General features: G+C 37.2%; 4 protein-coding genes, 1 long non-coding RNA gene and 1 other non-coding gene across 7 annotated transcripts; 5 read left to right on the top strand and 1 right to left on the bottom strand.

Annotated features, from left to right (window-relative positions):
* Positions 1-21,128: 21,128 nt before the first annotated feature.
* LOC113038475 (serine/threonine-protein phosphatase 2B catalytic subunit alpha isoform) lies at positions 21,129-79,202 on the top strand. 2 transcript variants are annotated; one of them, XM_026195906.1, is made up of 14 exons: positions 21,134-21,578; positions 41,804-42,004; positions 52,544-52,668; positions 54,509-54,620; positions 60,147-60,292; positions 60,424-60,563; positions 67,635-67,712; positions 67,885-67,979; positions 68,431-68,556; positions 69,826-69,903; positions 70,570-70,654; positions 72,069-72,166; positions 72,682-72,729; positions 77,357-79,202. In XM_026195906.1, exons 1-14 carry the CDS (start codon positions 21,524-21,526, stop codon positions 77,533-77,535), a joined length of 1,566 nt encoding a protein of 521 aa, XP_026051691.1. In that variant the 5' UTR covers positions 21,134-21,523; the 3' UTR covers positions 77,536-79,202. The 2 variants fall into 2 exon arrangements, with proteins under 2 accessions (XP_026051692.1, XP_026051691.1); XM_026195907.1 differs by lacking the exon at positions 72,682-72,729 and having other exon boundaries at positions 21,129-21,578.
* Positions 79,203-79,494: 292 nt separating this feature from the next.
* ecscr (endothelial cell surface expressed chemotaxis and apoptosis regulator) lies at positions 79,495-84,502 on the top strand. The gene is made up of 11 exons (XM_026195905.1): positions 79,495-79,832; positions 80,048-80,137; positions 80,444-80,551; positions 80,631-80,672; positions 82,143-82,238; positions 82,428-82,472; positions 83,255-83,371; positions 83,447-83,545; positions 83,678-83,711; positions 83,996-84,066; positions 84,203-84,502. Exons 1-11 carry the CDS (start codon positions 79,772-79,774, stop codon positions 84,301-84,303), a joined length of 864 nt encoding a protein of 287 aa, XP_026051690.1. The 5' UTR covers positions 79,495-79,771; the 3' UTR covers positions 84,304-84,502.
* Positions 84,503-90,108: 5,606 nt separating this feature from the next.
* Positions 90,109-97,588, top strand: LOC113038473 (dnaJ homolog subfamily C member 18-like). Its single transcript, XM_026195904.1, has 8 exons — positions 90,109-90,573; positions 93,354-93,546; positions 93,621-93,766; positions 94,295-94,507; positions 94,667-94,779; positions 95,916-96,025; positions 96,097-96,269; positions 96,341-97,588. Exons 1-8 carry the CDS (start codon positions 90,432-90,434, stop codon positions 96,463-96,465), a joined length of 1,215 nt encoding a protein of 404 aa, XP_026051689.1. The 5' UTR covers positions 90,109-90,431; the 3' UTR covers positions 96,466-97,588.
* A 4,722-nt stretch (positions 97,589-102,310) lies between these two features.
* LOC113038472 (uncharacterized) lies at positions 102,311-104,397 on the bottom strand. The gene is made up of 3 exons (XR_003274791.1): positions 104,339-104,397; positions 104,139-104,239; positions 102,311-102,370 (listed from the first exon to the last, which is right to left on the bottom strand). It is a non-coding gene; the product is annotated as an uncharacterized LOC113038472 (long non-coding RNA).
* A 4,632-nt stretch (positions 104,398-109,029) lies between these two features.
* On the top strand, positions 109,030-109,102 carry trnaa-agc (transfer RNA alanine (anticodon AGC)). Its single transcript has one exon. It is a non-coding gene; the product is annotated as a tRNA-Ala (tRNA).
* A 415-nt stretch (positions 109,103-109,517) lies between these two features.
* On the top strand, positions 109,518-114,792 carry LOC113038471 (heterogeneous nuclear ribonucleoprotein H-like). Its single transcript, XM_026195902.1, has 11 exons — positions 109,518-109,672; positions 110,099-110,203; positions 110,295-110,450; positions 110,887-111,030; positions 111,431-111,569; positions 112,801-112,982; positions 113,089-113,198; positions 113,315-113,450; positions 113,546-113,629; positions 114,006-114,104; positions 114,196-114,792. The coding sequence occupies exons 1-11, from the start codon at positions 109,609-109,611 to the stop codon at positions 114,282-114,284; spliced, it is 1,308 nt and encodes a 435-aa protein (XP_026051687.1). The 5' UTR covers positions 109,518-109,608; the 3' UTR covers positions 114,285-114,792.
* Positions 114,793-115,118: the final 326 nt, after the last annotated feature.

The following is a 115,118-nucleotide window of genomic DNA, read 5'->3' as shown; positions in this document are numbered from 1 at the left end:
GGAAAACTTTCAAGAAAATTGTGTATTTTTATGGGAAGAAAAACAATTCTTGCCATATAAGTATAGTATGACAGAATCCTTTTGTGTTATTTATTTATTTTTCTAAATTTAGCATTGTTGTAATTTTGATTTTAAAATATTGTTAATTTTGGGGGAAAACGTGATACATAACCCACATTCAAGTAGCCATTTTGCTCTCATGTGACAAGAAAAATGTATAAAACAGTGAGTACACCTTTAGAGCCCTCATAACCATTAAGGTCATTCAGTGTTTAAACATATTACTTATTTAGACAATTTATAAAAGGCATGTTTAGTCTAGGTAATATGAAGCATGTTAAGAAAGCCCCTGACTTTTTATCTAACATTTAAGATACTTTTTATTTTAATAATGTTTAAGTTGTAGGCTATAAGTTGTTAAAGGTGTAGATACAAGTGTAGGCCTATTTAATGTGCAAGTAAATTATTTACGTTTTACTTGATGTTTACACCACTTTATGCATTAGTAGTAGTAGTAATAGTAGTAGTAGTAGTAGTAGTAGTAGTGAGATATTAGATTTTTTTTTTTTTTATAAATAGCAAATAATTTTGTAGAAATGTTCATACTTTTTTAAAGTATGAAACTAACATGTAGGCTATACAAATATTACTTTTCTAAGAAACTATATTTTAAGATTTTAAATAAATGTATTTCCTCATATGAATTAACATATGAATAACTTTTTAAAAATAAATAAATAAATAAATCACGTCTTTTTAAACGTCTGTTCACGTTAGTGACGCAGAATAAACATTATACCGCCATGAATAGTGTGGTCTGCTTTGGTAAACAGGGGTCAGCTGTGGTCGTTCAGCTCCTGGTTTCTCTTGGTCCACTCCGCTTCTTTTGAATGTCCTGTCTGCTGGCAGGCGGCCAACCGAAGTGTGTGGAAATGACACCGCCAGGGCGGCAGAGATTTTCCTTCATTTCTCTCCTTCCCGATCGCAGACGGGCTGACATTGGCTAGAAAGTGGAGCAGCTCGTCAGGGACAATCAATGCGAATCGATCGAGCCGCGCGGGTTTGAGGCTCCGAGCTGGAAAATAACGCGCGTGAGAGCGAGCGAGCGAGAGAGGGAGAGAGAAAGAGAGGACAGGGAGGGGATGTGCTACCAATACTCGCCTCTCTTACACACAAATATCGCTTTTACTAAGCCCTCATTTCATGGAAGGCGCATCAAAGACAGTTTATTCCTGACGTAATTATATTTTATCATATTCAGCAACATTTAAAGGATATTGTTTTCCCCAGCTGTCAAAGTTAGCCTTTCGATGTGATTTTGCTGCAACTATAGGATAGGTTTATCTTAGCAAGTGTGCCAATACTTCAATATAAATACAGTGGGGTCCAAAGGTCAAAACCACTACAATGCTTCTATTTTGTCACCTTTCAAAACATTTTTTTTCTGTTATACATGAAAATATTATCATATCATTTGAGAGAAAAGTTGAATTGAAATATTGTTTTAACATTTTCTGAATACTTACATTTGGTTTATATTTAATCTTGGATCGCATTTTCAATTTTGTTGCTGACTTTTAGACATTTCTGCATTTGCAACATCCAGTGGCATTCATAGATCTGGGCATTACATTATGAGGTTCTCATGGTGATTAATATAGACTTTCACATGTCAAATTAAAGGCAAACATATATTTCATAAATATTTTCTTGTACAATGCGGTGTAACTGCATGCATATTGCCATGCAGCCTAAAAAAACTGATACCCAGTGTCTTTGGGTAACATTCAAAATGTCTTGGAAGCCCATAATAACACTCTGGTAATGGCATAGCAACTATGTGGTGATGCCATGGTAACACACCCATAAAAGTATTGGTAAAGCTGTTTTGCCAAAAAAAAAAAAAAAAAGTACAAGTGACTCTATGGGAACTGTCTGATGCACAGTGGTAATGACAGAATAGGATATATATATCCCATTCTGTCATTATATACAGACTCACACACAACACAACTGTGAAAATACAAGACCTACACAGGAATAGCTCTGTGATATGCCAAAATGTCATTAACAAATTATTAATGTTAAATATCTAATTTAGCCTATTAAGTAACCTGTTGCCAAGCAATAAGTTGTGACATATAAATCTGTTCTCATTATTAGCTGTCAAAAATATAGAACATAAACAATACAGATTCTTCTCAGTTGAGAAAAAAAAAATATCTAGCATGTACAGAGGCCAGTGTTTTCTAATCCAGGTTTGTGCTGCTTTACACGGGTTGTCTAAGTTTGACAATTAGCTTTTGTTTCACTGCTGACATATTTTCGTGGTCGTGGGCTGACACGCACGGGTTTCGTCAGAGAGATAAGCGCACAATGGACGCATCCAGTCCCTCACTGACGGGCTGGCGTGAATAAATTGGACACACATTGCTTCGTAATCCCCTGAGTGTCTCTATGGCTCTGGCAAAGTGCCTGGCCTCACCGTATCTTACATTAAGCAGACGTCAATCCGTTCGTCCTCCTTTCGCTTTTGAAAATCACTTCCATGTCGAAGTGCCTGACCGCTTTCTGTGCCTGGGCTCCGCCAACTCTCAAGTCCTCCAGAAACAGGTCCAAAAGAGGAGGAGGGGGGCAGAAAATATTATGCGACAGTCCGGCACTGGTGTCTGACTTATGATTGGGACTGTTTGTGTTACCACTGAAGTGTGTAATATACTGAATACAATGCTAGTAAATAATTTTTATCGGAAGTTTTGTTCCTCGTGCAACCTAAATATGTAGGTGAACAAAGCAAAAAGCTGAAGGCCTATCCAAATCATTTTTAAACAGAACACTTGTTTTGTCATGTATTTGTGATATGTACATCTGTAAAAGCAGGAAAAATAATAACCTACTTGTGATGTTTTGATGGTGGACCATCCTTGTGTACCGTACCAATATATATATATTTTTTTAGTTTATATGGTCTCTACACCAATTGTGCATTTATTTGATCAAAAGTGCAGTAAAACGGTAGTTGACAGCCCTGTGTTCCTGTTTTGTTGTGTTTTGCTTCCCACAACCCAGTTTCTCCCTCGTGTTGATTGTGTTCATTGATTTCAGGTGTGTCTCATTGAGTTCATCATTTAGTTCTGTATTTAAAGTTTGTTTTGCCCCTTCCTTTCCTGTCTGGTGTTAAAGGGGGGGTGAAATGCTATTTCATGCATACTGAGTTTTTTACACTGTTAAAGAGTTGGATTCCCATGCTAAACATGGACAAAGTTTCAAAAATTAAGTTGTACGTTTGAAGGAGTATTTTTGTTCCCAAAATACTCCTTCCGGTTTGTCACAAGTTTCGGAAAGTTTTTTTCGAGTATGGCTCTGTGTGACGTTAGATGGAGCGGAATTTCCTTATATGGGTCATAGGGCACGTCTGCCGGAAGAGCGCGTGCTCCCGTATAGCAGGCTGAACACAGACATTTCACTGATGAGAGCGATTCACTGATCAGAGCGAGAGCGTCGCGAAAAGTCACAAAAGAAGTGTGTTTTTGGTTGCCAGGGCAAGACAACCCTGCACAGATTACCAAAAAAAACATCATTAAGGGACCAGTGGATGGAGTTTATTTTTACAGAGCATCAACGGACAACGGACATCAACATTGCTTATCGTTTATTTCTTAAAGATGATGCAATCCCAACGAAAAAAGGGTCACGATCGTGTGTTGGAACCGCAGGCGGTGAGTAAAACTGCTTTAAATATCTCTGCCTCCTTGTTAGTGTGTCCCCTCCCATGCTGGAGACCCGGGTTCGAGCCCCGCTCGGAGCGAGTCGTTGCTGCTGCTGCTCTCCTTCAGTTTCAGCCTCGGGATCTGATTCTGGATCATAAATAAACGGCTGAATCTGACTGTAAGCCATGGTTTGTTTTGGATGATGGTTTTTCCCTCACGATGATGTCACAGCTTCCACATGCTCTCAACGAAAAAGCCTACTGGCTCTCGTGATTCTTTAGCTCCGCCCACACGTCACGCCTCCAGCCGGTCGTGTTTTTCCGGGAAAAATCGGTACAGACTATCTTTCTCTTATGAATATAATAAAACTAAAGACTTTTTGGAGTTATGAAGGATGCAGTACTACTCTATAGGTACTCAAGATTAACAGGATATTGAGTGAAAACGAGCATTTCACCCCCCCTTTAAAGAGCAGGTCATATGGGTTTTTGAAAAATATCTAATTTGCAGTTTATAACATAGCTATACTTAAAAACAATCAAAAATGTGCATGATAAATAAAGATATTGTCTCTCAAAAGAGAGCGTCGACTCAGAGTCACCTTAACAAGTTGTTATATTTTCGAATATTTTGCCTGTTACCAGAACAGAGTACGACCTGCCCACAGACACTTTACACTATTAGTCTATTTACATAACGTTGAGAAGACACTGTGTTCAGAATACCACAAAAATACAATTCAAACCTTTTGTTGTGTGCATTTCATTTTATCAAGGACTGCTTTTCTAATCTTGGCTTTTAATCTTTGTTGGCTTCTAATCTTCTTAATTTGGACTAACACGTTCTCCAAAACACAACCTGTAAGTACGATTGATAAGTTATGTGTACATTTTCAAAATGAGTGCTCAAAATACCAGGTTTTTGTGCTAATATGTGGTATAGTGCAGCTTTAGGTTTCCAGGTAAAGCATACTGTATAACTGTCTTACTGAAGTAGTTCTGATAATTTGCTATGAACCCACTATTTCCTAAGAGTGTGTCGATTATTTTAATTACCCGTACTTCGTTTAATAATAAAGAATGTAGTGTAGCACACAGACTTTATAATCATTGTGAAATTTCTGTTCATTTAGCTGCACCAGCAGTTATAGGATTGATGCAGGAGAGATCAGCGAGTGTTAGGCTGGTGCTCCTGTAATGCAGCTGTTTTGATTAAACAGTGTCTTTTGTCTGTCATTCTTCAAGCATTACAGACTGTATTGTTTCATCAGCTAGTCACATTAGCACTCGGCTAACGTACCCACCATTATTGGATCATTAATACTTTATCTACAATCTCAATTAGGCGTGTCAATGGTCCACTTGAGAGAAAGGTGGCGGTAATGCACTTATAACCCTGCGATCCGCCATAATGCAAGAAGAAGAGGAGTGCCTCACACGTTTGCTGCTGTAAAGCACATTCACAAGAGTTCTAACAGTTTGGACATTGCATGAATCAGATGTAAAAAACCAACTATATAAATACTGTTCAGTTTCTTGCACAGGCTCAATGTATTGTCAAAAGCCGCAGGGTTTAATTTAGATTTGTCTGTGCATGTTTTTTTTTTTTACTCTCATTGATTATGTTACCCTTTCCCATGCATTGTACTGCTGAGAGACTGCAACGACTGCAGCTAAAAATCATAATTTGTGTTCTATTGAAGAAACAAAGTCACCTACATATTGGATGCCCTGGGGGTAAGCAGATAACCATACAATTTTAATTGTTGGGTGAACTATCCCTTTAATAAAGACTCCAACCAGAGACTGCCTGCTCTGCCATGGCACCCTAAACTGCCTAAACTGCCATGGGTCCCGAGGCCGGTACCCCACTGGAGGCCTCCCATCCCATACAAGCCTGTCCCTAGAGGCCTCCAGAGCGGAAAGACACACTTTCTGGGAGGGGGTCAGCCCTGTGTTCCTGTTTTGTTGTGTTTTGCTCCCCATGTGCTCCCCGTGACCCAGTTTCTCCCTCGTCTTAATTGTTCATTGATTTCAGGAGTGTCTCATTGAGTTCCTCATTTAGTTCTGTATTTAAAGTGTGTTCTGCCCCTTGTTTCCTGTCCAGTGTTAAATGTCAATGTGCTACGTATGTTCCTGCCTGCCCTATGTTTGGATTAATAAAGACTGTTCTATTTGAATTCTCCTACGTCTCCACACCCTTTTTTCGCCCCTGCACAGTAGACACTGTGACAGTACAGTAGTATTGTAGAATACTGTAGCATTACAATTTAAAATAGCTTTTCTATTTGAATGTATTTTAAAATGTAATGTATTGTGGACGATGCACAGCTACATTTTCAGCATCCATTACTGCAGTCTTGAGTGTCACATGACCCTTCTTCAGAAATCAATAATATGAGATCCTCAAAAATTTATTAAGAATGTTAAAAATTATTTTGTGGAAACTATTATACTCTGATGAATAGGAAGTTCAAAACAACATATAAAACATTTTGTAACCGTACAAATGTATTTATGGTCACTTTTAAAAAAAAATTCATCCTTACTGAATAAAAGTATTTTATATTAAAAATAATAATAAAATAAAAAAAACAATGAACAAATATGTGTGTGTGTGTGCCTGGTATTCCCTATATGGAGACCAAATGTCCCCACAAGTATAATACCAATTTATAAAAAAATAAATAAAAAAAAATTGATAATCTCAGAAGCTGAAAGTTTTCTGTGATGTGATGTGGGCAGGGGTTAGTGGATAGAAAAATATGGCTTGCACTGTATAAAAACCATGACACCTATGGAGAGATCCCATAAAACATGGAAACCAGTATGTGTGTGTGTGTTTATATATTTCAGGATTCAAGAACACTTTTAAGCAACAGTTGTGAGGCAACTTCAGAAAGCAGTGAATCTAAGAAGTGAGTGAATTACTATCAACTAATCAGGCTGATGTAATTAAAGTAACAGAATGATAGTGACAAAAGCTGATGAAATCATGAGACCTGACAGAAAAGATGTTCTTTTCTCCATTATTAGTTTCAGCTAACCCTGACTATAAGTAGATCGGGACACAAAACTGAATTAACTCCCTAAAACATCAGAAAGTATCGAAACCATTCAACATTCTAGATTCACTGCATGAGACTGACCCTGAGACTTCATAGCATTCCAGGCTTGACCTCAGCATTTCTGAAGAATTGTCAGGATAAGAAACTGACATTGGATGAAACTGAGAGACTGACTCTGATTCTGAACTGTCGCATGGCTGTGCAAAGCATGAAACTGCATAGGGGCCCACATTTTAAGTAGACTCGCAAGAGTCAATTTACTTCTGAAATGTTGGCGTTTCCATACAACAATGTATCCCACAGCTTAACCACCATAGTAAGAGGCATTGTTGTAGGAACTAACCAGCTAATCGTTTTATTATTATTTTTTATGAAAATGGTTGCATCTCTGTTGTTTGGACCACATTGGTTCAACAATATAGGACAGACATTAGTGACATGAGGCACAGGTGGTGAAGTATCAACTTCTACTAATTAATTGATTTGAGATCTGGTGCAATTGTCATGGAAGATTATGATTATTTCATTACTTTTTGTTACTGCTCTTATTTCTTTTTTCTTTTTTTTCTTTTTTTCTTTTTTGCTGTATATAGAGATTCAAACATAGGTTTGGGAAGAGCCTAATCATTTAGTCCTGTCTATCATTATTAGTAGCATATATAAGCAACAGTTGCGCTTTTCCAGCAACAATTCTTCCAGCATCCCTCCACCTCCCCATCTCCTCCTTTATTTCTGTTCATCTCCCTCTTTGTAGTACAGTAGTGAGGTGGGACCTCAGTCGAGGACAGCAAGCTAAGTTCGTTTACCTCTGTGATGAGTGGGGTGGGGCCGAGGACCATGGGAATGGAGCGAGGCCGGTGGAGTGATTGGGAAATGAGCGACACCTGCTCTACTCAACGGTCTCGCATCCCACGGAGGAGATTGGAAAGATAGAAAAGAGGAGCGACGACAGTGAAGGACGAAAGAGGACCAGGCCTGGGTTTTATTTTGTCTTTAGTTTTGTTTGTGCGCAGCAGTCATCCACGAGTGGCTGTTGCGCTGTTTTGTGTTTATTTTATTATTAAACTGATTTGAATGTCTGCCGGTTCCTGCCTCCTCTTCCCGAAATTATGAAGTTTTTATACCGTTACAACCATTAACTATTAAAACTGTATGGGCAGACAAACTTGTGAATTTACTTTTTATTTATTGCAGGGTCCTCCTTATGTCATACTTCGGGATTCCAGAATCCAGAATCCGAGCTTGCGATGCTGTTTGCATATCTGCTTTTGGGAAACACACCCCTGGCCGTTTTTAAGGCAACATAACAGATGCTTGTTTATTACAGTATATCCTAAAATCCTGTGCTAGCAGTTGGTGGAAAGAACAAAATAAAAAAGGTAAATTAATAAAAAGTAAATTAACTGAAAAATCTTCGAATGTTGGTTTGTTTTTTTCTAGCAAGAAATAAGAATTTAAATGATTAAATATTTTATTGGTTATGACTAAAATGCACTTGTATTTGTACATTATATCATTATACATGAAATGGCATTGGCCACATTCACACAGAAGCAGTATGTGGTTGTCAGTCCTATTTTTATATTGATACAGTTCCGTTAACACAGACACTGACTTGTGATCAGTGTGTACCCCTATGTGAAGCTAAAATAGAGGTAAATGCAAAACTGAAGAGACCAGTTATAATTTGGCTTTAACATAATCCCCCCAAACCTTAGCCCCCACCCCCCCACTAGTTACTGTTGCTACATCCGACAAGCCACGGCACTCTCACTCCACAAATGTACTGTGTTCAGAATCGCCCCAGGATTGATTGAGTGCACTCGATAACGTCCACTTTAGTTTACAAATGGCTTTCCCTTCAAATAGTGCCCTATATAAGGGAATGGGGACAATTTCCGACACAGCAATGTTCTCATGCAGTAAACAAATACATTGCAGAGCAAAGAGGACACTGACAATATGCTGACTAGATTAAAATGCAAAATGAACCAAAACTATTTTTAAAGTCTTGGCTCCTAAACATTAGATCACTTGCGCCAAAAGCAGTTATTGTAAATGAAATGATCAGAGATAATAATTTTGATGTACTCTGCTTGACTGAAACCTGGCTAAACCAAATGATGATGATATATAGTGAATGTAACGATAAAATCTCCATACTCATCGGGAAGAAGGAGGCGGGAACCGGCGCACAATCAAAAATCACTTTAATATTCAAAATAAACACAAAACAGCGCACCAGCCCCTCGCGGACGACTGGTGCGCACAAAATAAAAAGCAAACATAAAATAATGTCCCAGGCCTGGTCCTCTCTCGTCCTTCACTATAGTCGCTCCAGTTTTATATCCTTCCATCTCCTACGTGGGACTCGATACCGGCGGTGGGGCGCAGGTGCAGCTCATCTTCAATCACTACACCCGGCCTCACTCCTCGTTCCCACAGCTCTCGGCCCCGCCCCGCCCCACTCGCCACATACCCTCATCGCCCCTCGCAGGCCGGGGGGTACTCCCGAGACGGCGCTCTACTCCCCCCCCCCCCCCTTCCCTCCGGGGGGGGACCGCTCACGGGGACCTGCGGGAACCTGGGGGTAGGACAGACGAGGCGAGAGAAAAGGAGATGGAAGGAGGAGCGACAGGGAAGAGAGAGGGGAGAGAGTAAAAAAAAAAAATTCCAGTTCCCAGACGCACTGCTGCTCGGCCCTCCACCGGCTGGGTGATCTCCTCCGCGGTGCCTGGCGGTGGCACTGGACGGCCCTCGGCGGACGGCACGACACTCCACCGCCGCCCGATGGACGGCGACAGCTCCTCCGATTTTGGGCAGCGGCAGGAGTCCCCCGTTCCCTGCCCCTCCGGATTCCATCGCGGAGGCAGCAGGCTCCGGCCCCCTGGCGAACGGCGCCGACTCCTCCGCTCCCTCACGGACGGCAGCCGCCCCTCCATATCGTGGGCGGCCGGCAGCGAGCTCGCCCGTCCCCGGCAACTCGCTCCAGCCCACCGCCTCGAGCGTCCATGGCGGCACATACTTCGCCAGCTCGAGGGCACCGCGGATTCACCACAGTGGCGAGGGATCTTCAGCAGCGCGTCCCTCCTTCTTCGTTACAGTGGCTTCGGCACCACTGTAACGATAAAATCTCCATACTCATCGGGTAGAAGGAGGCGGGAACCGGCGCACAATCAAAAATCACTTTAATATTCAAAATAAACACAAAACAGCACACCAGCCCATCGCGGACGACTGGTGCACACAAAATAAAAAGCAAACATAAAATAATGTCCCAGGCCTGGTCCTCTCTCGTCTTTCACTATAGTCGCTCCAGTTTTATATCCTTCCATCTCCTACGTGGGACTCGATACCGGCGGTGGGGCGCAGGTGTAGCTCATCTTCAATCACTACACCCGGCCTCACTCCTCGTTCCCACGCCTCTCGACCCCGCCCCACTCGCCACAGTGATTTTCTCAATGTTACTCAGAAAACAAGATACAGATTTAACTCATTCAAAATACTTCTGCTTAATGCTACACTGTCAGATATTCAAAATAAATCTATTGTACCTCTTGCTCTTGCTACTGTGTATAGATCACCAGATCTGTATACAGATTTCCTAAAATAATTTGCAGATTTCCTCTTAGACATGGTTACTGTTGATAAAGCGCTATTTGTCAGAGATTTTAACATCCACGCTAATAATACAAATGATTAGGGGTGTAACGATACGCGTATTCGTATTGAACCGTTCGGTACGACGCTTTCGGTTCGGTACGCGGTACGCATTATGTATACCGAACGGTTCGTTGGAGTAATTAATTATATTTGAAAAAAAAAAAAAAGAGAGAGAAAGAAATATAATGATATGCGTTCAACAAGGTAGCCCAATAACCCAAACAACGTAACAGGCAACGCCCCTGACACTCCCGAAGAAGAAAAAAACACCATCTTATATGTTTATGTTAGGCTACTACTCAGCAGGCGCTCGCTCACTCAGTACGCGCTGAAGGCTCGTTGCAAAATAGCCAATGCGTTTAACAGACTAGAAATGAGAAGATCCTCCAATAACCAACAGGTCTGGTGTTTGGGTGCACTTTGGATTCCCTTTAAGCTATAATGGTGATGGCAAGAGAGTGGTGGATAAAAAAACAACGGTATGTCGCATCTGCAACATGACAGGGTACACCAGCGGGATTACAAAAAAAAAAAAAAAAAAAAAAACCAGCGGGAATATCTGGGATATATGCGTCAGTACTATCTGGGAAAAGACGAAAAAAAGGAGAAACATGCACGCAGCAAACTATCCCTGCAGCATTTAGACACTATAGCTTACAGGGAATCCAACCCAAACACCAGACCTGTTGGTTATTTTAGGATCTTATATTTCTGGTCTGTTAAATGCATTAGACATTTTGCAACGAGCCTTCAGCGCGTGCTGAGTGAGCGAGCGCCTTAGGGGCCGTTCACATATCGTGCCTAAAAATGCATGGAAAACGCTAAGCGCGTCTTTCTCCTCCTTTCCAAAGCGCTCGGGCAGAAGCGCTCATGAGGCGTCTGTCTTTGCTAAGCAACAATGACGTGCTCTCTCCATGAGACGCGGAAATTTCAGCGAAGGATAAATGGATTTGCAGCTCTAAAAATCGCTTGCAGTAGCTCTGCTACTGAATTTATTTCAAAATTGCAATCCATATACAACTATGATCAGCTGTTCCTTCATCTTGGCTGAGCTCTCAACGTTGTTACGGGAAAGGATGAAGCTGATTGGTTGGTTCTTGTCACATGACCCGCGGTGCGCTTGCGGCATTCTGAAAAGTTGAGATGTTTTTACATTTTGCTGTATCTAAAACGTATCGAACCGAACCGAACCGAACCGTGACATCAGTGTATCGTATCGAACCGAACCGTGAATTTTGTGAACCGTTACACCCCTACAAATGATGCATTAGGACTTGCATTTACTCACCTAATAAACTCTTTTGGAGTCAAGTAAAATGTCACCGGGCCCACTCATCGTTTTAATCATACACTAATACATACAAAGGGTATTCTAAAGGCATTATAATGAATGCATAATGCATTATAAAAAAACTTTATATTTTATATCAACTCATGAATAATCATAACAACAATTATAATACATCATAATACTTACATTTGTGGTTATAAATCTAAGAGTATGATTATTTATAACACTCAGTGAACACCATATTTAATGTACTTAATTTAGTACTCAATAATGGACTGTATCATAATCTTTTTTTTTTTTTTTTTTTTTTGTGGGGCTTATGTTAAATAATTGATGTTAGCTTAATGCTCCAACTGAAAAAAAAAATGCAATGTTTTATATGGTTACATTTTATTTTGATGGTCCCCTTAATCAGTGGATTATAAGCAACTTTTCCACTACTTGCCAACCATCTCTCATTGGAGTACTAGTATGCTCAAGAATGGTAGAATCTAGTATGGAAGAATAAGTTGACGTACTTGCAAATACACTTATGTCAGTTTATTTGTTGGTTAACCATCAAAAAAATTTTTTTTAGCATATATTTACAGTAGCCGACATACTTATACTTAAATGACTGCTAGTTGATATGTAGTTGCAGAGTTAAGTCTAAAGGGTACCATCAAAATAATTATACTGATATTACAGTAAAAATAGTTCAAAGCAAATGTGTCATATTACACAACCATGTGATCAGATTTTTTTTTTTTATTATTATTATAATAATTATTACTACTTATAAGGTCTTTGACCGCTTTAAGTAAAGTAGCATTAGAAAAATATGAGTCTTATAATGGATTATAACTATAAGAAATATAATACATTGTAAAAGTTGGATGCAACGTGTTCATTGTGTTATAAATAATCATTCTCTTAAAAGCTATAACCACAAATATTAAATATTTTATAATTAAATATTATAAAATATTAAAACTTACTCTAATGAATATTCACGAGATGATACAACATATTATAATGTTTTTTTTTTTTATAATTCATTATGCATTCATTATAATGCCTTAAGAATACCCTTATAATGTATTATAAACAGGCTTTAAAGAAAGTGTTACAAAAAACTGCAGTGGTTTACAGCTATATGACTGGAAGAGCTTAATAAACTTATCACTGCATCTAAACGAACAACATGTTTATTAGATCCTGTTCCCTCTAAATTATTGAAAGAGTTGTAACCTTTAGCAGAAGAACCGCCACAAGGATCTGCCCTAGGTCCTCTGCTATTTTCAATATACATGTTGTCTATTGGCAATATTATTAGAAAATACGGGATTAGTTTCCACTGTTATGCTGATATACTAAATATATATCTCAACGAGACCAGATGAAACTTCAAAATTATCTAAGATAACAGAGTGTGTTAAAAATGTGAAAGACTTTTTCTACACAAGCTTCAGTCTGGACCCAGAACCCCTGATAAGAGATGATGCAAACCCCTCAGATTACCTCAGATGATGAACAACATACAGAACTACCAAATTTTGCTATAAGTTTGATCGCAACTTATAATAATTGCTGTTAATAGTGTTCATCGTCTGTTTGATTACATCTTTAATTATTTTTTCTTCTGTAGGTTTCTGCCATATGTACTGAAACTTAATTTTCAGTAAAGCTGCAATAGCAAAGATTTGTATTCTGAAAAGCGGTATACAAATAAACTTGAATTGTATGGAATTGAATTGAACAAGACAGGACAGGTTTCTTTTGCTGTGAAATTGTGTCATTTTTAAGAAATTCAAACAATTAATACTATTCTATTGCATTTCAATGTGTCACGTCACATCGCTGTAGCACCTCAGTTCAAGCAGCACATGAACAGGTCATATCTTCCTTTTTACTACCAGTTACTTCACGAAATAAACAGGAATGAACATGAATGATCAAAAGTTTTGTAATTCTGATGTCAATTCACACCATTTTTTAAGTTCAAGTCTGTCAGTCAAACTCCCTGTAAAGGGTGAATGAAACAAATTTTAGAAAAAGACCAATCAGAATTTAGATATGTGTAGTTGCCACATTCGACCACTCCAGATACGTTGACACATCTGCCATCTTAGAATGGTCTATGTCGTCATTAACAGTAACAATCAATGAGTTTCAAAACATTGTTCAGAACTCATTACAACATTGTGCAGCATTTGGTTGTAAAACTGCCTAAATGTAAATTTCTAAAGAAACTGGACAAACTTTCACAGGTAAGAATGTTTTTTTTTATATGCATTAATATGGATTTTAAACTAAAGTACCTTTTAAATGCCTTGTCAGCTATCGGCTTTGTTATGTTGTATTGTGTTAGTTTAGGAAAAGGATCTTCTGAAGTCCACTGAATATATAAATAATCATTTATGCATTTAAATAGACTTGCAGTGCAGATGCACTGGCAACTTGCTTTGGAGTGTTCACGGACATTCCAATATGGCAGACGGCTTACGTATTGCAGCCCATAGAAACATCTGCTAATAGGGCATCTACTTACATATATCTCTGGGGTTTTGAATGTTCAACATTCTATTAATGTAAATTCATTTCAAAATTTTAATATAACTGTTTTTAATGGTTAAAGTAATATTTCAAGTTCAGTATAAATTAAGCTCACTCAGCAGAGTTTGTGGCATGTTGATTACCGTAAAAATAATTGTTCACTTTTCAATTTCCATTGGGACTATAGTGAGGCACCTTATACCAAAAATGTGGGGCCATTTTTTTTAAAAGCCACACTACTTACAATTTGTAGATGTAGACTTACAAGATGTAGACCTGCAGTATGCATGTTAATATGATTTGAACATTAAAAAATTATTAATTTTTTTTTTTGTATGAAGTTATATACTGTAAAATGACACTATGAAGATGCAATACCATAACACTAAGCCCCTAAAAAGACTGTAAAAATATTATTTAACCAACTTTACAGCTCAAATAATGCACCAATTAATAACAGAATAAGTACCAGCAGAAAAGGTAATAAAATACTATTATAAAATTACAAGCTTCATATTTCTGCTTTTAAATCCTCTAAAGATGACTCTTTGTACTGTATGGCCATTTTAAATGCCTCAGAGAAACTTTTCTCTTTCTTTCTTTTTTTAAGAAAATGAGGGAAGTTTAATGTTTTTGGTAATCAACATTATGCCATAAGTGCTGTATATTGATTAAAACTGTATTGAACCCAGAATATTTCTTTAACTATAAAATTTCAAACATTTTAAAATTGTTTAAAATTTTAAATTAGAGACAGTATGTTAAGTGGTTTAAGTTGTATTAATCGCAGAAATCTGTAGTCAGAATAAAAATGACATTTTAATATTAGAAGAATATTAATGCAGTGCTAACTTGCAGTTGTGGTAGTTGTAAAGGGATGATCTTTGCACCAGGGCTCTGTTCTCTGAAAGCACTGAATTTCACAGAATTCGGAGCTGATACAGGATAATGTCATCTATCAATATCTAAACAATTTTCCCAGGAAATCCACTTTACTTAATTGTTTCGAAATCAATATTAGGATTAAAAATTCTGAATATACTTTTTAAAAGAATAATAATAATAATAATAATAATAATAATAATAATTTAATCTGCACTAAACAATGGCAGAACCTTTCTGCTGCACACATTGACAAAATGTCTTAAAAATACTTTTAAAAGTAACCTTATGATGTCAAAACAAGTGATAAATGTACAATTTTGTACTGCATGTGCAGTATTTAACACCCCCTTGTCAGAATCTTAAGACCCTAAACAGATAATATGTACAAAAATAACAAAATCTATAACAAACAAAATCTACAATAAGGTCCCATTAGTCAGAGTTAGTAAGTGTGTTATAACTAATAACGATAATCCTTGTAATGTTAGTTCACAAATACAAACGTTCATTGTAACTTCATGTTAGCTTATAGGTCCAGTAAATAATATTAACAGATTTAACTTTTAATTTCAATAATGTATTAAACATTTTTTAAGTTAACATTAACTAAGGTTACTTGAAGCATTTTTATTGTCGGTTCAAAAATGTTAACAGCTAATAATTGGAATCGTTTAGTAAAATTTTATGCTTTTAATATGGCAAATTTTCCTAATTACAAGTATCCACACTAGAGATTAGGAAGGAAAGAAATCATATGTTTAGTGATGTTTAGTAATGCATTTTGAAGAATGTTGGTAACCAAAGAGTTGCTGGTAGTCATTGACTTCCATATTATGGGAAAAAATACTATGGATGTAAATGGGGACCAGAAACTGTTTAGCAATGAATTTTGAAGAATGTTGGAGGTAACCAAACAGTTGCTGTTAGTCTCTGACTTCCAGAGTACTTTTTCCACCATACTATTGATAGCTTTCAGTCACATGACCGGCTCGAAGACCTTGAGGGCAAAACATCCATAGAACTGAAGCACAAAAAAACTATCAATTTCCCATCTGTTTCACAGCCTCAAATATTTAGATCCCCTCTAAAAAGAATAAAACAAAGGTATGTGAACAAAATGCAAGTTTTGGCCATTTGCAATCCATATTAAGCACCTGCGGCAATATTTAAATCATTAAACAGTGCGACAAATATTGTAAAAGCACTGAAAGTGCCTTAATATATTTAAAACAGTAATATTAAAAGAAAAAATTCAGTAATCATTATATTTAATGATAGTTTACATAGGCAAGCAGATGAGGCTGGAATATGAATGCAATCCACTTAATGGTTCAGTGTTTCCCTTAAAGGGTTAGTTCATCCCAGATTGAAAATTCATCCTCTACTCACCCTGGAAGCATCTTAGGTGTATGTGACTTTCCTCTTTAAGAATAATCCAGTCGAAGTTATATTAAAAACTGTCCTTGCTCTTCCAAGCCTTTCAATGAGGGTAAGCGGGTGTTTGTTGTTAACTGTTCAGAAGATGTGAAATAAAGTGCGCGCATCTGTAATAAAACATACCTCACACACTTCCGGGGTGGGGGTTGGTGAATAAAGGTCCCCTGTAGCAAATCCATGCATTTTTATAAGATAAATATCCAGATTTCAAACATAATAAACACTTTTTTTCTCACTTCTGCTAACTGTTGGGAACCGGAAGATATGCAGGTGGATGTTGTAGTTCATAAGCTCTGCGTGGTTAGTGACGAGCGTGGAGAGAGAACAAAACAAAACACTGGTCACAAATTAGAAAGCACAAAACAAGGATTTGTAAAGAAAAAACGTCTGAGGATTTCGACATAAGACAGGAGGAGACTGGTTCTCCTTTGCTAAAGTAAGGAAACTTTGTTTCCTTTGCTCCTACATTTCCCAGAGGTGTGATGCATATGTCTTCCATCTTCCGCCTGCACATCTTCTGGTTCCCAACACTCAGCAACATTCCTCAACTCATCAGCTCATTAGTGAAGACTCCAAGACCTCAAATGTGTTTTAGATAAGAGAGACACCAAAAATGACATTTCCATAGTTTTTCCATTTTCCCCCCATACCATGGAAGTCAATAAGGACCAGAAACTGTTTGGTAATGCATTTTGGCTATTTTCTTTACTTTATTGGTATAGGACAGTGTAGACGTTACAAGATGCAAAGTGGAGAAAGAGAGAGAGGGGCGGGATCAGGAAAGGTTTTCAAGCCCGGATTGAACTCTGCACCCGTAGTGCAATGGCGTTATATGTCAGTGCCAGACTTCCATAGTATTTTATTTTCATACTATGGAAGTCAGTGGGGACCAGAAACTGTTTGGTCACCAAAATTCTTAAAAATATTGTTTGTGTTCAAAATAAGAAAAAAATTCACACAGGTTTGGAACAGCTTTTTCATTTTTAAGTGAGAATTTCTTTAACTAGATGTTTAAAAGAAATACCTAATGTGTGTCCTAAAAGTGATGGCAAAATTGAAAATACTGATCTGTCTGTTTGGCTGAACATTGCCTGAAAGAGAAGGAGTGCTCTGGTAGGGAGCAGCAATGTGTGACACAGGAGAGGCCATGGTGGGCGCACTCGCCCCGGGGCTTCGGCCACACTCAGATCTTTGTTGCGTTCGCTCTGCGTGAGACGAGGCAGAGGCACTTTCCTGGGAGAGTGAGAGAGAGAGGGAGAGGGGGGTATTAGTTTTACTCTGCCCACTGCCTCCCACTCCAGCTGCATACATGACTAGCACCGCAGGAGTGCCCCAGAAGACTGCCCGAAAAAGAAATGCCAGAGAGCGAATAGAGGAAGATGTCCGGTTTCGCAGACGCTCAGGAATGTTGCAAGCTGTGTGAGATTTCCAAACAAACACCGCAGTGCCGCTGTCTCCACTCTGCCCCGAGGCACAGCCCAGCGCTCCTTTACACGCTCACCTCCCACCGCCACCTCAGCACAAGTTTCCCATCAGTCTGGATGATCTGTTTCACTAATGCGTCAATTGTTCAGTTGTTGTTGTTGTTGTTGTTTTTTGCAGTGCTGTTTAATGCATACATCATTTACTCTGGCCTGTATAGCCTCTTTCCCCCATCCAAAGTGTTAGATTATGGGACATGCAGTACTTTGACTCTCCCATGCATTCAAGAGCATATGGTTGTCTGTGAAAAGCCGACCCTGACAGGATGACAGGAAAAAACTTGTGCTGTCTCCCTGCCTTTGACCCAGTAGTACAAGAGCGAGAGAGAGAGAGAGAGAGAGAGAGAGAGAGAGAGAGAGAGAGAGAGAGAGAGACCACAAAGCTCCATCTGAAACCTCATGCACAGGGATCCATCTGAAAACTGGCAGGCAAAACAAAAATGAAATAGAGGAGGAGGAACTCAAGAGCCAAATGACTACGACTGTCATCAGAGGAACAGGTGTGGCCAAATACTGATGTTTTCAGGAGATGCTGATGAGACAGATCCTATAGTACAATGTAAAAAATGTTGGCTCTCGTCTGGGATTCCTAAACATGAAACTGCGCATGTTAAGAGTGTCAACCACGCAAATGACTATGAAACAAAGAACAGATGCATAATGATGTAGCGAAGAAGGAATCTAGCGATCTAGTCATTTAGAGATGAGAAAAAACTGCAATGAAAGATCACCATCTAGTGGTCATTTGGCTATATTGCAGACTTAACAGAACAAGTTACAAGTTAAAGGGTTACTCCACCCCAAAATGCAAAATTTGTCATTAATCACTTACACTGACAGTGCAATTAGTCAATGGGACAGTCACAAATCTCCCGGTTTTCATCCAAAATATCTTAAATTGTGTCCCGAAGACAAACAAAGCTTTTACGGGTCTGGAGCGACATGATGGTAAGTGATTAACCTTTTAACAAAGTGATTGCTCTTTAAAATAAATGCTTAAAAAAAATCCATTAATCAAAGGATAATAACAAAAATGTATCATGGTTTCTACAGAAAATATTAAGCAGTAAAATTGTTTATATAATAAATAATTATAAATAAGTAATATAATTGTTTATATTAATAAATGTTTCTTAAACACCAAATCAGCATATTAAAATGATTTCTGAAGAAGCATGTGACAATGCATGCATGCAGACAATTCTGCTTTGCCATATAAATTACATAATAGTCTTAAGCTAAAAAAAATGGTAAAATAAATTGTAATATAAATTCAGTCTTCTTGAGCATAAGAGACTTATCTCAGAAACATTAATAAAGCTTATGCCTTACCAAATATTTAACGTTAGTATATATGCCTATAATATTTCAGGTGCATGTTAAAATTTGGTCAGTGACACCAAGCATAATTTTTACTGGCTTGTCTCACAACCATCAAGATGCAGGTTTGAAGTAATATGATGGTGTGAATCAGAATTTCATTTTTGGATGAACTATTCTTTTAATAAAAGCTAGTGACAACTGTTTGGTATTTCTGCTACTTTCAGTATTTGGTAGATATTATGTGGCACATAATGAAAAATACTATTTATAATAGATGTTTGAATCTGTACTTGCAAACAAATCAAATTGAATGAGGTAACAATAAATAATAATACTGCACAGCTGAATGTGATGAAACTCTTGAGTTTGTGCTTGCATAACTTTAGCCTGCCCTGACCTCTATGGGAAGAATAAGGTATTGCAAAACTCTATAAACGTGTATATAAATGCAAAAGCAGTTCAGCCCCCTGAACCAATGGGAGTTCCCTGCAGCTGTTTTTCTCCAGCAAGAAAAAGCGTCATTAATGTCTTTCCGCAGTGTCAGTTCCAAGCTGACTGTCTGTTGCACTTCCTTGTTTCAGCCTTCGGTCAGTGATGCCCTGGGACATGTAGACTTTAAATCAATGAATGAGAAAAAAGTAGATAAGGTAACTATATATCTTTTAACACTGCAATGTAAAATAAAGCTACTGGTTTCTGACTGTTACATTAGATGCACTCAAGAGTTGTCCATTTGAGAATATGGGTTTCCTCAAATCAACTGGGAGATGATAAAACATTAATATTATTCAACATAACAGAATATTTAGAAATAAACTGATGATCACATTCTCAGATTACCATCTGTTCAGCTGTTGACTTTCATGCCGATTTTGTCTAATACCCAGTTATCACAGTTTTATGTGAAGTACCACTAACTGTAATAAATGCTATTATTGATCAAATCAAGCTGGTCTTAACTGGTCTTTAAAGGGGGTTTGAGCACTCTAAAGTATATTAAAAGTACTGCATTACTTATTACTAATTACTTGCCAAATCCCAGTATAGACATGGCACTGCTTTTAATTAATATGAATTAATTTTCAAATTAATTCTACTTTTCTTTTAAACAAATAATATAAAACTGTATATAAAATATATACAGTAAATAAAACTATTTTTGAATTTACCAAAGTATTTCAAGACAGAAGGTTCCATTAAAAACATTAGCTACATTTTAACAATTAGACATTACATTTTCATGTAAAGTCAAGTATTGTTTTATAATTATTCTAAATTCAATACAGTATTTCATGCAATTGCATCAGAAGTAACTAATTCAATTACAGATAAGAGTAGCCTAATCCCTTACTTTATTTTTCAAAGGAAATGTTGATTAATCTGTGCATGCAGACAATAGGCTTACACTAAATAAATAGTTTTAGCAATGACATTCAATAAAAATTTTTTTAAACTCGTGTTTAAAAACTTATTTAAAGAGACCATATTTACTACAGCGATTGTAACTAGCCTACTGTAAAATATTCTGCACATTTATTTAATGACTTTTTGATGACGGGTTTTGGCTAATTCCAAATTCTCCGTTTTTATTGAAGTGTCATTATTGAGATCATAAATATTCATAACTCCCGTTTAATAATCTGGCAGAGCGAAGATGCCACAAGCGTGATGCGTTTTTACAGACCTGAGTGGCATTTCAACTTGATTACTAGTCAGGGCGATGAGCGAGCGGCGCGTTTTCGGGAAAGCCCTTCACCTCCACCTGATGGCAGCATCAGCAGGCCCTTCACACGGGTGCGTGGGAGTTCCCCGCTTCGCCATGTCGGGGTGGTGCAACGCGCTGAAAGGATCTCCCGAGCGCGCGCGTTCTCTCTCCCTTTTCTCCACCGCCCCCACCCCATCAGCTCCATCCTCCCCCTCACGACAGTCTCAGCAGCAGTATCAGCAGCAGCATCGTCCTCCTCCACCCTCTCTAGGCAGCAGCATCATCCGGCGGTGAGACACGGAAGGAGACGCATCCGAGTGATGCCACTGCACCAACCGCATCTCGCCACCGCGAAAACACGCCGAGAATAAAGCGCTTCTTCTGCGAGCAGGGAGAAACACATTCGCCTGGAGAGATCCACTGCCCATGAAGATGTCTAACGCTGACATGGTCTTGAACTCCACCGATCGGGTAGTGAAATGTAAGTCTACATTTCCTCCATCTCTTCTACCTGCATCTATATTTTGTGCCATTATTTACGCACTAATTTTTCAAATATTGTTACAGCTAATTAAGACGTATAGATTGCATTTATTAATGTGGTCAGTTCATCTCGATGATTTTTCTCTGCTATGGATGGATGGTAACTGAGTCACGGACAGGCAGAGGGAGATGTGTTAAATAAGGCAGATCCAGTGGAGGCGGTGATGCAGCAGGATTTAGGTGGCATCACGCAGTATTCTTCTGAGACGATCATGCAATAAGGTCTTCAGTTCATGTTTAGCTGTTTGCTTTCTCTAAGGGAAGCCTCCGGCATGAAGGTAAATCATTCGAGATGGAAACTGTCACGCCCCCGTTGCGTCTGATTGATTTTCGCACATTTACTGGTCACGTAGCGCACATTAATTTCCACATGTAGGAACATAAAAGCATAGGTCACTGAGACTGAATGTAAGCGTCTCGGTCTTATATAGAAACTAGACTTAACTGAAGGTGCACTGTCATTTTTTGCTTTAAAAACAGTTCAACATTAAAGGCACTTTCATAGTGAAATTATATTGAAATAATACATACACACTCATGACGTGTCAAAAGTCATATTAGTATTATTATAGCAAAAAGCTGTTTTTGTTTTACACAGAGCGGGTCGCACCTTCTTGGGCGCTGCTATGTTTGGATCACGTGACCAGCCGTTTGATACAATTGATCGTGTTACTGATAAAATAATCATTTTGCCAGGATGCTTTACAAAGCATTAATATAAACGTACATTGTAATAGCATCCGACACAACATAAAAACAGTGTCATGGTGTGGATCAACAGGTGTGTGACCCACCAGATAATTGAAAAAATTAAAAACAAAATGGCAACCTAACCCACAAAATGGGAAATATAGAGAAACCTGGGAAAACAGAACGAAACAGAACATGCACAAACAGATTCAGTGGTATCAGCAGTGAGTAAGCAAATGTAATGCATCCAGGCCAATAGGTGTCAGTATATACAGTGCAAAACCACTTGTATTATAAGGATGAACTGGAGCATATAAATGTAAACAACAATTTACTTAGCATAGGCTACCTTTCTGTCCTTGAAGGTGACAAACAGAAAACAGCTTAAGCATTTTAATAGAAACGTAATTTCTTTTAAATTAGTTACATTGTGTAAACATGTTACATTGTGATGTTGGCTTTCATTGATGCATTCTGACACATTTACACTTTCATAGATTCTCCTTTCTCCTCTCAGGGTTGCAACTTTTGTCTTTTCAGTACAGCGAAGTAAAATTTGTGATATTAATAACTGATTAATAAACATTCTTGTAAATATGTGTTTGAACTACAGACTCTGTAGGTATTCAGCCTCCTTAAAAAACAGTAAAACCACCAATGTTAATCTTTTTTTCTTTTCTTTTTTTTACACAAATTAACACTTCAGTCTAGCTGATTGATTTGAATTGCAAATATCTGTGGGCTTTTGAACTTTTGAAATAATTTCCAGGATAACTCAATCTGCATGCTAATGCTGCTGCATTTAAATGTGTTTTCTACTGTGTTGATTCGATAAATAGTATTAGCATTTAAAACACCCTTTGTGTCAAAGACGCAGTTCACCCAAAAAGGAAAACTCTGTCATCATTTACTGTTTAAATCCCATACGATTTTCACAAAAAGCAGATGTTGGGCTGATTTACGGCATGAATGTTGTGCATAATTGCACCTGAGATTCCTGATTTTCGGTAGAATTTTTGATTTCTATCTGCCTTTTAATACTGAATCTTATGATAAGGCCCATTCTAACTGTTGTTTTTTTTTTTTTTTTGTTATAAGTCATCTGACCTCTCTTAAAGTTAAGGTTGCATTAGTCACTGCCACATGTAATGAGTCACAGTAGTGACCCCCCTCCAACGCACCGGCTACCTCATATAAGTACTTTAGATCTGGCTGTTTAAGCCGTAATGCCATTCTCTGAACTACCTCTGTCTCCTCTCCCCCCTTATGTATAATTGAGGGCTTTTATCATCAACAAAAAGCATCAATAAATAATCACATGTAAAATCCCAGTGATGAGGTTAGCTAAGCATTCATATTTAGCATTGTGCAGCGCCAAATGCAAGATACTAATTTGTCTATGTGTAGAATCCTCACAGCAGCAAAGCAGGATTTCATAAAAAAAACTGCATGGTGTATGATTTGCAAAGTCTCATTTACTAAGTGCAACTAGAGTTAGGCCTTTCATTCCTTCACTGGCATAATGGATTTTATGCCGCTTTCCATTTAGTGTTTTGATATGCTGGTTTATCGCCTCGTCTCATGGGAGCTGTACTGAGCATCACTCTTTGTATGCGAAATCATTATATTGTAGCCACACTGTTAGCATTCTCATACTCGTTTCCAGCTTGCACATGAATCTGTCTTAATGATCCTGGTATGAAGGCAGAAAACCATTCACAGGGTTGCAAAGGTGAAATGAACAGACTAGGGATGTTGTGATGCTTCATTCGTGTCTTTCTTATAGCTCAATGTTGTGGCTATTCTGTGGTTGTATTAACTCTTTACAATTAACACTATTATTATTATTATTATTATCTTTGTATATTTAATAGCATATATGAATTTTTTGGTATAATGCTTATATATTAATATAGTTTTGGCCTTTTCTTGAGGCTACGGAAGCATGGGAGTGGGTTTGCATCTTGTTACGCATTTCATTCCGCAATACGACAAAACAAATTTCAAAAAAGGGATTTTCCACATGCAAAAACGTATGAAGTGATCAAAAACTGTGTCTGACCCACTCTATTTCTTCTGGCGTTTTGCCGTTCAAGTTCATTAGCACGCCCTTTATGACGATTACAAAAATACACAAACTTCTTTCATAATTAACAGATCAAACTAAAACAAAACACAAACAAATAATATTAAAATATAAAACAAAATTCAATTTTACAACAAATATAATATGTTGTTAATATAATAAATTATTGTTTGTAATGTATAATAAAACAATTCATAAGGACTGCATCTTTTACAAAAATAAAAAATAGTCTGTAATATTATAATCATATTTATATATTTGTATAATATGTGACCGTGGAACACAAAACCAAAACCAGTCTTAAGTCGCTGGTGTATATGTGTAGCAATAGCCAACAATACATTGTATGGGTCAAAATGATCGATTTTAATTTAATGCCAAAAAGCATTAGGATATTAAGTAAAGATCATGTTCCATGAAGATATTTTGTAAATATACTAGCGTAAATATATCAAAACATAATTTCTCGATTAGTAATATGCATTGCTGAGAACCTCGTTTGGACAACTTTAAAGGCTATTTTCTAATTTTAAATTTTAAATTTATTTTTTGCACCCTCAGATTTCCCGATTTTCAAATAGTTGTGTTTCTGCCAAATATGGTCCAGTCTTAACAAACCTTAAATCAATGGAAAAAAAATTTATTCAACTTTCAGATGTTGTATAAATCTCAGTTTAATAAAACTGACACTTATGACTATGGTCACATATAATAAATATATTTGATGAATGATATTAAATGGTATCTTCAAAAACAATTAATTAATAATATATAAAACCAATAACAGTGTGAGGAGTATATCTTTTACATGTTTGAACCTGCCATCCAGAATGTTGATATGTTTATGTTTCATGCAAAAATCTGTGACATGCCAAGAAATTAGTCACTTTAGGGGACTCAGGACAACATTTTGTGAATGCTCCAAACAAACCCTGACTTTTACTGTATATTGATCCCACAAGACATTTTTCTGCACTTTGTTATTGTTGGTTTATAAACAAATGTGTCAAAATTGCACACAGCTGTAGTTGCGATATTACTGTATTTACTAGTATATCAAAATAGTGTAACAGTGATACTATCGTTACACAGTTTAACACAACTAACTACACAGCAGGTCTCTATATGAATAGCTACTTAGAGTGAGTGAGTCAATTGAGCGCATTTTGAACAAATTAATAAATATAATCTGGCACAGTAGTTTGCTGTTATACTAAACATTGACATAGATGTTTACATAGGTGTTTCTGGGGAGGATATGATAGCTAAAGTGATAGTTTAGTGCTCTTTAAAAATACAATGTGTCAATCAGCGCCTGGTTTTAAAGCCCAGAGGAGGAAGGTCAAGTTTTGCTTCAGCCTCTAAATTCTAGTGTGTAGATGCCAATAGCCCACTCACTGCTCTGGGATGCCTTCATGACAGGCTTAGAACGGCCTACTTTACTAAGTCCAATTCTAGGGCATTAACTGTGTTAGTTCTGATGGGGCTTGGCGAGCCACAAGGGGCTCAAGAGGTATTGTCTGGATATAAACAGGACACTTGGAAAGGTGAGTCACCTAGCGGTGATGCTTCTCTGGGTCATTTGCTGATTAGGACACATGAAGATTACTATCAGTGTTGTTGCAATGCTGCTGACCTAACATTGTTATACTTACAAACGAATAAGGAATGTTGTCAAGTAAGATGTGCTGTTGTTTGCTTGTTATTGTATGGCAAACTAAAATAACAGATTGGTTTATTGCATTTTCTGGGAAAGAAAAGTTGGTGGTGCTTGAAAGAAACTCACTGAAGATGCGCTTTAAATCAGTACCATATCAGTTATTGGCCGTTATTTTAATTGATTGTTATGTGCATACATTTCCCCTACTTTTAAATTTAGACCACCTTTTCCATCACTTAAAGCTAATCTTTGACTAAATGTACCAAATCTCGTAATAAATAGCCAATGCCAAATGCCAATTTGTGTGCCATATAATAAAATGGGTAACACTTCACAACAAACTTCTATGATTAACCTTAGCTAATTACATTATTTAACATGAACTAACAATGAAAAAATTGCTAACACTTTATTTTAAGGTCTTTGTTACACGTTACATGTATTTACTATTATAATAGCAATAAATTATTATATAATAGCAATAAACCAAACCCTAATCCTAGCCCTAACCATACGGTAAGTCCATGTATTTATTTACTATTACTCAGTACTTTAATGTATAATTACACTGTAAGAAGGACACCTAAAAATAAAGTGTAACTAAAAGTTTTATTAAGCATTAATTAATCATAGTTCATGTAAGGAAGGTTTTGTAAAGTGTTATCTTAAAAGGTGATGCTTTAATTTGTAGCATTTAAAATGATTGGTTTAGGTTTTTAGGGTTTTGTTATTCATTTATTTTGACAACTTTTATTGGGTTTTTTTATATCGCTCTTGTATCAGTTATCGTTCATAACATGCAAATATTTAGCATCTCATAATCTATTGGCCTGAATTTTATATTCATTGCTAACATGCTCAGGTGTTGTGGGTGGTTGCAGTGGCATTGCAGTTGCTAAGATGTTCTTATATTGGTTTTTAGAGTATTTGCTATGCAGTTGCTATGGTGTTTTCTGGTCGGTTGCATAAACTGCTTAGACTCGTCTTACCAGCTGTTCAGATTTTTCTCTAATACTGGTCTTATTTAGTCAGCTACATGAAAACAGTCAACTTGAATTTGAAAAGTAAAACTGATTACCCCTTGGCCAACCACTGTTCTTAAATCACAGTTCCAACAGAGTGGCTATGCTAATGAAAATCATAAATCTTGTTACTTAGTAAAGTCACTTCTCTCATCAATAAACCATATGATTTGAGTTACCACTCCTCTCTATATTTCAAATTGTCAAAATTTAGTGTCAGTGTCCCCTAATCTTCAATAGTAATTGAATCTTTTCACATTTTCAGTAAAACAAAAGCTTGTTGTATTTATTAAATCCACCCAAATGAATGGTGAATGGTTTCAAACACATGCGGTGTTGCATTGCTTTCTTTATCGGTTCTTACAAATAGCTCAGCATGAGCCTTCTCTGGTCAAGCTGTTGCAGTTTCCCATATTCATCACCTATATTTTTTAATGAGTTATTAAGCCTGTGTTTTCCCTTTAATTAGTGTGATTCCATGGGCTATTCATTGAGTGCTTGTCCAGAATTGTTGTTTGTGCAATAAACTCAAATCAAAATATGAGCATAATCTGTTAGGTAGATGTAGGAGTCCATTCAGAGTGCGTGAGGTGGTAAGGGTGGTAAGGTGGAGTAATAACTAACAGGATTGGGATGGTGCGAGGTGGATGCTGGGGATCCGCTTGCCTGATATGTACATGCAAGCTTTATATAGTAGTGTGAGTGAATTATTTAAGCATTGGTTTGCAGCACTGTTTCAGTTCACATGGCTCTCTTACATAACAGCACTTCCCCGAGGTCTACTGATGAGATGGAGAAGATGAGGGAGATGAGGGAATGAAGAAGAAAAGATGAAAGAGAGGATGAACAATCTTAAGGCCTATTCACACCACTGTGAATATTCCCTGCAAATATTCAGTCAGAGGACAAATGTTAGAAAAAAATACCAGGTTTCTATGGGCCTGTGAATATGTGTGAATATTCATCTGCCGGCAAATCTAATTAAATGTTTTTTTTTTTTTGATTGGCCAATAAGATATTAGCTTTTGATCATGTTTGCCAAGTCGCTGCGGCACAGTCTGTTACATATGGTTATGATGTTGTCTTTGTACTCAACCAAAAAAAGAATACACATTTGAAACATTTTCTTTTAAACACAGAGTTTGAAAATAAGTCTTATAAAGATATAATATAAATAGAAGAAAAAAAATTAATAAATAATAGTAAAAGTACTTATGTATGTATTTTTTAATTACTTTTGCTAACATAATTACATTTTTAATACAGACATTGAAAATAAATCATATAAAAATATAATATTTTTTTATAAATAATATAAAATACTTATTTATGTGTGTGTGTGTGTGTGTGTATATATATATATATATATATATATATATATATATATATATATATATATATATATATATATATATATACATTACACATTTAATACATAACACATTGCAATAATTGATAAAAATTAAGCAAATGCATTAGACTTATCTAGTTAAGTAAAATTAATAATTAAATTAAACTCTATTGAAATCCTTATGCTGACAGATATGTGCGTCATCTGTGGTACTGTTCACCATCACCTATTCCATCAGAAAGTGTTTGCTTGAAACTTAATTCGAACAAAACATTGTTTACATAAGTTATAATATTTGTTTATACGTTTTGACTTGAAATCGTTTTGAATTTCTGTTTTTGTGCTGGGTGTGAAAAGGTATTTAGCCTGGGGAAACAGAAAAAGGGAATGGGGGATGTGTTTGAGTGAGAACGCTGGAGAGATGTAAGACATAAAGACGTTTCCATGGAGAAAGGTGGACAAAGGATTTGAAGGGCATCTAAAGGAAATATGGTGAATGTGAGGAGAAAGTGACAGATGAAGGCTGAAGTAGACAGGCAGGACATGATAGAGAGGGGGAGGTAAATAAGATGATAGGAAAGAAGTAGAGACAGAAGGAGAGCCACGCATGAGAACGCTTGTAAATTGCACAAATACATGACAGGTCTGTGGATGAAGTGCCTGCTTATTATAGTAGTCCTGCTTCAACAAACACAAACCTTCAGACACATTAAACATCACTAATGCTGTCACTCTTTCATAAAAAGGGATAATTCACTCAAAAATGGAAATTCAGTCATCATTTACTCATCCTCAAGTTAGGTCTGGATGAGTTTCTTAGTTCTGATGAGCAAAAAAAGAAGATAATTTGAACTTAACTCCCCATACTATGTAAGTCAATGCCTACCGTCAACTGTTTGGTTACCAACATTCTTCAACATTTTGGGGTGAACTATATCTCTTTAAATTGTTGAATCAATCACTTAATGTTTTAGTCGGGCTGTAGCCTAGCAATTAGCACGCATGCTTCAACATTGGGGAGACTGGGGCTAGTTGTCACACTGTTTGCTTTCAGTGAATATTTCTTAGAGTTTATTGGTTCACCTTTGACAGTTTAAAGCCGTAGTCCGCTCTATTAAGTTGTGGCAGTCATATCATGTCGCAATGTTTGAACCTGGCTTGCATATATATATATATATATATATATATATATATATATTCAGTGGCAGAAACAGGCTCCATGCTTTTACATATGTATATATAATACTTCATAATTTTATACAAATTTCATATTCCAGAAGTAGATTTGTGAGTGTCTATATATATATATATATATATATATATATATATATATATATATATATATATATATATATATATACAAATCTAGTGAAGGGTAGCACTGTGTTGATTTTATTTCGATATATACTGTATTCCCCTGCCCCCCATTCTAATACCAGTCAGCAGGGCCGAGCAGCCACACTAACTCCATCTCTTTCATCTCTCCCTTCTCCAGCATATTGGCTTTTCATGCATGGGTTGTGCTCAGGCCTGCAAGCTGCCACAGAGCCAAAGCCCATAAACATGTAAGGGCTCGGCACAGTCCGGGTTTGTGCATGTTGCGGGAACCACTGACACATTTCGACAAAAACAGTGCTCATGTTTTGAGTCAAGTCTCATAAAACAAGTGCTCCCAATTCGGGTTGCCAGGTCTATTTAAGTATTATTTTTTTAAAACAACAGAAGTCGGACACAACGGCGCCTGGACTGGAGGGCGATAGTCTGAATCGCTAGTCCAAAGTGATTCCTAGCTGCGCTAGTTCACGCTGTGCGGTTGATCCCGCTAGAGTTAATGTGGTAGACACTGTGGAGGCTGTTATGTAATCCAGTTTCTTCAGTTATTAATAATGTCCTGTCAACATGTCCACTTCTCTCTGTTCTTTTTAACAAGCTCCACAGCTTTCCACCACCCCTGAAACACCTTAAATGGTACACTGATAAAAGATCTGCTGTGCGACGTTAGCGGCTTGTCGTCCACCGGTGACAGATACATTGTTAGTTTGTAGTGCACATTATATTAGGCCAAAACATGGACAATGGGTAATGGTGAAAAGTGAATAATTTGACTAAGTAAAGTCTTGTAACAGAAAACATAAATTATTGTAACAGAGCCATGAGCAAAATGAATAAGCTCTCAGTTCACCAGGAGATTGAGTAGGTACTACATTTGGTTTGAAAATGTACTGACTTCATTGCTGTATAAAATATGATGTATGATACAGTATGAATATGAGTAGTATGATATGCCATGTTACTACTGTCCCACCAGTGTCAGTTGCGTTGCTTCATTGCCATTCGTAAGTCCTCATCCGTGACCCCAATAAAATGTTTTTACATTCTACAGTATATAGTATGGAAGTATGCCTATTCGGATGTACTGTTTTAGTTTTCTGATAATATGCTTCATTCAAATGTGCAGAAGAAAAGATCTGTCGTTCAGTTTTATTGTAACTCATAAGCACAAACTCAATTACAAAATCACAAGCATAGACGACTTCATACATAAAAGGACATAACTGATTTAATGCAATACATCAGTTGATTTCAGCACAGTTTGATGTTAGCATGTTGCTAACCTAGTACTCTGGTAAGCAAAAAAAATACATAACTATTATAATAACTATTTTAATGACGCTTTTCAATATTTAGTATGTTTTTGTCCAACCTCTTAGCTTGTTGCAGTGCATTTTGGGATTGCATTCTCTAAAAAAAGGAGACATGTTGTGCTACCTTACCTTACTAAATATAGCATCTATTTTAGGGTGACCAAACGTGCCATTTTCCCTGGAAACGTCCTGGCCAGGATTTGTATATTGTCTAAAATATCTAGGTTTTGGCATGATGTCAAGTACCGTGAGAGGAATTGAAAATCACAAGAAGTACGGTACTTTGTCATACAACTATTGGTCTGCACAGCGCAAACAAAGCCAAAGCATGGATATTTTAGGCAATATAGAAATCCTGGCCAGGACGTGTCCTGGGAAAATGGCACGTTTGGTCACCCTAATCTATTCGACATCCAAATATGTGAATATACAGAATTGAATCACATTATTTGAGAGTGTTTAAAACCCATACACCCACATTAGACTGTTCATGGTTCTGGTCATTTGAGGACATTTCACAATTTTGCAGCCTTCGTGGAGTGTACACTGGGGAGAAATGCCACTCCCAAACCAGAGCCCAGCCCAACCCCCTTCTCCTCAATGCGCGGAGCCAATGCCCAAGCCAGCCGCTGATGGAGAGCCAGAGCTCGCCGCAACTAATGAGCCATCGCTAGAGAGAGCGACAGAGCTGAGGATCGATGCGGAGCCAGAGGCCATGACGTCAGTCCAGGTAGGTATATGAGCCGGCAACACCCGCTGCCACGAGGGAGAAAGCCACAAACATTGTGAGCACGGAAAGGAGCTCTGCCCCCTGCACCGCTGCTGAGGGTGAGCTGAATATGGCGTCGCAAAAGGGCCAAAATGAGGAGGAGGATCTCATTGACTGGGAATCTGATCTGCAGATCGAACTGCCTCCTCTTCTCTCTCCTCTCTCTGTTGTCTCCACCGGTCCTGTCCAGCCCTCCTTCGTCCATGGTTCCCTCGTCCAGCCCTGAGGGGGCTTCTTATTCTCCATTACCTGCTCCGAGAATGTGTCCTCCAGTGCCTGCACCTCAAAATTGAAAGCCCTCCCACCCGTTCCAGCCTCCTCCACCTTCTGGCAGCCCCTCTGCTCACCCTCAGCCCACCATCATTACAGTGCAAGCCTCTTGGGACTGCCATCCTCCAGTGTCACCATGGATGGAGTCTACCTCACCTCCACCTCCAGCCTCTGAGACCTGGACCCGTTGGCTCCACCATGGCTCCTAGCTCCCTCCTCTCCATCATGGCTGGGCAGTCCACAAGCTCTGTCTGGCTCCCTCATCCCTCTGGCTCCACCTTGGTCTGGCAATGACCGTCCTGCACCTTGGGACTCCACTACTCTGGCTTTGCCTCATCCCTCCGTACCTGTCAGGCTCCTTGATTCCCTCGGCTTCACCTCAGTCCTCTGTCGCTGTGGCTCCACCACAACCTCCCAGTTCCACATCTCCGTGTCGGTTACTGTTACCATCGGCTCAACCTAAGACTTCCGGATCCTCCCTGTTGCCCTGGCACTTAAGCTCTCCTTCTCTGCCTCGGGCTTGTCCACCACCTGCTCCATCGCCATTGATCAGCCCCCTGGAGTCGGTGGCCACTCCTCCTCCATTGCTCCTCCCACTGTCGGCTCCACCATGGGATGACATTATGGCTGTGGTCTGGGTCCTGCTGGGCTCCTCCATCCTCCAGTTCCCACCCATTCACCCCATATGTTGTTCTACGGTGCGAAGTCGCACCTATTGGGAGGGAGGAGTAATATCACGACCCTGTACTCATTATGTTTTGTCTCTCCACAATGTGTTCTGTGTCCTATGTTGATTGTCGCATTCCATGCACCTGTGTTTAGTAATTATCCCTAGTATTTAAGCTCCTGTCATTGTGTCTCTCCTTCTCAGTCGGGACTGCTTCGTCCATACTTGTTGGATGTTCTGTGTTACCGTTGTGGATTATTTCTATGATTCCTGGATTAAAGACTTTTGCTTGTACCACGTTTCTCTCTTGTTCCTTCCTGCAGTGAAGTGTGACATTTCAAAAAATGTTAAAAAATACTACTATATATATATATATATTTGATGGAAAACAAGGACTCCATGAAACAGATAGAAACAGACCGGTTTATAAAGACAGGTGAAAATGATAAAAGTTTAGACAGCTGAGTGCAATTAACAGGTGTGCAAATAACAGTGATGAAAGGGACAAAGGCTTTGTGGGGAATGTAGTGCCTGCAGAGGGGTGACTATGGGGAAGTGAGACCACTAGTGGACACCCAGGGAAACACAGACTAGACAATGTGACATTACCCCCCTCTAAGGAGCAGCTACCAGATGCTCCACTGAACACAATAACAAATCAGGGAACACAGAGACCAGGAAGGAGGTGGACTGGTGGAGGATTAATGGGAGGGATGGAGGGCCAGGTCCATAGAAGGGAACAGGGACGGGAAGTGAAAAAAACAACAATAACAACAACATAACAAGGAGACCAGGAGGGAGGTGGACCGGCAGAGGACAAGGGGGATGAATGGAGGGCCAGGTCCATAGAGGGAAACAGATACAGGAAGTGACAAAAAACAACAACAATGACAACAACAACAAAACAAAGAGGCCAGGGGTAAACGGAAAGTTCGGGGACGCAGGGCAGAGCCAACAGGGTTGGCAGCCACCTTGTGCAGTCCCCTGGAGGGACCACGGGGACCTGACTCGACTCTGGAGGGACCATAGGGACCTGGTCAGTGGGGACCTGACTTGACTCTGGACCGTCACCTGTGGCTGCCATCTGGTGCAGTGGCGCTGGGCCGGCGGCCACCTTGTGCAGTAGTGCTGGGCTGGCAGCCACCTTGTGCAGTGGTACTGGGCAGGTGGCCATCTTGTGCTGTGGCACTGGACTGGTGACCACCTTTTGCAGTGGCGCTGGGCTGATGGCCCTCCTGTCTGTAGACACAGGTCTAGAGTCGGCCATCGTGTCTGGAGAGACTGGTCTGGCTGGGGTATCCCACTGAGCCCGATGGTGTAGGTACCTGGTGAACCCCCTAAAGTCCAGGATCTCCAGCCCCTTCATCTCCCACTCAGGCACAGGGTCATCCAGGCAGGCATTAAAAAGGTCTTTAAGTGCCTCATCATTGTACCCCATTCCTACTGCCATGGTCCAGAATAATTGTTCCAGACCACCAACCTCACTCCCCTCTTGACGGAGGGTGATAAGATTTAGGAACCTCCCCCTCCGCTCCTCCATGCTGGCTGGAGAACAGATACAAAATCCCACACTGCTGGATCTGGGCATGATGGAGTCCATCTGTTACGAACGCACACACAAAAGGAGAGATCCAATCGCAGTATTTAATGGGGAATCCAAAATCACATCCAAAAACAGGCAAGAAGTCATAACAACAAAATCCGTCCAAAAACAAGAAACATGAAAAACAAAAGGGAACACGAGAAAGCCAGGTGACGGAAAACAAGGACTCCATGAAACAGATAGAAACAGACCGGTTTATAAAGACTGGTGAAAACAATGAAAGTGGACCAGACACTGTGACATGCAGCTGAAGCCGCCAGGTTTGCTTCAGGGAAAGACGCACGCCTGTTTTACACATAATCCGTCTGCAGTGTGTATGCAGTCCGTGTGCGTTACGTATGTGGTGCTGAAGCAGCACGGACTCATACTCATTGTGCTTTCACACAGTACACGTTTGCAGTCCGCTACTCGGTACGTAAATGATCGCTGCACTGATGCAGACGAACCGCTCCTGGAACGCATTGATGGACTGCAACGCTGGACTCCGTTAACATGGGTGCGTAAAAAAATATGAAACATACCCTGGTCTAATGCACCACCTGGCTTGAGAAACCAGTTCTAAAATACTTAATTTTAGACCTTTTTTTAATTGGGTAGCACACATATTCTGAATGCCTTTGGCAGAATTCAAATGAGCCATTTTAATCTAGATTAATCTACATTCATTCCAAGATTACAGTGAGTATGTATGTATATGGGAGTGTTTAGAGCATTTTAAAATGTCATATTAACATGTCCCCTTTCATCAAGGTTATGCAGAAAATATTAACATCTAATTATTTTAAATAAATCTAAATATTAACTTGAAGACTTGAATACTGAAAATACAAGGTCATGCTACTACTGTCTATGTAGAATTTTACGTTCCCTGTACTTTATGCTCAGTGTGTGTGTACACATACAGTAATTTTTATGGTTTTTGTCCATATTATTAGGCTTGTTCTGTCAGCAATCAGCATATGTAAATTCTTTTAAATGATTCTGGGTCAGTAGTCACGCATATGTTGCATGCAGTGACAATTTCGGCATGTATTTGACGCATCATCTCTGGTAGCATTAGCACAGTTGCTTGCTGTCTCGGCCTAAGGCTGAAGCTCTTCTGTTAACATGATAAGGACATTGACAGTCATAGACACTGTTACGCTGCCAGGTGTGCTTGTTGGTGATGCGTTTTCTGCCACACACATGTAGGGGTTATTCCCATATTATGGTCTAACACACAGGAGGGATGTTTTGTACTTACTCAGCAAAAGTTTACTGTCAGTCACAGGCATCCAGAGCTTTACCACAGGAGCAAATGAGGAGAGAGAGAGGAAGAGAGAACCTGTTCGGTGTAATAGAGCCATCGATTGCACAATATGAGACAGTCATGAAGACAGGCAACCATAACAGATCTTGTTAAGATGAACTTAAGATGAAGCGAATCCACAATAGACTCATCTATAGAAGAATGTAGTCACGGAGGGTGTTACACAGACAATATTTCCCTTCTACTTTCAGTAAATCTTGAATGACATTATGAGAAAATAAAGGACTAAACAAGGTAACTTCTGCGTGTCTGTTTTAAAACCTGCTGAGCTGCCTAGGGCCTAACTAGACATCTTTTAAGGCACCATATGTCCTTTGTAATTCTGAGCGTAAAAATAGATTTGTTTGAATATTTTTACGTAGTTAGAAATCCTAGAACACACCATGTGAAGAAATTGTTGAATAAAGTTGTTCTTTTTGTTTTCTTTGAGCACAAAAAGTATTCTAGTGCTTCATAAAATTATGGTTAAATCACTGATGGACATGGACTATTTTAATTATGTCCTTACTACCTTTCTGGGCCTTATTATGCAGTAGTTACATTGCTATCTATGCAGGTTCAGAAAGCTCTCCGATTTCATCAAAAATATTTTAATTTGTTTTCCAAAGATTAACTAATTTCTTACTGCTTTGGAGCGATGTGAGGGTGAGTAATTAATGACATCATTTTGGAAATTTTGGAAAAAGGTTTAAGCAATTTTTTATTTGATTTTATGCTATATTTATATTTTATTGCAACATGCTCTCTGTGTTACAGCTCCATAACAGCTCTATAGAAAGCAATAGTGTCCACCTACTTTTTAGAAGCCTTGGTTCTTGAAATATTTTTCTTATAGAGATTGTAAATAAGCCTTTATTACAGAGTTATAAGCCATGAGCCAAACCAGCTGTCTACAAGGTAAAGCACAACATTACGAATTCATTACAAACTGATTTGAAGCAAACTGCTTCAGTGAAGGAAAGTATAATAATCCCATGAAGCTTTTTTAATTACTTAATATATTTATTTATGATATACCTCAGTAATTGTTACTAATTAAAAATTATCTGTGTATGCTGAATTGTCCTATTTATTTCATTCGTTTTAAAGAATCATATCATTAGCAACATGCTAACGTCACACTCTATTAAAATCCATTGTGACGTCATGTGCCAGTTTATTAAGCAAACGGAAAAAAAAAAATTACAGGTGCTTATTTTAGAATCAGTGATCAAGGAATTGGGTATGTCTGCATAATCTGAATTTGCATCATGCCAGGGTTATTACACTTAACTTAAACCATAAAGAAACGTATGTCTCACATGACATAAATGTTAACTGAAATAAAATAAATTATTTCTGCTAGTTGCCATGGCAACATTTCTCATTTTCATTTAGTTCAACTAAAAACTAAAGCTGAAATCAAAATGAATAAAAACTATACAGACATATATGAAGACAAACATTAAAAAAATTATACTAGTATCTCAGTGATACTAAAATAACACGTTTTATCATAATTAGTACAAACTATGTCTAATTTAGCTGTATGCAGCTCCTTGATTCGTTTTTGTACATGCTCTTCTGTATGAGTATGCTAGGCATACCTTGTTTTATTTATATGTAAATATGTGTAAATGATAAACCCCTGAGGTATACCCATTAAGAGCAGTTCTCCTTTCTGCTTTCCTTTAGCTGATGCATACAGTAGTGCACTGCTTATTAGCTGCAGAATAGAATATTTCAGAGTGTTTGTGGTGTGTGTAGAGAAAGACAGAGCTGCTGCAGACCTGCACATTGGAGATTTAATCCCAAATCACAGTGTATACTGTGTCTGAACCGGCCACACTTCAGTAGTCACCGGCTGTTGCTCAGCAACATGCACCACAGTCCAACATCTTGTGAAGTGAAGAGCCAAGCTGCTGTTTTCCATCTCACCCTTGAACCACTCTCTCTCTCTCTATTCATTTGCTCTTCATTCCTCCTTACTGAGACCATTGTTCATCAGGCATTTCACACATTCTCCTGTTTCTCTCTTGTCTATTCTTCCTATTAAGTTTCTTCTTACTCCGATAGGCCACATGTTGTGCTCTGGAGCATCTCATTATTGTTCATATTTACACAAAGTTCTCGTCATCTTTCTGTCCTTCAGGATGCTGTGCGAGTGCATCTCAGCCCTCTAGAGTATTGGGAGAAGGCGAAGATGGGGACAAATAGGAACATTATGTTCTTGTGAGGGAAGCATTATGTTCTGCGTTATCTGTCTGTCTTTCTCCCGCTCACTCGGTCTCTTCGTCTGACTGTGCTGTGACGTCTTTTGGTGGACTCTCACACTGAGTCAGAAAAGTGCCAAAAATTAGTTGAAATGCTGTCGCTGTTCACACTCATTTGATTCTTCACATTGAGAAGCAAAAACCATAAATCTGAGTGCTTTCTAATTTTTTATTTACTCTCCTCCAGACCCATCAAAAAGCCAAGGGCCCCTAGATCAATTCCATACTAGAAACTTGTTTATTTTAGCTTATGATAAACTGGACAGCATTAGTATTAGTGAAGTAAACAGTTTGAGAAATAAGCATCTGTATGTTATTTTGTATAGGCATATATATTCCTCTGCAGTAGTAGTTCTCAACCATGGACCAGGGCCTTCAATCTAATATTAAATCTTTAATCTATAATATTAAAATATATATTAATATTAAAACACGAATAAATGCATAAAATAAACTAATATGTATAAAATCAATTTAAAACATTTATTTTTATTTCCCCTCAATATATATTCCAATAATTGAAGAATAAGCAGTTTTTTTTAATTTCTGGAATTCCAAAATAAATAGTGGATTATTAATTTATCACTACCACCAGTTTCCAATAATACATTTTTTATGTTTATATATATATATATATATATATATATATATATATATATATATATATATATATATATATATATATATATATATATATATATATATATAAGTGGATTTGTTTTCTTAAATTTTTTTTCTTAAATGACCTAAATGTGTTATGAATTAATCATGAATTATTTTAATCTATTGATGGCATGAATATTTTTTTTCTTTTTAAGATCTATTTTATTGGTATGACAAAGCTACGGGAACTTTTTTCTGCTTTTCTCTAGAGAAAAAGGCCCTAGTAATCTCACATGTGTCTCCTCAGATGTTTCAGAAGAGATCTCAGCAGTGTTTTACATTGTCCTCGGTTTTCCCAAAATAGCAAAGTCTGCGATCAAAAGACAGAGCAACGCTTTGTTTAGAGAAGTTATCTGGGCAGTTGGAGAATACAGAGATTTGAGCTGTTTCTGATTTCACAAAATGGTGATGGCTTGTCTCATGAATATTCATTACCTTATGCAGAAATGATCTTTCACTGTTTTGATGAACAATGTCTACATGAGATAATGATCTTGGAGAACAAGTAACAAAACATGGATTTTTTTAATGATGTTACCTTATTGCATATGGGGGATCAGGGTCCTAGTCCCCCCTAATTAGACTTCTATTTTAATGAAATGAAAACCTTGTACATCAATGCATATCAAATAAAAATCTACACATTTCACTGGAATGGATAGCAAGCTGCAGAAAGGCTATGTGAACATCGTTGGTGCTTTCCGTAAGTGATAACTACAACTAAATGTGTTTATGCTTTACATGCTAGTGGCTAGTGGACTAACAGCATATTAATAGGCTTCCGGAAAATCTTATAGATATATCTTGCATTATAGTCAACATATGAAACATTAATAAGCGGCCATATTTAGCATTGTTCTGCCAATTTTCATCCAGCCATTTCAAAGTATTTGTTGGTTCTGACCAGCTGAAACATTTCTTTCTTAAAATTTAATTAAATGTATGCATTTAGCAGACGCTTCTATCCAAAACAACTTAAAATTGCATTCAGGCTATCAATTTTTACCAATCATGTCTTCCCAGGGAATCGAAACCCCCAACCTTGCGCTAGCTCGCTTGCTAACACAACGCTCTACCAGTTGAGCTACAGGAACACAATATAGACTTCACTATAGACAATTCACTGAATTTTCACTGATGTGACCACGTTTCGATTGATTAAAATTCCCATGACCAAGGAGACCAAACATATACAGAAGCAACACAAGAACACACACACTTGAATGGGATGTATTTTTACTGTTCATAAAATACTATGCTAGGCCTAGTCTCATTATCCCAGCAGCAGGAACATGAGATTTCTTTTTTCCCCCTCAAGTCAAACATGAATTATTTAGCTTTGTGTTGATCACGTTGAGTCTCTGCCCTGAGCTTCCATCCCCAGTTCCCTTACTGTATCTCTCTCTCTCTTTCTCTGAGCTGTGTATGTTGCTGCTAGCCTCTACTCAGCAATCTAAAATGCATGTTTTTCTCACAGAATTGCCCATATCTCTGAAGTCTTATTCTGAAATCCTGCTGTGAGTGACTGTGTCATCATGCACAATGAACAATGTGTAGCATTTCTTCTCAATGGCACTGTAACTGCACTCAGTAATTATTTCCGTACAGTGTGGGGCGTATCTTCGCAAGCACACATGCGTAAATAATTCACCATGCCAATGTTTTGTTGAAGCCAAGTCCCACATTATCAGTGTACACATTTATGAGTCATGGCAGAAAGAAACTGCCTTTGCCCCAATTTTTGGTGCAGATATTGTTTTCTCAGTCTAATTTCTAAATTGAATTTTCACACAGCTGAGAATCGGCACCTTTATCAATTATTCACATCCAGCTCTTTGGAAGCTTAATAAGCAGCTGTTATTAAAACTAACTCATAGCAGTTCTGGCTTTGTTTTTGTAAAAAAAAAAAAATAAATAAAAAAAGGCCAATTTTGCATTGCTGTAAGTGAGCTTAACGAGCAAACGATGATGCTGGGCAGACATGATTAAAGAAAAACATTTTTTTGTGGAGTTAAGTTAACAGAGAGTCATTTATGTTTTAACAATGAAAATGTTCCTGGGGCTCAAGTGGTAGAGCATTGCTTTGGCAGCACAAGGTTGTGGGTTCGATTCCCAGGGAACACATGTTAGGTAAAAAATATTAGCCTGAATGCACTGTAAGTCGCTTTGGATAAAAGCGTCTGTTGAATGCATTAATTTAAATGCAAACTCATTCTTACTTTTTGCATTCAGTTGATTTACAGTGACAGGAAACAAGATTTCTAACTTTCTATACATCGAAGAAACCTGGAAACAATTTTCATGGTTGCCACAAAAATACTAAGCTGCTAACTGTTTTTAACATTGATAGTTAGAAGAAAAATTCCTTAATTACTAAATCAGCAAACTGTATTATAATGATTTCTGTATTATAATGATGTGACACTCAAGAACAGAGTATTATTTAATAACTAAAACTGAAATAATAATAAAAAAAATGTTTTACTTGAAATAACATAGATGTTAATGGTTAAGTAGTATATTTTATTGCATTTTAAATAGTTTTCAAGGCAACGTTTTTAATTTTCATTTAGTTTAACTTGATGTACTATAATAACAACTACAGTGTACATGTATAAACATATTTCAAAACCAATGAAAAGGACAAAAACACATCAAAATTGCTTAATCATTATCTGAAATTAAAACAAAATTGATCCTATAAAAACTAATTCAAATTTTTAATTTAAAACTACACATTATTAAAAACAATGTAATGAGGAATACTGTAGCTGCAAAAAAAAAAAAAAAAGGCTTTGTTATAAATTGCATTTCAACTCTTTCTGTTTTTATTTTAAAGAGAAATAACTGAATTAAATTTAACAGGATTTTGGATCAAATAGCTGCAGCCCTGGTAAGCATAAAAGACTTCTTTTAAAAACATTTTTAAAATCTTTCTATGTTCGGGCAGCCATTTTGATTTAACAAAAAAAGCATTTTTCCAACACAGTACTACTGTTGATAAACCTATATAGTGCAGCCTCTGAATCTGAATCATCAAATAATGGAGTTACAATATCCCCGGAGAATAGTTGCAACTGACAACTGAGTTACACTAATACAACATAACAGATTTATCAAAAGCGACTATAACAATCAAGTTCTAATGTATACTCTCTGTTTTGGGTTTCCCTCAGCCGTTCCCTTCCCCCTGAGTCACCGCCTCACCATGAAGGAGGTGTTTGACTGTGAGGGGAAACCAAGGGTGGATCTACTGAAAGCCCACCTCACTAAAGAGGGCCGAGTGGAGGAGACCGTGGCCCTTCGAATCATAAATGAAGGGGCCTCTATCTTACGCCAGGAGAAGACCATGCTGGACATAGAGGCACCTGTCACAGGTACTTCCCTTTTCTTTCCTCCTTTCCTCACAAACAATATCAAGATAAATATACAAAGTACTAAAAGGATGGTGTTACTTGACATGCATTTAAGTGACCATGTATGGAAGCCCGTTTCTGCCGCTGAATAAAAATGAAGATTAATTACATTAAAGATAATTGCGACTTTTTATCTCACAGTTCCAGCTTTATCTTGCAATTGCGAGTTTACATCTTGCAGTTGTATGTTATAAAGTCAGAATTGCAAGATAGAAATGCAATTCCTAGAACTACTATGTGAGATATACATACAGTCTCTCTTTTTTCCCTCAGAATTGGAGTTTATATATCATAATTCTGAGAAAAGATGTCAGAGTTGCGAGAAAAAAATTGTGAGATATAAACTTGCAAAACAGGTTTTTAAAATTGCAAGTTTATTTATCATGCAATTCTAAGAAAAAAAAGTCATAATTGTTTGTGAGATGTAAATTCACAATTGTGGGAAAAGATGTGCGATAAAATTGTCTAGTTTTATTTTATTCAGTGGCTGAAACAGGCTTCCATAACTATGTGTGCCAAGTCTTGCAGCAGGGTCGGATGTGTTTTCAGACATTAGTCGATGAAGAGCATCTGTGCATTAGCATCTGTGTGTGTACATAATGCAGTTTGTTATCTGACGCCGTCTTCACATGTTAACTGTATATCTGTGACAACCTGCTTTGATACTGTCAGCAAACAGGACTAAAGAGCAGCAAGACAGCGAGAGCTTGAGAGAGAATGCACAATCCTGACCTCAAATACAAAAATAGTCTCCAAAACACCTGACTGGAAGTTCAAAGAATGAACAAGGCCGACGAAAACAGAAGGCGGCAAAGCGAGCAAGCGCTCGAGGTGTTTCCGTATGAAGTTTACCTGTGAAGATAGCTGTCACTTTGAAGTCCGATCCCTTGTATGCGCGTGAACGTGTATTTGTGAGTGTGCGTTAATTCCCTCCTTACCTGTCATCACATCAACTATAAGGTGAGAATAGAGGAAAATAGTTTCACGTTAAAACTAGGGTAATTTACGTACCATGTCTTTGTCTATTCGATGGATTGCGCATCTCTGCGTCTGAGCGTTTTTTCGCTTTTATCAGTGACTGTGAATTATCAATAGAGTTGAGTACTTGATACCCGTGTCCATCTGCAGGAGTGTGTCAGCACACCAGCTGACCGTGATTTCCTCTTTCTCATCTGTGTATGAGCCGCTTACTCCCGAAAGAAACAGGACCTTGTGTAACCGCACCAAAAAAATTTAAATACGCAGAGATAATGGATATTATTATGATTAATTTTTCTTTGTAATCTGATTCTGCTTTTTACCCAAATGATACATCTCCTTTACACTGGCAAAATTGCAGCTTGTTTATTTAATTGTAATGTTTGCTATAGAAGCGAAGTTGCTATATTCTCTGAAAGTCATTTTCTTAATCAGTATTTTGTTTTGTTTTTTAGTGTAAGGATTAAAAAAATTCCTTAAAACAAACAAACTTGCAAAGGATTTATTAGGATTATTATTATTATTTCAAACAAGAGAAAAATACTGATGAAAATGTAGTGTTTTGCGGTATGGTTAGGCTGTAAAACTATAAAACTATAAAATGTTAAAATCACTGCACTAAAGGCCGTTTTTGACGGCCAAGAAAGACACATGGTCATAAGCTTCAATGCATCAGGAGTCGCTTTCCACTGTGTTTTAAGACACAAAGCATTTGAGTTCACACCGTTTCAGTCACAGGAAGAGTTCAGTTCCACCATGCACTTAGATTTGTCTGGTACAGTGCAGCTGTTAAAATCCATCAGTTGATCAGAGCGACCTACAGAGCGAAAGAGAGGAAGAGAGAGAGCAGTTCTCTGCTGCAGAACACACCTACACCTCTGAGTCATCTGCATCTAACAGCTCAATATTCTCTCTCTCCCTCTCTCTAAATCTCTTCCCATCATCATGTTCTGCTTGCACCCTGTGTGCCTGCAGTGGGTGATGTGAGAATAAGCATCTCCCCCTCCACACTCAGCACTGCACAGTCACTGCCACACATGAAGAGAGATACTTGCAATTATCACTGTTTAGAGTTTACTGTGTGTGTGTGTGTGTGCGTGCGTGCGTGCGTGCGTGCTTGATTGTGTGATGTCTGTCCCTGTGCTCAGAATATTTGCCCAGATCAGCTAAAATTAGGCCAAGTGAAGTTTATGACTGCAGATCGTCTATTATTAATATCAAAGGGATATGAAATATGCAGGAGGCACAGTGTACAAAAGGACTTGTCATTGTCAGTAGATCCAATTCTTTTGTGATGCAACATAATGGCAAACAAAGACATATCTGCTGCCATTTGTCACTACCTTCACCCAGCTTTATGGCCATCACCTTATGCTATTGTTAATCAAGACTGCTTACACAATCACACAGATGTGCACACACACACACTCACACACAGACACACACACACACACAGAGTGCTGGTTCAGGCCCATTCATTTATGCTGAGAATGATTTGTGCTGTGTGCTCCTCGCTCATTAAAGAGTTCATATAATGCAACTTCAAGTCCTTTCTCTTTGGAGTGTTACAAGCTGTTTGTGAATAGATAAGATCCCTAAAGTTGCAAAACACTAAAGTCTCAAACCCAAAGAGATATTCTTTAGAAAAGTTAAGACTTGTCCACTCCCTCCTAAACCGCCTTGTTTAAACACGCCCCACATATCTACGTCACCGTGTGGCAAGATTTGAATCCAAAATCCGCATGCCGCGCTTCCAATGTAAGCACTCGGCATGCCCGTTTTTTTGCGCGCGCAAAAGACGCGATATGTGAACGGCCCCTAAGTCATTATAATCAGTAATTATGTCCCCACTGGATGCAACAAAAAGCTTAGTTTGTAATGGCTTTTATTGGTCTCATCTCGTCGTGCTAGGACACGGCATTACAGTATGTTATGGCATGAAACATTTCCGTCACACACTTGAGGCATTCTGCCAATCACAAAGCACTGGATAGCTTGCCAATCAGAGCACACCTCACTTTCAAACAATGAGGCTTGTAAAAATCAACACGTTTCAGAAAGGCTTGGCTTAGAGGAGAAACAGTATTTGGAAAATAATGTTTTTTTTTTACCTTTGAACCACATAAACACATTGAATTACACCAAATAAACAACATAATGTTCTTTTTAGCAACGTCATATGACCCCTTTAAGTCCAGCTTATGTAATGGAAAGGAGAGAGGAGAGTTGAGGAGGAGGGGAGAGGAGGAGAAGGAGAAGAGGAGGAGAGGAGAGGAGAGATGAGGAGGAGGAGAGGATGGAAAGGAGGAGGAGGAGAGGAGAAGAGGAGGAGAAGAGGATGAGGAGGAGAGGAGAGAATAAATTATATGTACAAATGGGAGAATAAGAGGGGAAAGAGGTGGATGAGTAGAAAAGGAGATGAGAGGAGATGAAGATGAGAGGAAGAGCAAGTGAAAGAAGAGAAGTTGAACAGATGGGAGAATTAGAGATCAGAGGAATGAGGAGAGATAAGAAAAAGAACAGTTGAAATGAGAGGAAGAAAGGAGGAGAGGTGACAGGAGAAGATGGGGGGAAGATGAAAAGATGAGATTCTGTTCCTGTTCAGAAGAGGAGATGAAGAATGAGATGAATTCATGATCTGAGATCAGAGGAGTGAGGTGAGAAGTAGAAGAGATGAACAGAGGAGAGGAGAAGAGCAGATGCGATGAAAGAGGAGAAAGGACAGAAGATGCTGAAGAGAGAGGAGGAGAGAAAAGAGGAGAGGAAATGAACAGATGGATGAACAGATGAGAGAGTACAAGAAACAGATGAAAGGAAAGAGGAGAGGAGAGGAAATTAGCAGATACACTGAGAGGAGATGGGAGAATAAGGGGAGCAGATGGGGAAAGAAGAGAATAGAACAATAACACTCGAGAGAATAAGGAGTCAAGGAGATGAACAGATGAGTGGAGATTAGAAAAGAAAAGAGAGGAATTGAATAGAAGACAGAATAAGAGGAGAAAATGAGTTGGGGGAAGAAGAGAATAAGAACAAACTAGAGGATGAGATGGAGAGGTGAGAGGAGAAGAGGTGAAAGAATAGAAATCCTAGACAGATGATATTAGAAAGAACAAGAGAGAGAAGATTAGATAAGCAATGAGAGGAGAGTGGATAAATAGTAGAGAGGAGAGGAGATGAATCAATGAAAGGGAGGAGAGGAAGGAGATTAATGCATGTGTTCATGGAAGGGAGAGGAGATAAGAAGAAGACAGGAAAGGAGCAAACACAAGGAGCAAGAGCAGATGAAATAAGAGAATGAGTAGTGGAGGGGGAATGAACAGATGTGAGGATGAGGAGAAGATGAAAGAAGAGAGAGGAGACAAAAATGACAGAAGGACAGAAAAGAAGTGAGGAACAGATGGGAGTATAAGAGAAGAATAGATGAGAGAAAGAAGAGAGGAGAAGATGAACATGATCAAAGAGGAGAAAATAAAGAAGAAGTGATGAACAGATGGGTGAATGAGATCAACATGAGATCAGAAAGAGAAGATGAGGGATCAAAGAGTAGAGAAGAAAGGAGTCAAACAAGTAAAGAAGAAGAAAGGAAAATTAGGAGACTCAACATGCAGATGAGAGAGGGAAAAGAAGAGATAAACAGTAAGAGGAGTAGAAGAAAAAAAGAAGAGAGGAGAGGAGATAAATAGATGAGATCCTGTTTATCAACACAAGAGGAGAGGAGGTGAAAAGAGAGAAAGGGGGAGATAAACATATGAGATGGTGATTTGAGAGAAGAAAGAAAGGAAGACAAGATTACAGAAGAGCAGATACAATTGAGAAAAAAGGAGATGAACAGTGAGAGGAAAGGGAAGAACAGAGGAGAGAAGATGAATAGATGAGATCCTGTTCCTTTCCAAAAGAGGAGAGGAGGTGAAAAGATGAAAAGAAAGGAGGAGAGGAGAAGAGATAAACTCATATCTCAGGATATGATAGGGGAGAAGAGGAGCAGATAAAAGGAGAGTTATGAGAGGAGTCAAATAAAAGAAAAGGAAAATAAATTAATATTTGTGAGACAAGGAGTAGGTGAGAGGAGAAATAGAAGATAAACTGTGAAAGGAGAGGAAGAATAACAGAGGAATGAAAAGGAGTTAAATAGATGAGATCCTCGAAGAGGAGAGGCAAAAACAAGTGGAGAAAAAGTAAGTGATGAACATGTGTGATGATTTAAGAGAGGAGAGATAAGTAGATTACAGAAAAGGAGCAGGTAAGAGAAGGAGGAAAGCAGATGAAGAGGAGAGAGTAAAGGAGATGCAGAATTGGAAGAAAAAGGAGGATATGAGAGGAGAGAAGGTAAAAGAAGATGAACATAAAAGACATAAAAAGAGAGAAGAGGAGATAAACAGAAAAAAGGAGCGAGAGTTTTGAACTGTTGGATTGATCAGATACACTTTTAAAAATAAAGGTGCTTCACAGTACCATAGAAGAACCTTTTTTTCTAAATGGTTCCATAAAGAACCTTTAACATCTGAAGAAGTTTCTATTTCACAAAAGGTTCTTTGTTGGCGAAAGAAAGTTCTTCAGATTATAAAAAGGTAAGAAAGAGATGGTTCTTTAAATAACTTTTGACTTAATGTTTCTTTGTTTTGCCAAAAATGGTTATTTTATGGCCTCACTGTAGAGCTGTAGTCAAGTCCAGCTTTGTCAAGTCGAAGTCAAGTCTAAGTCCAGGACTAGTCGAGTCAAGACTGAGTTCAAAGAGGTTAGAGTCAAAGTCAAGTCCAAGTCCAAACGTTTTGAGTCCAAGTCAAGACCGAAACCAAATGAGAGATGAAAGGATCCTCTTCAAGACCACATACTTAAAACTACTGATAATGCATGTGTGAGAGACAGCATATCTCCTATTCTAAGAAAATAATTTTACATTATTATTTGTAATGATCAAAAAGCATGTGCAAAGTAACAACTCTGTAGGACGGGGTCTCCAAACTAATTCCTGGAGGGCCAATGCCCTGAAAAGTTTAGCTCCAACTGGCCTTAACACACCTATCTGGAAGTTTCTAGTGTGTCTAGTAAGAGCTTTATTAGCTGGTTCACATAAATACAGCAAAATTTTGCATACTGTACTAGGGCTTGTATAGACTAGTCGGAGCTGAAAACAATCGACTACTCCAGCATGCATTAACCATAATACATACAAAGTATTTGCAAGTATGATGTGAATTTTAAGATTACAATATTGCATGGAGCTGTTACTTTCTGTGACCTTATCTATGTTGCATGTAAAAATAAAATGTTTAATGCAATAATTAGGGTTGTGTCTGAAGCAGAATGCCTTATTCGGAATGGCACGGATAATGGCTTCAAAAACAAATAACGGACAAGGAATAATTCTACCGGAGTACTCAGCTGAAGCTGACAAAATCTGTGTGTTTGCTAGATAACAGTTGAGCCAGGGGATCAGCGCAATATTATACACAGACCTCTAAAGTCACGAGTGTGAAGTGAATGAATGCAAACTTTATGAATGAAAAGAACGCAAATCAAACACCGCATTGCTCTTGCTTCTATTGCATCTCTCAGAAAGCAGAGCTTTGCAAGAGTAATTTCACCTATAATAATACATCATACATGTTATATAATTTGTAAATATTTAAAGGGTGATTATTTAAACCTTCCCACTAAACACTGGATGTCGGATAGATGTGCAGATCATGTCTATATTAGGTCCGTCAGTCCATGACCATTTCTGAACATCTATTGGGCGTCCAAACTAGGTGCACTATTTGGACGTCCAACCATGACCCAACTTGGACGTCATCTTGATGTTCAACATTTGAACATCAAGATGACGAAGTTCACTAAACATTAAGAATCGCTTAAAGAGTTCTGCATAATGAAAATATACGCATTGAATGGATTCAGTCGTGTTCAAATGATCACTAAACGTTTGTCATGACATCTCTCTGCTTGCATGATAAATATTATTTTAGTAATTAATAATTATTTTAGTTTAACATGACATATTTGTTCTCAGATAACTACGAAAAAAGATAAAAGTCATAAAGGTCTTATCAAGTAACAAGTCTGAGTGCAAATGCAACGAGTCCAGGACAAGTCCGAGTGCAAAAGTAACGAGTCTGAGACAAGTCCGAGACCATAGAAAAATGTCTCGAGACCAGACTTGAGTACTACAGCCCTACCTCATTGTGAAGAACCTTTTAAGCAAATTTATCTTTAAGAGTGTATCAGGAGTAAAGGTGGAGCCCAGTGACAAACAGCATTTAGTGAGTGCTGTGGGAAACCAGGACACACATCGGATTCCATCTACATTTTCCTCCTCAAGCGCTCGCTTGGCATGTGACCCGAGAATGTGAACAAGCATGTTAATTGCACATTTAATACCTGTTTCTCCTCAAGCACAGCTAAAATCAGCTCAGCCAACCAGCCAGTTCATTTAAACAGAAGCACTTAACACCAGGACCCGGGATAATTTTCATGCACAATTCATATACTTCTTCATACATAATGTAATGTCTCAATATGCAGGATCCGCTCATTTATATACAGTGTACGCCACTTACTAACACAGCCCAGGCACATTTGCATTATACAGCTCTTTTTCTTGCAATGTGACTGGGCATATCTGCATTTTTTTCGCCCTCCGATTCAGATTATATAAACCGATCTATACACAAAGCCTTAAACAAGGAGACTTTCAGACTGCGGTGGAGCTCTACCAGACGAGAAAGTTTGAAGTTGTCAGGAGAAAACCAGACGCCCGGAGGGAAAGAGCCCACCTGGGTATACATGGAGGACTCCTGCTCCTGTGAGACCCTTCACATAACAACAGCAGTGTGGACTAAATAAATGTATTTGGTGTTTTTAATGATCCTCTGCACTCGATTCATAACATCTTAGATCGCCCGCCTCCTATAAGACGCAATCAGATGGTGTCGTGCACCATTTCCCACAATGCATCTGCATTTTTATCGATGGCTTGGGTGCAGTAGAGGAGGTAGGGTGAAAGAAGGGAAATAAGCACAGCGTGAGAAGTTTGGAGCAGTAGCAGCTGAATGCAAGGGGGCGGAAGAATCTCTTTACCAGTTGGTAGAGAAGCGAGAGCACGCAGGCAAGAGAGGGTTCAACTTATCACCTCCCTGCCATTCATCAGCCTTGCTCCAGCAGAAAGACAGAGAGCCAAACAGTGCTAACTGTAGCCCCCGTGACCTCAGCCTTCCAGAAAACGATCCCTTTAGCCCTTCTCGACATCATTTCCTCTTGAGGCTTTTATTCTTTTTGACTATGCCGCAGTGCTTGATTACTTCTAGGGCTTTTGCTCTATAATGTGTGTTAATGGTTCATGTTAATGTTCCATTTTGCATGTATGTCAGACTCGGTGGACTGCTTGCAGCTGCTGTATGATTTAAGCCAGATAAGTCATCAGTGCTAATTCATCTGATGCGAGGAATCTTAATTTAAGCCACTTCCCTTGAGACATATGAGGCTAAATGAATGGTCATTCTGAGAATGGATCAATTGATTTGGGTATTGATCTCCAAGTAGAGAGCTGTTTGGGTAGAGCCTGACAGAATGCTTGTGTCCCTACAGTAAGCTACAATCTAAGAAAAGGAGGTCAGCATCATACAGTTCATTTATTAGGCTTGAAAAATGAATGCTATTGTGTTTAGGAAACAAACATTAGAGTAAAGGAAGGCCTGTAGAGTTGATTAAAATACTTAGTCGGAAAGAAACAATTTTGGTCTTTGTCTGTCTTAGTGTAGTCCTAAATGGTGATAAATTTCACTCTTTGAAGTTGCTTTGAAATCAAAATGGACGATTCTTATTTTTTTCGTGTTTAAATTATTTATTCAGGCACATAATTATTAGTTAAAAATTCATGTGCCCCTTTAATCTTTAATCAGAAACATTAACTTCCCCTCCTCCTCTTTGGCGTTCGCACTGGCTGGAGGGCGGGACAATGATCTCTTGCTTCTAACGACCTGTCACTCTCATGAGATTGCGTCAGTTAGCAAACGACAACAATCCAATCAATTCTTCATGGTCCTAACACAATCTTATGGGAAATGGTAAATTTTTTACAGGGTTGCAGGATGTCGTATGAGCCCCACCCTTAAACGCAACCATCACTGAAGTGTGTGCCGATCATATAAATAACATATGAATGAGATCATGTGAAGTCATACGAAATAATTTGCAGAAACTTCAAATAGCTATGGTTTGCCTAGAGACTGCTGAATTTTGCACAGTTCTATTTCTTGTATCCATATTCTGTACGTCTTTGCCTTCGTGGTTCAGTAGGACATATATACTGTTCAAAAGATTGTGGTCATTAAGAAAAACAGGGGTCTGTTTTTTTTTTTTAAAGAAATGAATACTTTTTTTTCAGTAACAATGCATTCAGTTGATCAAAACATTGAACAACATTTATAATGATACACAAAATTATTTTTTTTAAATAAATCTTGTTCTGTCCAACTATTAATTCATCAGAAAATCATGTATAAAATGTATCATGCTACTGGAAAAACATTATGCATTTAACATTCACTATAAGAAATGGTGTATGAGCAACAAATCAGCATATTATGATTTCTGAAGGATCATGTGACACTGAAGATTGGAGTAATAATGCTGAAAATTAATTATATTTTTAAATATAAGGTTAATCATCAATCACAAATCACACCAGACTTTAACACTGAAGTGTTTGTTAACACAGGAAAGAAAAATGCTTGTCAAGAGATCTCTTGGTGTCTTTAAAGTGGGAGAAACAGGAAGTGAGATGCTCCAGATTTTTTCCACAGGTCTCAAGCGTGGTGACGCACTTACAGTAGGTCATGCCACACAATCTGGACCTTTCACTGCAAAATCGGATTCCTCAGATTTCGACTGAAATTCAAAAACTTGTTTCCCTTCCCACAAGCTCGGAACAAACACACTTGCTAATTTCAACCTCTATCTTTGTATGTCAGCGATGTGGGCTTGAAATCTGGGTGATACATGAGCTAAGAGGGTTTTTAATGCGTGTGTTTCCCTCTCTGTCCGTGGCCACACCCACACACACTACAGGCTGAGAGGCCTCTGGGGCAAACGCTTCGGCAGCATCTCCATGCCAACGCAAACTCCTCATTTATTTCATTCTTTATTCTCATCAAATTCATGTCTCCATGGCAACAGGAGTTTGCGTTTTGCTCCCTCGCTCTTTCACAGAGAGAGAATTGTGTTGCAAAGGACTTACGTAGATTTTCAGGCCAGCTATGTTTCATATAGGTTCACTCTCCCAGATGTGCGCAGCTGTCATTGTCAATTCGATCAGTTCATTATGGCTTGAGCAGTCTAGTGGCTGATATTAAGGGATTACTCCTAGCACAGAGCTGCAGTTACAGTATGATTTAAATAGGTATGGCTGTATGAATCCGCCATGGATTAATGTGTTTGTAGATCCTGGATACTGAACAAACAGTTGAGGCTGTTTGCATCCAGCTCAGCTAGTCAATATTTTCCTCTTTCTCTTTCTTTGTGCAGTATGCGGTGACATCCATGGGCAGTTTTTTGACCTGATGAAACTGTTTGAGGTGGGAGGCTCTCCAGCCACGACACGATACCTCTTCTTGGGTGACTATGTGGACCGGGGTTACTTCAGTATCGAGGTAAGAAAAGTTGCATTGGGATAGTTTATACATCCATCTATGATTTCACAATATTTATTCTAGTTAATTGAAAGAAATTATACATTTGAATGAAACGGTTAATTTGAGTCATTACCAGAATATGGTAATGAATATGCATTAATCAGTTTCTCAATTGATTTTGGGGGAAAGCTACAGAACTGATTGATACATAAAAATAGTAACTATACTCTTACTGTTAGCTGAAGGCATTATAAAATTTCGTCCAATAAACAAACACATTTTTACAAAACTACAATAGAAGTTAATTGTCATAATTGAAATTTATAAATAAACATGCACAGATATTAATAAAATTAATATTAATTAATATTAAATTAAAAAAAAATACTTTTTTAATGGTGTGCACCAAAAACATTGTGTGTTTTCCTGTAGCTCATTTGGTAGAGCACTGTGTTTTCAAGCGCAAGGTTGGGGGTTCGATTCTCCAGGAACACATGATATGTAAAAATTGATAGCATGAATGCACTGTAAGTCACTTTGGATAAAGCACAATGTATTTATTCGCACAAGTGACACGAAAAACCGAGGGAATCTAGAGCAATAACTTTTTTATATAACGCTTTTGTGTATACATTATATGAATTATTAAATGTAGTCTCTCTGCTGTCTTATTGATAACTGCAAAGCAGCTTTACATTTGTCCAAATATTCTATGTAATTCTATGTAAACCTGCAGAAGTTACATATAGTAATATATAGTAGTACAAATACATTAATAAATATAAATTAAAAACACTTGTCGCAAAATACTATAAGAAAATGTATGAATACAGTGTGACATTTAAAAAAAGAAGTATACAATGTATATTTACTAATAAATTAATACACATTATAAATATTTAATTAATTCATAAATGCTCATAAAACAGCATTATAAGTATAAAAGCATTAATATGCTCTTATATTTTGTTCAAGATAAATTACCACATTGCAAGACACTGCTGCAACTACTTGCATGATGTGACTAAAAAAGTGAAAATAAAATAAGATGCCAATAACAATGAAATGAAATATAAAATAAAATAAACATTTCAAAATATATTAATGAACATGCACAAACATCAATGTCTGCAGCTCTTAAATGACTTCTGTTGCAACTGAAGCATAACTGTCCTCCCTTAGTAATACCTGTATTTATTCAATTCTTAAAATTCAACTTTTTTCAGTTAATCTACATTTTTAATTTTCAATGAAACTTGCATTAAAGCACAAACTACACTTTCTGTTGACCAAGCAGGCTTGTTTATTGGCTGATAGTCTCATCCAAGTTAACTTGCAACTCTCAAGTATTTCTTTGGTAACAAGAATGGGCAATTCTGTCATGCACGTCAGGGAATCATCCTCCAGCTTCAAACAGAGAGAAGGAATCAGTCATCTGTGAGCGCTGTGCTCTGACGTTCATGTTCTTTGACTTGTCCATTTTCTGCCATCTTTGACTACAGGCCATGATTAGTTCTGCCAACACATCTCAGCACCGACTGCTCAATTAAATCACTCAGCTCCCAATGTTTGCTGAAGAATTCTTCTTTTATTTGCTAAAGCATGAGATCAGCATGAGCTGTGTTTAACTGTGTGTGTATTAGCAGTAAAGGGTGAGGAGGAAGCCCATGCATGGTCCGAGGGCAGCCAGTGAAGGTGATGGGGACTGACAGTAGATGTGATAACATATGTAATGTAATTGGAAGAGTATTATTAACACTGCACAGACCTTGTGCTCGCCTGCATTAGCATGGTGTTTGTAGGTATCTCATGGATGTGGCCATATGTTTCATCTCTTTTTCTCTCTCCTTCTCTATAGTGTGTTCTGTACCTCTGGTCGCTGAAAAGCCTCTACCCAAAGACGCTATTTTTACTGAGAGGAAATCATGAATGTAGACATTTGACAGAATATTTCACCTTCAAACAAGAATGTGAGTATCCCCCGGTCATGCTTGCAATGTTGTATTATTGTGCCTCAGATATAATTTGTATTAGCAAAAAAAAATTAAATAAATAGAAGCTTTTTCAGAAGTGTACTAAAAAGTACGAGGTCAATATTGATGTATATTTTTAATTATTTTATTCATTAAAGATGCATTAAAGTCTTAGTAAAGACAATTTTAATGCTTCAAAAATTATATACTAATTTAAATTATATAATATATTAATTACATAATTAATTAAATATTATTGGTTTTAAATAAGAATAAAAAATGTTTGAGCAGAATATCAGCATTTAAATTACTTAAACAATATATATAAAATAAAATAAAATATTTAATAGTTTTTACTCTATTTTGACCAAATAAATGCAGCCTTGTTGTGCATAAGATATTTAAAAAAAATAAAATAAAATTGTATCATCCCCAAAACTGTAGAAAGGTAGTTTATATATATTTAATATAATTTATATTTATATTTTTGTATATTTGTTAAGCAATTCATGATTTAATGATTAATGTTTTAAAAGGAGTACATAAATCCTTATATTTTCCTATATTAAAAAGGTTAGTTTTCCAGTATAAATAGAACAGATTGATTTATCATAATATATATATATATATATATATGTATATATATATATATATATATATGTATGTATATATATATATATATATATATATATGTATGTATATATATATATATATATATATGTATGTATATATATATATATATATATACTGTCTACACACACACTCAGACACATATATATATATATATATATATATAGAGAGAGAGAGAGAGAGAGAGTTTATTTTATGTAATTTTTTATTAAATAATAAATCAGAATAAATATATATATATATATATATATATATATATATATATATATATATATATATATATATGTGTGTGTGTGTGTGTCGTGTTTATATGTTTTATATGTAAATTTTAATTCACATTTCTGAACAATAAATTTAAAAGGGCTAATACCCTATATTTCATTGAAAATGATCAAATTAGAATAACAGAGCCTAACCCTCAAATTGCTTTAAAATCAATAAATTTTCTATAATGTCTATTGTTCTTGAAAGGACAAATCGTTCCATTTAAAGAGAATGAGGTTTATAATGCAGAGAAGTTGAGGGTGGAGGAGGGGTAGGATGTGGAGTATGAGGTAATGCTTCAGACTGGAGCTTTCCCATGAGGCCGAGCGGCAAAGAGCAGAGACAGGTGAGGTGGGAGGGAGAGGTGCGGAGTTGATGGCAAACGCTTTCTGTGTCTACTCCACTGACCTGTCGCCATGGTTACAAATGCTTTAGAGAGGTGGCGTATTGAGACATAATGAGAATAGGACACGCGTCGACACACTGAGAGAAAAAAAAACCCTCCTCCGTCTGGAGACACTGTTTATCTTGTGTGTGTGTGTGTGTGTGTTTGTGACGCACTGAGACACATGGGGCTGACCGCTAAAGTTCGGTCCCAGTAGGAATCTAATGAGACCGGAGAAAAACATGATAAGTGCTGTTATAACAAAATAGCTGTTGCTTGCTACAAATATTAGTTTGTTTTTGCAAAATAACTGTAAAAAACATGATGTCACTTCTTGTTTCTTTGTCATAATGACTTACCTTCACAGCTTTAATGATAACAATGCAGTCTCAGTCATGCCTATGATGTCTAATGATGTTATTAGAATATTACCAGAATTGATAACAACTACAGTTAAACTACACCATTATGCTAAAAATAAACAATAATATTCGTAACATCTTTTCTTTCCTTGTCTTAAAAGTACAGTAGCAAAAACAGCCTTTTTTGAAAGCTTGACTGACATTAAAAGTGGTTTTCAGGTCGAAATAAAGTAAAATAAAATAAATAATTATAAAGAATCCACATGAATACCACAACAATGTTGTATTTACATTATTTTAAGCACAGACTTTTAATGAAGTGTCAATTAAAGAATCTTAACAGAATTAGAATTAGCAGAAGCTAATTTTATATTTATCTTTAATAGTAACTATGAATTGTAAATGGTATTTAGTTTTTATAAAATAGAACAGTGATTGAGTAAAAAAACTATTCTCAGCCAGTCAGTTTATGAGGAGACTGAAATAAATTCCCCATCATTCTCTTTGGCAAGAATGAAAATTCACCAAGAAAGGAAGAAAATTACACACCTAATGCATATCCTGTCACACCCCTGGACTGTCTTTGTTGTGTTTTCCCTCCCCATGTGCTACATGACCCAGTTTCTCCCAATTAGTCATTCTGTTCACCTGTGTTCCTCCCAATTCCCTCATTACCCTGTGTATTTAAGCCCCAATCTGTTCGGTTTGTGATTGTCAGGATGCTTGTTGGATTTATAAAATGACAGTTTCCTTTATCCACGGCTCCGTCATTCATTTACTTCATTAAGACCCGAACCAAACAGTTAATTTTGTGTGTTTCTCCCCGTTTTTGTTTTCCATGTTTTTTATACGGTTTTCCTTGTATTCCTATGGATCCCCTCGCCTTGAAGTTTACTTCCCTTGTCCGAAAGGACTTTTCCTTTTTGGAGTATGTGGTTGAGTTCAGCCAGCTCACCGTTTTAATGCCGTTCGACAAAGCTATGCTGAATTCACTGTTCTGGATCGGGGCAAATTACCAACACCCAGTTGACTTCCCTGACACCACTGGACTGAGCTGGAGGGAAGCAATCATCCGGTGTCTGTAGACTGTCTACACCCAATCCGGAACACGGCCAGACCCAGAGCCCAACCCAACATCTCCCCACTACATGGAGTTCAAGCCTGAGCCCACCGCTGAAGGAGAGCCGGAGCCTGTCGTGACCGATGAGTCATAGCATAGAAGTGCATAAGAACTGTGGATCGTCAGACCAGGTGCAAGAGCCGTCTACAACGCCCACCACAAAGGAGAAAGCCATGTACAGAGAGAGCGTGGAGATGAGCTGTGCCCCTTGTGCCGTGGCTGAGGATGGGCTGGAAAGGGATTTGGGAGAATACAAAGTGGAGGAAAACTTAATTGACTTGTTTAACAACCTCCTCCGTTGATTAACTTTGTCCCTCCCGTTCCTGAGTTTAGCCTAGAGAAAAAGTTCCTGTTCCCTTGTCTAGCCCAGAGAAGGCTCCTTTTCCCACTTCCATCCCTGAGAGGGCTCCTGTTTCCAAATTAAGCCCGGAGACTCACAAATGCACACCCACTTACCCTCTCCTGATCTCTCCACTGCTGTCCACGGGTCTGTCATCCTCCATCATCACAATGGCTGCAGAATCCTTGGCCTGCCTCCAGCCTTTGAGACCCAGCAGTTCTACCATGGCTCCTAGCGCCATCCTCTCCACCGTGGCACATCGGTCCACTGGGCTCCCTCATCTCTCCAGCTAAGCCTTGATCTGTCTTCGACCATCTGTTTCCTCGGGAGTCCTCTCCTCTGGCTGCACCTTGACACTCCTTCCCTCCAGCTCTGTCAGACTCCTCCATTTTTTCAGCTCCTCCTCGATCCTCTGTAGCTCCGGCACCACCACGGCCTTCTGGATCCCCACCTTGGTCGCTAGAGACATCTGTTCTGCCTCGGCCCTCCGGATCCTCCCCAATACCCTGGCTCATGGACTCTCCATCTCCACCTCGGGGCTCCTCCACCACCTGCTCCGCCGCTGTTGGTCGGCCCCTTGGAGTTGCCAGCCCTACCTCCATGACTTCCCACCTGTCCCTCCTTCTGTTGTTGTTACGACATGGGACGTGTCCTCCTGGAAGGGGGGAGTAATGTCACACTCCTGGACTTTGTGTTTTCCCTTCCCCATGTCCCAACTCCATGACCCAGTTTCTCCCAATTCCCTCCTTATCCTGTGTATTTAAGCCACAGTCCGTTCAGGCTGTATTTGATGGGACTACCAGTTGTATACAGGCTTCACTTCCAAGTGTGGATTTACCCTGTGTGTTGGATTTAATAAATGACAGTTGCATTTATCCATGGCTCTTTTGTTCCTCCCGGCAGCATATTGTGACATCCGTTGCTTCTCATTTTATACTAGCATTACAATGTCTTTGCAGAACAGAGATACAGATACTGGCTTGATAAGAGAATGTAGGCTTTACAAAATTATGGTGAAACTTTAGGGACCAATTTTCACTATAAACTAGTTGCTTATTAGCATGAATGTTACTAGCATATTGGCTGTATTTTAGTACTTATAAAGCACATATTAATGTTTTATTCTGCATGATCATATTTAAGATCACTTAAAGGGGTGGTTGACTGATATTTTTTTTGGGGGGGGGGCTTGATTGTGTTTATGGGGTGCAGTCTGACATGGGTTTATGCTTCGTTTTTTTTAAACGCATTATTGTTTACATAATTTACCTTTATTCTAAACCACTCTGTCTCTTCTCCTGTAAATGTGATGATGGTTTTCTGGTTTTATGAAGCCCCTTTCTCAGAAATACACAATGGGCTCAGATTGGTTAGTGTGTTGAGATTCGTTAAACCGCAAGTGTGCGTTCAGAAACGTCACGGCCCTTGCCTCAGTGCATGTGATCCAGTTGTAAACAACATGATTGATACTGCTTAGCATTTTGAGCCCGACCGAGATGCAGAGGATATTAGTGAAGAGGATTGTGCAGAACCTGTACAAACACGGCCTTTAATGGTATGTTTTTTGTTTGTTGTTGTCTCATACTTTTAGATATGCGGTTATTTGTAAATGCTACTGCTAATGTTAGCTTTTATCCTGATTAAAGCTTTAATACAGTATGGCAACTGTATGCGCGCCCATGTTTATACTTCTCATAGCTATATGAAAATAAGTGTATAATTGTAGCAGTTCATTGTTGGAGCTGAGACGAGCTGATGATCTGAATGAGATAGATAGATAGATAGATAGATAGATAGATAGATAGATAGATAGATAGATAGATAGATAGATAGATAGATAGATAGATAGATAGATAGATAGATAGACAGATAGATAGATAGATAGATGGAGAGCGTGTGCATAGCAGGGGGATTTGAGGAACCTCAAACAGCAACATTACACACTAACTAATGTTAAAAAAGTGAAATCGTAAACAACCACCCCTTTAATCTATACTTATTTAACAACTACCTTGCTTACTAGTAATAAGCAGCAAGACAGAAGTTTGAGACATAAGTTGTGATACTGTAGTTCACTCAAAAAGTAAGATTTTGTCAACACACACTAATGTCGTTCCAAACATTTATGAGTTTCTTTCTTATATGTTGATCATAAAAGCAGATATTTAGAAGAATGCTGGTAATGAAACAACAACTGTTTGGTTTTTCAAAAATTTTCAAAATATCTTATTTTGTGTTCATCATAAGAAAGTAACTCATACAGGTTTTGAACGACATGCGGGTGAGTAAATGATGACAAAATGTTCATTTTTGGGTGATCTATTATTTAATAGTGAGAATTGGTCCCCAAACTAAAGTGTGACCAAACCTACTTATTTTCCTTTGTACTCACTTGCTATTTTTCTCCCTCACTGTCCATCAGGTAAAATCAAGTATTCAGAGCAGGTTTACGATGCCTGTATGAGCGCATTTGACTGTCTGCCCTTGGCAGCTCTCATGAACCAGCAGTTCCTGTGTGTCCACGGTGGCCTGTCCCCAGAAATACAGACCTTAGACGACATAAAGAAGGTACTGCCAAGCCATGCATGAACAGCAGCGCTGTGTGTAGGAGGAGAAAGATTTCATGCGTGGCTACAAGAAAGCAGTATATGTGTGTGTATTTCTGTATTCTGTATTATATTTGTGTCTCTGTGGCCTAGTTGGACCGGTTTAAGGAGCCCCCAGCATTCGGGCCTATGTGTGATTTGCTTTGGTCCGATCCCTTGGAGGACTTCGGCAATGAAAAGAGCCAAGAGTACTTTACCCACAACACAGTCAGAGGATGCTCATATTTCTACAGGTGGGTGGTTTTTGTGTGCTTATGTGCATGATTTGATGTGTTTGAGTGGGAATATGCTGTCATACTAAAAGTTTTCAAAAGAATCTGCCATTAAATAGGCTATAATGGGATCATCAGCATAATGTTAATAGTAAATTTGTAATATTGTGAAATATTCTTACAATTGAATATATAGGGCCTCATTTACGAAACAAAAATACGATAAAAAAATGGGCGTACGGTCGTTTCATTGCAAAACTGGGAATTTAATAATATGAACATGAGCGGTGGCTACGATCAACTATCACGTCTGGTCTCAGCTCGTGTACGCAAGTTTTTGAGTTACCTGAACTTGTGCGCAGCATAGTAAATATGGTGGACAATTGTATAATGACAGCATTTTGTTAATTTTTATTTGCCTGACCATCAACCAAAGCTCGTTGGGCGATCATTAACCAGTAAGATTAGAATGTCTTTATTTTTATAATTTTCTTGGTTTTATACAGGGCTTTAGCTTTATATGCCCAAATAGCAGAATTAACAAGAACATGAGGATTCAATATCACATCGTACACCTGCAGCGCTTCTGTGAAAGAAGAAAAACAAAAATTAAGTCTATAAAAGGAATAAAATAAATAGGATCACACAAAATATATAACAGGCTATAATATAATTAACAGATTAAGAAAAGGAAAATCAAAAAAATTTGCAACAAGTATAGGCTATGTTCGTTCTTGTGACACTCTTATTGCATTTGATTTTTTTTTATTTATATCTGCATTTGATTTAGTCCATCTGATCGCACAGGCACCTCATGCACACACAAACATTAGTTCTTCCTTTTCCTGACATTGATTTTAGCCATTCATCATCAAACTAAAATGCAGTCAACCAAACGAAAGTTACACTGTTTATTATAAAATGTCCTCTGTAAATGTAGAATGCAGCGCCCAAACAAACATTTTTGCGCATGTGAAGGATTTTACAGAGATATTAGAGCATGAGTGAAGTATAAAGCCATGTTTAGTCTACATAATGAATAATAGTTATGCAAAACAAATGTTACAAATATGGCAAAAATGGAAACATTTGGATTCTTGTGGAATTAGACAGGCTCCTGAGCCCAATGCCATTCCAGTTCTGCTTGACATTTGTATGCTGTTTATAATAAATGCCATTATAGCCTTACTTGTGTTTTATTTAATATATAATTAGGGGCGCATGATATATTTCGACCGATGATTAATGCAAATTGTTAACTGACAAGCTGCCCAAATTCATGTTTATTATCAGCTTGGATTTGTGTAGCCTGTCAGTTAACAGCGGCTCCTTGTAGTAACAGCTGCTCTGTGTGAAATCAGGCACCTGATGGTATTTACCTCTTATTAGAGAACCGGCTTTACTGACTAGATACGCATTAATCATTGACTGATATATATTGTGCACCCCTAATAACTACTTATTTTTCATTTTTGTTCTTTTCTGAATACCGTTAAATTTAAAATATTTGTTGTAGATTGAGGGAAATTAAATTCGCTGTTTATATTTAGGCCTACCAGTATTTTAATATACAAATAAATTATAGAAATTAATTTAGCCTAATTGTTTGCTATTACTTGATTAACAGGTGTTTATGGAGTAAGATCAATTTCTCTTTCGTAAGATTAGTTTTTCTTTTTGGCCGTGTTTCGTTTCTCTGTGTCAGAAATTCTGGGGCGAAGCTTCAAAACTGGGATGTTTTAAGGGGTGTGATATTCAAATGACGATTGTTTTCTGCCACCACATTTATCAACGTGCGCTCATTCTTACGATGAGTTTGGCAGCATATGAATGTTTAATGAATCACACGTAAAGTGTCTTAAATTGACTTGTAAGCATGGATTTGCACTCGTTTCTGCATTAGATTGATAAATGGGGCCCATTATTTTTTTTTGTTTTTGTTTGTTTGTTTGTTATTTTGTATAAAGTAATTTATCTGATGCAAAACTGCATTTTCAGCAGCCATTACTTCAGTCTTGGGGCCATTTTGACTAAATAGGGCAAATTAGCGCAAGGGTTGCAATTCCAAAATAGAGTAGATTAAAGAATTTAATTAAATCAAATTAAAGAACACAGACGCAACATCTAATGTACATAATGATCAACGCAATCTACCAAGCGCAGTGCAAATTAGCATAAAAATTTGGATAATGTGTTCTCTGACATTCAAAATAAAATAAAAATCAAGTCATACTCCACATTCCATACCAGATGGGGGCAGTATGCCTCAATAAAGTGAATTGGTCTACTCCAGAGTAACAAACGTGAAACGGCATAGTCTCTATGCTCCGCTCCTACCTTCACAACAACCCTAGAGCCATAGCCGAAGCCTAAAGGCGGTCGCACACCGGACGAGAAGCGCCGCGTCGCGCCACATGTAGGACAACTTTAACTTCATCTATTATTATTATTATTATTTTAAATATATGATTTTAATTGATAAAAGCTGAGTTTTGAACATTAATTAATGACTGTGTTATCATAATAAGTCTGTTATTGTTTTGTTGTATCTGTTGTCTAGGCAACTCTGCAGCTGAAAACGTAACCAAACACTTTGTAATGTTTTATTTGAATGAAACAAGTGTACTGTATTTTAATTTCAGTTTCAATTTATAACATCTGAGTTTTTTAATATAAAACTATGCAGATGGCGCTCTGTGGCGCGGCAGAAATTTGAACAGCGTTCTGAGTTGTAGCTGGGCGCCGCGGACAGACGCCGAATGGCAACGCCGGTGTGTGTACACCCATAGAGAATAATGTGTTTGAATTTTAAAGACGTGGCGTGACGCTGCGCTTCTCGTGCGGTGTGCGACCCCCTTAAGAGGACATTTTGCCTCCAGAGGAACGTTGGGTGATGTCAAGTGATTTTGAAACATGACATCTTCAAGCTACTCCCCTTCACCTTTACCAGTGAATATGTTCATATTCGTTTTGTTCATATTACATTTTGAGTTGTATATACACATTATTTGAATTAAATTAATTTGACAGACAGCATTCTGTCAACATCATCAAGCTAGCGCCAACCAACGTAACCAGAGCTGCCAACTCTCAAGCATTCACCGTGAGACACACGCAATTGACTCTTTTCACACGCTTTCATGCCACACATCAATTTTCTCACGCACAGAAAAACCACGAAGCAAAGAGGACACGAAGACCAACAGACTAGACAGAGCAGGTTAGTTATGACATAAAAAAATGGGTAAGTTATAGCTACCTATTTATCAAACACAGCTACGGTTAGCCATCGTTAACATTAGCACGTTTATCACACAGCCTTCGATACATTTCTGTTATAACTTCCCGAAAAAAAATACACAAACATATAAAACAAACTTCTAGCAAAATACTAACAGCATCTAACTTACCAATCCAAAAGAAATGTTGCAAGTTCGGAGTTGAACCTCATTTCTTTCAGGTCTATCAGTTGTCTCCAGCGATGGAAAGCAGTGACGATGTTTACTCTGGTTCGGCTCCTTTTCTTATCGGATTTGATTTGTGATTCCGAGCGCAGTTGTTTCCCTGTAGCTGTAGCGGGTGGTGGTCTCTTGCCAAGGGTTTCAGCCATCCTTCCGCTCTCTTCCCTGAACTGAAATGAAGTAGTAGGCTGTACTTTCCACACAATTGACATCAGGTGCAAGTACGCCAACAAGCCGTGCGAGTTATTCGTGTATTGCAGGTTGGCTGGTGGTTATGTTGCCCGCATACCGCCTCCCATGGCCGAAACTGGTATTACGACACCTGTCGGGCCGGCGCTAGTAATGCTAATGCTAATTAAGGTTGATATCTCTGCAGCACTATAACTTGACATTTTTTTAATGACATCACCGCCCTTATTTCTTCTAATTCTTTTGATGCGTGTAGGTCATTTTTGGGATATTTTTACCTCAATTTTTACACATGGCACCTTTAACACCACAAAACGGTTATATGTTATTTAAAAAATTTTATATATAATTTTTTGTTCACTCTTTTAACCAACAGATATAGAAAATCATGATATTAGGACTTTAATTTGGAGGATAGAATTCACAAACATTATGTTTTCAGAGGGTTTTAAATTAGGCATTTGAAACCTATGGAATCTTATTACTGCCACAGAATAAAAAAAATATATATAAATTGCAATTGAAGCTTTTTATCCCACAGTTCTGTGAGATTATAAATGTATGTCTTAATTTCACTGCCACGATGCTAGGAATGTGCATATGTGTGTGCATTGATGTTGTGTAACATAATGTGCACATATGTGGGCGGATATATTTGTGTGTATGTATGTGTGGGGACAGCTGGGCTGGTGGGGGGTTGTTGGGTCTCTCCAGGAGCTCAGGGTTGATGTTGTTTTCTGTTCTGCATAGAGCAACAGCCTCTTAATATTTCACACACTCTGCTGAAAATTTGATGGAACAACAGTACACTGGTGTATGTTTCTGAGTCAGTCTGTTTTTTTCAGCATTTAAATGTTTGTGTTTTAGCATTAGCATTAGCATGTAGTCTTCTGAATCTTAACAGGATATATCTATCTGTCGGTCTGTCGGTCTGTCTGTCTGTCTGTCTGTCTGTCTGTCTGTCTGTCTGTCTGTCTATCTATCTATCTATCCAGTGTTTAGTGTCTGGTGTAAATTGCAGATATTGCCCAGTGGTTTGGAGCCCTACATTCATTAGTGTGTCTCTGTGTTATATGCATAATACCAGAGGCAGCCATGTTACAGAACACACACCACTGAATTCATCACACATAGACACAGCGCTGCATATGCTACTTAGACAGATACATACCCACACACATCTCTGTTATGCAAGGCGCACAGAAGCCATTTGTTTTAATCTGTGTTGTCAGTGTTCTTCGAGCTGCCCACCTCCCTGAATCACCATGTTGGAGTTTAATCACTCCTCTTTCACTCCATTCACTCTGTTTGTTTATGTGATTGCCTTTATGCACTTGCACTCTCCATGGAGTGTTTGCACAAATGAAGAGAGAATATTTAGAGAATAGAAGAAGCAATTTGTGTAAATATAAGTATAAATTAGTATAAAAAAATATATATATATATATATATATATATATATATATATATATATATATATATACATATATATATATATATATATATATATTATTCATGAGCATTTTATACAGAATATTCAATACAAGTTCAATATAAATTAAGAATTTTTAGCATAATGTTAACTGACCCTTTGAAAAGACCCTCTCCAGTTGATGTTGCAATATTCTACAAGGCATGCTCTCATGCAGTCAAAATAACATCCTGGAGCAAAGAGAAAACTGACAACACGCCAACATACAAGAAAGAGCAGGTAACTGTAGGTATGAAACCAAGTCTCAGCTTAAAAACTTAGTCATTTTTTTAAGAAATTCATGTGACAGATCGCTGCAGCACCTCAGTTTAAGCAGCATGTGAAGCGATCATCTCTTCCTCTTTTCTAGTTATAGCACAAAAAGAACATGGATGAACATCAGAAAGTACCTTGTTTCAACCGCAGAAAGACACTGATTGGTCAGCTTGTCTGTCTGTCAAACTGCCTGCAAAGGGACAATAAATTAATTAATTGAATTGTCATTTTTGGGTGAACTAGCCCTTTAAGTTGAAGTGGACCAGATTTTCTGCTGATCAAACGTCTGGTCATGTGTGATTAGGGTGAAGCTGTCAGAAGAGGAGATGGGGGGATGCCCTTTCAGCCTCTTGCATCGTACTGTAGTCAGCAGAAAGAGTGGGTGAAGAGCTTACACTGCGGCCAGCAGCGGCAACTCAGCTTTGCGATCTATCCCACAATCCCCAAGGGCTCTGCAGTGTGGTGTTGCTATGACGACCCGTTTTTCCTCTTCTCAAACTGGAGGGAGTGATAACTAGAGAGTAAGACAGATGCAGAGGAAGAAGTGATTGGTAAAGAGCAGCGGTAAAGCAGCAGTGCCCCCTCATTAGCCGACTACATGAGAGAGAGAAAGACTGAGAGCAGCTCACACCCTCCTTTACACACTCTCTGGGTTGTAGGCAAACATGTGTTAGCGCTTTCTAACAGTGAAGCTTGACAGCATCCGTCCCTATTCATTTTCATTGTATGGAAAAGAGCAGCATGAACATTCTGCCTAACAACTCCTTGTCTGTTCCACACAAAAAAAAGTAAATGTTACATGTTTGGAATATGGGTGGAAATAAAAGGATAATTTGGTAAATCAGTTTTTTGATTGCGGCAGAGAGCAACAGTCAGGGTCCTGGAAATTAAAATAAAAATTTTTTGTGACTTCTGACATTAATTTCTGACATTAATTTAATTTAATTTAAATTATAAACCCATAAACCCATACTGAGTTCCGTTTCTTCTGATTCCATTTATCAGACAGTCTTTGTGAGCAAATTGTGTCAGAAATGCTCTGCGGGGAATGCCAACGATAATAACGTAATTGAGGTGACAGTTGGTATGCTGTAAAAAATACATTACTATATGTGTATTTATGCATATTTTGCAATAAAATATATTGTTTCCATATGTATAATAAACAAATATAAAATTATTAGTTTAATAACTCTTCATTGTTTTTCATTCTGTTGTCATTTTCAGCACTTCATGGAATTGTTTTTTTTACTTACCCAAAGCCGTTTAGTACTTTTTTCAAATACTTCCTTGCTTTAAAGCCTTCTTTCTTACCAAAAAATAATCTTCTGAAAAGTTTAAATATCACAATACTTTGAAAAAGTCATTTAATTGAAACTCAAATCATGTTGGATGTTTTCTGTACCTATTCTATAGATATATGAACTATGAACTTAAAAAAAAAACGGATTTCTTTCTCAGGATATCTGTTAACAACATGATATTGCTGCACAACAACAGTTGAGGCCACCCTGCTGGACATATGTTGAACTGCACCCCGCGCTCCATTCACACAGGAATGTTTTGGTTGGCTGACTGTGGAAAGCATTGAAAAACAATACAACATTAATGAGACCGGTCCACCCACAGTTTCTGAATGTTGGCTCCTATTTTCTCTCTCATTCTCCTTTCCTTCTCTTAATCTTTGTGTTGCAGTTATCCGGCTGTCTGTGACTTCCTACAAAATAATAACTTGTTATCAATCATTCGAGCGCATGAAGCACAAGATGCAGGGTATGTATTACCAGCATTTCGCTCTGTATTTCAATTTTTGTGTATTAATATGCACCCTTTAGGTGTAGATAAGGTACTAAGGGTACACTTTTTTCATACACACATTGTTTTCTGCACATTTTGTCTATAAAAAGTAAATTAAAGTGTTTTGTCTTTCACTCTCTTCTAAAAGGTACCGGATGTACAGGAAGAGTCAGACCACTGGCTTCCCTTCCCTAATTACCATCTTCTCTGCGCCAAACTACCTTGATGTTTACAATAATAAAGGTGAGTCGTGTTTTTCCATATGTGCGAGAAAAGTGGAGCATTGTGATGGGAACAGAGAGCTGGATGATAGCGTGGGCAGGACTATCAGCTTGAGTGACTCCATCCATGTGGTCTTATCATCCGCTGATGGAACAGGGTCAACCTCTCAGCAGTACCATCTAGTGGAGGCTTTTTTGTGAAGATGAATGTTCAGCCACATACAAAATTAACACCATGTTTGATTGACATGTTCTTTCTTATAAAGCTCATTTAGCTTGGGTTTTGTCATATCATTGTGTGTACACAATGTTTCAGCCTAAAATGTAGACGACGATTCCACTTGAATTAGTCGTTTAGGAAACAAACCCAGCGGCTCAGGAAGCCACGCTCTGTTGAAATTATTTCTCATATTATTGATTCGTAAATTTTCATAAGCTGGAGGCTCACTTTTTATTATTATTCACTTCCTCAGCTGCCGTCCTGAAGTATGAGAACAATGTAATGAACATCCGGCAGTTTAACTGCTCCCCTCATCCTTACTGGCTGCCAAATTTTATGGATGTCTTCACCTGGTCGCTGCCATTTGTGGGGGAGAAAGGTACCTATATTTCATACATATGTACAGTATATATATATAGAGTGTATATATATATATATATATATATATATATATATATATATATATATATATATATATACACACACACACACACACACACACACACATAAATATATATATATTAATGTTCATACACAGCCTGAGTAGCAAGACTGTGTTCAGTTTTAACTATTTCTTCCATTTTGTATTTGTATTTCGATAAGTAAACACCATTGCTCAGAGACTCAAAACAGTGATCAAAACATCTGCAGAAAAATGGTACTCTTTGTGTGATATAGATTAAGTTAACTAGGCCTACGTTCAGTTACATAAATATAAAAACCATACAGAAAAATTATTGCCGTCTACAATTTAGAATGCCTGGAATATTGAGTTTAATAGACTAATAAATCAATGTGTGTTCACTCTGTGTATGATTCGGTGATAGGCTACTTGATAACGTCAGGATGCACATCATTACAAAAACACTTACCATATTATCGCAGATGTACTGTATATCGCACACCCCAACCTCGACTTTAGTGGAAAATTTAAATCATCCGTGGTTGTGTACTTGTTTTTGCACATGAGCAAAGGTGTTTTTAGGAATTTAACTTGCAAACGCCAGACCACTAATTCGTCAAACCTGCTTTCCTGCAGTCTGTTTAGTTCTGACTATTTTGTAGTAAGTAAGGAATATCCTTAGGGGAAATGTATTGGAGTAAAAGTACAGATACTCCCAAAGAATACTTTATTTTTACTTCGTTACATTAAAACGCTGCCTAAAAATCTAGATATTGGGACAAAAAATGCCTCTGTATGACTTTTTGTCTAAAATTTATAAGACATGATAAGTGATATCACACGAGCAGCTAGACTAGATCAATATGACTATATGAATTAATATATATATACATGTTAATGTTTGTACATATTTTCTTTGATGATTAGAACAATTTATTTCAAATAGTGTCACATTTTATCATTTTATGTCATTCCAAACCCATAAGACACTTGTAGAGTCAGAAAGCTCTCGGATTTCATCAAAAATATCTTAATTTCTGGTCCAAAGATGAAAAAGGTATTTAGGGTTTGGAATGGCATGAGGGTGAGTAATTAACAACAAAACTTGAATTCAAGTTGAACTTCAATATTATGTCCCTAAGATAAAACAGAAATGAGAAAAAAGCTTTTGCTAATGTCCAATACTTTCAACTGAATGTTGTTTTGATATGTTGTGATTGAGTGTTGTTGTTGTTTTGTCCGCAGTCACGGAGATGCTGGTAAATGTGTTGAGCATCTGTTCTGATGATGAGCTGATGAATGATGGAGACGAGATCTTTGACGGTGAGACATCTTCACTCGTTTGCTCCACAGTTTCCTTCATAGTGCATGTAGAAGATAAACATAATTCATCTTCAGGACTTCCCCAGCATGAAACATGATTATGATTTCTCAACAGAAAGGGCCTTTTCTTTGACGTCAGGTACATCCTGAAATATGACTCACAGTTCTTTTAGTATATTTCCTGTTACGTAGCACTCTTGTGATACTGTGCTTGTAATAGCCCTTAAGTTTAGTCTTAGTACTTGACTTTGGTAGCTGCTAATGTAACCAGTACCAGTACTGAGGAGACTAGTTTAAGACCAAAGTTTTTCAAGCTACAAGCTACTTATAATTTAAGGAAAAGTAAACTACAATGACAAGCTGTAATTATTATTTACAAATGTTGTTTAGTTTAACAGAAGCAGCATTTCTCTGACTCAAAAACAATGAGGGTTTTATCTGAATTAATCTAATTCACACTAAACTTTATACTGTACAGTGTAACAATGTGAGTAAAAAAGTAGCTTGTACTTGGGAAAAAAAAAAACTTTTAAAAAATAGTTAGTAGTGTCGCTTCTTTAGGTTAGTTACTCCTAGAACTGCCGCCAACACAATACACAAAAGTTTCTGGGGGTTTTTAGCCTCTGGTGATACTGAGACTGCTTGATTTTTTCTTTCCGCCCACAGCCAATGCAGCAGCTGCCCGAAAAGAGGTGATTAGGAACAAGATCCGTGCCATTGGGAAGATGGCCAAGATGTTCTCCGTGCTCAGGTACAAATGGGGCTTCCTCCAGCTGAGTCATTCAGTTTGCGGTCAGCTGGATCACATGCCCATGAGACCACTTTTGCTTATGAAATATATTGAGGACAGGCTTCTTAAAAGCAAGATATGGCTGATATTCAATGCATCACAAAACTTGGATGCATTTTAAAGGTACAAAAGTTTTTTTTTAACAAATATTTCAAAAGAAATTGCATGGAATGCTGGGCTCTTAATGGAGATCTGTGATTGTAACACAAACTTGCAAGGAGAGTATCTTTGAGAGACCCTTAAATATAAGGGTAGATGTTTTTATGCTTTTATTCACAAGAGTACTCTCGTGAACATTCATTGAAGACACGGAGAAGGAGAAATTGTTGAATAAAGTTGTTAATTTTGTTTTCTTTGTACACAAAAAGTATTCTTGTGTAAAATGATGGTTGGACCGCTGATGTCATATGTTCTTACTACCCTTCTGGGCCTTGAACGCATCAGTTCCGTTGCTGTCTATGCACAATCAGAAAGCTCTTGGATTTCATCAAATATGTGTTTTCTGAAGATAAACAAAGCTCTTACGGGACTGAAACAACATGAGGGTGATTAATTAATGACAGAATTTGGGTGAACAAATGACATTAATGACATTTTTGGGGAACTATGCCTTTAAATTGCCAGTGTATTAAAGCCAAATATGAGCAAGTGTATTTATATTTTTTTTCTTTATTTTTTATTTACTGTAAAAAAAAGTGGCTGTTAAGGATTAAACAAAAATGACTGTTTGTGTATTTTGTCCAGCCTTTGGAATGCAGAATGAATCTCTAAAAATTAAAATTTCTGTAAATATAACCTTTTTCTCCTTCAAAAATTTCAACAGACCCCAGTTCGAGAAAAAATAAATAAAAATCACTAAATATAAAGTTTGTATAACTCAAGACATTTTCAATAGTTTACTACCATGCAAGAGTTTGGAGTCATTAAGCTTTTTTAAAGAAATGAATTCATTCAACATTTAATGAAGATTTTATTTCAAATAAATGCTGTTCTTTTGAACCTTCTGTTCATTGAAGAACCATGAAAAAATGATTTCCACAACTGTTTCCAACAATTATATATTGTTGAAATTAACATATTAGATTGATTTCTAAAGGATCATGTGACACTAAAGACTGGTGTAATGGTGCTAAAATTCAGTTTTGCATTGCAGCAGTAAATTACATAAAACAAAAGTTATTTAAATTGTAATAATATTCCACAATATTACAATTTTACTATATTTTTTATCAAATAAATGCTGCATTGGTAAGCATAAGAGACTTATTTCCAAAATATCCAAAAAAAAATGTACAGACTGCAAACTTTTGAATGGAAGTGAAATATCAGTAATGTGTATTTTAATATTTCTGATGCTCCTATGCTGTCTTTGCAGAGAGGAGAGTGAGAATGTGTTGACCCTGAAGGGTCTGACTCCTACCGGGATGCTCCCCAGTGGGGTGCTTGCTGGAGGCAAACAGACTCTACAGAGTGGTGAGCACACGATCCAGTACTGGCCATGTTCCTCTCTTGGTTCTTGTCTCCCTCTGTCTCTTTCTCCTCCTCCTCCTCCTCCTGCTTTCTCTCTTGCTTCTTTTTATTTCCTCCTCTTCTGTCTCTGTTATGTCTGTCCCTGTCCCTTCCACCTGTCTCTCCATCTGTCTCTTTCTGTATCCTCTGACAACTCCAAGCTTTGGGGTGCTGCTCTTTTAGTTCCCCCAAAGCATGGACACATTAGTGGGTCGGTTTACCTGTCAATGGTAAACTGGGGTGAGAATGAGTTTCTGAGAGGCTCATAGGGTGTCTAGAGCACAGGAAGCGTGGAAAGCAGGAGAAGTCTCTTGCAAAGTGCGAATGGTTGAGGGGATTGTCTGAGTCTGTGGTCCATAGTCTGGTTGGCGTGCATGCGTCCCAGTGCCCCGCCGCTGCTTGTGCACAACTGCTGCCTGTGCATTACTGCTGTTGCATGGCTTGTTCAGGTGTAACACACTCCCCTCCTCTCCCTCCAGCAACCGTCGAAGCCATTGAAGCCATCGAGACGGATGAAGACGGAGAAGGTAAATCCAGGACATGTATCTGGGCATAATCCAACATATGACGGTAGATGAGTTTTGGAATGGTAGATGGTTTGGTATCTGGTTTGTTTTCTTTTTCAACATGGGACCACATTTTAAAACACATCTATCGTCGTATGTTGGATTTTCAGCCAGGGTCTCCACATTCTGAAGTTGACTGCTCTAACCAACCAACACATTACATTAGAGAAGAGTAACAACACCAGGAAGCCACCGATCACTACGAAGGGGCACTGCACATCTCTGGGAACAGTTTGGTGTGAAATAGTTTTCAAGTAATCCGTCATAGTCTGGATTTACTACTAGTTAACACTGTGGCTGTGTCCGAAACACAAGGTACCTGTCTTATTATCTGGTCAGTCACTGACTAAACAGACAGCACATGTGGATTTTAGGCACCAAATGATCAAATAACCAAATTCAAGTAGCTTTAGAGATAACCAAGCATACAATCAATGCAGGGCTCAACATTTCTGATTTGTCCTTGAATATAAATTGAAATGTGTAATTTTACACTACTATTCAAAGGTTTGGGATCAGTGATATATTTTTTATTTATTAATACTTTTATTCAGCAACGATTCACTGAATTGGCAGTAAAAACATTTATAATGATACAAAATATTTCTATTAAATCATGCTTTAAAAATCCTGAAAAAACAAATGTCACAGTTTCCACGAAAACAGTTTTCAACACTGATAATCATAAGAAATGTTTCCTAAGCACCAAATCATCATATTAGAATGAGCGTAATTCTTTCTAAAACATTAAAACATCTTACAGACTCCAAATGTGTGGATGGTAGTGTATATGTACATTAATAATTTTATGTTTCTAATTACAACAATATATACAAATTTACAACCAGATTAAGGCATTTTAGTATCCTCATATTCAGATTTGCCTCGATCCCTGCTGCAGTGTTTATTAGGTTGTAGACACAGCCATTGTGTTATTAAGGTATCACAAGATGCTATTTGTACGGGGAAAAAAAAAAAAAAATATATATATATATATATATATATATATATATATATATATATATATATATATATATATATTTTTTCAGCAACTGTAATTTTATCAGATATTTGCCGTGCCCTTTTGGAGTGGTGACATTAAGGGAACATGACTTTTATTACTTGCATGATGGTTTGAGGTATCATCTAAACTGGAGGCATGATTTTTGGATATGTTCTGGCGGGCGCTGCTTTTCCTCTGGCCCTCATGGTTCTAGTGTGGGCATAGCATGTGATTAACCCCAATCAGGAACTCTCAGCCAACCAGAGTGTGTTCCTCTTCTACAACCTCTCGCTTTCTGAGACCAGCTCACCTCAGTGATACACACATGGATGGACTTGGGGTTTGGACAATGGTTTCTACTTCCTCTATATAAATATGACTTGTTATCTTGATATTTCTCTGAGGTTAGAGGTTCCTCATTTCAGAGGAACCTCTAAAAGGCTAGTGTGGTGTGTAAAATTAAGTTTAAGGTTCATTGGCATTTTCCAATTGGATTAAAATGAATAAATATATAAGCAGTTGGCAAATGGATTAGTAAGTGGAACTGACCAATGACTTGTGACTAGAAGTTGTGTTTAGTAATGAGCTCTTAAAGTATCATTTTATTGAAGTGTTTGTAAATAAATTATTTACTATATTTTATATAGTAAAATTTACTATGTATAAATATAATATTATTTTTAAAAATATTAGTAATTGGATTAAAATATATACTAAATAGTACTTTTAACTTATGTTTATTTGTCTATTTAAAATAATTTATTAATGTGTTATTTTATTGTTACACTTAACTTTTTAAATCAGATTTTGTAAATGACTATTTTCCATAAGTCATTTATAAGTTAGAATTTTTATTATTTAATAAATGTACATTTTATTTTATTCCATAAATACCATAAAAGTCATCCCTAAATAATAGAGCTATATACTGTAGTACTGTTCAAAAGTTTGGGTCTGTAAGATTTTTAAAATGTTTTTTAAAGTCTCTTACGCTCACCAAGAATGCATTTATTTGATCAAAAATATGATAAAACTGTAATATTGAAAAATATAATAAAAATGTAAAATAGCTGTTTTCTAAATAGATATATTTCAAAATGGAATTTATACAGAGCCCCACACATGACATGCAAGAAAAAAGAAATAAATTGTGCGCACGATTTACTAATTCGTTCCCTCAGTGTACTAAAACGTGCACACAATTACTATTGCGTTCCCTCGATTTACTATTGCATTGCTATTTACGTGCGCACTGTTTAGTAAATCGAGGGAACGAATTTGTAAATCCTGCGCACAATTTATAAATGGAGTGAACAAAATAGTGAGTCAAGGGAACGCAAAAGTAAATCGAGGGAACGCAATAGTAAATCGAGGCAATACAAAGGTAAATCATGCACACAATTTATAAATCGAGTGAACGAAATAGTTAATCGAGGGAACACAATAGTAAATCATGCGCACAATTTATAAATCGAGGGGAACACAATAGTAAATCGAGAGAACGCAATAGTAAATCGAGGCAACGCAATAGTAAATTGTGCGCACAATTTATAAACGAGTGAATAGTAAATCGAGGCAACGCAATAGTAAATCGTGCGCGCAGTTTATAAATCGAGTGAATGAAATAGTAAATTGAGTCAATGAAATAGTAAATCGAGGCAACGCAATAGTAAATCATGCGCACAATTTATTAATCGAGTGAATGAAATAGTAAATCAAGGCAACGCAATAGTAAATCGTGCACACAATTTATAAATCGAGTCAACTAAATAGTAAATCGAGGGAACACTATAGTAAATCGAGGGAACGCAATAGTAAATCTAGGCAATGTAATAGTAAATCGTGCGCACAATTTATAAATCGAGTGAACGAAATGTTAAATCGAGGGAACGCAATAGTAATTGTGTGCAAGTTTTAGTACATTGAGGGAATGAATTAGTAAATTGTGCACACAATTTAGCTTAATATTTTTTCCTGCATGTCATGTGTGGGCTCCGTACATACATTTATTCCTGTGATGGCAGTGATGTGAAGCTTTATTTTCTGCAATCATTACTTCAGTCTTCGGCATCACATGATCTTTCAGAAATCATTCCAATATGCTGATTTTGTACTCAAGAAACATTTCTTATTACATTTCTTGTAAATGTTCAAAATACTTTGTGTGGCTTAATAATTTTTGTGGGAACTCTTTTACAAGCGTAATAAAATTATTATTTTAATAGTTTTTTTGTTAGTTTTTTTAATAATGAAAAAATCCTACTGACCCCAAACTTTTAACGTATATATATATATATATATATATAAATATATATAAATATAAACATAACAGATGTCTCTTAAATATATACATGCATATGTATTTATTAGGGGTGTGAGATACGAGACTGAGACAAGACAAAATTTTTAGATTTTAAGAAATACCCAATGATGAAATATATTTATTCAACTGAAAAACATGAAATGCAAAAAATGTAGGTGCATTTTGAAATCAACTTTATGAATTTTTTACTTAATTAAATGCAGCAATAAACAACATGTAAACTAGAACTACATGATTCTGGATGAATTGGGAATCATGTTTACATTTTATATATATATATATATATATATATATATATATATATATATATATATATATATATATATATATATATATATATGTATTGAAATTAAATTATAAATTGAATTTATGCATTTAGTAGACGCTTTTATCCAAAGAGACTTACAGTGCATTCAGGCTAACATTTTTTTATCTAACATGTATTTATATTGTAGATCATGATTCTAAAGAAAAAAAATTGAAAACTAATCAAAATAGCATAATTTACTAGTGGTTCTGACAAAATGTTCATTGCTTAAACAAAAAAAAAATTATAATTAAATGAAGGATTCAATGTGTCAATTCATAAAGACCTGTTTTTTCAATTAGAATCCTCTGAATGAACGATTCAATGAAAAATACTTTTTTAAATGGGCAGTTGTTGTCACCTCATGTTGGAGGAGGAAAAGCATTACAATACATACATGTTAAGGTACTTTAGTTTTTATCGCTACTGTAGAGAATAAGTGTTTATACTCAAACTATAGCCTACACTTTCAGTAGGCTACTTATTTTATCTAAATGTCTGTAACACAGAAATAATGATGTGTGGTTCAAAAAACTGTTTGTGTTGCTCTTTCTGGATCAGCTGAAGCATGAATAATTCATTAACATGGACAGCGACAAAATGTGCTTCTTATGCTCCACTGATCTCGTCACATTCCTAGTATTTATATACATAATAAATATAAACAGTACACACACATATATTATGTAAACAAAATATGTAAACTTTTTTTTGGATGCGATTAATAACGATTTATCATTTGACAGCAATAATATAGATAGATAGATGGATGGATGGATGAATGGATAGATAGATACATAGACAGATATTATGCGTTATAAGTTTAGATTCTAGTTAATCTAGGAAAGAGAAATTACAGGCCTCATGGCATTATTTGCAACAAATGTAGGTACAATAAGATGATGAGAACTAATAGTCTAGTTGTTCATTGTGGGCTTTTCCCATCTCTCCGCAGCCATCCGTGGCTTCTCTCCACAGCACAAGATCAACAGCTTCGAAGAGGCTAAAGGTCTGGACCGCATCAACGAGCGCATGCCACCCCGCAAGGATGGAGTCAACCACGTGGGCCACTCCATGGGCAAGATGAACATGTCCGAGACCAACGGCACCGAAGACAACAGTAACATCCAGTGATGAAACAGCTGCCCTCTTACCTGCACCTGAGTCCATGACGCATGGCAGGACAATGCCAAACCCGTGATTTAAGGCCTCCTGCTTCCAACAAACACCTAATGACATCACCTACACATGCCTCCCTGCTCCAATGTCCAATTAGAGAACCAAACTATCTTTAATGTTTCACTGAAAAGAGGCAGACTGTTTTCTTGCTGTCAGTTTGCCGCTTGCAATTTTCATGCCGACGGCAAGTTTCTGCCTTTTTGGGGAGTGTCGAATGGGGTGGGGGGTTGATTTGCTTGTGAAGGGCTGAAAGTGTCTTTATCAGAAAGTGGGTCGGTCTCAGTTCCTTTCCGGCTCTGCCCCCATGCCAAGTGGGCGGGGTTTAGGAACTCTCTCTTAAGCCTGATCCATCCAGTTTGTCTGTGCGGGTGACAAGAGCCCGTACCAGAGACATATACACACTTTTTTCCTCTTTTTATTGCGAGTTTTTCTTCATGATCCCATCTCATAATGAAATGATCTCACTGTTGACGATGTTTTGCTACTAGTATTAATAAATATACAAATTTCAAATGACAAAAAAAGGAAAAATGTTTGTAAGAAAGGACAATTAACGACGAATCCTGTACATTTTATTACTTACGATGCAATCTTACCTGGGGGTTTTTATTTCTTGATTTGGTTTTTGGTAAGATACCATGAAGCAGTAGAGGAAAAGAGCGGTGATGCTTGTCCGCCGTAGACTCTCGATCAAAGCAACCGTTCGGACGAAGGAAAACCGCAGATGGAGCTCAACTTTGGCGCCACCTTCCTGATTGTTTATCACTTGCCTGTATCTCAAGAGAGAGAATGCACATAGTACATTTCGCAAGTCAAATAAATATATATAAATATATTTAAATATATGATTATTAACGGTCGAGGACAATGATTTGTAACAGCATCTATGGTACTGAACGCATCAGTGCATGCAATTAAGTTCCTTATTGATATGTGAAATTATAATTGTGATGTGTTTCAATATAGTAGACTTGAATTATTTCCCTTCAAATTATATTTGTTTTTATATCTCTATAAATAGATATGATTTTGTAATCTTTTATTTAATTTATTTTCTTCTTTTTTTCTTTCTGTTCATTGATATCATTTTATTATGGTTGATTTTATTTTTGTATAGTTTCGCTGTACAGGCACTGACGCTCTTTCCGAGGTGTTTTTTCGTCATCTTTCGTTCTTTCTTTCCGTTTCGTTCTCTCTATTCAGTTGGTGTACAGAAGTTGTTCAGTAGTGTGAATGAACATATTACTCAGTGAAAAACAACATTCAGGCTGCCAAAGCATGATCGCATGGTTTATTCAAATGTAAACTAATTGGACACGAGGAAAATTCAGTGTCTCACTTTGAAGAGGAAAACTATATTATCATTATGATTCTTGATTATCTTATTAGTCTTACAATTAAGCTTACGGTTCTTTCAGTTCCACTGTTTTCTGCTCCTTGTTTAGTCCAGACGTGGTTTATTTCAAAGAAGGAATTTTATGGATTTGTGACTATTTTTCTTGTAATTTTCTCTGGAACTGAGTTTTCGCATTTGACTTCCTAAATGAAAACACATATTGTAAGCATGCCCTATGGGACAAATCACTTTTTTACTCTTGAATAAAATATGCATGAACTAATAATGTCTCTCCCCTTTCGATGCTGGACTGAAAATGTGCTTGCAAAATTATTTTTCTCTTTTAAGAACAGTAAACTGATTATTCAACAGCAACAACAATGAAAATGCAATTTTTATTGTAACATTAACATGAAGAAATCCAAAGACCACAGTTTGAATAAGGTTTTTATTAGGAACTTAGTTTCACAGGCACAGTCATTGAGGGCTTTTTTCCATGAGGGCATCCCACCTGTTTCCTGCTATTCTTCCACAGGAAGCTCAGCCCCTTCTCCCTCAAACCAGAGCTCTGCACCCACTGACACACACCCAAACACACGCTTCTCAGCAGGGCTTTGTAATACTATGTGCACTCCCTCGTGCGTTACTATTATATCCAACAGGAAACAGATTTGGTCACACTGGTTGATGCCTCAACCAAATTCACTAGCTCAAGAACATTTCCATCGTTTTTAGGCTTTGTTTTTCATTTTTTACACTTACATAAGAACTGTAATTATTTCCTGATATCTGGGATACATACGACCTGTCCGTTGTAGGTGGATAGTAAAGAGTAAAACCCATTTGGATTGAAATATGGAGCAGCTATTTTTTCTTCTCATTCCCCTGTTTGCATCTTCATGCATAATTTCACCAGGTAAGTCAATCAGAAGCCATTTTTGTATTTTATAATATATGGTAAAAAGAAAAACAGTATAAAGGGTGATCAAAGTTTAAAATGTTTTTCTGGCTTAAACTGCAGTAGTCACTGACTATGTATGCTGCCCCCCAAAAGTCTGCTTTTAGTGCTAAACATTCTGTGGCTATTTTATATATTCAGTATATCTTTTCATGAAATGTATGTTCTCGAAGCGATTTGCACAGAAAATGGCCAAAACATACCAACTACAGTACCTCCAAACACAATGTCTATGTCTCCATTGTCTGGTGTTTCAAGCGCAGGTGAGTATTTGATATTATATTGTGTACAATTCTCATATCTAAACAAGAATTTCCTACATTTTAGCTGATTTGAACATATTTCAAACAACTGGTAACTGTCACTTTACCATTGTTAAAATGATATTAATAAGTAAATGTCCAACAACGTTTTCTTAAATGTATCTGTAACTTTATTTTCCATTAATTAGACTTTAACCAAAAAAAATGTAATTCTTTCTTAAGCATAGTGTTTATTTATCGATATATATTTAATGCGTGAAGAAAAATGAACTTAAGGTAAATGTATCCATCTTTTTATTTTTGAAGCCCAAACTGGGCCTTACAATTTGTCATCTCAATATAAGAATGGCGTGCCCAGTCACACCTCAGAAAATGTGAGCACAACCACAGCTCCTGTGTCTTCTAGCCACACAGGTAAGGCACAAATACAACTTCAGTTGATGTTAATATACAGTGTAGTAAACATACAATAATGTGACCTCTGTTTGTTCAGGCAGTACTAATGGATTCAGCCTTACTTCGCACACCACATCAGGTAGTACTTATTTCTACCCACTGGTAGAATAGTTCACCCAAAATAAAAAATATGAAATAAATGCTGAAATGTACTCATTCTCATGCAATCCAAGATGTAGATGATTTTGTTTCTTCATTGGACCAAATAACAAAAAAAAGAGGATTCCATCACTTGCTCACCGGTGGATCCTCTGCAGTGAATGGGTGCCGTCAGAATGTGATACCAAACAGCTGATAAAAACATAAATATAACCAAAAGCTATAATAAGTGAAAAGCTTAATAAAATAAAAATAATAAAAATTCCATATCATTGCTTTCTCCAGTGAACAAGTTGTCTCACCTGAATCAGGAGAGAAATATGCCCATCTAGCACAATTTACAAGTTAAAACAGTTTTTAACAAACATGTCGGTGGATATTTTTGTGAGAGGAAAACACGGGGCATTCTTTTTCATTGGAGGGTGCATTATTATGGATTACAGACTGCCATTTTGGCCAGAAGAGATGGCAGACTCATCACCGGACTCATCCAGGACGGTGATGAGTCTGCTTATAGACAAGAGGTTGAGCAGCTGGCTGTCTGGTGCAGTCTTCACAACCTGGAGCTGAACACGCTCAAAACAGCAGAGATGATTGTGGACTTTAGGAGAAACCCCCCTGCACTTTCCCCACTCACCATCATGAACAGCACTGTGGCTGCAGTGGAGTCATTCAGATTCCTGGGAACCACCATCTCTCAGGAGCTGAAGTGGGACAATCACATTGACTCCATTGTGAAAAAGGCCCAACAAAGGTTGTACTTCCTTCGCCAGCTGAGGAAGTTTAATCTGCCACAGGAGCCACTGAAACAGTTCTACTCAGTCGTCATTGAGTCTGTACTGTGTACTTCAATCACTCTGGATCCCTCACATCCAAGTTACCCCATCTTTGAACTTTTGCATCTTTGAATTTATTTGTTACCCCTAGTACATCCCTGCATCTTATTCAATCGTATTCCATTATCATTTATAGCACAATTGTTTATACACATATTCATTTATTATACAATTTTATTTATTTATTTATTTTTTTCTCTGTGTTGTTGTCTCTGTGTACTGGAAGCCTATGTCACTAAAACAAATTCCTTGTATGCACAAGCATACTTGGCAATAAAGCTCTTTCTGATTCTGATTCTGATTAAAGTACCTTAATGATGGATTTGTTTCTTATAAACACGCAGATTTTCACTAAACATTAAGTGATGGACTGGAGTCTTTGTCAATTATTGTGATGTTTTTATCAGCTGTTTGAACTCTCATTCTGACGGCACCCATCCACTTCAGAGGATCGATTCGCGAGTAAGTTAATGCAATGCTACATTTCTCCAAATCTATTCTGATACAAAAGGGTGAGTAAATTATTATTTTTGGGTTAACTATTCAATATACACAGTGGAAGAATATATAAGAGGAAGTGAATGTGATTAAAATGATAAAATTGTGTATTAAAGGGCAGTCCATCATCAGCAGCTCCACACTGACCACACTAAGATCCTACGCTGACGCAAATCTAAATTCCACCTCATCCCCAGCGGCCAAAATAACAGGTTTTACCTCCTTCTTCTTCCCCCCCACCCCAAAACTCGTATTTGCTAAAAGATGAACAGGCATCCTTATAGATGTAAATGGACAAGATATAATTAATTCAAGAATGTCCTGGCTCATAGTTGAGTTTTGGGGATCACAATCAGTGGAAGTTGGAGACAGAAATGTAACCTGTACCTCTGTTTGTTCAGGCAGTACTGATGGATCCGGCCTCTCTTCACATAACAACACATCAGGTAATAATTATTAACTGCTAATACAAACCCAATTCCAAAAAGTTGGGACACTGTACAAATTGTGAATAAAAACAGAATGCAATGATGTGGAGGTTTCAAATTTCAATATATTAAATATTTAATAATTTATTCAGAACACAACATAAATGACATATCAAATGTTGATGAGAAAATTGATCATTTTAAGGGAAAAATAAGTTGATATTACATTTCATGGCATCAACACATCTCAAAAAAAGTTGGGACAAGGCCATGTTTACCACTGTGTGGCATCCCCTCTTCTTTTTATAACAGTCTGCAAACGTCTGGGGACTGAGGAGACAAGTTGCTCAAGTTAAGGAATAGCAATGTTGTCCCGTTCTTGTCTAATACAGGCTTCTAGTTGCTCAACTGTCTTAGGCCTTCTTTGTCACTTCTTCCTCTTTATGATGCACCAAATATTTGGCTTGACATTTCAAAATATCTCACTTTAAATCTCATTTGATATGTTATCTATGAGACTGTAAATTATTACATTCCTTTTTTACTCACAATTTGTACAGTGTCGCAGCTTTTTTGGACTCGGGTATGTTAAAAAAAAAGCTGAAATGTACTCACCCTCAGGCCATCCAAGATGTAGATGAGTTTGTATATTTGTATATCTCAAATGTATGAAAGAAATGGCATTTGAAGATCATTTTGAGCGGTATGTTGAAGAACTGGTCGTGCTGTGCAGTACATTCAAGCATCTATCATTTAAGACTACATTAAAACATTATTTCACGTGTTTGCTCCGTGTGCAGTGGTTGTTACTCTGCCTCCAAAGACTTCAACGACTTCTAATTCAAGCATCAGCGTGTCAGAGGAGACGGCATCCCCTTCACAGGCACCAGACAGCGGCCTCACTTTGCTCGCCTTTAGTAGGTTTTATACCGATATAATCTCATGATTCACATCCTTTCTAGTGCTAAAATATTTCCTGTCTGCAATTACAGGTGTGATGAGTCTTATACTCGTCTTAATTATTGTCATGGTGGTTTTAGTGATCACTATCAACCTCAGGGGACGGTGTAGAAATACTAAACAGCATGAGGGTGGGTTTCTCATCAATTCTGTAATTTTCAAAAATCCAAAATTACCTTTAAAAGCTCACATGGCTATAAATGTGCAATATAATTGATCTGTTTTCTGTTTTCTGTTTTGTTGGGGGGGGGGGGTATTTATAGGTGTCAAAAGCTGTGATCCTGTGGTGTCTGACAGGTGAGGACTGATAAATGTATCTGTATATAATATAATAAAATAATATAATAACAATGATAAAAAAATGTATATGAACATTTAAAAAGATTGCAAGTACAAGTTAATTATATCAATGCAGCCTACTGTAATAATGGAACATTTATATATATATATATATATATATATATATATATATATATATATATATATATATATATATATATATATATATATATATTATGTACTAAATTTAAATAACAGATCTGTTGAAAGATAACTTTAGATAAAAACTATTTTTTATCCAGCGACTTGACCAGTAACTGTGAGAAGGAGAGCATCACTCTTGTCTCTGTGAGGACAATAAACACAGAAAGCAGTAAGTACATGCTTTCCTTAGGTTTTTTTTTTTTTTTTTTTTGTGACTGATATGGAGAGAACAGCATCCCATTTTATGTTATTCTAATATATATGAAACTGTAAATGTCCTTCTGTAAGACCTCTCTTCTGTGCAGATACAGATTCACCCCAGATGTCTTCAGTTCGTAGCACTATAGTGGATAATGATGACCAAGAATTTACCAGAGACCTGCTGGGCATCAAAGACGGACTGTGATTTGACTCAGTTCGTAGCACAGGTTTCGAAAGGCTGTAATATTTTTATAATATTAAAAGAATGTGAATGAATGTGCCTTTAGCTAATGGCCAGTGTACAGATCACACATCATGTTTATGACATACATTTGTGCACACACTGCATATAAAATATCTCCTATATATGCTCTCATATATTAAACATGACTTCCTTCATTGATAAATAAATTGTCACTTTTGTGTTCATCTTTTTCAGATTAAAAAAGTTTTTGTAAAGTGAAATATGGAATGTAAGGTTTTGAGTCAAGTTCCTGTTTAAGTTTTTTTTTTTTTTCTGTAGAGGCCACATTTGATGTGATATATTTATGCCATTGTCCTGACGACCCTGTCAGACTTTTATTTTGAGGTAAAGATTGACCATTAATGGTTTTTTGCTTTTTGGTCCTGGTCTACACACCTGATTCAGTTCATCATCTGATTTGCTGAGAGCTCCATGAACTAAGAAAGATGTACAAAATGTACTTTGAGTCCACAACTGCGTACCACTGCTGTAAAGTATTCCTTATAATTCTTGAAATCATCGGTATTTCTATCAGGTGGTTGTAAGAGGATCTTTTGATGCTGTCAAGACAGGAACCACTAGGGCAGAGCAGTTTTAGCAGGAACCTCTGGGACCAGGGAGGTTGAGAGAGGAGCTCTGGGACTGGAGCAGCTTTAGCTCTGGCTGGGGTTATGACAGGAAACAATGGCTTTTGTTTTCTTGGCAGCCGTGGCATAAATCTCAACACCATCACGGGAGGAACCTTCCATAGCACACATGACAGGAAGCTTTCCAACTTCAGCTGTTATGACACAGAGCTCTTAAACCATTGCAGGTTTTGGACTTGCAGCAGCAGAAACTTTCAGGCCTGGACAAGAAGCTGTAGGACCAGGGCAGCTCTTAAAGGTTACCATGTCAAGTAACCTCTGCAGGGCCTTTGATTTGGTTCTCTCTGACCTCAGCAGGTTCTGGAGCAGCAGTGTCAGGAACTTTTATGGAGGCCTTTATCGAGTGATTTCTGAAGCAGCCCTGGCAGTATTTTTGTGCCCGAGGTGGCTGAGAAACTAAAAGCTCTGTCGCCATGTGAGTGGCAGGCATCTCTATGGCGGCAGTGCCAGGAATTTGTGGGACAGGCTTTACAGGGAGTTCTGGGAAGCTCTAGGTAACTCCATTTTTAGAAATATGATTGGATGGTTCAGTTTTCAACTATTTTCAATTCACATCCCTAGGCGAGTGTAGTTCTGCAAGATGCTAAAGCTACTGCCTCAGGCCAAGGCGCAAGATGCTAAGGCTGGAGGGAAGGATAGCTAACTTAACTACTTAAAACTAAACTAACTATTTACAATAATTACTCATCCCTAAACAAGACGCTAGGGATGGAACGGTCACCTGTGTCAGCCCACCAGACAGCCCTGTCCTCCATGACTTAGGGGGACCTGAAACACAATTATGAATTATACATTTAGAACTTGAACAAATTAGACAAACCAATTTCATAAGGTTTAAAAATACATCTTTTTGTCTAGGCAATGTATGATGATTGACTAAGCCTATGAGTTACTGCAGGTATTAAAAGTTAGCTGATGTCCATATTAAAATAACCAAACTAGACCATCAAAAAGTCAAAAACTAAACAAACAATATTTCAGACAAAATAACTGAACATACAAGAGCTTTAAAAATGAACCCACCGAAACCATCAGCTTGGAAATACATGACAATTAAAACTCTTAATAATGTCTTTAAAGCAAACAGTGATAATCATGTAGATGTGGCAGTGGGACGTCTATCCTGTAGCCTGGTTATGAAGATGAGTGTCTCTCAGCAGTGAGGTCCATGCCCGCTAAGACTTGAAAGCCTTAGTGATGTGAAACAAAGAAGACGACAACCAGAAAGTGTACGGTAATGCTCATACTTCTAATGGGGAAAGAGGGAGGGTTGCAAACCGTTTGAGCATGCTTAATGAGGGTGCTTTCACACCTGCCTCATTTAGTTCGGTTGAATCGTACCAGAGTTTGTTTCTCCCTTTGGTGCGGTTCGATTGAGCAGGTGAAAAAGCAGCAATCGCACTCGGGTGCCCACCAAAAGTGGACCAAACAACCGTACTGAGACGTGCTTGAAGAGGTGGTCTCGATACGCTTTCAAACTCTGGAGCGGTTCGTTTGTGGTGAGAATGTGATCTGACCTCGAACAGACTCAACTGCAAAAAGTACTGATCATTTTTGGACTAAACCAGCTGCCGTAGTCAGCTTCGTTGTGCATTATGGGATGAGGAAGTGTTTGTTGACAGTTTGCACTTTAGCATGGCAGCTCGTGGACAAACTTGGAGTAGTGAGGAGGTGCGGAGCCTCATAGAAATTTGGTCAGATGACCATGAGCATGTAAGAGTTAAGAAGAATTAATGCACGCCTCCGCTTGAAGTTACGAGTGATTCCCGCTCGCCGTTTGCAGTGCATTAGAATGTTGTTTTCAAGCCGCATCCGCGCTTCATTATAGAAATGTATTTTTTGTATATTGTGGTGTATACAAACAATGTAAAAGATTATGGCCAGGGACAAAACCGGCCCGCGCAGTCGTGTTGTCGTGTAGTTGTGTTGTCTCCGTGTTGTTTGCTGGCTTTCCCTGTTATGTTGGAATTTTCCCGCATGTAAATTCTGACCAATTTTTCCCGCATGTAAATTCTGACCAATCGAAAAGCACTTTAGGATATACGTCATGGCCAATGAGTGATGTAGATGTTGTCATGTGACTGCATTTTGGTTCGTTTCAACTGGTACGGACCACAGCAATCAGTATGGTGTGAAAAGGAAACAAAAAAGCTAAAAAATGCTACAATGTATAATTGTTTGCCCTTGTTTCGGACCAAATGAATCGAACTAGAGATGTGAAAGCACCCTGAGTAGTGGTGCCAGGTATGTCCCGTGTCTAATAGGAGAGTACTAGTGATTCGAGCGAAGACAGCTGGTCGCATCAGCTGGTCGCAGCCTATGCGACCTGACTGAACTAACGCTGCGCTCAATATATTTCAAACTATTTTAGCTTGTCTTTGACATTTAAATTTAAACAAGTCATGGAAGAGCATCTCCTCTAAATGAAGCCTCTTTTCCAGGTCGCTCTTCAGACATCCTCGGATAAAACGGCAGCATTTTGAATTGCAAGAAATGGTGGTTTCTTGCATAATTTATTTGCAGATGCCATTAGTTCTGATAATGTATAGCTAATGCAATTTAAATGTGGCTGAAATGTTCAAATATCTTTTTGAGGCCACTGTATAAAATCTCTAATCCAGTTCAACAAATCTTGAAATGGTGAAAACGTATAAGGTACAATACAACAGCATAAAACCATTGTAATATAATGGAGAAATTTATAGTGTATATTAGCCTAAACACTTGATCTGACCTGATATTAATGAAAAAAGCTGTTGAGCATCGTTCCTTTCTCTTCTTCTTCTGGGAACAGTAGTATAAAACAAAAAGTAACTGCAAATTTAAAACCCATCCCACCCTTGGTAGACTTTGAAATAAAGAAAAAAAGGAATAAATAAATAAAATAAACAATATAAATGAAGTAATATTAATACACAAATAAACAATAAAATATTTTTCACAAAGATTGTAGAAAAGATGACACAACATTAAAAGCAGAAAGCCATACATTTATCCTGTGGTTCAGTGGTAGAGCATTGTGTTAACAGCGCAAAAGGTTGTTGGTTCAATTCCCAGGGAACACACATACTCTAAAAAAAAATTATAGCCTGAATGCACTGTAAGTCACTATGGATAAAAGTGTCTGCTAAATGTATGAATGTAAATGCAGATCCATGTATATGAGAAGTTCAGAGTTCCATTGAGATAATGTCCATCGAATACACGGTCCAGGTTTGTCTGTCCATTGTTTGAGGAGGATTCCAACAGTTGAATAGCATTTATTTTGCTGCTGTGAGAGCAGCTAACAGTAAACGTCTTTGTTTGACAGACCAGGTGAGGTCCCAAAACTCTTCAAACATATCTCATTATCCATATCTCCTGTCAGAGCTGAGTCCAAAAAAGGTTAGAGAGAGAGGGGCACTCCCAAAATAAATGCAAAAACATGCCTAAAAATCCTTGCAAACAAAGATTGCACTTAGGAGAAGATGACAGATTCATATAAAAACGTTTCATTGGAGTCACGTAAACCCTTCAATGAATCATTTGGTGGTTAGGGTTTAAGAAGACAATTTAAACATTCCCCATACCTGATCCGAAAACAAAACATGCACATCCTCATTAAGATCCTTAGCCCAAACAGTTGTAATAGATAAAGGTTTGTATGAATTCTCAAGAAGAAAGAGATAATTGAAGCAGAGAAGGGAAGAGGAAGGGAGGAAAGGATTAGTTTGCGTAAAGGGTGAATAGGCAGTTAATTGTAAACCACTATCATCATTGATATTGTGGACACTGAAATCGAGTACTGTCTTAAAAAAAGATTCTTATTGTGGAAAATAGGCGAATGTGGAGAGGAGGGGGGTTAAAATGGGACCAAACCGAGATTTACACTGTTAAAGCGGAACCCCCGAAAAAAACAAGATGTTTCCATTTGTACAGAACAATAGATTCCTCAGTTGCTCTCTAAGACAACTCTCTGTCAGGATCAAACCTAACTGATAAAGAGCAGAGGGAAAAGGCTTGAACGTACAGTCTAAAGTTGGGAAAGAAAGACCTCCATGTAATCTACTTTGTTATTCAGTTTAATACGAGGACGTTTCCCATCCCTTATATACCATGAAACCGGTTCCAGTAGCCAACCGGTGAAGCAAGAGGAATCATGGAAAAAAGAAATGAATACATGGGAGAACATTGGCTACTTTGGCTATAATACTATTAAACTTGAGTGGAAGTAGACATGACTTACTCCAATTAATTTTAAACCCAGTGAGAGATACAAAATGGTCAAATAAATTCAACACATGAAGAACAGAATGTGAGGGCTTCTCCAAAAATAATAAGATATAATCTGCAAACAAAGAAATATGACGATGAGTATTCCTTATTAATATTAGAGAAATAGTTTCAGATTGTGGGAGCGCTTGAGCTAAGGGTTCCAAGGATAGGGAAAATAACAGAGAAAAAGTTGGAAGCCCTGACGAGTAGCCCTGCCTCGATGTATGAAGAATGGGTTAGAGCACACAGATCCTGTGAGAACAGAGGCTATGGATTGGTGTACAGAACTTTTATCATATTTATGAAACTTGATCCTAAACTCAGATGGTAAAGTTGACTCTTATCAGAATAGGGTCAAGATATTATGTTGGGATTTAGTTTGGAGGACAAATCTTTGTCTCCAATACTTATAGTTTGTGAGATTCATATTTGATGTTTCTAATAATATTGATACTGAAATTCCATATTCCTTGTCTCAGCCTCAAGAGGGCGACAAACAGTGCTTTCATCTCATCTTGAGATTGTGTGCATCCCCTAACAGCCGACATTCAGTCAAGAGCAGCATTGATGTTATTGTTTGTATGTGCTTTAAAGTATATATAAAACCTTAATGACAGTTCTTTACGTATAAAACTTGTTTTTTTTTTATGAGCACATTTTAAATAATTCTACAAGGTCATTGTTGCCATTGTGTGAGATCCAAACAAAGTGTGTTTATCCAACCGATAACGGGTTAATCGATAAACACACACGGCAGCATCACTCATTAGCGCCGAGTGCCAGCTGGGATTTGTGTTGTATTGCCATCGCGCCATTTACGTCACGGAATGTCGCCTTCTAATTGGTTGTTTGGATTGTAGTCCAGCGCGACATGTGCTTCCGCTTCCGATTAGCGATGGAGGTTACAAGCAATATTGCATTTCTGTCTTCCTCGCACATTTTACAATGACGAAGCCTAATATAGAGGGTCAAACATGAATTGTTTTGTTGTTGAAATTCATATTCGACTATGTCGCGGAGCGGAAGGTATCTAAAGTCGGAAGTTAAATTGGGGTTGTATTAGCATCACGCATTAGATTTAGCTTAATGTAAACAACACTTCGAGTCATTTTGACAGTCCAACAGGCTTTGGTTTGAATATTTGACTTCTGTTAGTTCTCATGCGGGTTTGAGGTGTCGTTGTTTGACATGTCACTGTTTGAGATGGACAGAGAGGAGTCTGACAGGCTGATAGAGAAAGCCAAGCTGTGTTTGCGCTCAGGACGCAAAGAGAAAGCCTTGCAGCTGCTGTACGAGGCGCAGAAGATCCACCCCAGCACACGGGCCAGAGGTGTGTATCATGCTGTTATGTTTTGATTGACAAATCAGCTGTGTTTGCTCCTTGCGCTGAAATAGAAAGTGCAGCGTCTGGTTGTGAGCGTTATATAATATGTCCCTTGGTCAGCGGTCGGTTTGAGTCTGGAAAGATATTATAGACCATATGTATAGATCAGTCTCTCTTGTGAAACATGTCTCCGTTGTGATTCAGTCTGAAGAAGAAAATAATTCTAAAAGGTATAACGTTAGTCCACCCCAGAAAGCAAGATCTGTCATCGTTTACCCTGATTTGCAGGGGCGGTTGTAAACCAGAGCAACTTATTTGACAGGGGGCTCTCATGCTTGTCATGTGAAACACAGCAGCCACAAACTGATATAGGCTTATGTCCCTACTGAGAAAGTTTTTTTGATCGAAAAAAAAGCATCAAAGAAAATTTGAATGGTTTCCACAACAAATTACTTTATAAACCATCAACTTTTAACCATTAAAATGGAGTTCTGTAGTGTGTTTTGGGACATATTCCATTAGGATTTATTGGTTTTAACAAGCAACAAATTACCAGTAGAGATCAACAAGGTCCATTACAGTTTCCAGTAAAACCATTACTAATTTTCTAATTGTTTATTGTTGTTGGATTTTTCAGCAGGGCATTTTATATTTTTATTTTTATTCAAAATATTACCCAAATATATCATGAAATAACACGATTCACAAATATGTGCAAGTAAATTAATGTTGCACCTTTATCTATGTTAGTTCTCTAGTGTTCCTGTGTCTCAGTTGTAGTGCATTGCATTAGCAGCACAAAAGGTTGTGGGTTCAATTCCCAGGATACATGCATACTGATTAAAAAAAATTGTGTAGACTGAATGCACTGTAAGTTGCTTTGGATAAAAGCATCAGATATAAAAAATGCATAAATGTAGTAAAGTAGCCTCTATTAGTGTAATCTATTAAAGCTGCAGTAGGGAACTTGTAAATATATATTTTTTTACATATTTGTTAAAGCTGTCATTATGTCCTGACAGTAGAATATGAGACAGATAATCTGAGGAAAAAAATCAAGCTCCTCTGGCTCCTCCCAGTGCTCCTATTGCCATTTGCAGAAAGTCATCCGCTCCCGGTAAGAAAACAACCAATCAGAGCTGCGGTCCGTAACTTTGTTTGTGTTCAAAATGTACAAAAATTTATATAATAAGCGAGTACACCATGAATCAATTTTCCAAACCGTGTTTTTAGCTTATCCTGAATCACTAGGGTGCACCTATAATAAGTGTTTATATTCGGACTATTTTAGACTGCTTCGGGGATACCGCGGCGGAGTAACCCAGTACCTTTGTGATTCTTCATAGACATAAACAGAGAGAAGTAGTTCCGGCTACGATGTTCTTCCGCAAGACGCAAGCAGTTCTGTTTATTAACCGCTAAAGCGTCAAAAGTTCCCTACCGCTGCTTTAACATTAAAAAATCTGTCTTTTTACTGAAGTACCAGATATGGGTGTCATACCATAAAATATTTTAGTAATATTTCTTTTATGCTCACCAGGGCTAAATTTTTATTTTTTTAAATCCAGTTATTACTAATATTCTGAAATACTTTCAATTTAAATTTTGCTCATTTGATTCCAAATCTAAGCATTTCTTCTGTGAAACACAAAAGACATTTTGTTTTGGTTCTTACTGACTTCCAGTACAACAGAAATCAATGGGACCCGAAACTGTCCAAAAATTGATAACCTCATGGCATTAAATGGTTCATATACAGCAAAAAAAAATTAATATCTTTGTCCGTATCTTTGTATCGTTTCCTAATACAAGTATCTAAATGTACCTAAATTAAGATACATTTAATTGAGATGCAAAAAGAAGATTGAAGTCTTGTTTTGAGAAATTGAACAAAATTAAATGAGTTTATGTTTAGAACAAATATCTGGGGTATGAAAACTGGATTTCCCTTTGAATTACGTTATTTTTATTTTATTGTATTGTATTTTTTTAGATAAATGCACTGTAAAACAAGACTTAAATGCTTGTTATTTCCATATTCTAGTTAAGCTATTTTGTTTTTGTATATGTGTAAAATGAATTAAGTAATGGAGATTTGTTGTATATTCAAACTTTTAAGTATTGCTTATATTCTAATATAATATATGCTAATATAATATAATATTGAAATAAAATTTTCCTTACACATATACTTTTAGAAAACATTTATGTATTGCATTCCTTTCAATTTGGTCCTTAAATTTAAAAAAAAAAAAGCTCTTTAAAATTTCTTAAATTTGCCTTCATAAAATTTGTAGAAACCCAGGTAATAAAAATGGGGGACCAGCAGAAAAAAAACAAACAAACAAAAAAAACAAAAACGTATTGTTAACACCATATATTTTTGTTTTTACATTTTAAAGTATTGATTAACAACCACATGTACTTAATGTAGGGTTATGCTAAGGTTTGGTTTATGGTTATCTGCATGGAATTATGCATAATTTACATATGTGTAAAGCCAGGAATACACTACATGTTTTTTTGCCATGATTTTCCACCGATTTACAGTTTGGAGAAGTTGACGCTAGTTGCGGAAAATCGCACAGTTAATGATGGTCACAGACTTTGATTTTTTTTAGCTTCAGACTGATTCCACCCAGAAAGAGTATATCATACATGTTTGTTATTTTCGGCCGATTTTAGAACCAAGCATCTCAGAGCATCAAGGTGCATTTTTCTGCATGAGATTTTTGTGATTGGAACAACTTGAAGTCCCTACATGTTTCTCTGATTTCTATTATTAGTATTGATTGATGCCATTGTGAAGAATGGCAGCACTCCCCCTGAAGAGGAGCACACCTACACTCCTCCACCAGGCTGGAGAAACTCTGAGCACGGCCCGGCTCCACATCAGCGGCCCAGTACACAAGAGAGAGCAGAGGGGTCCGGTGACGACAAAAAGAGCTTTACGGAGGAGCAGCGGCAAGGAGTGCTCAGGTACTGACAGGAGTAGTTGCCCAAAAATGATAATTCAGTCATTGTTCATTTATATGCTTCCTAAACCTGTGCAGGATAAAGAGATGCAGAGACTTCTATGAGATTCTGGGGGTGCCAAAGGATGCCAGTGATGAGGACCTGAAGAAAGCCTATAGGAAACTGGCGCTACGCTTCCACCCGGATAAGAACTGTGCCCCTGGAGCGACCGATGCTTTTAAAGGTATCTCATATGACCATTACGACCACTGCTGGTGCTAAAACGTTTGGCTTGGTGTTAAAGAAAATGAATACTTTATTCAATAAGGATGTATTAAAATAATCACTAAATACTTTTAGATTGGTACAAAAAAATTATAATGTAAATAAAAGCTGTTGTTTTGGATGTCTATATTTATCAAAGAATTATTTATATATATAAATAAAAGGTTTTACACAAAATTATTAAGCAGCACAACTGTTTTCAGCATGGATAATAAGGAGTGATAATTCTGAAGAATCATGTGACACTGAAAACTGGTGTAATGATGCTGAAAATTCAGCTTGCCATCACAGGGATTAATTAAATCTTATTTAAATATTTAAATTGTAATCAAAGTTTACAGTGTTCTGTTTTTTTCTGCATTCGTTTAATCAAATAATAAAAAACTTTTTACTTTCCCCAAAGTTTATATTTATATTTAGAATAATGTATATATAGATCATATTAAACTTTAATATTTGGGTTTCTCTGCTCTTTTTCTCTGTTCAGCTATAGGCAATGCATATGCAGTACTCAGTAACCCAGAGAAAAGGCAGCAGTATGATCAGTGTGGGGACCAGGGCCCTGCAGAGACATCTAGTCATACTTCAGCACAACCACGTCACGCGTACGGACACCACCGCACCTTCAACAGAGACTTTGAGGCTGACATCTCTCCAGAGGAGCTCTTTAACATCTTCTTCGGGGGCAGGTTTCCTACAGGTCTGAACCTCTGTTAAAAGCATCAGAGCTATAGAAATTGTTATCATTAATTTGCATTAATGTTTCCGTCACATTTCTATGTTCCAGTTATGAATCCAATGCAAGCTTAATTATTTCTGTCACATATTTAAAGAACAAACAACTCTTATCCTCATGTAGGCAACATCCACGTGTACACCAACCGAGGAGCTTCTTATGCTCATTATTACCAGCCCCGCAGACGCCGAACATATGAGAGACGGGAAGAAGAGGTGGAGGAGAGCCACAGTCAGGTGAGAAGATCTTGATCATATAGGTGAGGATACAATGTATAAGAGGTCAACTGATGATCAGAAAATATTCAATGTCATTTATATCTAATTTCGTCCTGTAATGCTTGATAAAGCAGAGTTTGTGAGCACCGAGCTTATTTTTTTTTTTACAGCTGTTATCCCCATATGCCCATATATTTCTGATTTCTAATTATCAGCATCTGCATCAGCCAGAGGAAAACCCATTTTAGTCGACCTCTACTTTGTATTCAAGTTGGTTTCATATGGTTTAGAAAAACTAGCTTGTTTAATGACTTATGGCATTCAAAAAACATTTGTACAATTTAAAATAACATTGTCCCAACATCTTGAATAAATGTAAGCATACACATCTTAATCATTTAAAAAAAGTTGTATATTTTTTGTTTTTTTTAGTTGATCCACATGACATTGAATGTTATGTGGAGTAATGAGGTCATCTGCAGACAAAAGTAAAAAAAAAAAAAAAAAGAAGTTTTTTTTTTTTTAATGTATTTTTGTAATAATAATATTTCAGATTTTAAATTAAATTTCATCCTTTTAGTGAGCCCTTGTTTTTTTTAAATAAGAACAGAAATAAATTTTAGTTTAGAATTTTAAAGACATGGTTGGGGCCGATAGCCTTGTGGCCAGTGCACCGACATATAACTATATATTAATAGAGTTATATATTTTCCAAATATAACATTTTTCTTAAATATATACATGCATGTATTTAAATACACATAATAAAAATACACAGTACACACATTATGTAAACAAAAACTTATTTTGGATGTGATTAATCGTTTGACAGCACTAATTATGACAGTCACGTCATTGATTCAGATAAACACTGCCTTAAGGTAAATCACATTTACAGTTGTTCAGCCAATTTGAATCTGAATCTTTCTAATTGTTAATTTTGCAATAGTTTTTGTCACACAGATGAATTGACCAACAGGAAACTGTTTGATTAAAAAGTGACTTCTGTGAGAGTGCTGCTTCATACAAAGCTACACTATTGATAAAGGACTTTTTTGGCCTAAGATAATTTGACCTCACCTTTGTTCTCTTTCTGACTTCCATACTGTAAACAGGGTCCCTCTCTAAACTTGTTCCTGTTTCTCTTCATGTAGAACAACTTCACAGCTCTCCTGCAGCTGCTGCCGGTGCTGGTGCTCATTCTGATATCTGTATTCACTCAGCTGATGGCAACCAACCCTCCCTACAGCCTCTTCTACAAACCGTAAGTCAACCGTGGCACATGGTTTCAAATATCTTTAGAAAAAAAGACCTGACATATACTGTCTCTCACAGGTCCGTGGGGTTGGTGGTGTCCAGAGAAACCCAGCACATGGGTGTCCCATACTATGTGGATAAGAGTTTTGAGAAGGAATACCATGGTGCTGCTCTGGACGAGCTGGAGAAGACTATTGAGAGCGACTATATTGACCACCTACAGAGCAGCTGCTGGAAAGAGAAGCAGCAGAGTATGATGCCTTCTCTTCCATTCGGTTATGAATATAAACTCCTGCATTACTAAAGCTGTTGTTTCTTTCAGAATCTGATCTAGCTAATCTGGGCCAGCTGTACCGAGACGAGCGGCTGAAGCAGAAGGCAGAGACCATGAAGCTGGATCACTGTGAAAAGCTGCACCGCTTCATGGGCCGACAGAGAGGAGACTGAGGCAGCGTCGCCCTCCAAGACAGCATGGTCAGCTTAATCAGAGCGTTTAGAATTGGTTACATATTTCAGTTTACTCGGGTGGGTCACCTTTTTGTGAAGGAGAAAGGAAGAGATGTGTTAAAGCAGGAACCCAAGCTGATTTTCTGAAGAGCGTCCATGAATGAGCTGAAGTCTGATGGCCTTTAACTCATCTGATTCAGCTGCGATGCACAACTGTGGGTAACTCGTGCGAGCGCCTGGTATCTTTTTCCTTACATTAAGGAGCACCGACTCCAGGCTGGCCGATAGGATTAAAGCTAGTGATTGTTGTTTTAGTCGCATTTAAGCTTATTTGTTAATAGGAATTTAACTTATTCAATAACATATTTAATTTCTGAATTTGTGCTGTGAATTATTCATCAACAACTTTTAATAGAAAGCTCCTTTTTTGTTTTTGGAAACAAACGGTTCTCAAAAACAGGGATATAAACCACTACAGCTTTTCAAAGCTCTCTAGACATAGCAAGAAAAAAAAACTTTATGTACAGTAAATTAGTTTTTCAGTCCTTTGTTACAGTGGTGTATGTTTCAGATATTAAAAAGGTATCAGGCAACTGTTTTAGGCTAGGTAAAAATTCAGTGCACTGACAAATAAGCTTAATGCCTATACCTCTGAATTATTAATTTATCTTTAGTATTTGATTTATATTTTGGCACTTTAACTTCTCATGTATTGCATGCATCCATCCATGCATTCTCCCGCCTTGTTAGTGTCCAAAGGTGTTACTGGCAAGGTTTTATTTCAATAATTATAACTAGGCAAATAACCATTACTGAGCATCTGTTTTGAACTACAACTAATGTTTTAACTCTTGTCACTGAACACTATGTTCTGTATATAATAACATACTGATATTTAGCACAAATCTGAACCTAAGGGATGTTTAGAAGTGCTGCAGGAGGCGTCCGATCGCTCAGGATTAAATAGAGAAAGAGTGTCAGATTTGACGTGGAGAGTTTGTGCCGGTGGTGGTATTGTAATCTTGTTTCCACGCAGTATGCTAAGAGTAACTGCTGGAAGTTTTGTTTGGTTTGATATGCGTTTTTTGTGCTACTTAAATAAAACAATAAATCAAACACAGTTTCTCTGTGCTCTGTGAAGTCACTAATTTACAAAAAAAAAAAAAAAAAAAAGAGGGAGGTGCCAATTACAGTAAAAGGTGACCAAAGAATTTCAATAAATTACTTTTCCCTATTTTTTTTTAAGTTTTAAACTTGAACAGTCCTTGGTCCTGATCCTTTACTTGGATATAAGCAATTTGAACATTATTTAAAACCTAGTAAAAAAAAAAAATAATAATAATAATTAGCTTGAAACGATAATACGAGAATACAGCGTTATGGCAGATTGAAAAGTGGGTAAAATATCAGTAAAATTATTACCACATAATAAGGCATATCCATTAAAAAAAAATGTTGTCCTTTCATCAGGTTTTCCCCCGGTAGGTTGTCAATACCTGTAAAGACACTATCCGCTCATTTCTTCATCTTCAGGTCTGCTTCTATGGTGCAGCGTCGCCCCTTGTGCCCCAGTCCTACAAAGAGGGTCATGGCTGTCAAGGTCACTTTGAACAAGCAAGTCATTTTTCTCCCATTATTCAGCACATCACTTTTAAAGGGGGGGTGAAATACTCATTTTCATCTCCTGTTAATCTTGAGTACCTATAGAGTAGTACTGCATCCTTCATATCTCCAAAAAGTCTTTAGTTTTATTATATTTATAAGAGAAAGATAGTCTGTGCCGATTTTTTTCAGAAAAACACGACCGGCTGGAGGCGTGACGTGTGGGCAGAGCTAAATAATCACGAGCGCGAGTAGGCTTTTGCGTTGAGAGCGTTTGGAAGTTGTGACATTACCATGAGGAAAAAAAAAACATCATCCAAAACAACCCATGGCTAACAGTCAGATTCAGCCGTTTATTTATGATCCAGAATCAGATCCCGAGGCTGAAACTGAATGAGAGCAGCAGCAGCAACGACTACAACAGCATCTCTATGTGGTATGTATTGAAACTGTATATATTTGCTTATGTAACCCCTCTCTCCCGGGTCCTTTCTGACGCTCCTCGCACTTGCTCCGAGCGGGGCTCGAACCCGGGTCTCCTCTAACAAGGAGGCTAAATGGCTACAGCCACTAGCGTCTGTTGCTAGTGCGTCTCTTGAGATTGGGGAGGTTTACCTGCACAGCACTAACTCGCTGGCCTCTGTTACACTTAGCGGTTTTGGAAAATGACTAAGTTCCACTTTATGTCATCTTTTTTTTTTTTCTTTAAAGGTGTACAAGGTTTACTTGATGTGCTTATTCGCCGATAGCTAAGTTAACAACAGAGATATTTGAAGCAGTTTTACTCACCGCCTCGTGACCCTTTTTCGTTGGGACTGCATTATCCTTAAAGCTGCTGTCGGGAACTTTTGACGCTCTAGCGGTTAATAAACAGAACTGCTTGCGTCTTGTGGAAGAACATCGCAGGGTTGTCTTGCCCTCGCAACCAAAAACACACTTCTTTTGTGACATTTCGCTCTCGCTCTGATCAGTGAAGTCTGTTGTGCTCTCAGTGCTCTGCTATACGGGAGCGCGCGCTCTTCCGGCAGAAGTGCATCAGGACCCATATAAGGAAATTCTGCTCCATCTAACGTCACACAGACCCATACTCGAAAAAAAACTTTCCGAAACTTGTGACAAACCGGAAGGAGTATTTTTTGGAAAAAAAAATACTCCTTCAAACGTACAACTTAATTTTTGAAACTTTGTCCATGTTTAGCATGGCAATCCAACTCTTTAACAGTGTAAAAAACTCAGTATGCATGAAATAGCATTTCACCCCCCTTTTAAATTTATATGAGATTGAACATAAAATTTGAAAATTATGGTATGTAAAAAATTGCTAGTAGCCTCCAGTAAACAAAAAAGGTGATTTCTCAAAAAAGCAACTGGCTTTAACTTCACCCCAAAATCTGTTCAACATAAAAGAAGATATTTTAAAGAATGTTGGTAACCAAAAGTTGCTGGTAGCCATTGAACAGTGTTGATAAAGGGGTAGAAAAAGCAGACCAGATACTTACAAAGAGAGAAAGAATGAATGCAGTAGAAGCCATGGGAACACATTCCTGTATGAGGACAAAGGTCAGCGTCAGCGGGATAAAGAAGTCTTGAATACACACTCCAAAGTGGTTTAAAGGTGGATGTTGCATTGAAGCAGATAATACAAGAAAGATTTTGTAAAACGTAATATTTTTATTAATCAAGGACACGATAGATTAACAAAAATATTTATAATGTTTCAAAGGATTCAAAGAAATACTGTTCTTCTGAACTTTTTATTCATTGAAGAATCTTTAAAAAATTATCATGGTGTGCTCAAAAATAATAATAAGAAAAACTGTTTAATAATAAATAATGCATTAGTAGTAAATATTAAATCATATGAAATGTTTCTTGCACCAAATCAGCATATTAAAATGATTTCTTAATGATCATGGAACACTTAAGATTGGAGTAATGGATCCTGAAAATGCAATGTGGCATCACAGAAATAAAATTACATTGTAATATATTCAAATAGTAAACAGTTACTTTTCATTTAAATAATATTTACTTATGTATATCAGACACATAGATAGAACTAGTGTGATAAGATGACATTTATTTGAATTATAGCTTTTCATAGGATCTTATGCAGAGTTTCTCTACTAATAATGAAGCTCTGAGTTTAATTACTTCAAAAACAGCGATGTTACTCCTGTATACAGGTGCATCTCAATAAATTTGAATGTAGTGGAAAAGTTCATTTATTTCAGTAATTCAACTCAAATTGTGAAACTTGTGTATTAAATAATTTCAATGCACACAGACTTGGTAGTTTAAGTCTTTGGTTCTTTTAATTGTGATGATTGGTGGGAACAAAAACCCACCAATTCACTCAACAAATTAGAATATGGAGACATGCTAATCAACTCAAAACACCTGCAAAGGTTTCCTGAGCCTTAAAAATGGTCTCTCAGTTTGATTGTGGGTTTTTGTTAAATGTAAGCCAAAATCATCACAATTAAAAGAACCAAAGACTTACACTACTTCAGTCTGTGAGCACTGAATTTATCTAATACACAAGTTTCACAATTTGAGTTGAATTACTGAAATAAATGAACTTTTCCACAACATTCGAATTTATTGAGATGCACCTGCATATCCATATATTCATATGTACATATACATATCCTGTTTCGATAGACTAATATTAGTTATCCACAATCTTCTGATGAAATGTGCAAAAGTGTAAAAGTGCTCTGGCACATAAAGTGTCCCACCTTCTCATTGGGGTCCTGTTTGCAGATAGCGTCTCTCCCGCACACACTGTAAAAAAGAATTTGTTGAGTCAACTAAAAATATTTTGTTACCCCCGCTGCCTTAAAATTTTTTGTTATCTTGACAAAAAATTTCTTGTTGAAACAACTTCAAATTAGAGTGGAGTTAGTCCAGGTAACAAATTTCTTTAAGTTGACTTGACTATTATTATCTAGTCCAGTCAACTAAATCATGTTGTGTCAACAGGGATTTTTTTTTTTTTTTTACTTCGATCAATAATCATAAACAAATTTTAGCCCACTGCCTTAAATGTTTAAATAAAGATGACAAAACACTTTTTTTTATGTAATTTATTTAATGATAGAGACAACACTTTCATTCACATTTAAATTGAACAAGCAATTTGCTGTCAACACATCAACTGATAATTGATAAACAAAACAAAAAATGCAAAATACAAACACATGTCTAAAGATCTGAACCGACACTTGAAAGTGTGATGTATAATAAATAACATTGGCATGGGATTGAGAAACAAATAGTTGCAATTCAATTCATCAGATCAAAACCACAGGGATTGTTTTTAATTTCATAACTCAATATGAAAATCAGAAGGTTGAACTCTGCATATTAACCCTGCACAAGTTCACATGCACTCCCCCCACCATAATGCAAGTCATGGTCAAAATGAGAAACCAAGATATATGTAATATAATATCACAATTAGTTACAAAAAATGAGTGTACTGTACTTCTGTATAATAAGATATAAATGGAATAAATGCACATGGAAGCACAAAGATCTAAACAGTCAGATTCTAAATTTCATAGCACATGACCAGACAGAGGTGTTAACATCAGAAGGATCTTGAAAGTTTCCAAACTCGTCCCCCATCATAATGCTACATACTGAAAATGTGTACATACTGTTTAAGAAAATGAGAGGGGAAACAACATTTGTTTACATGAGAACATGCATATTCCAAGTCATGACATGATAAACTTTAATGTACATTCTAAAAAGAGTGCTGTGGAGCTGATGGACACATCATGAACACTGAAAAGTGAAAGTGACATGACATACATTTGTGCTCTTCATTTAACCCATCCAAAGTGCACACACACAGCAGTGAACACACACCGTGAACACACACCCAGAGCAGTGGGCATCCATTTATGCTGCAGCGCCCGGGGAGAAGTTGTGCCTTGCTCAAGGACACCTTATTTGTGGTGTTGAGGGTGGAGAGGGCGCTGGACATTCACTCCCCCACACCTACAGTTCCTGCCGCTGTAGCGAGCACATGGTGGGAGCAGCTGGTCTTCACAAGTTTTTGCAGAGCCTCAATGGTGTATTTAATGCGCTGAAGGTAGTGGATGTTCTCTGCATACAGACCCATTAAGAGTCCAAATGCCTTGGGGACATGGGAGATGTCAGTGATGACAGGATGTCCAAATGAGACCAATGTTGGTAATTCCTTGGGAAGCACATCACATTGCTGCTCCTCAGTTACAATCAGAATGCCCTCTTCAATTTCTTTCTCAACATCCTTAATGTCACTGGATGGCTGGGATAAGAAAAAAATATTACATTACTTAATACATTTATAACAAATGAACACACATATGTACATACACTATTAAAGTTGTGTGTTTTATTAAAAGCACAGCTACCAATAAATGCAAATTGTAATTCACCTTCAAGTGGAAGATATTTTGAAAAATTTAACCAAAAATGAAAGTCAACTGTTAATGGTGCTCCTCAACGGTTTCGTTTAGAAATGAATGAATTCCTGTATTAAACTGTTAAAAGCCTGTACAAATTTCTTTGTTCTGCCGAACACAAAGAGTTTGAAATCCCATGGGAAGATAAGTGTAAAATACACCCACAGAACCAACTATGCTAAAAATGGGGGGAAATTATTTTCTTCACTGGTATTCTACATGATTTCTGAATGACATAAAATGTGACAAACCAATACAACATATTCAGTTTTTTTTTTCTTAATCCAATTCTAAGTGTCTAATCTGTCACACCATTTATACAATGATCAGAAAATATAGTATTCCTTTTAAATAATAGTCTGTTGGACTGCATGTTCAGAGTAAAGCATGACCCTTAAAGGGTTGGTTAACCCATCTATGTTTTACTCACCCTCATGGCATCGTAAGTGTGTATGACTTTCTTCTTTCAGACAAATCCAGTCGGATTATATAAAAAAAATATTTATGGCAATTGGTGGATGTTTTTCTCAACAGTCCAAAAGTAGTCAAATAATGTGCATCAATTCATAATAAAAAGTACCTCACATGGCTCTGAGAGGTGAATAAGGGCCTCCTGTAGCGAATCCATGTGTTTTTGTAAAAAAAATATACATATTTAAAATGATATTCAAAGCATATTTAAACCCTTTTCTCTCACTTTCGTAAGAGCCATTCCGGTTGGATGAAAATAGGACATATGGGTCATGCATGCACCGATGATAAGTGACGAACACGGAAGAGTGGAGGAGAGACAACAATATGCCAATCACGAAGTAAAATCACAAAATTAGGCTTGCACGTATGATAGTCAGTGGAAGAGAAAAAAAAGTGTTTACAACTTTTTAAATATGGATATTTTTCTTACAAAAAGCGCATCGATTTGCTACAGGAAGCCTTTATTCACTCCCCAGAGCCATGTGAGACACGTTTTATTGATGGATGGGTGCATTTTATTTGACTATTTTTGGACTGCTGAGAAAAAAACACACCTGTCGACTGCCATTAAATAACCTGGAAGGGCCAGGAAAATTTTTAATTCAACATACGTCTGAAAGAAGAAAATCATATACACATAGGGTGCCTTGAGAATGAGTAAAACATGGCCTAATTTTAATTTCTTGGTGAAATAATCCTTTAAGCAAAGTTGCTAATGGCCAATATGCTAACACTGAACATTTTTCAGGATTCAAAACAGTATTCAGCAAAATAATAAAGAATGGCTATGTCCAAAAACAGGGTTTCTGGTGGTTTTATGAAAATAAATTCAACACTTTATAAAGACATTTTAAATACCAATTATAGAAAATTCACGGAATAAAACTGAAGGGAAAATAATGTCAAATTATGTTCTCTAAAATTTGAAGCTGTTTTCCAATGCAAATATCTACATTTTCGTAAAGGGTTCACTCAAAAACGAAAAAGAAAGAAAATTGTCATTTACTAAACCTCAAGTTGTTTTAAACCTGAATTAGTTTATTTCTGTTAGACCCAGTCCCAGATAGTCTAACACAGTACACAACCCCACAACGTGTTACAACCCCAGATCACCCAGATTTCTTCTTCTTCTTTTACCTGGATCACATCACTGCAGACTGATGGTGCTCAGATCGGTCATCCACAAGCGTGATCCCAGCAGTCATGTCCTTGATGAATTCCTGCGCAGAGCCTGTGTGCTTTAATAAAAACAAAGGGATGCATTAAACAGGGCCTTACAATCGTAAAGCATATAGACTCCAATAGATGTGCATTTATAAATAAATAAATTTACTTACAACTTTGTCCAAGCTCTACAATGTAAATACCATTTCCATTATGTCTGCATAGCATTTTGATGGATAACTGCAAAAGGACTCGCTGTGGTCCATTCACAGGATTATTGAATTCTGCGCTGAATCTTCAGTCATCCCAAAATATCATAAACATGAAAAATACAAAAACATGTTAAAACACTGTAAAATAATAAACATACATATAAATAAATCTTTACAGAGAAAGTCAAATGTATTGACAAGTTTGTATTAAATGCCAAAGACAAACTATACCATCCAGACGATGCTTTTAAATGACACAACACATAATTATAACACAATAAAAGGAAATTTAACACATTTGTGTCGATCGTTATTGTATCTCTATTTATACAAGATATATGCTATTATTACTTTTATTCTAAAATATGTAGATTTGAACGCATGCAATTTACTTGTGACCGTATATTCACCATAGACTATATAAAAACAGATATTCACGCAGCATTACACTGGGTACTAGGTTCTAGTGAGGCACTTGAATGACTAACGTTACTTCAGAAAACTGAAAGAAGAGTTTGTAACGCTACCTTCAGAACTTCATCTGAACTGTAGACTGTAAAATAATCATCAGCACTAGGCTTATGTCAGCGATATCAAATGTAACGTTAAGTTACGCGCTCCGGAAGAACTCTGAGGGAGGTGCTCATTTGTTTCCCTTATAACATGCAGAAAAGACACAGTTCGAGTAGGAATCTTCTTTTTATCTCCAAATTTTTCATCGTTGAATATTCTGACGGATGTCTTACGCTGTCAGGTTAAGAGCAGTTCCTTTTTTTTTATTCCACTGTATTTAATCCATACAGTGATCCGATGAGCTCTCGCGCGCTCTGTTTGAACGGTCTCTAACGCAGCTCTGGGCTCAAATAATACATACAGACTGTATTTTTATTGTTCTCCACATAAGTTCAGCTCCGCTGTCCCGCATGGGGGAATATCTGTTTTAACATTTATAAGGAAAATACTGTGGAACCGCCTGTATTTTGAGGCTTCAGAGTGCCGCGAAACGAACATTTACATACAGTAACTTATATACAGAATGTAAGACTCTTTAAACCATACTTACTCTTCTGAGACAACAAATGTAATTTTACACATTAAGCCAATGAATACGAATATTTTACTTACCAAAGTTGTATTCTAGTAAAATGTCCAAACTTTGAGGAGAAACTGACTAGAATGGCTGATGACCTTCTTCTCTCTTCAACAGCCTTCAAGAGAATGACGAGATCTCGCGATAAGTGATGTTGTGAACGTGATATTGCTATTGAATTGAGTCAACAAATTTTTTTTAGTTATGAGGACAAATAACCTAGTTCAGTCAACTTTCAAACTAGTTGAGACACTGAAAACTTACAATTTTTAGTTGAATGAACAAATTCAGTAACTGCAAGTTGTGTCAACATAAAAAAATTCATTGAAACAACTAAACTGCTAAATAATTTTTTACAGTGCAGGCTCTTGGCACTGATGCCTGATTCCGAGGTCTGTGTGATCAACTGTGTGGCCAGAAACTGCTGGATCTGCTCCAGAACATCTCTCTGCATCTCCACGGCCATGTGGAACACATCATGGTCCAAGCTGTTGTACATCTTCACATTCTGGAACATCAGCATGATGTTGTGCTGGAACACAACTCAACGAGTGCTTGTGGTGTTTGGCCAATCACAACCCACTGGGTCAGTTGGCCAATCAGAGCAGACTGCTCTTGTCTGAAGAAGGGTCTTTGTAGAAAACAACACTTTTGAGAGAGGCGAGGTGTTGAGGACCTAGAATCATGTATAGTTTTTGGAAAAATACTGTTTTTTGAACATTAAAGCATGTCAACATATTCTGTTACACCAAATACATAAAATAATGATCTTTAAAAAAACATCACATGACCCCTTTAAGCATTTATGATTAACTGAAACTACATTTATAAACTGTTTTTGCCTCATAAAATCTCAGATTTGCCAAATTATGTACTAAACACTTCAATATGCATTAATTACTTTAAAGGAACTCTCCATTTTTTTTTAAAAAAAAATTTGTTTGTCCAGGTGTTTGTCAAAGTAAGGTTGGGTACCTGTGCTTCTCTTGTGTGTCCTTGATCAACCGCTTCAACTCCTCTATTCTCATCTATTTCAACCTGCAGATGATCACATCTTCCACCTCCCCATTCTCACCTCGCTTTCTCTGGAGTGGATGTTGAAAAGCAAATGAGTAGGAAATGTCTTACTTTGGTGCCTCAGTTTTCTCCAGGAGCTCATTGAGGGGCACAATGCTGTGAAACGGACGAAATGAAAGAGGATTATTTGACAGTTTCCATCCATTTTCATTGTATGCAACTCATGTGGATTACTTGTGGATTACTGGAGTTGTCTGACCTCTCATTCTGATGGCACTCACACTCTAAAAAACCGGGGTTATTTTTTATTTTTATTTTTTTACCCAAATGCTTTTTTTTTTTTTTTTTTTTTTTTTTTTTTACCCAAATGCTGGGTTGAGCCTTTTGAGTAATTTTTGAGTGTTATTTTTTCAGTGTTTGGGTAGTTTTTGTGTTACCCAGATCCTGGGTCAAACAACAATCCAGTGTTTGGGTTGTTTTTGTATTACTCCGATCCTGGGTCAGACTTAACCCAGCGTTGTTTATCGTTATTTATATTATAAATAAACTATTTTATTCATAAAGATTCAGAATACAAATATTTCCTCATAGCTGTTTACTGTTTGTTTTTGGGCAGGTTATAAAGGCAATCGCAGTATATTTAGGCTATGAGTGAAACTTAGGGGGGAAGCCTCAGGCGTGAGAAATTCACGCCGAACACGACTCCAGCTCGGGCGCGAGAATCAGCGCGATGCAGCGCAGACTGGTTAATAACACGTAAATTACTTCTGTTTAATGTTTAATTTTTAGTTGTATTGTTTGTTAAACGAGTTTAAATATGGGCAATGTGTATAGCCTATTAAAAACGATATGAACAATGCTGTAAATTACAATAAAAGGAAAATAAAGGAAGTTAACAATCAAACCAGTGCTTGTGTGGATTATTTTAGAAATATTTAGAGGATTTAAATTAATCTGTAAACATTATTTAATGTATACAGTAAAAAATAATCTAGTAATATAGTAAAAATTAGTAAACTGTATCTGGGTTAAATCATCCCCTTGTGATGGGTTAAATAAACAACCTAATTTGCTGGGTACAATAAACCCAAGATGGGTTCTGTCCTATATTTACCCAGCCCTTGGGTTAATAACCCAAATTGGGTTGTTTTTAACCCAGTGTTTTTTAGAGTGCATTCACTGCAGATAATTTATTGGTGAACAAGTAATGTAATGTTACATTTCTCCAAAACTGTTCCAAAAAAAAATAAAACATTTACATCTTTGATGGCCTGAGGATTAGACTTTTTCAGCTATATTAAATTTAGGGGTGAACATTTTCTTTAAGCTTTCCATGTTGTTGGATTGTTTAACCGTTCTCCCAATAACTTTTGAGACAGTCAGGAGGCTCGTCCGGGTTCTGCAGGTGGATTAATGACTCCGCCTTACAGACACTCAAACACACACAGCCACAACCTTTACTGTCTATGGCCACAACGCTGTTTTGCGTCTCTGGGCGACATTGAATGAATCAACCGTTTGAATGATTCGGTTCATTCGCAATGAATGACTCACTTATTAACGGTGACTTGCTGCCACCTACTGGCGTTTTTCATTTTCAGATATCGATATTCAACGTTTTATGTTTAATATATAAAAATATTATTTATGCAATTGTAATTGCAGGTTAAATGCATTCATGTCCTGCATTAAACAGTGTGTAAAGAACAATCCATTATGCCATTATTTGTTTTATACTTAGAAAAAAATAATTCCTATAAAAACAAGATTTCCAAAACAAAATTATTTCATTTTTGAATTTACTTTATACATAAATTATACCTTGTGAACTCTCTGTTATTTTGAATTACCAAATTATTAAATATGGGTAATTATTAATTGTATTGTTTCTTACCGAACACAGATTTAAACGGAAGTGAAATGAGCATCCCTATGCCCGATTCCCTTTGACGCTTTAATATACTCTTTGTTACGAAGTGTGTTCTTTGAAGGGTGCAGGGAATGACTTACTAAATGTCATCTTGACAACGCTGCGCGTGCGTGCAGCATTCAGCATTCCACCAGTTTTTGCAAATAAAAATGTGTTCCTGTCATTATTTTATTAAAATATTGTTTGATTGTGTCTTATTTACTATGAAACTTTTTCAAACTAAACTTATAAGCTTACGTTTCTATCACTGACGAAAAAAGTTTTGTCTAACATTAAAACAGACAGATTTAATTAGCCTATTCTGCTTACGTTTGTATGTAAACTCGAAATCAACCCCAAATTTGCTTAAACGCATCGCAAGATCTCCTATTCGAAGATCACATGATCACAAACGGAAATCTCTTCTCTGAAATGACCATCGCATGCTCCCTTCGCTAACGCACTTCTGGAAGAGCGCTTCGTGAAGGGAATCAGTTCTTCACTTTCGTTGGGAACGTCCCGTTTTTATAAAGTTTACGGAACGACTCTACAAATGGCATTCCTTTCCCGAAGTGCGCTTCAAGCAGGCTTCAAGGGAGCATTTTTTTATGACGGCTGTCTAGTGTACTTCTCGTAGGGGGATTAGCTCAGATGGTAGAGCGCTCGCTTAGCATGCGAGAGGTAGCGGGATCGATGCCCGCATCCTCCAATCTTTTCATCTTTTTGCAAAAATTCTGGGAATTATATAACGCTACTATTATTGGTTTACACTGCAAATAAATATTCCACTAATAAAACAACCAGCTAGCTTGAAATACTATGTAAATATACTGGTTTTAGATCACATGTTTGTCTAAAAAACATTTACTTTGACTTTTATGTATAATAATAAAAAAAAATTATACTAATAAAATACCTTATCATAAAACCGATTGTATATATATATATTTTAAACCACATGTTTGGTCAATTTTAAACATGCATTGTTTTAGGCACCCTTTGGTATGACGTATCTTAGTGTGAAACTTTTTCGTCAGTTATAACAGCATATCAAATACATTGATGTGGAGTAATACACTGACATAGACATGGTAATAACCCAACAACAATGATATTTATGCAATTTTAAATAATTTTATTTCAGAAGCAACAGGCTGGTTCCGAATGCGGAAGTGGGCGTGGAGTCCCACCGGAAGTTGTAATGTTCTGCGTTGAATGAGAAGCAGAAAAACGTTCAAACGTGACCACGCCGAGCAGAGAAAATACAAATTATATCAAGGTATCATTTGTTTTATTTGTTTTCTAAAAAAATATATTATTCATAATGCACCGTTTAATAGTTTTACAGGCTCAGTTCCCGTTTGCGTCAAAGCAGTATTTGTTGTGAGGCTACCGGTCTTCAGAGGCCTGCTTGCGCTCTTTGTTTCAGACTGCGCTTTCATAAGAGACTCAGTAGATGCTGGTATTGATCCATAGCAAACATTAGTCAGTCAGATTAGTAATGTTATATATATTAAAACGGTTTCTGCGCCAGCTGAAGTGGACACCGCTAATATAAAGACTATAAATACTATAGTCCGTGTGCTTGCAGTCACTGTTGCTTCTCAGTCTCTTGACTTTTGTTGTTTTGTTCTCAGTATTTGTTTTCTTAAGCAGTGATGCATTAGCGGTGTATGAACATTTGTCCTAATTTGTTTTTCTCTAGATCCGATTCATTGTGTTAGCATGGCTGATGATGAAGGATTTGTCGTCCGTGTTCGGGGTTTGCCTTGGTCGTGCTCTGTAGAAGAAGTGTGCAGGTTTTTTTCAGGTAACAATGTGGAGTCTATATACCGATCCACATATTACTCTTGAGTATTTAAGCTTTAATGATAACAAAAAGTTTGCATTTCTCTTTTCAGGCAGCAAAATTGCCAACAATGGAACAGCCGTCCACTTTACCTACACACGAGAAGGCAGACCGAGTGGAGAAGCATTTGTGGAGTTGGAGTCAGAGGAAGACCTGAAAATTGCAATCAAAAGAGACAGAGAAACAATGGGGCATAGATATGTGGAAGGTAAGAAGTTTTTATATACACTACTGTTTAGAAATTTTGGGTCGAGAAATGAATAGACACATAATATTCATTAAAATAAATCTGAACTTTTTATAAAAGAATCCTGAAAAAATATATATTTCCACAACAATAATATGCACAACTTTTTTTTTACTTATATAAAAAAAATGTTTCTTGAGCATCGAAACAGCACATTAGAATGATTTCTGAAGGATCATGTGAAACTGAAGACTAGAGTATTGGCTTTTAAAATGTATACAAATAAAAATAGATATATATAAATAACTTGAAACTGTAATTTCACAACACTACACCTTTATTGTATTTTTTGATCAAGTAAATGCAGCCATGTAAAGTATAAAAAGGCTTCTTAAAAAGCAGAGATTGCCTCAGTACCCCACAGTTTGAATCCTCATCTTTCTGTTCTTATTCCCAGTATTCAAATCAAACAATGTGGAAATGGACTGGGTTATGAAGCACACAGGCCCAAACTGTCCAGAGACTGAGGGAGATGGACTGGTCAGATTGCGCGGCCTTCCTTTTGGATGTAGCAAGGAAGAAATTGTGCAGTTTTTCTCAGGTATTTTCAAACTCTTCCCTGTAGCCCTTCACATAGTCATCAAGGAGAAGTAATGGCCAAGTGTAGTCCTCATTGAGGTGAATTTGACCATTCCCATGGTTGCTAGAATAATTTGACACATTAATTCATCAGTTAATCCAGCACTGTTGCCCTAAACATTTTTCCTAATATCTTGGGATGGCCACTTTTTCATCAACTCTAAGCCAAGTTAGTGCAATGGTTTCCCACTTCTAAGCCATTTTCTCAAGTGGTGAAACTTTCCCAGTAGGTTTCATTGCAACATGCTTTTTTTTTTTTCATTTCTTATTTGCATTCAAGAAAAGAACAAAACAGACTCTGTAAATGGGAATGTGATTTATTTAATATGTCCCCATTGGGGTTATCTGTCCTTGGGTTGAAGGGTTGGAAATCGTGCCAAATGGGATAACATTGCCGGTGGACTTCCAGGGGAGGAGTACAGGGGAGGCCTTCGTGCAGTTTGCTTCACAGGAAATAGCTGAAAAGGCTCTAAAGAAACACAAGGAAAGAATAGGGCACAGGTGGGGATAGATGGTTAAGCTGTTTTTCATGTGGTAAACACCTACTACAGTAAACATTCAAAGTGGTATGCAACCTGAACTTACACATGGACACGAGAGGGCTCCCAGGGCCATAATGGACTCCTACTGTTTTGTTTTCCTATGTGTTTTTATTTGTCATGAATTTGTCTGGATTCAAAAAGGCTGAATGCATTTTTAGTGTGTGCTGTTTAGCAATGGTGCAATTGGGCATCATTGGAGTTCTTATTCTAAAGCATGTAAATAAGCGCCTTGCAGCAGCCAGTTTGAATACCACTTCATACTGGATTGTGTAACGGGTCGATATTTACTGTCATACCGAAATAAACGTTAGAGTTTAATGCATGGATGGCACCGCAAACGGATAGAGCAAAGATATTATTAAAGGAATAGTTCACCCAAAAATGAATATTTAGTGAATGCTTATTCTCCTTCAGGGTGTCCAAGATGTAGATGAGTATGTTTTTTTATTAGAGCAGATTTGAAGAAAATCACCAGTGGATCCTCTGCAGTGAATGGGTGCCATCAGAATGAGAGTCCAAACAGCAGATAAAAACATCACAGTAATCCACACACGTCCAGTCCTTCAACTAATGTCTATTGAAGTACAAAGCTGGGCGTTTGTAATAAATCCATCATTAACGTGTTTTTAACTTCAAGCCATTCACTTATCTGTAATATTTCTTTCTCCAGTTAATAGGTTTCTCAATCAGGAGAGAAATATGCACAAATTAGGCAGTGAAAACAATTAAGGAAGTTTTATGCATTGTGGCTTCACATTTTGGCCAGAACTGAACATTTAAAGTTAAAGGCCTAGTGATGGATCCATTGGTAAGCAAAATTTGTTAAAATGAAGAAATAAACTCCTCTGCATCTTGGAATGCCTGAGTTTGTTTTCATTTTTGGGTAAGCTATTAAAGGTATTATATTATATATATATATATATATATATATATATATATATATATATATATATATATATATATATATATATATATATATATAATATATATATATAATATATAAGCTCTAGAATGAACATGCATTCAATAAGATGAAGTCAAGAACGTGCCAATATCAAACTCTCTAATGCATGTATAATGTACATGTAGCACGGGAGAATGTTCACAATATCGTACTTTGGTTTTTACTTCTGAACAGGAGTGTTCTGTGTTGTTGCATTGCTCCTTAATTCTCATCTGTATGGTTGTAGGTATATTGAGATCTTTAAGAGCAGCCGAGCTGAAGTGCGGACAAATTCTGAACCCCCACGTAAAGGTGTGGGCATGCAGAGACCTGGGCCCTACGACCGACCCAGTGGAGGAGGCCGGGGCTACAACGGCATGAGTCGTGGGGGATCCTTTGATCGGGTGCGACGTGGAGGATACGGTGGAGGTGAGACCCGCTTCTTTTCCCAGTTTGCCACATTTTTGTGTTTTAGCCATCCTGCATGTGCTTTTTTATGTATTTTTATTATTATTATTATTCTTTTTTTAAATAGGAGTGTCAGATGGACGTTACGGTGAAGGTGGTAATTTTCAGAGTACCACAGGCCATTGTGTTCATATGAGGGGACTACCTTACCGGGCAACAGAACCCGATATCTACAATGTGAGTTTGGGGTGTTTGATATACATGAGTTTTATATGCAAGTTACGGTCATTTTGAAATGCATTACATTTGGATATCAAAATATGTTTAAATTAAGTAAAAACATTTCTGTGCAGTTTTTCTCTCCTCTGAACCCGGTGCGTGTGCACATTGAGGTTGGTCCAGATGGGCGAGTAACTGGCGAGGCTGATGTGGAATTTGCGACTCATGAAGATGCAGTGGCTGCCATGTCAAAGGACAAAGCAAACATGCGTAAGTTAGGTGTAACCTGACTAGAAGGAATTGCTTTTGGTATTGGTATTAAATATGAGAATTTTACCGTTTTTAAACCACTTTTTTCTTTTCAGAACACCGTTATGTTGAATTGTTCTTAAACTCAACAGCCGGGGGCAGTAATGGGGGCTACGGAGGGCAGATGATGGGGGGAATGGGTAAGTAGAAATATTGTGACTGTATATGCAGTTAAGAAGCTGATGTTATATTAATGTCAGAGAAATTAAGGTTTCTACAGTCTGAATTTGGTGCTTTTGTAAAAATACAATACAATACAAATATCGGACATGCTTAAATCAACATACATTTACTTCACGCAAATTGAAGATGAAGTCTTGTTTTTTGTGAAATTGGACAAAATGGAATTTTGAAAATTTAAATTAAAATATTTTTGTTTACATTTTTAGTTTAAAACAAGAAAGAACGTCTGTTTTTGGGGGTTTAACTTGTTTGAATTTTTTTCTCAACCCATTGGCAGAAAAAACAACACACAAACACAAAAAACATTTATTTTTGTATATATTTTTCTCTTAGGAAACCAGTCGTCTTATGGACATGGAGGGCAGCAGATGGGTGGAGGCTACACTGGAGGATACAGCAACCAGTCCAGCATGGGAGGCTACAGTGACTACAGTGCGTTTTACCATTGCACACTTTTTATTGTATCTTTTCAAAATGTTCTTACTTTTCTGGTTCTCACACATTTATTTCTGTACTTCTACAGATAGCCAGGGTGGAATGAACAACAGTTATTATGGTGGCAGCCGTGGATCAGTCGGCATGAATGGCATGGGAGGGGGCTGGGGCATGTAGATGCTCCTGAAAAAAATTATTTGAGTGTTGGGTTGTCTCGATTTTGCTGAGGCCTTCTGGTTTTTGTTCTTTGTGACGATGACTATGGGAAGAATCAGATTCACTCCTTGTTCACCTGTACTTTGAACCTTGGAATCCGTATTATATTTCCTGCAATTCCTGAGTTGAAGGGTCAGCCGTTGAGCTCAAGTCATGGCGATTGTCCTCTAACCCACTAGTCATGCTTGTAAATATCCTCCAGATATATCGTTCAGAGACTGTAGAACGCCGGCCTCACATGGCACAAGGTGCTGCATCTCAACTTTTTTTTATAATGCGAAAAGAACTTTGTTGAAAATGATTTTTCTTTTTTAAACTGGAAATGTTTTTGTTTTTTTGTCTGGCTGCTTCACAAGGTGCATATTTTAATTTTCATTATTGTAGATGTCACAATCCCCTCTGTTGGTTTGTCTTTAATTTCTCATGGTTAATAAATATTCACCAATGTATTGTTTCTGCTTTATGCAAATGTTTTGTCTTTTTTGTGTAAGTGGTTACAAAAATTATTACATCAAAGCAACGATCCAACAATTAATTTGTAAAGACCAACCAAAATAAATGTTATGGATTTCTTTAGCCAGTCCTTTCTCATGTTTATATAAGGGATTTTAGTTCATGATTTATGACTGCATATTTTGATATATTTTTGAGCACAAGGTGGTGCCAGTGATCCAACTGCGTATATTCTCGTTTATTAATCTGAAATAATAAATGCAGATGCATGTACTTAAAAGTAATCACTGACAGTTTTATCTTGGTGTAGAAACACTTGTTTTAAGCTCTTTGGTATAATTT

The sequence above is a fragment of the Carassius auratus genome, chromosome 21 (genome assembly GCF_003368295.1).
Source record: "Carassius auratus strain Wakin chromosome 21, ASM336829v1, whole genome shotgun sequence".
NCBI classification, from domain to species: Eukaryota; Metazoa; Chordata; class Actinopteri; order Cypriniformes; family Cyprinidae; genus Carassius; species Carassius auratus.
This window is presented reverse-complemented; position numbering and strand designations above follow the sequence as displayed.

What these genes read in the sequence shown, in the direction of transcription:
- LOC113038471 (XM_026195902.1), top strand. Translation starts at nt 109,609, where the DNA reads ATGAGAAGCAGAAAAACGTTCAAACGTGACCACGCCGAGCAGAGAAAA. An exon ending in AGTGTGCAGGTTTTTTTCAG is followed by an intron (nt 110,204 to 110,294) that starts GTAACAATGTGG and finishes TTCTCTTTTCAG; the next exon opens with GCAGCAAAATTGCCAACAAT. An exon ending in ACGTGGAGGATACGGTGGAG is followed by an intron (nt 112,983 to 113,088) that starts GTGAGACCCGCT and finishes TTTTTTAAATAG; the next exon opens with GAGTGTCAGATGGACGTTAC.
- ecscr (XM_026195905.1), top strand. Translation starts at nt 79,772, where the DNA reads ATGGAGCAGCTATTTTTTCTTCTCATTCCCCTGTTTGCATCTTCATGC. An exon ending in GATCCTGTGGTGTCTGACAG is followed by an intron (nt 83,712 to 83,995) that starts GTGAGGACTGAT and finishes TTTTTTATCCAG; the next exon opens with CGACTTGACCAGTAACTGTG. An exon ending in GACAATAAACACAGAAAGCA is followed by an intron (nt 84,067 to 84,202) that starts GTAAGTACATGC and finishes TCTTCTGTGCAG; the next exon opens with ATACAGATTCACCCCAGATG.
- LOC113038475 (XM_026195906.1), top strand. Translation starts at nt 21,524, where the DNA reads ATGAAGATGTCTAACGCTGACATGGTCTTGAACTCCACCGATCGGGTA. An exon ending in CACCGATCGGGTAGTGAAAT is followed by an intron (nt 21,579 to 41,803) that starts GTAAGTCTACAT and finishes GGTTTCCCTCAG; the next exon opens with CCGTTCCCTTCCCCCTGAGT. An exon ending in TTTCACCTTCAAACAAGAAT is followed by an intron (nt 54,621 to 60,146) that starts GTGAGTATCCCC and finishes ACTGTCCATCAG; the next exon opens with GTAAAATCAAGTATTCAGAG.
- LOC113038473 (XM_026195904.1), top strand. Translation starts at nt 90,432, where the DNA reads ATGTCACTGTTTGAGATGGACAGAGAGGAGTCTGACAGGCTGATAGAG. An exon ending in CAGCGGCAAGGAGTGCTCAG is followed by an intron (nt 93,547 to 93,620) that starts GTACTGACAGGA and finishes AAACCTGTGCAG; the next exon opens with GATAAAGAGATGCAGAGACT. An exon ending in AGCGACCGATGCTTTTAAAG is followed by an intron (nt 93,767 to 94,294) that starts GTATCTCATATG and finishes TTCTCTGTTCAG; the next exon opens with CTATAGGCAATGCATATGCA.